Here is a 130622-nt window from a genome sequence, read left to right as displayed (position 1 = left end):
GGTGCTTTGGGCATAGGAGGAGATAGAAGAATTCCCATGTTTTTGCCTAGGACTACCTATAGGTCTCAACCCCTTTGGTTAGCATCCTAGATACCCTGCATGTCAGATATTGACATTATGATTCATAACAATGGCGACATTGATTATGAAGTAGCAACAAAAAAAGTAATAATTTTATGGTTGGGGGTCACCACAGCATGAGGAACTGTGTTAAAGAGTCGAGGTCTTAGTGTGACTGGATCTGCCGGGCTTGCACACGGCTTCTTCCATTCTGGGATTGTCGGAGCAACACTTTAAAACTATTGGTGACACTTTAAAAAAAAAAAACCTCGGTTTTCCGTTTTGTCTATCTTACCTCAAAACAGAAAAAAATATCTTGGTGTGTCTGACCCGATTGTGATTTTTTTTTAACCACCCCTAGATATATAAAGACCCTAATAGAAGGAGTTCTACTGAATTTTTTTAGGTCCATTTTTCAAAGGGGAAACAGAGGCCAAGAGAGGTTAGAAGAGGTCGGCCAGCCCAGCAGTGATAGTGCAACCCTTTAATCCCAGCATTCAGCAACAGAAGCAGGCAGATCTTTGTGAGTTCAAGGACAGCCAGGGCTACACAGGGAAACCCTGTCTAGGAAAAACAAACAAAACAGAAACAGACCTCAGTCAAAGTCATGGGGCGGGTAGAGTGTAGAGAGTACAGATAGGGACTGTTTGAACATCCACTCGGTAAGGTGCCGGAGAAGAAGAGAGGGGTGAACTCCTGGGGCTCACTGGCCAACCAGTCTCACCTATTGGGCAAGCTTCAGGCCAATGAAAGACCTTGTCTCAAAACACACAAGGTAGGGGACTGGAGAGATAGCTTGGCGGTTAAGAGCACTGACTGCTCTTCCATAGGTCCAGAGTTCAACCCCAGCAACCACGTGGTGGCACACAACCATCTGTAATGGGATCCAATATACATGGGGTTTGGACCTGGCTTTCTGGTATCTGTGTGACCTCTGCCCTTCAGTATACTGGCTGCTAACTACCTGCTCCAAACTTCCCTGGCGCACCTGATATGGTCTAGCGCTATGCCTCCTGGGAGCCTGGGTGTGGAAGAAGGCAGATCCCTGCTCTGCGTTTGCATGCTATGCTAGAGGCTAAAAAACCTGGTGTCCCAGTGGGTGTGAGACTCCAGGCATTAGTGGACAAGAAGGTCCTCAAGCCACACTGGTACCTCCCTCCCCCAACCTGAGCTGCAGGATGACTTGTGATTAAATCACTGTCTGGCTGCCCTGCCTGGCCAGCTTATCATCCTCTGAGAAGTTTCCAGAACTTTGCTAGTACAGTTGTTACCCCATTGTTCACAGAGGACTGGCTCCAGGAGTCCCAAGAGTACCAAACTCTGAGGCTGCTTCAGCCCAACAACGGTTGGGCTGTTTTTCCTGTAACCTGCACTCATCCTCCCGTATGTTCAGGATCTCCGGGGTTACTTGCAGTAACTGATGCAATGTAACAAGGCCCTGTCTAAACAATTAAGAAACAGAAACAATGGACGAAAACAAAAAAGAGAACATAATGGACTACAAAGTAAGGCCCTGTCTAAATAATTAAGAAACAGTGGGTTGGGATTTAGCTCAGTGGTAGGCGCTTGCCTAGAAGCACAAGGCCCTGGGTTCGGTCCCCAGCTCTGAAAAAAAAAAAAAAAAAAAACAAATTGATTAGAGTTAAAAGTGGGGAAAGAGTGTATAACCAGGCAAAAGCTAAAAAAAAAAAAAAAAAAAGGAAAGAACATAATACTCAATACAGGCATTATTTTTTGTTTGTAGTAGCTTTGATACAAAGTTGGTTGAATTCATGGGTGTGGATCCAGCATACACAGAGGGGAAAGCGGGCTGTATAATGTCAGGGTGACCGGGTAGCGAGCTGTGCCCTCTTGTGACTGCCCCTCCTCTCTCCTCACAGTACTCTCCCAGCATGAGAGCCACCTACATGTCCGTGGCGGATGAACACCTGAGACACTACGAGTTCCCATCCTAGGAGCTTCCAGGGGACCTGCCTCTCCTGCCAGCTTGGTTTTCAGCGGATGGGGAAACCCAGCTGTGTTTCTGGAATAGAAACTGAAGATCCTTGGACACGAACAGGCTCCTGTGTCTGCAGAGACACAGCTGGGACTCCTGACCAAAGCCTCAGGTGGATACGAGGCCTGTGACTAGACCAGCCTCTCCGGCCTTAACTCCCCAGGATTCAGCTGTCGTCCCTGAGACAGCTGCCCGGTTCAGCCCACCTTAAGTCCCACCCTCAGCAAATGACAAATGGCGGTGAGGAGGAGACCACCAGCCCGAGAGCCCCTTTCTCTCAAAGTCCTACCACCGGGCTCCTGCCTCTTGTTAGCATGGCCCTTAGTCCGTGCTATACCTTCCGGTTACTTTGTCCTCAGTTTTTAGGAAGGTAGCAATCAGAGGTGTTTTAGGAGAACACCTGGTCCTGGATCCACATTCTGGGACCACAGGGGACTCTGCCTAGACCCCAGAAGGACAGCATCAAGAGAACTCTCCAGAGGGGATTGGTGGCTTCAAGCTAGGCCCTGCAGTCTGGCAGCCTTGGGCAGACGTGTGGGATGGGAGAAAGCCCGCCATGTTCTCTAATGTCCACCAGCCACCTCTGTTCCGAACCAGGTGTCAGCTGCAGGTGGGGACAGTCTCAGGTATGAACAGACACTTTGAAAGCAACTCAGCTCTTGTCCCCAGTGTTTTAAAATGTGTTCATGATCCAAAGACTCAACGCCTCCCTCACAGGCATGGTCCATTCTTGCAATAGACTCAGGCTCCGGTTTTATTTATGCCTGATGCTAAACTGTGGTCTCACACAAGCCGTCTTACAGATCTGGAGGAGAGGCTGAGGAGTGGGTTGTGGGGTTTTTTTTGGGGGGGAGGGGTTCTTTTTGCTATGGTCTCATATACCCTGACTGGCCCTGGCTTAGAACTCACAGAGATCTACCTGCCTCTGCCTCCAGAGTACTGGGCTTACGGGCATGTGCTACGTACGACACCACACCAGGCCAGGAGCAGATGTGATTTGATTTTTTTTTTTTTTTTTTTTTGAGGTAGGGTTTCTCTGTGTAGCCCTGGCTTGTCCTGGCATTCACTCTGTAGACCAGACTAACCTCAGACTCAGAGATCCACCTGCCTCTGCCTTGAGAGTGCCAGGACTAAAGGCGTGCACCATGGTGCCGAGTCCTGGTTCTTTTTTTTTTTTTTTTTTTTTTTTTAAATAAAATAAAATATTGGTGGGGTATTTTATTCCACATGACTAGATAAGGATGTCTGGGGCCTTGTAAAGGGAAAGACGGGTAAACAAAGGTGGGGGGGTTTTATCTTTTCTGAGGAACAGCTATTTCGGGCCAGGAGGAAAATAATGACCCCTGTCCCGCCTCGAGAGGACCAGGTTAAGGGTCTTTGGTGCTTCCAACCTCCGACCAACCCAGAGTACACTACACACCGAAGCCTTGTACAGCCAAGCAAGGCCCGGCTGATGGCGCGGGACAGGGCTGCCTCCATTTCAGAAGAGCCACATTGTCATCATACTGGCAGCTGCCAGCCAAGCCACTGGTGTCACTGTGTCTCATATTAACCTGTGCATACTGTGAGCTACCTGTGTATGCCTGTGTCCTGTGCAGACTCGGAGCTCCGGCCTCAGGCCTCACTTCTGACGTTTCCTCTGCAGCAGCTGAAGGACTTTTTAATGCATGTACAATAAACTAAAACTCCTCCAGGTTCCGCAAGAGTCGGGTGGGCAAGCCTCTGCTTGATACATGTTTGCCCTCACCTGAGCCAAGAAATAAACCACTTCCCTTAAGATGTGCAGTTGATTGAGTCACTTAACTTGCTGCTCTGAGGGCTAGCAACGGTGTACGTCCCCTCCATGGAGGTCTCAGAGGGAGGGATTACAAGAGACTCCTCCAGAAGCAGTGTTAAGAGTTCAGTGAGAAATGAGCTAGGTGATATGAGGCGGGTTGGAGAGATGGCTCAACAGGTAAGCACTCACTGCTCTCCCAGAGGGCCTGAGTTTTGTTCCCAGCACCTGAGCACTTCATAATCCCTGTAGCTCCATCTCCAGGAGTGCCACTGTCCTTCTGGTCTTTGAGGACAACCTCATGTGCATGACATACGCACAGAGAGACATATGTAGAAACTAAAAAGCAAACCTTGGAGCTGTAGAGATGGCTGAGTAATCGACCACTTAATGGCTTTTGCTGAAGACCTGAGTTCGGTTCCCGGCCCTTGCATGATGGCTCGCAAGCATCTGACACTTCAGTTCTAGAGGTCCTGATGCCCTCTTGTGGGTACCATATACGATGAACATACACAAAGGAAAACACAGGTCTCATTATATGGCCTTGGTTGATCTGGAACTCAGTGGGTAGACCAGGCTAGCCTAGGACTCATTGAGATCTGCCTGCCTCTATATTCCAAGTGCTGGGACTAAAAGCCACCATGCTCAGCATAAAATACGGATTTTTAAAAGAATTATTTTGTTTAATTTTGTTTTGTTTGAGACAGACAGCCCCGACTGTCTTGGAACCCCCTTAGACCAGGCTAGCCCCTGTAACCTCTGCCTTCCTAATGCTAAGACTAAAGACTAAAGGTCTTATCACACCTGGCTATAAAATCTTTTTTAAAGGAGGGAGGTATTGGGCTGGAGAGATGGTTCAGCAGTTAAGAGCACTGACTGCTCTTCCAGAGGACCTGAGTTCAAATCCCAGCAACCACGTGGTGGGTTTTACAGCAACCATCTGTAATGGGATCCGATGCCCTCTACTGGTGTGTCTGAAGACAGCGACAGTACTTAAGTACATTAAATAAATACACAAATACATAAATCTAAGGAAGCTCTGAGTGAATGTCTCAGGTCACAGGTACTTGTGACCTTTACCTATTTTGCTTTTGTTTATTGGTGGTAGTGATTGTGTGTGTGTGTGTGTGTGTGTGTGTGTGTGTGTGTGTGTGTGTGTGTGTTATGCACATAGGCCAGAGGACAAAGGACATTGGCCCTTCAGCTCTACCAACCCCTCTGCCTTACTCCCCTGAGATGGGGTTTCTCACTAGGCTGCAGCCAGCAACCCTCAGAAATAATCCAGTCGCCCCCTCTGAAGCACTAAGGTTGCGGGATGAGCCGGTCATACCAGCTTTTTATGTGAGTTCTGGGCATTTGAACTTAGCCCCCCATGCTTGTACGGTAAAAGCTCTGATCCACCGAGCCCTTCCTCACCTCTGCCTGAAGCTCCTCTCAGGGAACCCAGGCTAGACCCCATTTCTTCTCTGGGCTTTTCCCAAAGTTCCTTCTGAAGGTCATTCATTTCTCATCAGACTGCTAATAATAAGTGGCCTTTATTAAGCGTTCACCAGGAGCCTGCCATCCTGCCCGGAACGGATGTTAATTTTTTTATTCACCCTCGGAAGAAATCTATAAGACCATTTGTTTTATACACTAACGGGTGCATCAAGGGTCAGGGCCCGGCTGGTGTGAGGAGAGCATGGGGGTGTTTCACACAGAGAACCAGGCCCTGAGCTGAGTGCCTGTGGGTGAGCATGGGGTAGCGCAAAGGTCAGGTGGGAGGTGCCCAGCCATTCATGGGTTCGTGCATGCGTGCTGTATTTCTGAGTACCTTCCTTTATAGGCTGCTGTTTGTGGCAGGGATGCCTGAACGCGATGTCTCTGGGGCAGCCTCTCACTCCCCACCCCACCCCCAGTCCCTGCTGGCTCAGCCACACCAGCTCTGGTGCTTCTCCACAAGCTGAGTGGCTGTTCACGGCCCTGTGAAGCTGAGCTTCTGGAAAGTCATGGAGCTCCTGGGTGAGCTGCTGTATCCCTTGGGAGTGCTCCAAAGGCGAAACTTACGCAGATGACCTCACGCAGATGACCTCACGCAGATGACCTCACGGGCTCAGAAGAGGGCGGTGCTCTTGTGGCTTTTCCTGGGCTCTGCCTGCCCTTAGGGAACCCACAGCCTTAGGGAGATGACTAAGAACAGTGTGGGAACTCCCATAATTGGGTTGATTTTTCAGAGAAAACTGCAGCTCAGCACGGAGGTGACGGAGGTGACGTGGGCTGTGGGACTTTTACGGTCTCTGCAAACTAGATGAAACCCAAGTTACAAAAGGTCTAGAAGAAGCAGGAAGGTGAAGACTAGAGCGATGGCTCTGTGGTTGAGAGCACTGGCTGACCTTCCAGAGGCCCCTGGGGTTAATTCCCAGCACCCACAAGGGAGATCACAAAGGTCTGTAACTCTAGTCCCTAGAGATCCAAGATCCAGATGTTCCCTTCTGGCTTCCCTGGGTACTGAATGCAAATGCAACCAGTACACCCATACACAAAAGATAAACTTATAATTCTAGTTCTCTTATTAAAAAATAAAATAGGGAAGGTGACTCTGAGAGGCCTGATTCACCTCTGCCTCACTCGACTCCCGCAGGCCCCAATGCTTCAGACTGAACCAGGGCCTTGCTCATGCTGGGTGGCTACTCTACCACTGAGCTACATTGCCAGTTCAGCACCACCTCTTAGTCACTCATACAGTGAGGCCTGTCATGTTGACTGACCAATAATACACTCAGATAAGAACTGTCCTTACCAGCCCCCATGAAAGCTTTGATTTGTGCCTCCTAACACACAAAGCCTAAGTATTTGATGGCCCCTTAATTTCGCTGAGTTCGTGCACAGCAGAGGTATCTGTGCAGTCGTGGTCATGGTCTTGGGATGGAGTTTACAAATTATCATGTAACAGCTCCTATTGCTTGGATACCGGTTAGTGTTTGTGGGCAAGACTCCCATGGTCTTGTACTTCCTGTTTAGTCTGTTTTGTGTGTGTGTGTGTGTGTGTGTGTGTGTGTGTGTGTGTGTGAGAGAGAGAGAGAGAGAGAGAGAGGAGAAAGAGGGGGGAGAGAGATAGAGAGGGGGAGCAGAAAGAGAGAGAGAAACTTGCGTTTGGTGCTTTTGCTGGTTTTGATGGTTTGGGTTTTGCTTTGAGACAAGGTTTCACTATTGAAACTAACCTGGAATTCACCAGATAGACCAGGTTGGCCTGGAAGTCAGAGGTCTGTCTGCCTCTACCTCAGGAGTGATGGGATCTAAAGGTACCCAGCCTGGTCTAGTTCTGTTTGTTTGTTTTGAGATGTGTCATGTAGGCCACGCTGGCCTCTATCTTAGTTTATAAGCCAAGGCTGGCCTTGAACATCAGATTCTCTTGCTCCCGCTTCAGAGACTTGGGTATCAGTTTTCCCTTGATTTCAAAATCAGAAAAACGAAAACCAAACCGACAGCAACCAAAGTAAAAACATGAAAGCGGCGGGTGACGGGGAATAGGTATGATCCGAGCACATTCTATGAATGTATGCGAACACCATAAGAAAAACCCTTACCCTGTACTATTGGTTAGCACTAATAAAAGAAATCACTAGTTCAAAAGGTCAGAAGTTCAAAGTTAGCCTGAGCTACATGAGACCCTCCCCGTCTGAAATCTGAGAAACTGGAGGGGGGTGTGAGGGGGACCAAACTAGGACCTTCTGAATGCTCCTAGTTATATGACTTCATGCTGGCCTCCCAGGGCGGCTGAGCTGAACCTGACAAGAGGAGCAGAAGAGCTAAAAGCCAGCGAGTCGGTAAAGGAGCCAGTGGTGGTCTGAGTGAAGGGGGATGGGGTGGGGTAGGAAGCCAGGGATAAAATCCTTGTCATAATAAAAATGACGGCAGCTTCCTCTCCAAATCCCACTTCTCTTTTTTCATCTGCACACATAATACATGCTCACACACACATTCCTCGCTTTCCCCACCCATGTGTCACCGGAGAGTCCCGCAGCTTGCAACCCCAGACAGACACGTGGCCCCACCCCAACTCTGGGAGTCACTCCCCACTCCTTCCCCTGCATCTCAAAACCATTTCCTAGGGCCCAGTTCCAGCCCCAAATCCCACATCATGGTGACTCATTCTTTGCCTGACTCTATCCAAATCTCCAGTGCCCACGCCTGCCCTGGGGTTCCCCTCATTCTCTGGAGCCTGTAGGGACAAGCACAGTGCTGGCGGGGCCTCACAATGGGCTGGATTAGCTTCTGTGTCTGATTGCATATTCTCCCCCATTATCCTGAAGAACTGCCATTCTACTGTGAGAATGGAGAAAGTTAAGTCTCAGAAATGGAAAACAGGGCAGGGATGTAGTTCAGTGGTAGAACTCCAGCCTATCAGACACAAAGAAGACTCTATTCGATTAATGTGAAGAGACACCTCGACCAAGGCAACGCTCATACAAGAAAACTTTCAATTGTGAGCTTGCTTATAGTTTAGAGGGTTAGTCCATCATCATCATGGAGGGAAATGTGGTGACACATGGGCAGGCACGGTGCTGGAAAAGTAGCTGAGAGCTACATCCTGATTCACAGGAGAAGAGAGAAACACTGGACCTGGTGTGAGCTTTTAAAGCCTCCAAGCCCACTCCCAGTGACATGCATCCTCCAACAAGGCTGGGCCTTCTAATCTTTCCCAGAAAGCTTATCCAGCTGGGAACTAAGCATACAAATATATGAGCTATGGGGTAATTTCATTCAAACCTCACAGGGGATGGGGAGAAGAGAGTGACTTGCTAAAACTGCATGATAAAGAATCACCCTTGGGGCTGGGGATTTAGCTCAGAGGTAAAGCGCTTGCCTAGCAAGCGCGAGGCCCTGGGTTCGTTCCCCAGCTCTGAAAAAAAAAAAAGGAAAAAAAAAAAAAAAAAAGAACCACCCTGGGGAGGGGGTGCGGGGGGGGAACAGCTCCAAACACTCTTAAGGGTTCCCTCTGGAAAAGCATATGTGATTCTGTAGTTTTCTCCTTAAAAAATCATATTATATGTGTGTGTATGTATGTGTGTCTGTGTTTGTGTGTGTATGTCATACATAGCACAAGTATGGAGGTCAGAGGACTGATAAAGAGAGGGGGGATATGTTCTATGAAGGTGTGATGAGGGGTGGGGAAGACCCATGTGAGGCATCTCTTCTCCCTGAGGAACCAGCCACACGACAGTATACTATAGAATGGAGTTTATTCAGGGCATGGGAGTGTAGTGAAAAGGGTAGTAGAGGCAGAGAAAGGTAGAGGGGGAGAGGGAGGGGGGAAGGGAAGGGAAGGAAAGAAGGGAAGGGAAGGGAAGGGAAGAGAAGAGAAGAGAGAAGAGAAGAGAGGAGAGGAGAGGAGAGGAGAGGAGAGGAGAGGAGAGGAGAAGAGAAGAGAAGAGAGAAGAGAAGAGAAGAGAAGAGAAGAGAAGAGAAGAGAAGAGAAGAGAAGAGAAGAGAAGAGAAGTAGAGGCTGGCCATGAGCACATGGAGGGGATGAGAGGGGACAGGGAGTGGGGGAAGGTAAGGCAAGAACAAGAACAAGAGAGCAAGAGGTGGGAAAGCAGCCCCTTTTATAGTGTCGCTTACCTGTCTCCAAGTAACTGTGGGGCGGAGCTTAGACAGGATGCTAATAAGGACAACTTGGGAAATTCAGTTCTTTCACCACGTGTGTCTGGGGCTCAACTCCAGGTCATAGAAGTGATGCAGACCCCTTTTCCCACTGAGCCATCTCACCAGTCCTAGATATAGGACTACACCTCTTCCTTAATTCTTTTTACATTATTGATTATTATTATTATTATTATCATCATTATCATTATTATTATTATGGGTGTGCTACATGACACATGTAGGAGCTCAGAGGACAACTTTGTTTTCCACTATTTTGAAGTCCATTATTTTTTTCCACTTTTATGTGGGTTCCATGATTTGAACTCAGGTTGTCAGGCTTGTGCAACAAGTGCCTTCTACACAGCCATCCATCAATCCCTCCTACAGTTTTCTCACTTCCTTGCCTCAAGCTCATGAGAAACACATCTCTCTTTGTGTCATTCATGCGTCGGTCGGTTCATTCATTCATGCAATGAAACCATATTTACAACGTGACAAACACGTAGCTAAACCATGCATACATTCAGCCTGACCCTCAAGGAATTTCCATTCCGGAGATGAATTCAGAAGGGTGGTGGTGCAGGGGATAAGGTAGCAGAAGAGACCCGGACATTGTGGCAAACAGTGACAAATCAGACAAGATCAACGGAACTGAGTAGGCTTTCTCTGACCCAAGAGCGAGGTTTCCCACACTCTGGTCACTTAGCTTGCGTTTTCAGGGAACTTTGCCTGATGTAGACTTGGGTAAGTATTTTGGCAAAGATTTGGTTAACTTTCTTTCACCTCTTCCGCAGACCTCCTCCAGAGAAGGGAGGAGAGAAGGGGGTGCTTCCGACTAGAGGGACCAGTGTCACGTGCTCCAGATCGCCACCGGAGCGGCCGGCGTCTCGGCCCAGCCAGGGTTGCTAGGCAACCGGTAAACTCCGCAGCTCCCGGCCGTTTGAGCTGTTCTGGAGCCGGATCCGTCTTGGGCGCTTCCCTTGAGCAGTGTAGCAGGAGAAGCTGAGTTAGGATAAGGGGCGGGCGTCCTGGAGGACGTCCAAGCCCGAAAAAAAGAGCTGGCGAAAGGAGGAAAGAGCCCTCGAGAGTTATAATCACCAACAGTGCAAGAAATCCAGAACTGTCAGATGCTGGACTCAGGACTGGCGCTCTCCCCGCTGCATTAATCCTCGCTGCCCGGAATATTCTTCAAGCTCCAGGACCTCCTCAACCCCTAACCACCTTGTCTTCTGCACCACTACCCTACCAGACCTAACCCGGGCTGTGACTCGGAGTGGGCGGAACCTCTTTCAGGCTTTCAGGTGAATGGAGCAGAAGTTCAATCCCGGGAAGAATGGGCTGTTAAGAAAAGAGCTTTCGGTTGGGGATTTAGCTCAGTGGTACAGCGCTTGCCTAGCAAGCGCAAGGCCCTGGGGTTGGTCCCCAGCTCCGAAAAAAAAAAAAAAAAAAAGAAAGAAAGAGAGAGAGAGAGAGAAAAAAAAAAAAAAAAAAAAAGAGCTTTCAGGGTTGGGGATTTAGCTCAGTGGTAGAGCGCTTGCCTAGCAAGCGCAAGGCCCTGGGTTCGGTCCCCAGCTCCGGGGGGGGGGGAGAGCTTTCAGTTAAGAGGAGGGAGAGGGAAAGGGACAGGCTGGTAAATCCTGTACTCAGGAAGTTGATGCAGGAGGTTTGCCAAGAGACCAACATAGACTACTCAGTGCGCTCTAGGCCTGCTGGACTCAGAGTGAGAGCCTGTCTCAAAGACTAAGAGAAGGGGGCTGGAGGGACATCTCAGCAGTTTTAAGAGCTTGGTTTCCAGTAACCACATCAGGTGACTCCAGCTCCAGGGCATCTTACAGTTCTAACTTCCACCCCACCTGCACTTGTGCGTGAGCGTGCGTGTACACACACACACACACACACACACACACACACACACACACACACACACACACACCGGTCTAGAAGTCAGCCTTTCATCTACCTTAGGGTCAGGAGGACATTTTCCTAACCTTGTCCAGAAGGTTCACTAAGACATGGGAAAAACACAGCAGCCCTCCCTCTGTGTTCCTCCCTCAAGCATGGCTCCTCAATCCCAGGCACACAGATGGGCTGACCCAAGGGACAAAGGCTGGCCCTCCTCCTGGCCCCCTTCCCACACTGACACCCCTGTTTCCTGCTATTTCCTGGCCTCTCCACCCTGCTGTGTGCCAAGCTTTCTGTCCAAGCACAAAGGGTTCCCTCTAGGAACGACTTTACTCATTATTCTCACATGAGGCAAGTCTTGTTTTTCTTTTGGGGCCAGGATGGAGAAAATGATTACATGTCTTGGTGTTCCGACCAGAGTATGGCGTTCTTGGTGGCCCTGGATTTGAGACTCAGTGGGGCTGGGAGTAGCTCAGTGGTAGAGCACCGGCTGGTATGAGTAAGGTTCTAATAGTCCACATTTAGCGCTCTCTCTCTCTGTGTGTGTGTGTGTGTGTGTGTGTGTGTGTGTGTGTGTGTGTGTGTGTGTGTGTTTATGATTCTGCATGCTTCAGGGACAATGTCCTCCTGAAACTCCTAGGTCTGATTCCCACTGCTACCCATCCCCTAGAAGGCTCAGACCCTCCTTGGGGAAGCCCCACCCTGGGGCACTTGTCTTCCCAAAGAGGGGAAAGATTGCTGTGATGCTCTAGGCTGACCTACCATTTATCTTTGCACCCTGTTAGCTTGCGAGAAAAGAGTCTGTTCTGGGTCTTTGAATGTGCTGTCTTCCTGTCACCAGGCTAGCCTTTAAATGTCCCCTCTGTCTGCCTCCAGACACAAGACAATGCCTCCGTTCTCCGTGAGGGCTTGGCCTTGGGAAACACCAAGTAAGAAAGCAGAGCTGTTAGAATCTGATCGGGGCCGGAGAGGCTGGCGTTTTCTTCCCAGAATTTTCTCATTCTCTTAAGTGTCCTTGTGTCGCTGGGAGCCAGCTGTACCACAGCAATTGGAGATGGGGAGAGACAGCCCCTAATTGCCTGAATCTAGCTGCCGGGTCTGTGGTGCAAGACAGAGAATTTAGTTGACTTTGCATTCTTTTCCCTTAAGGCCTCAAGTCTGTCCATACAGAAGGAAGGCACCCGGGCACCCTTAGGCAGACTGCTGCTTTGCCAACCCCCTCTTCTCTCTGAGCCATGTCTCCCAACCACCTTCTCTGAGAGTATGGTTCGGGTTGTTTTGGGGGATGTTTGGAAGCATGCTTTTATTGTTTTCTTTGTTGTTTTTTGTTTTTTTTTTTTTGGGTTGTTTTTTTTTTTTTTTTTTTACATATGGTATAAGACAGGGCTTTTAACAATCTTTTCTTGAGATGCCCAGTCATCCCAGCACCACCTGCTGAAGAGACCAGTCCCTCCCTGTGGCATCCCTTGACGGTTTGTCAGAGATCAGCTGACCATAAGCATGAAGGTTTACTCCTGTGCTTTCAGTCCGGTCCCATCGATCATGCGTCTCTTTGCATCAGGAGCCACGGCCTTCATTACTCATGCTTGTTCCGATTGACTGACTGATTGATGATTATTGATTGATTGGTTGATTGGTTTTAAAAAAAAACTTTTTTTTTTTTTAATTTAGGTTTCACTGTGTATCCCTGACTGATCTGACACTCATTCTGTGGATTAGGCTGGCTTAGAACTTGCAGTGATCCTCCTGCCTCTGTTTCTTCAGTGCTGAGATTATAGACACCACGGGGTCCAGTACATACTTGGGTTCTATTGTCTGACTTCCCTCTCTTGCCTCTCTGTATGTGTGTCTGTCTGTCTGTCTTTGAAATGGGATCTTTCAATTTAAAAAAACATTTTAATATCCTTAAAATGTTTATCTGGTGTGTATGAATGCTTTGCCTGCCTGTGTGTCTGGTACCCTCAGAGGTCAGAAGATGACATCGGATCCACTAGAACCGCAGTTGCAGCCGGTCGAGAGCTGCCACGTGGGTGCTGGAAACCAAACCCCTCTCTGCAAGAGCAATGGGTGCACGTTTTTAACCTCCCAGCCACCTCTTCGTCACCACATAGGGTCTGTTGTAGCTCAGGTTGAAGTCCATAGTACAATCTCCCAGGTGACCAGAGTCCTGTACTCAGTCTCCTAATGTGTGGGGTCAGAAGGATCAAGGCCCCTTTGTGTTAGGTGGGAGGCAGTAGGTATTCTTAGGACTTCGATGATCCCAGGGTCTTGCCACACCGAGAGAGAGAGAGAGAGAGAGAGAGAGAGAGAGAGAGAGAGAGAGAGAGAGAGAGGAGGTGCAAAACACTGGGCATACCCAGAGGCTAGAGGACAACTTGTTGGAGACAGTCCTCCCCTTTCCAAACCAGTGGGTCCTGGGGTTTGAACTCAGGTCGTGAGGACTGTGCCACAAGCACCTTTACCTGCCGAGCCATCTCGCTGGCCACAATTCTCGATTCTCATGGCTAAGTAGCATAAACCAGTGAGTTTCCAGTGCCACGTGTTAAAGAAGCCAGTGGCGTGGACGGATGAACCTTCTTCTGAATGGTTGTGCGAGCGGTTTGGTGGCTTTTAAGAGATGCAGGTCTCTGTCATTTGTGCCCCACGTGGCTTAAATCTTGAGTGTGCTGGTGGATTTAGCTCAGCAGTCCTAACCATCAAGATTGCTTTCTGCCTCCAGTAAGTGTATTGATTCGGTAGAAAGTGTGTAATTTTGTGGGTAAGAGTTTGGAAGCCAGGCAGCCCGGCTGGTCTGCCTGTCAGCTATGTGACGTCCAGCAACTCACCTAAATGACTTCAAGTGAATGTTCTTCAAGTAAAGTGGTGATTTCCTCGCCTGCCGCAGAGGGTAAGAGCAAGAACAAACAGGAGATTTTTATTTAGCGGGCTCTCTCTCTCTCTCTCTCTCTCTCTCTCTCTCTCTCTCTCTCTCTCTCTCTCGTGGGGATGGGGGGATGGCATATGCACACATGCTCACAGAGGCCAGAAAGGTGCCAGATGCTAGAGTTACAAAGTTACAAGCAACTGGAGAACCCAACTCCGGTCCTCTGTAAGAGCAGCAAGCGCTCTTAGCCACTGAGCTGCCTCTCCAGGCCACTTTAGACAAGGTCTCACTGTATATCACAAGCTGTTTTCAAAGCATAGGATAGCGTTAAATCCTGCTTCAGTCTTCCAAGGGCTGGAAGGATAAGTGTGGGCTGGTTTCAGATGAGGGTTTTTTTGGTTTTAAGTGTGTGTTGTTTGTTTGTTTGTTTGCTTGTTTGTTTTGCTTTTATGTTTTATGTTCTGTGTTTTGTGTTTTGAGACACGGTCTCATGTGGCCCAGAATGGCCTTGAACTTGCTGTGTTGCCTAGAATGATTTTAAACTTCTGATTCTCCTGTCTCCACTTTCAGAATGCTGGGGTCACAGACATGTGCCCAGCTGAATGGGATTATTTTTTATTTTTTATTTTTTTATTTTATTTTTTTCCGGAGCTGGGGACCGAATTCAGGGCCTTGCGCTTCCTAGGCAAGCGCTTTACCACTGAGCTAAATCCCCAACCGGGATTATTTTTTAAAGATTTTATTTGTAAGTGTGTGTGTGTGTGTGGGGGGGTGCCTGCATCCTGTATGTCTATGCTCTATGTATGTGCAGTACCCGTGGAGGCCAGAAGAGGGTGAGGTCAGATGTCCTGGAACTGGAGTCATAGATGCTTGTGAGCGGCCCTGTGGGGGATGGGAATCCCAAGATCCTCTGGAAGAGCAGCCAGTGCTCCTAACCGCTGAGCCATTTCTCCAGTCACCCCCCACCCCCCACCCCCCAATGCTCGAGATAATTGAAGAAACAAAAACAAAAACCCATAGGTATAGCTTCTGGAGAGATCCCTTAACCTGGCCCTGCCTCTGGTGGGACCAGAGGAGATGAGTAGTATCTGGGTGGGACCCTCACCAGTTTCATGCTCTGCTCCATCCTGCCACAGCCGCCGCCGCCGCCGCCGCCGCCATGGAGATCGTCTACGTGTACGTGAAGAAGCGCAGTGAGTTTGGGAAGCAATGCAACTTCTCTGACCGCCAGGCTGAGCTGAACATTGACATCTCACCCAACCCTGAGCTGGCCGCACTGTATGTGGAGCGGAACCCAGTGGACACAGGCATCCAGTGCTCCGCCAGTATGTCGGAACATGAGGTGGGTTCCTGCCCTGAAGACGCTGGGTGGTCAGTGGGGAAGCCGGCTAACCCGGGAACTAGGTAGAGTGAACCAGAACAGGTGCTGGCAGGTGTGGGCAGAGTCATCCCCAAGACTCACCCTGGTGCCAGGATGAGGAGTAAACAACACCAACTCTTCTTGGGCCAGAGTAGGTGTTTCCGACCTCTGTGTATGCCACAGAATGCATGTGTTCCGAATTGATATTGAGGTGAGGTCTCTGTGATGTTGGAGGACAGAGGACTACTCATGTGCTAATCTGCTGTCTCTCAGGAGGGTTGGGTGGGTTCCTGGGTCTAGTCCACTTCAGACATGGCTAAGGGTAGCTGTGAATGTAGCCCAACACAAACTGGGGACTCTACTTAAGGCATTTTGGGGACTTTTTGTGTGCGTGGTTTTGCTGTCTTTAAGTGTGTGGTCCAGTGGTCATGTAATCCAGCTTGACCTTGAACTTGCCAAGAGAAGAGTGACCTTGAGGTTCTGATAACCCTGCCTCCATCTCCCAAGTCTGCTTTTAAAAGATTCTCTCTCTCTCTCTCTCTCTCTCTCTCTCTCTCTCTCTGTGTGTGTGTGTGTGTGTGTGTGTGTGTGTTTATTAACCATGTGTTTACAGAATATGAACTTTGTAGATTATAGCGTTGGGTCACATTGCGATATCAAAAAGATTGGACATACCTTGAACCAAAATTCTCCTCCTAAGGGTTCTAGGGCCCTTGGGATGTTCCTGGAGTCATCCTGGGCACTTGGGTCTTCCGAGAGAACTATCCAGAGGGGCTTAAGGAAAAGGAAGCGTTACACAGGCGATTCTCATTGGAAAGGGTTGGGACCCCAGGGACACTGAATCCCCACGAAGTAAGGGATCACCCCCACGAGTCTGTCAGCCACACTGAAAGTCATGTGGCATGGGCTAACACATCTTCCCATGCCCAGGACCGATCAGTATCACTTGATTTGGCCAAAACACACTTTTCACAATCTCATGGGCAGGAATGATCCCGATGACTGTGGCATGAATGAACTGAATGGCTGTTGAGTCCCGGTCTCTGTGATCCCAAGAGGTGGAGGATTATTCTGTTAATATGATTGTCCCAGGATGGATGGGTGGACTCCTGAGCCCATTTAAGACAAAGATGGAACTAGGTTTTCCATGACCACCACTGTTCAGTGTAAGGCTTTCGAGGTGGTGCTCAAAAGCCAGATAGGGCCTCCTCCCTTTGTGGCTTTGGTCAGGGCACCCCTTCTTCAGCAAACCCTTAAGAGCTTAGGGTTCCCAAGACCCAGGTTTGCAGGAAAGGCTGAATGCTTAGCCCAGAGACAAACATCTACTCACCTGTGGTTCTGTTTAGGCCAACACAGAGCGGTTTGAGATGGAGAACTGTGGGGTTAACCACGTCGAGGGGGGCTGGCCCAAGGATGTGAACCCCCAGGAGCTGGAGCAGACCATCCGCTTCCGGAAGAAAGTGGAGAAGGATGAGAATTACATCAACGCCGTCATGCAGCTGGGCTCGGTTAGCCTCCCTCCGTCGCCAGTTGTCCCACACCACTACCCCCAGCTCGGACTTCGCTCTGCAGGCTGTGTATAGCCCTGTGTTAGGCTCCAGGGAGGCGGAACCTCACTCCTGACCATAAGGACCTATAGGTTTTAGGAAGGGTCTAAAGTGCTTGGAAGAGGGTTGGCAAGATGGCTGTCTTGGTAAAGGCCTGGCCCCCAAGGCTGATCACTTGAAGTCCTGGAACCCTCATGATAGTAGGAGAAAGCTCACTCCTATAAAGTTTCCTCCACATATGTGCAATGGAGAGCATGTCACCTCCCCTCCCAAAAAAAAACCCAAGGCAGGGTAAAGGGTACCCTAGAAGAGCCCTACCAATCAGCCAGTAGTGCTCATTCATGCACTGAACTGAGTTTCAGTTCTCTGCACAGGCACAGCAGAGGCTGCAAACTGCATCTCACACACCTCCTGCACCCCAAAAAAGTGTGTAATTCACTCCACAAAGTCCAAGAAGACAGACACATTGACTTCACCAGATATGGTTAAAAGAAAGTGTCAGAGACGGGGACACTCACTCTCATTTGCCCCATAAGGAAGGAATTTCCCGCTGAAGGGATTAAAGAGGGCTCCTGGTGGAAGGGTCCAAGAATCCCCAGACTCGATAGTATGCAAAGAGAAAGATCGTATATTCTGCAGAAACAGCCAGCACGTGGGGTCAACCATTCAAGCAAAATAGCGGCCACGAGGGAAGCAGGCCCCTTTCAAAGCCAGTTAGGGTTTTCCAGTTGCGGTTGGGTCACCTTTATCAGGATTGGTCGAGCCTATTGTATGAGATATTTGGACACTTTTGATTGGTTTGTACCATGAGGGGGTGGGAGGGTTATGGCATAGGGACTCTTCTGAGTCTGTTGTAAGCCCCTGGCCAGATGTCGGGGCAGTTGTTGAGGGCTGCCCCTTTTCTGTGTTGTTTTTCCAAGAAGCCTTGGCTGTCCTTCTGGAAAATTGACGCTTAAGGCTAACAGGGCAGCCTATTCTAAAATGGAGCGAGTTAGGTCCTCTCATTGGAAGAGTGTTGGGCTTGGGGCAGACCTTGCTGAACATCAGAAATGACCCGGGGCAGGGTAGGGGTCGGGGGCAGCTCTCTTCACTGCTGAGATTTCTTGGCTTGGTGTCCCCTCAGATCATGGAGCACTGCATCAAGCAGAACAATGCCATCGACATCTACGAGGAATATTTTGATGACGAGGAGGCCGTGGAGGTGACTGAAGAGGCCCCTTCAGCCAAGACCATCAATGTCTTCAGGTAGCTCCAGAGAGAGGTGCCTGGTCCTTTAGAGCTGGAGTGACCAGACTCAGACTCTCTGCAGGGACCTGATACCCTCTTCTGGCCTACACAGGCACCAGGCATGCATGTGAGGACCATACATACATACAAACATATATACGTGCAGGCATACAGATAAAACACTCATATAGATAAACAAACAAACAAACAAACTTTAAAATTAACTCTTAAAAATATAACTGACTTTAGGGAGTGGTGAGATGGCTCAGTGGTTAAGAGCACTGGCTGCTCTTCCAGAGGTCCTGAGTTCAAGTCCCAGCACCCATCTATAAAGGGGTCTGATGCCCTCTTCTGGCATGCAGGTGTATATACAGACAGAGTATTCATACATTAAAAAGATACATTAATGAGAAATTACTTTTAAAAATTGACTTTAGTTTTTCACATAGTTTTTTGGCCTTCAGCAAAATTGAGTAGAGAGGCCAATCTGAGTTACTTAGAGAAACTTTGTCCTAAAAAAGAAAAAAAAAAAAAATCAAACATGGTGGTACACACCTGTTATCCCAGCACTTGAGAAGCCAAGGCTGGTCAGATCAGGAGTTCAAGGTCCTTAGGCTCAGATACACGGGGAGTCTAAGGTGAGTCTGGGCTCCTAACACCCAGTTGTTTAAAAAAGGAGAGAGAGAGAGACACGGGGGCAGAGGAGGGGAGGAGGGAGGAGGGAGGAGAGAGGAGAGAGTACTAACCAATAAACCAAATCCCAGTATGCAGAGGCCATGGCTTCCACTAGGGGGCACTCTTGGGCCTCATACTCTGTGGATTTGGACCGACAATGCAGAGCAGGTTTTCACTGCCTTAAAACATCCTTATTGCCTTCCCTTTTTTTCTCCTGCCTTCCAACTCCTGGTACTTACTGGTCTTTTTATCATCACCAACCCCTACGAGCCGCACAATGCCATATACCCTGTATGGCCTCCTTCACTCACTATTGGGTTTGTGTATCTGAGTCTTTTCTTTCCCTCCCTCCCCACCTCCCTCCCTTTCTTCCCTAATTTTCTTTCTTTCTGATACAGGCTGTCCTGTATTCAGGCTGACCTAGGCTCACTATGGAGCTAACACTAGTCCTGAGTTCCTGATCCTCTGTCTCTACCTCCCAAGTACTGGGATTACAGCCCTTGTTTTATGTAGGACTGGGGCTCAAACTCGGGGCTTCGGGCGTGTAGGCAGACTCTAGCGAGAGAACTGCATTCCCACCCCCCTCTCCTTTGTTAGGATCGGCCGGGGGTAATACAGGGCGGGGTTATAGGGGTGATGCTATAGGGGCGGGGTTGTAGGGCGGGGCTTTAGGGGGGGGGTTATAGGGGTGTCTGGGTGGGGTTATAGGGGTGGGATGATAGGGCGGGGTTATGGGGGCGGGGTTATAGGGGTATGCTGCTATGCCCAGCTGGACAGGAGTCTTAAACTCAATTGGTAAGTACCAAGTAAGGAAGGGGCTGGGATTCTCACCTCTTCTGTTCTGATAACCATGGACTTGCATCAGGGAGAAGTGTTTAAACCAAGCCAGCATGGTATCACAGGCCTTTTGATCCCAGCTCTAGAGAAGCAGAGGCAGGCAGATTTCTGTGAGTCCGAGGTCAGCCTGGTCTACAGAGTGAGTTTCAGACGGACCAGAACTACACAATAAGACCCTGCTTTAAAAGGGGGAGGGGGTGGTTGTTAAACTAAGAAAGCCCTTCAGGGTGACACACAGTAGTGTCAGATCAGTCAGAAATACACACGTACTGTCTTGCAGGGGACACAGCGTGAGTTGGCACTGTGCGTGTGTGCCTAACGTGTACATAGCCTTGGGTTCCGTCCCAGTGCCTTGTATACTGGGTGTAATGGTGCATACCTATGATCTCAGTACTGGAAGCAGACAGATCAGAAATCCAAGGTTATCCTTAGTTCAAGGCTAGCCTGGGGTCCAGGAGATCTTGCCTCAGGAAAAAAAAAAAAGTTAGCTTATAGATTTCACTCATTTGCTTCCTGGTTAAGGCCTTGTACATTCAGTGGAGTTTGAGATTGATTTCCTATTTAAGGGAGCCTTGTCAACTTTAGGGTTTCTGTGGGGCTTGGAGTTTGTTTTGTTTGTTTGTTTGAGACAGGTCTTTGTACTGTGTAGCCTAAGCTGGCCTCTGGAATGGTGGGTCACAGGCAGGAGACACCTGCTATCCAGTTTCAACCCTGTAAAATCGATTTCTAAGTGAACACAATCGCGTGGACCTACTTGGATTTTTTTTTTGAAAGGGAATCTGATAAACACAGAATTGGGGGGCCCTTCCCTCCATCCCCTTGCTTTCCCTGCCTTCCACTCCAGGGACCCTCAGGAGATCAAGCGGGCAGCCACACACCTCTCCTGGCACCCTGATGGTAACAAGAAGCTGGCCGTGGCCTATTCCTGCTTGCAGTTCCAGCGCTCGCCCGTGGGCATGAGCCACGACTCCTACATCTGGGACCTGGGTGAGAAACGGGTGGCTCCTACTGGCCAGAGAGGACTGCCGGGGGGCCAGGTCAGAGGCCAGCAAAACTTGGGGAGCCAAGGGTAGAAATAAGGGGTCAAAGACACCCTGCAGAGTGAGACAAGAGGAAACGCTCTTGTCTCCTCCCTGTGTGGGAACAGGCAGGCACACCTCCACAGAACCAAGCCAGATCCAGGAAGATCCTGTCCACTCTGCATCTGCCTCCTACGTTGGGGATGGACCCCACAGCCTTGTGAGTGTGAGGCGAGTACGACACCCCCCCAGCCCAACTCCCAACTTCCGAGGCATGAAGAACAGGATTCCTACTTCACCAAGATGGGACACAAGCAGGGGAGAACCCATCCCACCTTTACTGACACTTGTCTTTCACCCATGCAGACAGTGAGAGACCATTTTCCTACAGGGAGTAATGGTAGCGATTCTCAATGCAGTGACACCACTCACAACTCCTTCCTACAGCTCATCAAATTCTGACAGAAGGTCACCTCCACGCAGGGTGGCTCCACTTTCAGCCATGGTCCACAGACCTGGCACTTCTACCTGGGTAGAGAAATCAAGAGAGAGATTTAAAAAAAAAAAAAAAAAAGAGGTTGAGGATTTAGTTCAGTGGTAGAGCTAGGCAAGGGCAAGGCCCTGGGTTCGCTCCTCAGCTCGGGGTGGGGGTGGGGGTGTGGTATTATTGCTTGTGGGGAAGGCATGCGTGTCATGGTACACATGTGGCGGTCAGGTGACGGCTTTGTGGGGTCATTTCTCTTCTTCCACCTTTATCTGGTCTCCAAGGACTGAACTCAGGTCACACCAGGCTTGGGCGGTCTGGGCTCTCTGCTGGAGAAATCTCAGTATCCCGGAAGCTCAGCACGTTGTTGACTGAATTGAACAGAGACGTGGCGGGTCACTGGATACAGCTAAACAAGAATACAGGGTTAGCACATACACATAAAGGTTACTATATACGCCTGAATCATGGGGGCCGGTTTAGCTAATCTTGTGATCTCTGCAGGGTAACGGCCCTCAGACCACAAGTGTCTGGTGGGACGAACGCTGTGGTAGACGTTCTCTGCGCACGCTGTCAACACTCTCTCTCAGTCCACTGAGGAAGGCTTTGCCATGTCTCTCTGAGTCTCACCCCAAAACTTCAGCAGGGGATGTGGGGGGTGGGGTGGCGGTGAGGCTTTGCGGTTCCTCCGGGGCTCTGAGACTCCAGAGCCCTTGGCAAGGCTGCGCCTATGTCAACAGCACACAAGTACACATCCACGCAGGACTCCACCATCCTCTACACCTTAGGATCAAAATTTCATTTCACACCAAACCTGGGGAACGGACTAGAGCTGGAATTCAATATGCGAACACGTTTACCCAATCCCGATCTCCCTCCGCACCCCCCCGCACCCCAATTAAGCCGCTAGCCAAAATTCAGGCAAAAGAGACCCGAGGGAGGGAGGGGAAGGACGCCTCTGCTGTTTTTCTCATCCTTTGCTTGAAGGGCTTGAACTGATTGGCCCTCTTCATTCTAGAAAACCCCAACCGACCTGAGATTGCCCTGAAGCCACCGTCTCCTCTCATCACCCTGGAGTACAACCCTAAGGATTCCCACGTTCTCCTAGGGGGCTGCTACAATGGGCAGATAGGTAAGGAGAACCGCGCCCCCTGCCGGCAGCCAGGGCACTGCGAACCCACACAGGTCCGTCAGGGCTGGGCCTGGACTTAGCAGGCAGACAGACCGTTTAGGAAGCTGACCACTGAAGTCACCTAGGAGTCAGGATTATGCAGAGGGTTTGGGCTGGCCTCCTGTCATAACCATTGAGGTAAGTCTAACAATAGCAGGAAATAAGGTTTTACAAACAATGCAGGCCGGGGAGACGGTTCGGTGGGAAAGGGTGCCTGCCACCAAGCCCGATGACCTGAGTTGACCCGTGGGACCCACACAGTGGACAGAGGGAACAGTTGTCTTCTGACCTTCACACGTGTGCCATGGCGTGCGTGCAGCCGCACACGTATACACGCGTGGTAATGAAATAAAATGTAGGGTTTTTTTTTTTTCTTTCTTTCTTTTTCATGTATGTGGGCAGCCAAAGGAAGGCAAAGGAAACAAGTATTCCTTGTTCCCCAGAGACCTTGGGCATGCCTGGCTTTCTTCCAAGTTTCTACATTCCTGAAAAGGGCACACAGTCAGCCCTTTGGAGAGGGAATCACCTTGGACTTTTTTCTTTTTTTAAATAGTGATAGTTCAAATAAAGTCAGGCACCAGGGTCGTCAGTAGATGAATGGGGGCTGTTGGGGAGTCCCGCCTTGGGAGAGGTGTCTGAAAAAAGTGTATGAGAGGATTGTGGGTGATACTGGGTTTGTGCACACAATTGGGAAGTGTCACCTCCTGTGTGCCCATTGCTGTGACACTATGTCTGAGAGGAGAGACTTAAGGAAAGGTTAGTTTGCTTCCCCGTTCCTGAGGGGACAGGCCATCATGGTGGAGAAAGCATGGCAGCTGGAGCGGGTTAGCCCCTTGGGGAGCTGGGGAAGCTAGCAAAAGGGGCTTCTCAAGTCAGGCCCACCAGGAAGCAGTGTGCAGGCAGGAAGTAAGGCTGACCCCCAGAAACACACTTCCTCCAACTAGGTCCCACATAGGTGGGGATGTTTGTTTGTTTGTTTGTTTATACTACATTTATTGGGAGAGAGACAGAGACGCAGTGAAATGCTATTTCCAAGGTCCCAATAATAACCTAAGGTAAAATCTGGGACATTTATTGGGCTTCCTTACAAAGAAGGGCTTCAGGGTTTGGGTGTTCCTTCCCGAAGCAGACTATCCCAGGGAGGGGCAGCTAGAAACTCAGGGGAGGGTCTCCTGGATCTCCCTCCCTCTATTAGAGTTAACAGGTCCGGCTGGGATAATCCTTTTGTAAGGGTCGAATTTCCCAACAGTGGCTAAGAGGACACAATGGGCTGGGTTACACACAATGGGCAGGATGTGAGGGTGGGGATCACTGGTGTGTGATGATGAATTCCCCGGGTCAGAGGACAACACGGGGATCAGTTCTCAAGTTTAACCGAGTGTTCTGGGGATCGAACTCAGGTCGTCAGGCTTGGCAGCAGGGGAAACTAATGAATGAATCCAGTCCCCTCACTTGGTAAGGCTCTCTTGGCATATCCCCCCCCCCCACGTCTTCTCTTTCTCCTCCCCTTTCATGTTCTTTTTGTCTCACGCAGCCCAAGCTGGACTTGAACTTACAGCCGTCCTTCCTCCACTTCCCAGGTGCCGGGATTAAAGGCGTGTGCCGCCACCACGCCAGGCTTCTACTTCTGAATCTGCTTTGGCTGATTCTGAGGTTCTAGCGACTTTTCCATTAAGTCACCCGGCTCCCTGACATGTCGCTCGGCACTCGTGATTCTCCGATGCTTTTCCCCAGGGAGCTCTTGCTTGTCGTCTCCTAGTCAAGCAAGAGGAGGTCGATTTCTATCCTAAGAACCAACCTCTGGCTTTATTACATTCCTCAGTGTCTTCTTTTTTTTTTTTTTTTTTTTTGGTTTTTGGTTTTTTTTTTCCGGAGCTGGGGACCCGAACCCAGGGCCTTGTGCTTCCTAGGCAAGCGCTCTACCACTGACCTAAATCCCCAACCCCTCAGTGTCTTCTTTTAATCGTTCACTTATTTTTTTTCTTAAATAATTTATTTAATACACCATCGCTGTCTTCAGACACACCAGAAGAGGGCATCAGATCTCATTACAGATGGTTGTGAGCCACCATGTGGTTGCTGGGAATTGAACTCAGGACTTCTGGAAGAACAGTCAGTGCTCTTTAACCACTGAGCCATCTCACCAGCCCACTTATTTTTTTTCTTACTTCAATTTTTATGCCATTTTCTGTCTCAGGGGTGTGTGTGTGTGTGTGTGTGTGTGTGTGTGTGTGTGTGTGTGTGTGGTATTGCCCAGGCTGCTGATTCTGCTGCTTCCACCTCCCACATGATGGGTTTGCTTTCTACATCCAGTGTTATTTTTTGTTTGTTTGGTCTCACTGTGTATCTCTTGCTGAGCTGCTGGGCTGTGTAAACCAGGCTGGCCTTAAACTCACAGAGATCTGGCTGCTTCTGCCTCCTGGGTGCTGTGATTAAAGGCATGTGCCACCATTCCTGCCTCTTTTGATGATGATGATGATGATGATGATGGTGGTGGTGGTGGTGGTGGTGGTGGTTTTATTTTAGCATTTTATTTTGTGAAGCAAGGTCTCCATATGCAGTACATACAGGACTTGAACTCACCGTGTAGCCTAGGCTGATCTCAAACTTGCACTAATCCTCCTGCCTCAGCTTCTGAGCCACTGTGCTTAGCTTTGGTTTGGGTTTAATTGCTCTTGTTTTTCTGATTTATTTTTTATTTTTTATTTTTTTTTTAAAGATTTATTTATTCTATGTATGTGAGTACACTGTTGCTTTCCTCAGACACACCAGATGAGGGCATTGGATATCATTGCAGATGGTTGTGAGCCACCATGTGGTTGCTGGGATTTGAACTCAGGACCTTGGGAAGAGCAGTCAGTGCTCTTAACCACTGAGCCATCTCTCCAGCCCCCTGATTTATTTTTTTATTAGATTTTTTTTTTAAGATTTGTTTATTTCATGTATGTGAGTACACTGTTGCTGTCCTCAGACGCACCAGAAGAGGGCACCAGATCTCATTACCAGGATCTGAACTCAGGACCTCTGGAAGAGCAGTCAGAGCTCCCAACTACTGAGCCATCTCTCCAGCCCTGGTTTTTAAATTTACATTTCAATGTTATCCCTTTTATTTTCCTGTCCATAAATCTGATTTACTTTTACCTTAGCTTTTGTTCATTTGATTACGTGTAAGTGTGGGTATGTGCACCTGGATGCAGTGCCGTTGATGGCCAGAAGAGGGCATCAGAGTCACAGAGTTTGTGAGCCTCCCAAGCTAAGTGCTGGGGAACCAAACTCGGGTCCTCGGCAAGAGCAGTATACACTAATAATCACGATGCTATCTCTCCAGCTTTCTAATATATTAAAGATGTGATTTTACTTTATAGCCCAGGCTGGCCTTAAACTCTTGATTCCCTAAGGAAAATGCCCCGGACTCGCTTGGCGCTCTCTCTCTCTCTCTCTCTCTCTCTCTCTCTCTCTCTCTCTCTCTCAGACCCGATACCTCCCCAGGGGAGCAGCCAAGCTGTGTCACAGCTATGAGCCCCATACATTTCCCTGCCATATTATCGCTTGTCTGAGCCATAAAGACCACAGCGGAACTTACGCCATGACTTATTCAGCAGCCCTCCTCATTCATTATTCATGATCCCTGTCGGTGGCTTTTCAAACTGGCTCAGAACAGCTCAGCTCTGAGGCCCTGCTACCCAGGACATCTGTGGTCACGGGACCCACCCCGGAGCGCTGCTCTGCAGAGAAATTACTCAGAGAAACACATTTGTGGACCTGGCCTGGCAAGGGGTAAAAGTCTCAGACTTAGGTCAAAACTTAGGAGCAAGTAAGTACGCTGGTGGTTTGTAAATCGTCTTTCCTGGAATGGCTCCGAGGAAGCATGTGGGCCCTTGATGGCCCTCAGGATGAGGTTAAAAGCCAGATACCTCAGGGAAGGAAACAGGCAGGCTTCACCCCTTTGTTGGCAAAGCACAAAAATGGGATCACAGGAGAGACTTGAATGTGCTTGTGAGTTTTCTTTTTCTTTTTCTAAAAAAGATTTATTTATTGTATATGGTTTCACTGTAGCACATCGGAAGAAGGCATCAGAGCCCCCTTACAGATGGTTGTGAGCCACCATGTGGTGGCTGGGAATTGAACTCAGGACCTCTGGAAGAGCAGTCAGTGCTCTTAACCACTGAGACATCTCTCCAGCTCGTTTTTCTTTTTAAAAATTTATTTTAGCTATGTGTGCATGTGTAACAGCATGTGCCATGTGAGAGTGTGCGTGTGAGTGAGTGTGAGTGTGTGTGAGAATGTTAGTGTGTGTGAGTATGTGTGTGAGCATGTTAGTGTGTGTGAGTGAGTGCGAGAGTGTGTGTGTGTGTGAGTGTGTGTGAGAATGTGTGTGAGCATGTTAGTGTGTGAGAGTGTGTGTGTATGTGTGTGTGAGAGTGTGTGTGTGTGTGTGAGTGCGTGTGCATGTGCATGTGCATGTGCGTGTGTAAGGAAACCAGAAAATGGCATCAGATCCCTTGTAGCTGGATACAGGCCTTGTGAGCTGTCCACTCTGGATACTAGGAACCAAACTCCAGCACTCTGCTGGAGCGGCAAACACTCTTAACCACTGAACCCCTCCAGCCCCCTCTCTATTTTATCATTTAAAATGTCACATGTGTGTTTGTCTGTGTGTGGGTGTCCTCTGCGGCTGGAGTTACAGGGAGCCCCGAGCCACCCAGGGTGGGTGCTGGGAACAGAACTCTAGCCCTCTGTAAGGGCAGCAAGGGTCCTGAACCTGAGCCGTCTCTCCCGACATCTCCTTTATTTTTAATTCACATTTTAAAAATGTACCGTGCGGGAGGAGGGTGCGTGTACCTCACCGAGCAGGTAAAGGTCAGAGGACAAGTTGAAGGAGGAGTTGGCTCTTTATTACCACGTGGATCTCGGGGGTTAAACTCAGATTGCTGGACTGTGAGAGGCACCTTTACCTGACAAGCCATCTCCCCCGCCCTCTTTATTATTATTATTATTATTATTATTATTATTATTATTGCTATTCAACTTTTAGGTTTACTTACCTTATTTTGTGCGTGAGTGTTTCGCCTGCATGCATGTGTGTAGCATAGTGTGTATGTGTGGCTGTCGGAAAAGGCATGGGGTCCGTTGGAACTGAATTTACAGACAGTTGTGAGCTACCAGGAGGGTTTCAGGAATCGAACCCAGGTCATCCGTCTGGATGACAAGAAGCTTAACCCTCTGAGTCACTTCTCCAGCTGCCCCTGCATGAGTTGTTTGCAACAGCATTGTTCATACAGCAGGGAGATCTGCCTGCCCATGGCCTTACCTTGGGGGCCTGGGCCTGTGCTCCCCCTGCCTTGGATCCTGCCTCACCCCTTTGCCTGGCTATCTCTGCTTCAACCTTAGCTCCAAGCCTCTCTTCCCGCAGACCTTCCCTGACCAGAGCAGCCTCTCCACTTCCTGCCCTCACTCCTACCTCTCCTTGTACCAAGCCTGGTTCCATGAGCTTCACCAGGGTGAACATGGCTGGGCACCGTGGAATAAACGGAGCCTGCAGTCTAGGAGTCTCTGGTGTAGATTGTGTGGGGCTGGTATAGATTTTATATAGGGTGGTTTGAATGTAGCCCTGATTCTAAAACTCCAGACAATTTCTCCTTCACAGACACACAAACAACCACCCCCGAGACACAGCTCTTACCTCAAAGGGTAATGAGAGACAGTTAATTCTAGGGTCAAATATGGATGTCCGTGATCTGGAAGCATGGACGATTTAACCCAGACACTAAGTCCCAACCCGAAAACAGTCTCATGAAATTTTAGAGCAGTGTAACAGAAAACCACTAACCAAGGGCCTTTCAGGTAGACGGTGGAGCCATAAATGACACCACAAGTCTATAAGCCCAGCACTTTGGAGGTGGAGGCCGGAGAGTCAGTAGTTCAAGGCCATCCTTAGTTATATAGGAAGTTTGAGCTTAGCCTGGGTTACATGTCTCAAGACTAAAACAAAACAAATGAATGCCCACCCACCTCCCATGGCCAAATATCAGTAAAAACAGCAGGCAGATGGGTTAGAGCACTCAGGAACAGATCTCAGGTCTCACACATTATCTGATGACCCTCTTATTTTGTCTTATTTTTGTGTATTTTGAGACGGGGGTGGGGTGGGGGAGTGGGTCTCACTATGTAGCCCAGGCTGGCCTGGAACTCACTATGTAGCCCAGGCTAGCCTCCAACTAAGAGTCTCAACCCTCCCCAGTCACAGCAAAGCTGCACTGCAGGTTTGGTGGTTTGCGTTTCTGGGAACTTGAGTTCACAGCCTCCTTTTCTCCTCCGTCAGCCTGCTGGGATACCCGGAAGGGCAGCCTGGTGGCAGAGCTGTCCACCATTGAGTTCAGCCACCGAGACCCAGTGTACGGCACCATCTGGTTGCAGTCAAAGACAGGCACCGAGTGCTTCTCAGCGTCCACGGATGGGCAGGTACCACCCGGCCGGACCCTGGAGAGGCGAGGAGGGCCCATCCAGAGACCTTTGCCTTACGTCTGCTTTCCAGTACTTACTTTACTGCCCAGTGTTGGAGCCCAGGGCTTCATCCTACCACTGAGCTGCACCTCAGCCCTCTCTCTCTTTTAAAAAAGAAAAGTAGAGGAAGGAAAAAGAAAGAAAGAAAAGATAATAAAAGGCAACTTATTCTGGGGCAGTGGCGTGTGTCATGGTACCAGTGTGGGTACCAGGGATCAGACTCAGGTCTTCAGGCTTGGTAGCGAGCGCCTTTACCTTCTGACACATCCTACTGCCCTAGACTCTCCCCCATTTTAACCCTGAGTAGTAAATCACTCCAAAGATTCAAAGGCAGTCTCTGAGAGGCCTCCTCTGTCCACAACCTCCTAGCCCCTCTCCGGGGCACCAGTTTTCTGTGTCTGCCCTGAGAGATGCGCTCTGCATGTTTGAGCAAATGGCCTCTCTCTCTCTCTCTCTCTCTCTCTCTCTCTCTCTCTCTCTCTCTCTCTCTCTCTCCCTCCCTCCCTCCCTCCATCCCTCCCTCTCTCCCTCCCTCCCCCAAGCCACTTGTCTTGCACCCGCTGGGTTACCCAGCAGCCTGGTGACTCTGTGCCTGTTGACTGCTTGGTGTAGGTCTGTCATGCTTTACTTCAGAAGGGCTTAGATTTCGTTTGCATCAGAAAAGGAAGAAGAGCAAGACGTGCATCTGATGGTGGGAACGCTAGCTCAACAAATATGCGTTTATTTATTTATCTATCTGTTTATTATTTATTTATTTTTAAAGATAGGATCTCATGTAGTCCAGGTTGACCTCAAACTCCTAAACTTTCTGCCCCCACCTCCTGAGTGCTCAGGTTTCAAACACACGTTAGTTAGCATGTCTAGGTCCTGGGGTGTAGTTTTCGTCTCGCTGGTTATTGCTACGTAGGTGGGGAGTCTTGTAGAAAACAGCTCCGTGTGCCGGCCCCTGAGTTGTATACACTTTGCCTTTGTAAGCCTCAAAATATGTTTGTTCTTATCGGTCCCATACCCTTTGAACCCCTGGCTGGTTTGGGGGTGGGGTTGGGAGCAATAGTCAGGGTCTTCAAGGTCTCGATCGCCCTTCCCTGCCAGGTCATGTGGTGGGACATCCGCAAGATCAGCGAGCCCACCGAAGTTGTCATTATGGACATCACCAGAAAGGAGCAGCTGGAGAACGCCCTGGGCGCCATCTCCTTGGAGTTCGAGTCTACCTTGGTGGGTGTTTTTTGTCCTCCATTCCTCAACTTCGCTTGCTGGGGCTACCCAAAGGCCTGGGCTGGTGCAGAAGCAGGGAGGCGGTCCCTTCCTTCCCCAGGAAGCCTTACTCCTTGTGAAGGCTTTACCGAGACCTCCCAGCAGGGGACAGCAGAACACCTCCAGGAAAGGATGCCGTTGACACCCGCTTGAGGCCGGCCCTTCTGAGCAGGGGGCGAGCTTTAAAACCAGAGACGCCCAGTTTTAGGGGAAGATCCCTGTCCAGAACCAATATCCTCACTGCTTTGGCTTCATTTGAGGCCCTAGGCTGGTCGAATTCCTTCCTCCGGGGGAGAAAGGGGTGTTGAGGAAGGAAGAAGAACAGAGGAGCCTGGTGGAAAACCTGAGTACAGACACGATTAGGACAAGTCTCAACAGACGAATGTTAAGGAAGCCCCCAAAGCCAGGAATACCAGTGCATGCCTGTGATCACAGCACCTTTGAGCTGGAGGCAGGAAGGTCAGGAGTTCAAAGTCACACATAACAAGCCTGAGGTCAGGGTTTTTGATTGTTTGTTTTTAAGTCAAAATAAACAACAAAAGAGAAAAGAAGAAGCCAGAGAGAGCATTTGCATTTACTACACAAAATCGACCTAAGCTTAATTCTTGGATTCTGCTATGGAAGGAAACTGACTCCCGGAAATTGTCCTCTGACCTCTCCTTATATGTAGCGTGCTATGGTATTCACACACGCACGCACGCACACACACACACACACACACACACACACACACACCACAACAACATCGTTGAAGAAGAAAAATTTTAAAACCCCAAATTGAAGCTAGAAGAAGAATCATTGAAAATTCAAAACCAGCTGAGATCACAGAGAATTCCAGGCCAGCCAGGAGTGCATAGCAAGACCATGTCTCAAACATACAAAACCAAAATCCTATAAAAATAAAAAAAACAAAAACAAAAAACTTGGAGTTTAGCAGAGCAGCCATGGGAGTGGGTCAGAGGCAGAAAATGGACACTGTACCCAAATCAAGGCAAGGAAACCCCTTTCCAAATGGGTCGTGGTTTAGGCTGGTTCCTCCTCTAACTAGCTGAGGCTCAAGCTTGTTGGCCTCACTCCTACATTCTTGGAGATGTCTGTCACTTGCTTAACTGTCACATCATTGGTAGGACCTGAGGAGGCTCTGCCCTCACACCTGCCCCCAGGCAGCATCCTCAGCCGAAGGCCAAAGCTCAAACGACAGAATGAAAAGCTGGCAGGCAAGCCACTCACCCTGCCATCCCAGCGTAGGAGGAGTCCCTGAACTCAGGGCCCAACTGGGAGGGTTCAAGAAGACATAGTGCTCCGATGCTGCAATTTCTAGGCCACATGCTCAATGTAATGTCCCCTCTTCTCCACGATAGTCCTCGCGTATACAGCCTTTGCCAGACATCGGCAGCCACCGTGTTCCTGTGAGGCTGGGATTTTTATCCCTGCTTCCCCACAAACAAGAGGGGTCTTGGGGACAGTAAGCTAGGTGCCCTGGCCCACAGGAAAGCTGGGACTTGAGCCCCAAGCTCTGATTCTGCCTCTACCCCATATGAGGTCTGAGGCAAGCAGGCTGGGTGACTTGTCCTGACCCCTTATAGGTACACCATGACCGGCTTAATGACTTGCTTCTCAGCCCCCCCTAATTGTACCCATCTTTAGTAGCTCAGTTCATCCTCTCTCTCTCTCTCTCTCTCTCTCTCTCTCTCTCTCTCTCTCTCTCTCTCTGTGTGTGTGTGTGTGTGTGTGTGTGTGTCTTTCTATCTGTCTCTCTCTCTGTCTCTCTGTCTCTGTCTCTGTCTCTCTCTCTCTCTCTCTCTCTCTCTCTGTGTGTGTGTGTGTGTGTGTGTGTGTGTGTGTGTGTGTGTGTGTGTTTCTCTCTCGTTACTGAGTACTGAACCTGGGGCCAACCTTTCAACACCAAGACGTACCCCTAATCTATGCATGTTTGAAAGCTCATAAATGTATCACCTATTCCATTAACCATTACTATCCATTGATTTGAAGGATTTCTTTATCTGTGTGTGAGAGAGTATCTGCCTGCATCCGTGTGTGCCACATGCAATCCTGGTACCTGAAGAGGTCAGGAGAGAGAACCCAGGAACTAGAGTTACAGATGTGTGTGAGCCACCACGTGAGTGTCAGGGGTCAAACCTGGCTCCTTGGCCAGAGCAGCAAATGTTCTTAACTGCTGAGTCATCTCTGTAGCCCTGCTTAACTGACTGTCTGTCTGTCTGTCTGAGAGAGAGACAGGGTTTCTCTGTGTGACCCTGGCTATCCCAGAGCTCACTCTATAGACCAGGCTGGCCTCAAACTCCCAGAGATCCTCCTGCCTCTGCCTCTCAAGTGCTGGGACTAAAGGTGTGCACCACCACCACCCAGCTTCTGTCTTAACATTTTATTTTGGATGAGTCCCTTGAATTTACTATTTTACCAAAAACAACCTTGAACTTTAAAAAAAAAAGATATTGCATTTTAAATATTTAATTCTTGCTCTATGTGATCGGGGCCATGCTTGTCAAAGGACAATCTGTGGGAGTCAGTTCTCTCCTTCCACTGTGCGAGTCTCAGGGATTGAACTCAGGCCGTCAAGCTTGACAGTTAGGGTCTTTACCCACTGAGTCATCTCACAGACCCATAACCTTGAACTTCTGATCCTCCTGCCCCCACCACTCTTTTTCCTGCCGGGTCACAGGTGTGTGCCACCAAGTCTGTCTCAACCACTTCGAAGGGCCAGTTCTGCAGTGCCTCGCCCACTCACACTGTAGCATAACCATCCCCACCATCCGGCTCTGGAATTCCCCATCTTTCAAAGCGCTTTATTAAGACTTGACATTTTATTTACCTTCCAGACAGAACAGAAAGAGCCTGGGTGGGAAGGAGCCCGCCTCCCATGTTGCTGATGGATATAATTTTACTTCCTCCTAGCTGTGTGGGTTCTGCTGACTCATACTTTGACGTGGTTCTTCCTCAAAGGAATTTGGTCATTCTTATAATTTTCAGGAAAGCTGGTCTTGGTGGTTTATGCCTTAACCCCAGCACTTCAGGCAGAGGCAGGCCTGTGCGTTCAAGGCTAGCCTGATCTACAGAGCAAGTTCCAGGACAGCCAAGGCTACAGAGTAAGACCCGGTGTCAAAAAGCAAACAAACAAAAAAACAAACAAACAAAAAAAACCCACCAAGGCCCTTTGCCTAACCCTCATTGTAACTGAGTTTTCAAATGTTCAAAATGAAGCAATGGTTTCCTCCTCTTAAACTAGTTCTCCTGCTAGACCAAATATAAAACAAAATTGAAACATTGTACCCATGAGAAAGACAAGTCCCTGTTTCTTTGTGGAGATCTCAGCAGTTCTCATAGTTCTCTCTTCCTTTATGGCCTCCTCTAGGGACTTCTGAGGAGAAGGGCCATAGAGCAATTGTCTTCCTTCCTTCCTCCCTTCCCCTCTCCTTTTTCTTCATTTCTTTTGTCCTCAAACTTGTTAAATATTTAAAGGTAACCTTGAACTTCTGATCCTTCCTCCCCTCCTGAAGACAGAATTTCGGTAATGCACCACCATTCTTGTTTATGTAGGGTGTGAACCCCGATTTTCATGTCTGTTAGACAAGCACTCTATCACTCTACATCTGAGCTGTAGTCCTAGTCCTTATTTTGCTTTTACTCTTTTTTTTTAATTTATCTTTGTGTGTGTGAGTGCACGTGTGTGAGTGCATGCATACATATGTACGTGTGTAAGTACGCATGTGTGTACACACGTGTATGGTGTGTGTGTGTGTATGTGTGTTTGTGTATGTATGTGTGGAGGTCTCAGAACTCAAGCTTGCAGGAGCTGGCTCTCTCCTTCCTCGTGGGCTCGGGGTACCAAGCTCAGGTTGTCAGTTTTGGTAGCAAATGCTGTTGAGCCAGGTAATTTCAGGCTAGGAGGTAGGAGGCACAATTGTAGTTCCCAGACCTGGGGGAGACAACTTACATCACTGCCCACCAGATGGCTTCCTGAGTGCTGGCTGGCCCACCTGTCCTAAATTCACAGTGACAGCCTGGGCCGCTTTCATCACATGCAGTCTCTCCATACTCAGGGACATACTGTGTCCACTCTGGGCTGCTTTCATTTTATGTACAAACAAATATCCAAAATCCTTACCAGGACGCTTACCGGGGCTAGCTCTGTGTTAAAAGTGCCTGCTATCCTTTAACTCCAGGGTTGTGAGGGAAATGGGAGACAGGAGGAGGATTAGGGTTTGCTGTTGCCTGCCTATCAGAAAAACAGGAATCCAAGTTCAGTGAGAGACCCTGCTTCAAAGGAGTGAGGTAGAGTGATAGCAGGAGACACCCAAAGTTTGTTCTGGCTTCTGCACACACACACACACACACACACACACACACACACACACACTACATATACATACACTGCATACACATAACACACTGTACACATGGACACACAAAGCACACACACATACATGGACACAAACATGCATTGTACATATAAACTGCATAGACACACATGTACACAAAATACACCATACACATAAACTGCATGCACAGGCATGTATACACACACACATTGTATAGATACATATTGACACAGACATACACTGTACACATAAATTGCATGCACAGGCATGTACACACACATTGTACACACACATGGACACAAACACATACTGTACACATAAACTGCATATATACACACACATGGACACATACAAACACACACTATACACACAAATTGCATACACATACTACATACACATAGTTATACCCACACAAATACAAACTGTACACATAAACTGCATGTATACACATGTACACACACACACTACACATACACACAGACACAAACATACGTTGTACATGTAAGCTACACACAGCATACACACACATACACATACACAGCATACACACACATGGACACAAACACATACTATACACATAAACTTCACACACACACATATACACATCCTGTACACATAAACTGCACACACACACACTGCATTGTAATATACATACAGAAATGCCTGTAGCAGGGTCTCCTGATGACCCTCCAGGGCCCAGGAGAGCCAAGGAGACCCTTATTTAGTGTGCTGGCCTCAAGAAGTTTCCCAATGAGACCGTGGAGTGGGACAGGACTCAGCCTGAACACAGCTGAAGCAGAGGTTCCCAGGCAGCCTGCTGGTCACGTGGGTCCAGCCTAGTGGTGATAGCTCACGGACCGTCTTCTTCTGCCTTCCTCTCCACAGCCAACCAAGTTCATGGTGGGCACTGAACAAGGCATTGTCATCTCCTGCAACCGCAAGGCCAAGACGCCAGCGGAGAAGATCGTTTGCACCTTTTCTGGCCACCACGGCCCCATCTATGCCCTCCAGAGAAACCCCTTCTACCCAAAGAACTTTCTGACTGTCGGCGACTGGGCTGCCCGCATCTGGTCTGAGGAGAGTCGGGAGTCATCTATCATGTGGACCCGGTAAGGGGAGGGTGGCAGAAGACCAGAGGGTACACAGGGGCCCACCCCAGAGATTTGGTGTAGCAGGAGTCTAACAAGGCGTGGTGGCTCATACCTGTAATCCCAGCATTCTGGAGGCTGAGGCAGGAGGATTGCAAGTTTGAAGCATCCTGAGCTACATGGAAAGACCTTGCCTTGCCGCTGGGCAGAAGTGGTGCATGCTTTTAATCCTAGCAGATTTTTAAGGGGCAGAGGCAGGCAGATCTCAGAGTTCAAGGCCAGCCAGCTCTACAGATTGAGTTCCACAATGGCCAGGGCCATACAGAGAAACCTTATCTCAGAAAGGAAGAACAAGGAAATACCTTGTCTCAGTATACACACACACACACACACACACACACACACACACACACACACACACACACATTCTAGGGCAGCCAGAGCTACACAGTGGGGCCCTCTCTTTAAAAAGTATAAACATGGGGGGTTGGGGATTTAGCTCAGTGGTAGAGCGCTTGCCTAGCAAGCGCAAGGCCCTGGGTTCGGTCCCCAGCTCTGAAAAAAAGAAAAAAGAAAAAAAAAAGTATAAACATAAAATAAAATCCCCAGTTTTTTTTTTCTTTCTATTATGGCCCAGCTGTTCACAAACTTAGTAGCAAAGGAGTCCTGAAATGTTAGTCCAGCTTCAGCTGGACTTCTATGGAAGAAAAGGAATAGGTTTGGGAGAGAGAGGGGAGGGAAGTGAGAGGGGAGATGGGGAGGGAGAGGGAGAGGGGAGGAGGGGGAGGGAGGGAGGGAGAGGGGAGATGGGGAGACAGGGAGAGGGGAGAGGGGAGAGAGGGAGAGGGGAGAGAGGTTTAAAGATATTTCACATACTTTTGACCAACCTTGATGGATGAATCTTCCCCTCCCCCAGACAAGGTTTCTCTTTGTAGCCCTGGCTCTCCTCAAACTCAATCTGTAGACCAGGCTGGCCTCAAACTCTCAGCAATCCGATTGCCGCTGCCTCCCAAGTGCGGGGATTAGAAGCAGGCATGCCCTGTCCGGTGAGCTATGACTTTTTGTTTGAGCTGTAAGGTGCCTCAGAGGTGAAGGCACTTGCTGCCAGGTGAGACAATCTGTGTTTGATCCCCAGAACTCTCTTGGGAGAAGGAGAGAACTGACTCCTCCAAGTTGTCCTCTGACCTACACATGTATGCTGTGGCAAGCACACTCACACACACACACACACACACACACACACACACACACACACACACGTATTTTAAAAATTATTAAACAAAGTTGTCCACCAAACAAATCTTTGGAAATCCAAATGAAGGCCAGAAAAAAATATAGCAAACCTTCATCCCAGAAAAAAAAAAATGAATTTCTGGGCAAGACCTTCCTGGGACCCCACAGTGTATCCCAGTTCCATCAGATCTGACACTGTGGGAAATACCAGCCCATGGGAAGAGCCGCACCCCCAGATCCCTGTTAAGCTCAGCCTGGAAACCATAGGCAAGTGAGACTGGCATGCTAGAAGTCAGACCCCAGAAAGCTTCCTACCCAGAAAGACTGAGACCCCAAACCCCGAGGAAAGCCTCAGTGAGAGGAGCTGTGGGCCCTCAAGCTCCACCCCTCCACCACAGGATCCCTGATTCACCACACTGGCTCCTATAGGTACCACATGGCTTACCTCTCTGATGGAGCCTGGAGTCCCGTGAGACCAGCGGTTTTCTTCACTACCAAGATGGATGGGACCCTGGACATCTGGGACTTGGTGTTCAAGCAGTGTGACCCTGCCCTCAGCCTGAAGGTCACATGGTGCCCCCCCCCGCCCCCGACCGCCCTGTACACCCTGGCCCTTGTGATCTAGGGTCCTTCCTGGATGGACCCAGGTGTGTGTGTGTGTGTGTGTGTGTGTGTGTGTGTGTGTGTGAGAGAGAGAGAGAGAGAGAGAGAGAGAGAGAGAGAGAGAGAGAGAGAGAGAGAGGGTGTTAATATATGCACATGAATAGTCTGGGTTTCTGGCCAGCTGTGTTCTTGGGAGCATGGGTTTCTGCAAAAGCGAGGGATCCGGGGACTGGCAGCTGTGACGGTGTGCAAGAATCAATCACCTTAGGGAATGTCAACAGAAGGAAAGAGCTGGAGGTGCCAGGCAGTGGTTAGAATCCTGGCTTAGCTTTCAAGTCTGAGCTCCACACCCGGCACCACGAGAAACAGGTTTATCAGTTGGTAGGACACTTGCCTAGCACGCACGAGGCCCTGGGTCCTATCACCACAATGGTATACAGCAGGCGTGGCACTGCAACAGCAGGATCAGAAGTTCAAGGTCACCCCTGTGCAAGCAGTAAGTTCAAGACCTGGGCTTGAACCTAGGCTACATGAGACCCAGACCCAAACAACAGCCATGAAACGGGAGAGAATTTAAGAGAAGTAAACATTCTCTTCCCCCCTCCAACTGTAAATCTCTCAGATCCCTATATTCCGGTTCTCTGCGGCTACCTCATCAGCCGCTATGAGCAAACTGTAGCTGAGAACCGCTGACTGGGGGACGCGGGAGAGCAGGGAGTCAGAGACCCCTAAGGTGACGCGGCTAGACTAACACAGCGAGTGAACTTCGTCCACTGTGGAAGGGTGTGTCACCGGGGTGTTCCAACAGGGCCAGGATTTTTGCGACTTCAATCTTCTTCCCCAATCTACCTGGTTCTGCTGACTCCCAACAGGTATGTGACGACCCACTCTTCTGCCTCCGAGTTCAGGACACCGGGTGTCTCATCGCCTGCGGCTCCGAACTGGGAACCACCACTCTGCTGGAGGTCTCCAGCAGCCTCTCTACTCTGCAGAGGAATGAGAGGAACATAGCTTCTTCCGTGAGTGTCTGGGCAACGCCTACTATGTACACGACCTGACCCGGCCTGTCACGCAGAGACCGAGTTAGGGAAAAGTGGGCTGCCATTACCGGGGAGGGCAGCCTGGTGTCCCCAAGATGTCAGATCTTCCCTTGCTCACTTGCTTGCATCCAGTAGTGCTGGCATGGTCACTCGGCACGCCCAGACTGTAAATCAGGCTGGTTTAATGGAATAAAAATTAGTGGGACTTCTTGGCAGCCTCTCCGTTGAAGACTTAGAAGATGTCTACAGAGAAAGCCACTACCCCTCTCCCCAACCTGGAGTACACTCCCCAGCAGTATGGCGGGGGTGGGGTGGGGGAGAGCACTGGCATCAAAGTTGCTAGTGCTCAGGGTGGGATAACCTCCCAGCTGTGCCTGAGGCTGGGGCCTCACGACCAAGCTGAAGTCCAGGATCACCACATTGTCTTTTTATTTAATGATTTATTTATTTACAAACATGAGCACACTGTCACTATCTTCAGACACACCAGAAGAGGGCATCAGATCCCATTACAGATGGTTGTGAGCCACCATGTGGTTGCTGGGAATTGAACTCCGGGCCTCTGGAAGAGCAATCAGTACTCCTAATCGCTGAGCCATCTCTCCGGCCCCCTACCACCTTGTCTTAAATCCTAAGGGCATTCCTCACTGTAGCCTGTGTCTGGGGCTCCTGGGAACCGAATAACTCAGTGGTCCTGCTCCAGGCTGGCCATGATTAATGCACAGTCAGTGTTGACTTGGATTTCAGATTCGCGGACTTCGCCTCCAGTGTCCTGGGATTGTCGCCAATGTGCCACCACACCCAGTTTATACTTGGGGACCTCTGCTAGGCAGGCACCCCAACAACTGACCAAGATCCCTAACCCTGTGTGCAACTGTGCATTTGTTCGTTCTGAGGCAGGATCTTACTTTTCGGTCTTGGTTTGTCCGATGTAGAACAGACTGGCCTTGAACTCGGGGAGCCACAAGTCTCTGCCCCTTGAGTACTGGACCTAAAGGCCTATGCCACCATATCTGGCTTAGTTTTTGTCCTCCCCCCACCCCTGCCCCCATGCATAACAGTTTATTTCAATTAGGCTCAGTTGCATACAAATACATGAAATCAAATGGTTTTTTAAAAAGATTTATTTATTTATTATATATAAGTACACTGTAGCTGTCAGACACACTAGAAGAGGACATCAGATCCTGGATGGTTGTGAGCCACCATGTAGTTGCTGGAAATTGAACTCAGGACCTCTGGAAGAGCAGTCAGCGCTCTTAACCGCTGAGCCATCTCTCCAGCCCCAAATGTTAAAATTTACATCATTGGAGATGAACTTTCAGAGATAAATTTACTTGATAAGGGGTTGGGGATTTAGCTCAGTGGTAGAGCGCTTGCCTAGCAAGCGCAAGGCCCTGGGTTTGGTCCCCAGCTCCGAAAAAAAGAAAAGAAAAGAAAAGAAAAGAAATTTACTTGATGAATGTAAACACGTGTGTGTTGACTTCCGTTTCGTTTCATAGACAATTGTTCAATACCCAATAAATCTCTCATCTCCGGTGTAGATTTTCCTAGACAGGTATTGCTAAGTAGCCCAGGCTGGCCTCAAACTCACAACAGTTCTCCTACTCAGCCTCCTAAGCACTGGGATCATAAGTGTGCACCACCATTTCTGGTTAAGCCTTCCTCTCTTGATATGACCCCCAGCAGACCTCGCCAGGGACAGATTTCCATAGAAGCCCAGACTATGCTGGGGTTTCTAGCTACACCCCACTTCCCTTCCCACCTTGTCCCTGTCTGCCCCAGATATTTGAACGTGAGACCCGGCGGGAAAAGATCCTAGAGGCCAGACACCGCGAGATGCGGCTGAAGGAGAAGGGCAAGGCAGAGGCTAGAGACGACGACCAGAGGGAGGAGGAGACAGCCCTGGACCTCAATGAGCTAGTCAGCAAAGCCGAGGAGGAGTTCTTCGAAGTCATCTTCGCAGAGCTGAAGAGGAAGGAGGCAGAGGCCTTGAAGAAGAAACCGAAGATTGTAAGGACCTCGGCAGGGGCATGGTCAGATTGGGGACTGGGAGGGAGCCATGAGGTCTGAGTTCTGCCCAACTACTGACCTCCTGGGTAACCCTGAGCCAGTAGTTTTCTGGGATGGAATTTGACTGTCCACTGGTAAGAGGAAAGACTCACTCCTATCTCCTGAGGTAATTTGTCTCCCATGAGGCATCAGGGCCGAAGCTCCGCCCCTCCTGGTATGCTCCTCCCCACCATGCTAGGCCCATCTTGAATATGCATGCGGTCCCTGGAGTCAGGGCTCTGGGGTTCTGTGAGTGAGAGCCTTGAGGCCCATGGGAGGAAAGGGTGGACCCCAACCAGGTATCTGGAATGTGGCCTCTGCCCCTGGCCCCAGCTCACACACAAGCATTTTCTACCTGTGTTACCTGGCCTCTCGCTCTCCTTCTCAGTCCCTCAGCTGCCATCTGGAAAGTGAAGTACGCACTGTAAAGAAGGTGCCTGGTTACCTTCTGTGTGTGGACAGAGAGAAAGAGTATCTTCTCCATCTGCAACATTGTTCTTAGGCGCCCAGCTAGGCCCACAAAGGCCAGATGTCAGGAAACCGATGAAGCCAGGCTATAGAGCAAGACTGATTGTGTCAGAGGTCCAAGGCCAAAATGAACGTGTAGGGGCCCTCGTTTTAAAAGCATTTAGAGATGCTGGAGAGACGGCTCAGAGGTTAAGAGCACTGGCTCTTCTTCCAGTGATTCCAAGTTCAATTCCTAGCAACCGCATGGTGGCTCACAACCATCTGTAGTGAGACCTGGTGCCCTCTTCTGGCCTGTTGCCATACATGCAGAGTTAAACAAAAAAAAAAAAAAATTTTTTTAAAGCATTTGGGGGGAGGGGCTGGAGAGATAGTTCAGTGGTTAAGAACACTGATTGCTCTTCCAGAGGACCCCAGACAACTTCTATAACTCCACTCAAGGTCCAGGGGATCCAACACTATCTTCAGGCCTCTGTGAGCACCAGACATGCGTGTGGTATTCTGACATGCGTGCAGGCAAAATGCACATACATATTTAAATCAAACAAATAACAGTGCCAGCAAAATGGCTTAATACAGGGACCCATGTGGTGCAGGAAGGAGAGAATCAACTCCCACAAGTCATGTTCTGACCACCACTCAATGCTGTGGGACACACACACACACACACACACACACACTGAATAAAACATTAGAACTATTTAGAGGGGTCCGGGATAATATAATTCAGTCGGTAGGCTGCTTACCTACCATTCATAAAGCCTGGGTTTCATGTTCAATATCAAACCATAAACCAGGCGGGCTCATGCACACTTGTCACGGCAACATACCTAGATCCAGGCAGAAGGGGTGACATATACATGAGGAGCTGTCAGATCCCCTAGAGGCGGAGTTAGTGGTGTTTATGAGGCCTCTAACACGGGTGGTAGGAACTGAATACACTTTCTACACAAGAAGAGTGAGCGAATTTACCCACCATCTCTCCAGTCCCTCCCCACCCCCTTCTGCCTAGAGATCCTTACTCTGTGTCCCTCCTGTTGCTTGAGGACAGGGAGTGATCTTGTGATGTAATTTGTATTTGGGGAGCGCTTGACAGAGCTATTTTTTTTTTTGCGAAGGAGGAAGGGTAACCCCCATTCATAGCACAGGCTGGACCTAGAGTTCTGACGTCCAGCCTGGATCCCCAGTCCCTTCCTGTCTGTCTGTCCGTCACTCCCAGCTCACCTATCTTTCAGAAGGCAAGGATTAAAGCGCCTTGCAGCTGATAGGCACGCTTGGCGTCCTACGCCCGGAAGTCCTTCCCTTTCAAAGTCTTACCGGTCCACATGAAGCAGAACTGCAGAGACTGTTCAAGTTCACAGACTCAGCCCCTCTCCTGCCCACCTCACACCTCCTCCTCTCTTAGTCTTTGCAGTTAGCCTGAAATTCTGGGGGGAGGAGAAGGGGGAGAGGGTCAGAGAGCATCACTCCAAAGCCAGAAAGAGTAATCCATGCTATAGTAATCTGAGCACCATGTAGTGCCCAGGCAGGAAAGTCTAGAATTTGAGGCCAGCCTCTTGCTATGTCCCAAGAGTCAGTCTCATAAGAAGGAAAGAAAAGGAGGGGAGATGAGGACAGAGCAAGGAAAGAAGGAAGGAAGGAAAGAAGGAAGGAAGGTGGAAAGGCCGACCCCATGATGAAGGGGTCTCCCCCCCATCCTTTCGCCCTTCTCTCTAAGCCCCACCCCTCAAGCTGTCATTCAAGTGCCCCAGACAGAGCAGGCTCAAGGCCACCCACTTCAAAAATGGCAGAAGCCTGGCTATTAGATCCCCCAAGTTCTTGTTGCCTTCCCCATCCCATGACTCTGGAAACCCAACAGGTCAGGCAGCTTGGAATGAACACTATAGGCTCGAAGCAGCTCCTTGCCATTGGCTTTGGCGAGGGGGTAGGGTGGGGGGGGGGAGAATACCTCTGGGAAATAGGGAGGGCCTCCCCTCATCAACATTTCTGTTTCTGTCTCAAAAGAAAAAAGCAAGTATAGATGTGGAAGGCGAAGATGAGCTAGAAGATATGGCTGGAGAGGAGGAAGAATCTGGTATCATAATGGGTGAAGATACAGGTGAAGAGGACATGGATGAGAAGAATGAGGGCGGGGCCACCTAGGGCAGCCTCTGCCCACAACACTGCCTGCCCCTTCGCGCTCACGGCTGGCCTTCCATTTGATGCCGTCTCATCTGAAAAGCGCAAAGTTGAGTTTCCTTCTTCAGTTATCATTGGTGGGGGACAGATCAGGGACAAGTTACTGGGCCAAGCCCCATGTGCATGCTTCTCTAGTGTGGGAAAGGGTAGGACTTGTCTCTGTGCTAACTCCCCTGGCCTCTGCAACTCTGAGGCTAACTCAGACTCGGGGCACACACACAGCCTCAAGTCAGACATTAGATGGGTCCCTAGATTCTGCTTATCACGGGTTATCCAATTAGTAGTTACCAATGGCTTTCTCCAGAAGCTTCCAGAGCTCATCTGTGAGCTTGCCTTGGTGCCCAGGGGCCTCCGGAGCACCTGCACAGGGGCAAGTTTCTCTCTCTGTCTCTCTCTCTGTCTCTGTCTCTGTCTCTGTCTCTGTCTCTGTCTCTCTCTCTCTCTCTCTCTCTCTCTCTCTCTCTCTCTCTCTCTCTCCCCCTTCCCCTCTCACCTACTTGCAAATCAAAAGAGAACTAACTTTCATCTCCATCTATAATGCCTTCCCAAGCAACCTCCCAGGAGGCATCTTGACACGCGGTCGCACGGTAGGGGCGTCCCCAGGTGTGGAGAGTAGGGTGAACCTGATCCTCCCTGTACACACGTGGTTTTTTTCTGGCTATGTTTCTCATAACATTAAATCAGTGATAACAGCAGTGGGTACTTGCCGTGAATGCTACGCTCGGGGCCTCCCATTAATCTCCTACGGTTTTCCCAAAGTTCCTGGAATGTTTGCACATGAGCAGTCCTTCTTTTACTGACCAGGGCATGAAGGCTCTAGGAGAGTTACCTGATCACAGCTGAGGAGGCACGGGGCAGGGACAGGTGCTTCAGGCAGTTGACTGTGGGCCACGGACTATCAAGAGTCCTTTTTGGGTAGGCACTTGGGCTGGGCCCCATACATGGCTCCATGCAGTAGAAGTTAGGGTAGAGGTCACCTCAGAGACAACTTTGTACACCTACAAGTCCCGGAGTGTCATGGAGTCTGTGGCTGACAGCCGAGATTTAAAGTGCCCGCCCCAAGAATATTATTGGCCGGGAATGGTGGCATTTCAATCTCACCATGGAGGAGACAGAGGCAAGTGGATCTCTGTGAGTTCGAGGCCAGCCTTGTCTACAAAGTAAGTTCTAGGACAGCCAGGCCTACACAGAGGGACCCTGTCTCAAAGGGAGGAAGAAGAGGTAGAGGAGGAAGAGGAGGAGGAGGAATAAGGGGAGGAAGAGGAAGGGGAGGAAGAGGAGGAGGAGGAAGAGGAGGAGGAGGAAGAGGAGGAGGAGGAAGAGGAGGAAGAAGAGAGGAGGAGGAGGAAGAGAAGGAGGAAGGGGAGGGGGAGAAAGGGGAGGGGGAAGAAGGGGATGAAGAGGAGGGGGAGAAAGGGGAGAGGGAGGGAGGAAGAAGAGGAGGAGGAGGGAGGAGGAAGAGGGGAGGAGGAGGCAGGAGGAAGAGAGGAGGAGGAGGGGAGGAGGAGGGGGGAGGAGGAGGAAGAGAGAGGAGGAAGAGGAAGGGAGGAGGAGGAGAAGGAGGAGGAGGAGAAGGAGGAGGAGGAGAAGGAGGAGGAGGAGGAGAAGGAGGAGGAGGAGGAGAATAACCATAACAAGGGGGCAGAGAGCTAGCTAGCTCAGTCCGTACAGTTCTTTCTGTGCAAGCATGAGGACCTAAGGTTGATTCCCCCAGAGCCCATGCACAAAAAGCCAGACACGACGCCAAGTACTTGTAATCCCAGCACTAGGAAGATGGAGACAGGCAGATCCCTGGGACTCACTGCCTAGCCAGCCTAGATGGATCAGTGAGCCCAGGTTCAGTGAGAGACCCTGTTTCAGCATAAGATGGATGTCACCCCAAGGAATGACAATAAAGCTGACCTCTGAGCTCCACACACCAGCGTTCGGACATTTTGTGGAAGGAAAGCACCAGCCATTCCTTTCGCCCAGAGCACTGAGCGGTCATGAGTTGCTGTGTTTGGCTAGACACTTTGATGTTAGCTGTCATGAATCATGTTTATTGAGGGTTAAATCTTAATGGGGATCCAGGAAGGGGACTCACCTTCTCCCATCTGCACATCATCACCAATGTGACAGGGGGAAGTGCCTGGTCTCTGGAGAGTAGATGACAAAGGTGAGAGTTCAGCCCAGGGTGGCTCAGGATCCTGAGGTACACATCACATGCTCTGCACTCGGAGTTCCTCTAGTCCCAAGCAGGCTCAGCTGGGGCCCTGCTCCCTGCCTGCTGCTGCACCGAGGCAAGAGGCAAAGGGTCCTGGAGGAAGCTGTCCTCACTATAAGAGGACAGAGGGAGTCCCAGAGACCACCCACGCTGCCCTAAGGGACTCTCCTCTCAAAGGCGTGATTCTCTACGGGATGGATCTCGCCCCATTGGGACATCTAGCATCACCTGGGACATCGTGAATTAATGTAGCCACTGAGTGAATTCTTCCTGGCATTTAAAGCAGAAGGTCCGAGTGCTACACTGCTTAGCATTCCAGGGTTTCTGGGGTTCTAGGTCCCCTACCACAAGGAATGGTCTTTTGCCCAAAACGTCCGTTTTGGTGTTGGTTTTGCGAGGCAGGGATAGTGCCTGCTCCGCAGGACCTGGGGATCGGCTGGTACACCAGCAATTCCAGCTCTCAGAAGAGTCAGGAGAACCAGACGTTCATCCTCAGCTACATATCAAGTTCAAGGGCTACCCCGGGCTATATGAGACTGTCTCACACCAACAAGCCAAATGAGGCGGAGCCAGGGCACAGAAACCTAATTTGGAGAACAAAAAATCAATCCGATGGAGTGGTCTGGGGGTTGGGAGGCAGGATGCACCTACTGGTTGGCTTGGGCACTGACGGACCCCTGTGAGGGCTGCCACCGTGAACTCAGGCGGGAGAACATCCTTTCACTATTCTGGGAGGTTGGCCTTTGGTTTGTGCCCGCAAACGTGGGCCACCCACCAGAGCCTGAAAATCCTTTTCCCGTGGGTACAGAGGGTGCCACTGTGATAGCACGGCATTCCAGAATGCACCGTGGGAAGGAAAAGAGAGAGGCCACAGACAGTGCTGGGCAATGGGGCTGCAGAGCTCTGCGCACATGGTGTCTCTGCGGCCAGTTTTATTGCAATGACCTTCCCTGGTCTCGGTCACCTGACGCCTGTTGTCTATTTCCTCCTGTGATGTCAAATCTTCACTGTCAACTTGACTGGATTCAGAATCACCTAGGAAGATACACCTCTGAATGTACCTAGGAGGGTATTCCCAAGAAGGCTTACCTGAGAGAAGGCCCACGTCGAATGTGTGTGGCACCACCCCAGAGTGCCTGCCCTCAATCTCTCCCTGCCGCATCCTGGCCCATCCGAAAGTGAGCCAGCAGCTCAACACACCTGCTGACGCAGCCGCAAGCCGCCAGTGTTGCCATCCGCCTAAAGGAACGGGACCCCACCCCATCCCCCACTCGCTTTCTCAAGAAGGTGTATTGTTTTTATTTTATGGCGGTGAGTGTTGTTGCTATGGTTACACGTACCATGTGCACGCCTGATGCCCACAGAGGTCAAACGAGGGCCCGGAAGTGCCAACACCAGTCCAGGTGTGAAGTGGAAAGCCACAGCAAGGTGTGTGGAAGGTGGTCACACTCCCGCGTCCACACAGTTTTGTGTCCCCCATCCTACGCCATTTTAACCCGTGATACCGTTACCGCACACTGTGGGTACTGTGGGTCCAAGATGTCGATCATCTGGGAGGTCACTGGGCGCTGGGGCCTCAGAGCAGGGCGCTGAGGGAAGCCCCCATCACCCTTCAACTTTAACCGAATGAAGTGGGCCCTGGGCTTGATGGAATGGCCCCAAGGCTGAAGCAGTGGATGGCTGCTAATGAGCTCCCAGGGTGAGAGAGTGGTGCCCATCCAAGGCACGAGGAAGAAAGCATCACATCCTAGAGTGTTGGAGCCTGTGGATGAGCTGAGAGACTGAGCTGGGAGCCAAGGACAACGGGTGGGACACAGATAAACCCAAGCCGGGTGCTTCCTGAGTGACTTTGCTCAGCTCTGAGCCAGGTCCCAGCCGTGGAATGTCAGGAAAACAGATGTGGACCTACCTTCCCAGAGCATGAACTCACACAGTGCTGCGAACAGGGACAGTACACACACAGACAGTTGGACAAAGTAGCATTTTGTTTTGTTTCACTTTGAAACAGGATGTCATGTAGCCCAGGCTGGCCTTGACCTCACTAACGCAGCTGAGCATGACTTTGAACTCCTAATCTTCTTGAGCGCTAGGAATACAGGTGCGTACCACCACGCCTGTTTATGCTGTACTGATGATGGAAGCCAGGGCTTCGTGCATGCTCTATCAGCTGAGCCGCACCCCCAGTCTCTGGCGTGATGTTTTAAGGAATATAATAGGGGGCATTACAAGGATAACGGGAAAGCGCGTCCTGGGTTCTCAGAGATATAGGAAAAAGCTGTCAGGTGCCCTCCATGAAAAACTGATGACAGACTGAAACCCTGAGAGGGGGTGTGCGGAAGCCAGGTGGCGTAGAGCATATTTCATTGCACATTTGCACACGTGTGCATGTCTACCTGTGTACACGTGTAATCGTACATCAGCAATGGTGGCTTTTCTATCGGCAAAGGCAGGCCTTGTGAAGTAAGCGGGTGAAGATTTCAATGAACTCAGAAAGGCTGAGCTCAAGTGAATTCATCGTGACTGACCTTTGATACCTGTGGTTTCCCAACATTCCCTAGTTGAGGACTCTCGTGAAAAACAGAAGGGGACATTTTCATGAGCTTCATCCACATCCACTGGAGGGGAGGAAAGGGGACAGTGGCAGGTGAGATGAATTTAGCATCAGAATCAACATGGGTACCCACCACTGAGTCTGAAGATGCTTCCAGAAAGGTTTAACAGAGCAAGGAGGAGCCACCATGACCATAGACGGCACCATCCCCAAGGGCTGGAATCCAGGACCAAATAAGGAGAAAATGAGCTAAGTTTCCTTTGCCTCCTCCTCCCATTCCCCCCTCCCCTGTTCTCTTTCTCCTCTTCTTCCTGACTGTGGATATAATGTCTGCCTCTTGTTCCTGCCGCTATGTCTTGTCTGCCATGTTGGACTGTACTCCCAAACTGTGAGCTAAAATAAACTCTTCCTTAACCTCTCATCGGGAATTTTGTCATAACAACCAAAAAATAACTAATACAACCCCAAAGTCAAGCAGAAGAAATTGAGAGTAGACATGAACCCAAGGCCGTTAATCCCAAAACTTGGGAGGCAGAGTCAGAGGGATCTCTGAGTTGGAAGCCGGCTTGGTCTTTCAGGACAGCCAGGGCTACACAGAAAAAAACTGTCTTGAGAAGAAAAAGTCAAGAAACTTGTCATAAAAAGAGCTATTTTAATGGTGTGTGTGTGTGTGTGTGTGTGTGTGTGTGTGTGTGTGTGTGTGTGTGTGGTCATTTTGAGACTAGGTTTCCCTATATAAGCCAGGCTGGCTTCAAAGTCACCACAATCCTCCTGCCTCAGCTTCCCAAATGCTGGGATTACAGGTACACACAGCCATACCTGCTTCCAAAGATGTTTATTTTTACCCATCAGTCAGGACAGGCTGGCTTCTGGGAGGTTTATGTACTCAGAAGGATAACAAAGAAGAAAACTAGCCGAAGCCCAAATCAATTGACCAGGGACAGTCTCAATCCCCATCTCAAAATAAAATGAACAGGCAGGAAACCCTCTGGACTCACTACCCGTTCTCTTTGCAGCACGGCCCATTTGCAAAATGACCAGCCTCAGAGAGTCAGGCAATATCTGGGAACCCCCTGCAGGAGACTTTGGTTTCCAAGCTTAGCTTGGTTTATATATTTATCAAATATATATGTGCATGCGTGCTAGCTGCTTCCTGCTGCTGTTTATTAATAACTGTGCCCGACACCAGCTCCTGGGGGAAGCCCGGGAAACCAGTCCCAAGGCTGACATTGTGCTCTACCTCTGGGGACCCGCCAGGTGGCTGACACAGCTCCAAAGGATGTGAGTGCTTGCTTTTCTAGTTCTTTCCTGGATTGCTACCACATGGAGTCTCCTTCTCTGGTCTTTGCAAGAGCTCTGGCCTCTCAGCTTCAGCGGGGACAGATGACACCAAGGACTGATCATTACATTCAGGAAGAGTTCCAACACCATCCAGATGACAGGCACACGAGTCAGGAAAACCAGGCTCTCAGCGGCTAGGCAAGTTTAAGGCAGAGGTAGAACTAGAATCCTGTTTTGCCCAGGCCTCCTGAGGCGAGGAAAATTTCCACTGGGCTCCCGGAGTGCCTTATTGTTGCTACTGTTACCAAGAATGAAAATTGCAACTGTTTATCCATTGTTCCACCTGGTCACCTGGCCGCCGGTCCAGCCTCTTGACATTGTAAAGTGATGTCATCTGCGAAGTTCGCAATAGAGAACTAACTGTACAATCCAGTTTTTTGTTTGTTTGTTTTAATTTCAAGAAACTCTCCCAACCCAGAAAAAACAAACAAACCAAAAATCCAGGTGGCTGTAGCACTTGCCTTTAAATTCTAACACTTGGGAGGCAGAGTCAGGGGGATCTCTGAGTTGGAAGCCAGCTTGGTCTTTCCTGACAGCCAGGGCTACACAGAAAAAAAAACTTGTCTTGAAAAAAAAAAAAAAGGCAAGAACCTTGTCATAAAAAGAGCTATTTTTAGTGGTGTGTGTGTGTGTGTGTGTGTGTGTGTGTGTGCACCTAATGGTGCTAGTGACTGATAGTTGTGAGCGGCCTGAACTCAGTCCTCTGCCAAAGTAGGTGTGCTCTAACCTTCTGAGCTGTCTCTCCAGCATCCCCCTGCCCTCATACTTTTAAAAAAATTACATTTATGTATTATGTACATGTACTAGGATGGAGATCAGAGAACAACATTTGGGTGTTGGGTCTGGCCTTTCCACCATGTGGGTCTCAGTAAGACTTAACAGCAAGCTCCCTTACAGGACAAGCCATCTAGATGACCCTCAGATTGTTTTAAGTAAGCATATACCCTTGTATTGAGCCACATCCACAGCTCACCTAGGCCAAACGCAACCTGAGGCCGCAGGTGGACTCCTGGGTGGTGCTACTCTGGCAGGCAGGCTTTATAAATCCATCCATTTTGACCTCAGGCTTGGTTTGCTAATCTGCCTAGACCGAGGGAACTTTTTCTTTTTTCTTTTTTTTTTAATTTATTTTTTAAGATTTTATTTTATTGTATGAGTACACTGTAGCTGCCTTCAGACACACCAGAAGAGGGCATCAGATCTCATTACATATGGTTGTGAGCCACCATGTGGTTGCTGGGATTTGAACTCAGGACCTCAGGAAGAGCAGTCGGAGCTCTTAACCACTGAGCCATCTCTCCAGCCCCCTAAAAGCAGTTTTTGTTTTTTTTTTTTTTTTTAAGATTCATTTATTATATATAAGTACACTGTAGCTGTCTTCAGACACACCAGAAGAGGGCATCTGATCCCATTACAGATGGTTGTGAGCCACCATGTGGTTGTGGGATTTGAACTCAGGACCTCTGGAAGAGCAGTCTGTGCTCTTAACCACTGAGCCATCTCTCCAGCCCCGGAACTTTTTCATAAGATACACTCTACTAAGTCAGGTGCCAAAGGGTGCAGGGCGAGCTTTTCACCCACCCTCTCACTCCCTCATCCTCTCTTCCTCTGGACAATGGGTGCAGCCGCTCACACCCTAGGCACTGGCCTTCACCGACGCGATGCCCGCATCGCTCTTGGAAACTTGAGGCTGCTGGGCGCGCCCTGGAGACGCCCAGTAACAGCTAGGCGAGCAGCGGAAGATCGTGGCCGCAGGCAAGGTTGCTTCTGCCCAGCTAGTCGCGTGCCAGGCGGGTGTCCGGAGCGCAGAAGACACAGCCAGGAGCCGCGAGCCTGGGCACGGGTGTGTGCGGAGGGGCCACTAAACGGACGCCGCTGGGCCAGGAAGAGTTCCGGACGCTCAGACTGGGGGCTACTCGTACTGATAGAAAGCGTCAGGACCAGCAGCAGTAGCTGCAACAGTAGTGCAAGGGGACCGGGGGACATCCTGGGTGGAGGCGTCCAGCTCACCCAAGTTCAGGGGGCTGAGCGCAGGGGGCGGGGCGAGCACAGGGGGCGGGGGAGCACAGGGGGCGGGGCGGAGCCCGCCGAGCCCTCCTGGCCCCGCCTCCTGGTCAGCGCTCGGGCGGCAGGCGCGCGTTGTTGGTTTCGGGTTGTCAGGCAGCGGAGGCGGAAGAGCGACCCGAAGAGGTGACCACAGTGGAGGTGCGTCTCGGCCATGCCAGTTGTCGCGGCCTGAGGCTCTCTGCCTATCGCAATCATGAAGGACAGCGGTGACTCAAAGGACCAGCAACTCATGGTGAGACCCCTTATTGCTTGGTTCCCCGCCATCAATCCTGAAACTTGACAGCCTCAAACATGGTGACCACTGAGAGCAAGAGATGGGAGTCTGGGACTGTGCAGAACAACGGTCCAAGTTCTAGGTGGCCAGAAGGTAGGGTGGTACTTCCTGAGGCTGGGAAATTAGCACCCACTCCCCGCAACCCCTGCCCAAGTTCAACCTTCTTTGGGCGAAGGCTTAGAGCTCTGTCAAGACCCAGGAGAGGTATAGCTCAGGCTATTGCCTGAGAAGGAAGCTGGTTTCTCTAGTGAACCAGAGGACTTAAACCCAGCCAGTTCTTGCTTTAAAAGGAGATAGAGCCACATATAGAAAGACAAAACAGGGGAAGCCAGCACCAAGCATGGAGCAGTTAGTTATGGGCTGTCACCCAGACTCTGTCCGAATCAGGACTCCAGATACTTCAGATAGTCCCAGGGTCTCCTGGCCTTCGATGAATGGGCACTGGGAAGGAATAAAGGTAGGTAGAGACCAAAGATAGATTCTTGACGATCAGTGGTGGAGGCTGTAGCTGCAAGAAGGAAGCTTTGGTCCTACTCAGGTTAGGGGATAGGTGGAGATCTCTCTCTCTCTCTCTCTCCCCCAGCCCTCTTCCCAGCCCTTAGCCTTAATCTTTGACCTGTGGAAATGGTCCTTCAGCCCCAGCAGACGGTAGTCAGCAGATAGAGCAATGCCAGGAACCTGCATCTGCAAAAGGCAGCTTGTAGTCAGGCCTAGGAACCAGTGCCAGACTCGGTGGCACCCTCTCTGGCAGTGAGAATGGCCTCTTTGAAAGAGTTTGCACCAAGAATATTCATTGTCATTCAAGGGGAGAGACAAAGGCCCTCCTTTCACCAAGGAGGTGCAGCCAGGAGGCTGATAAAGGCAATCTGACAGGCTGTGTGGATGAAATGAACTGGAGGTCCTTTAGGTCCCCTCAGTATCCAGCAGGCACCTCCTTTTGCTCAGCAGAAGAAATTCTCCCCACTCCCTGGCTCTGTTTTTTTTTTTTGGGGGGGGGGGTCAATGAGAGTGAAGACCCACTATCTCTCAGTGGCCAAGAAATAAAGAGCAGAGAAGTCCTTGGTGACACTTCCTGGGAGTGTTAGGATGTGGTCACAAGTTGTTGGAAGGACAAGGGGAGGATCCCTGTCCCAGCTTCACTTCCAGGCCATTCCTGCCACAGTCCACCTCCCTTCCTCACTCTCAGATGCAGACAGTCTCAGTCCCCAAGGCTCCGGATTGCAGCCCAAGGGAGTGACAAGTGTTTAATTTGGGCATGTGACTGATGCAGCCTGTGTAGACAGTTTTCCCTCTGAGGTATACAAGCTTTTGAAAAGAGACACTCAGACTCAGCCAGACACCCTGTGGACTGGCTGCCCTCTGGCTTAGGCAATGCCCTAGCCCTACAGTGTTCTTCAGGACCAAGATGGAGATGGTTGAATGCCAGAGAACACAAGCCTGTTGGGGAAGGATTCAAAGACCTTCTCATCCCTCTCTCCATGGCCAAGTGTAGTCCTATTAACCCAGGGTTCTGATCTTCCTCCCAGGTGGCACTTAGGGTCCGGCCTATCAGCGTGTCTGAGTTGGAGGAGGGAGCCACCCTCATCGCTCACAAGGTGGATGAGCAGGTACTTGGGGCTGCAGTCAGGAGCTGCAGGGCGGAGTCTGGCTCAGCTTGCTTGGCATGCCTGGCTGGACATGGAGAACTCTGTGTCTCGCCACGACAGCCTTTGGGTGGGCTGGCCACAGCATCACCAAGAGGTTTTCTTCTCTCGGGAAGACTTCCTAGATCAGCCCAAGAAAAGCAAAGAGGTTTTGGAGCCTGGGTGGGGCGCAGACCATAAAATATATTTTGGTCCACATGCTGTAGACGTTCCCACGTATGTCTGCTATCCACAGAGCACACATTTAGCTGGTCTAGCAGAAACCCACCTCTAGAACACGTGAGCTTGGCAAAGTTCTTCGCTGTCTACTCTCTTGGTCTTCATGAGAGCATGATGAGAGAGGGCATCTGAGACAATAATTATTCACGAAGAACCCACAGTAAGCTGGGAGCTGTGCCAAGAATTAGTAAAACACTCCAACATGAAAGGCCCCACACTCTCTGCTGCCGGAGCTTACTGTGGCAAGAGAAGACAGGGAATTGATCAAAGAATTAAAGCAAATATAACAACGTGCAGCCTGAAGGGCTAGAAAAAAAGACTCTGTTGTTAAGAGAGTGAGTAGGGGTCTTGGGCCTAGGCTCCCTTAAGAGATGGTGAGGGAGGTTTGGGGAGATGTCTCAGTGGTTAAAAGACTTGCCTCAGGGGCATGAGGGCTGGAGTTTGGGTCTCCAGAACCCACATAAAATGCTATACTTGTGGGTGTACTGACCCAACTGTAGTAACTCCAGCCTTGCAAGGCAGAGACTGGAAACTCCCAGACCGAGCTAGCTGACAAGAGTTGTCGTATCCATGAGCTCTGGGTTTGATTGAGAGACCTTGCCTCAACGCGCCTGGTGGGAGAGTGCTCAGAAAGGTTGCAGAGCAATTCAGGATGATCATCAACATCAGCATTAGGGTTCCACGTGTACACGTACATGCAAACATACGTACAAACACACAAGAAAAAAAAGGGGGGGAGGACGAGTGATGAACCTGGCAGAGCACGTCTGTAATTCAGTACTCATGAGACTGAGGCTGGAGGATCAGGAATCCCATGCAATCCTGGGCTTCGAATTGAGAGCCTGTCTTCACTGGCACTGGGGTTGATTATGATGATAAGCTCTTGCCAGGTGGTGGTGGTGTTGATGGCACACACCTTTAATCCCAGCACTCTGGAAGCAGAGACAGACAGATCTCTGACTTTGAGGCCAGCCTGGTCTATAGAGTGAGATCCAGGACAGCCAGGGCTACACAGAGAAACCCTGTCCATGGTGATGATGATGATGATGGTGATGGTGATGAAGAAAAGAGATCTTTGTGGAGGTACTCAAGAGGGAAAATTGTAACCAGAAGGACTTGCTGTGTGCAAAGCCCTTGAGATGGGGCCATGATGCAATTGCATCACTGAGAAAAAGCTAGTGTGGCCCAAAAAGAGAGAGAAGAGGTGTGAGGTGAGGGTGATACAGGTAGGACCCCAACCAAATTCTTTGCCAACTTGGCCACAATGCTTGTTTTGGCTTTGCTCAGGTAGGCACTTCAAGACCAAAGTACGAGAGTGGTCCAGGGGACAGGAGCATCTTGGTGTGACAGTCTGACACCCTGTGCTTCAGAGCTGTTTCACTGGGGCTCCCTGGCTGTGCTGTGGGATGGGCTGTGGCGTCAGGAGGCATGGACTGGAAGCCACAGTGGGCAGACACTGCCCCTCGGCCAGGTCTCAGGAAGCCCCAAATGGTTTACTTCCTTTCACCCCTTTCCTCAATGCCCTTGGGGAAAGTGGAGGTGTCTGGAAGAACCCCGCATGGTGAGCAGGAGCAGGGAATGTATGGAGACAGAGCAGGAGCCCCGTCTTTAAGTGGGGGAGCACAGCCTACTGTCTTCTTTTCCAGTGGTTTGTAAGTTTTGATGTTGTTTGTTTGAGGCAGGGTCTCGTATCACCCAGGCTGGCCTTCAACTCACTATGTAGCCAGAAATGGCCTGGTCTCCATGCTTTTCCCTCCCAGGTGATAAAATTGTAGGTGAGCACCATTATTCTGGGGGATGAAATGCTGGAGATTCGATCCAAGGTGTCATGCATGTCAGGCGAACACTCTATACAACAGAACTACATCCTTACAAACCAGCCCCACCCCTCTCTCTTTAGCTTTTATTTTTATTCTGTGGTGGACCTAGCAAACACACACACACACACACACACACACACACACACACACACACACACACACACACACATCTTGCTACATGTTTGCAGGTACATGTTTGCAGGTATGTGTTTGGAGGTACGTGTTTGCAGGTGTGTGTTTGGCGGTGCATGTTTGGGGGATGTGGTTGTGCTTGTAGCTCTCTGGGATCAAACTCAGATTATCAGCTTCACCGGCTGGCCTATCCTCCTAGCCCCACCAGAGGATTTCTTTGGAAAGTCTTTGCTTGTGCCTGCCCAGTGCTTGGTACACAGGAAGGGCTCTGTAAATGTCGGTTCTCTTCTGTAGAGAAGGAGGTACCCGGGAGCTGCTGTTGTTTGCTGAGAGGGGCCAGCTACAAGAGTCAAAGCCGTTGGGAGGAGACACCTCCTTCTAGACAAGGCCACACCCTATTTCTGGTTCTAAGGATATCAGGTTCACAGTTTGGAACAATGGTGGCTCTCAGCTTCTCCTGGCTCCCGGCCACCTTGGGGGTTGATCAATATGAAGTGATGGCAACAGCTTCTGTTCAGGACCCACGCCTGTCAGACACTGGTTCCTTCTGTCTATGAGGGCAAAAGAGTGTGTCTCCTAGCCTGGCTCTGGCCTACCCCCAGCGAGCTACACCTCCCACCAGGCCAGAGCTGGGCCAGCCCAACAGGCTGCTCCTTTGTCAGCGGAGACTCTGAGAGTGCTGTCTAAGCATTATAGGCACAGGGCTCTTCATGCCACCCCCTGCACTCTGCCCTAAGCTCCCCAGTGACTTCAAAACTGGGCTTGTAGAGGAGGACCTGGCCTAGCCCCTCTCACTGCTGCCTGGGAGTGGCTACAACAAAGGCCCAGTTGACAGCCCAAGTGAGCTGCCTCTTGGCACACAGGCCCTGGCAACTGGGTGTTTAGGACACAGGAACTCAAGAACCAACATGGCAGAGAGACTTCCTTGTCTCCTGTTCTAATCAGCCTCAGCTGAAGAGGGTACACCAATGGGCAGAGTTCCTAAGCATCAAGCCAGTGTGAGTCCAAGGCAATAGCTAAGTTGTTAGACTGTTTTCCCAGCTCATACTGAGCCCTAGATTTAATCCCCATCACCACAGAAACTGGGCATGGTGACACAGACCTGTGCTCCTGGCACTTAAGAGGTAGAGGCAGGAGGATCGGAAGTTCATGGTCATCCTTGACTACATAGCAAGTGTGGGTCTAGCCTGGGGTTACATGATGAGACCCTGTCTCATTAAGTTAAAATGATGGAGAAAGGGAGAGAGAGGGGAGAGGGAGAGAGAGAGGGGAGAGAGAGAGGAGAGAGAGAGAGAGAGAGAGAGAGAGAGAGAGAGAGAGAGAGAGAGAGAGAGAGAGAACAGGTCAATGTATGTCTAGATTCTGGGAACATTGAAGTGGGTCTTGGATTTGACAAGGAGTGGCTTCCAGGGACCTAGGATCACAGAGCCGTCATCCGGTTCAGGACAGCGATCTTCATGCCTCTGTCAGAGGGTCTGTACACAATGGGTAAACATGGCCTCCACCCAGAGGAAGGGGGCATGGGAGTTACTTCTCTCAAAGACTGCCCTGTGGGGTAGCCTCTGGCCCCGGGGTTAAGTAAACCCCTGTCTGCAGCCATATCAACTCTACACCAGAGCACTCTGCAGTTCCCTGTGGCAGCTTCCCAGTGGTCTCCCCCTGGAGGGGTGTGGTGGGATCTCCCGCCTTAAGACTAGCTATGGTGTGGTGGATCCCGAAGCCAGACCCTTCAAAAGAGCCAAGAAACCAGAAGGGGCCTGGACAATATCCCAGGTAGGGATGGAGCTCAGGATAAACAACGGCCTTCTCTGCCCACCCAACCCTCCCCAAACCTCCTCCCAACCTCCCAGGCTGTTTATCTGCAGGATTTAAACCAAGCAGTTATACATATAATCCTGTAATTAGCACTTGTCCAACTGTCTGTCTTTGGGGCCTGGTGGAGCCACACAAGGGCTCTCCAGGAGGCCTACAAAAGGCCCAAGACAAATGAAGGAAGGAAGTTCAAGGCAGGGGGGCGGAGCATGGGGCAGAATCGATACAAGGGTGGACCAGTGACCCAACCCTGACATTCCCTGGCTTGGTGCCTCCGGGCTGCTAATAACTCCCTGGGCCTCTGTTTTCTGTCAGAGGACTGAAGAGTAAGCACGTGCTCTACATACCCCAGAGCCATGGAGAGGATTATAGAGGGGAAAGGTGGCCGTTGTGAAGAAAATGTCATATAGGGTAACAGATGCCAGAGGTGCAACTGGAGTTAGCCTGCTTGCTGCCTAGAGTACAACGGGGGTGTGAAGCTCTCTGGACCAGCCATCTAGAGGCTCCTAGGCCCCCTCCTTCCCCATGAGCTGAGCATAGTGGGATATGACCAGGGGATAGTCCAAGTTTAACCATATTCCCAGGCAACCAGCAAGCTACTTTCTATCCCTCTATCCCATTGTATGCCCAGGTTGGCCATGATTGGATCCAACTCTCTCTGTGGTCCTTCATGTCTGACTTCATTTTTTTTTTTTTTTTTTTTTAGTATCCTGTTTTCAAGGTTTGTGAATATTATAGCTTGTTGTCACTGTTTTTCATGACCAAGTAATATTTTAGAATATAGAGGTATCATGGGTATTTGAATTGTTTGATTTTTGTTTGTTTGGTTTTTGGTTCTTACACACAATGCTACAAGTATCCAGGGATTCCTACACTTAGCAGATGGGTGGGTACAAGGAAGAGAGTGTTTCTTCTTTTCTTTCTTTTTTTTTTTTTTTTTTGAGATTTATGTTTGTTTACACTGTATTTTTCCTCAGACACACTAGAAGAAGGCATCAGATCTCATCACAGATGGTTGTGAAGCCACCATGCAGTTGCTGGGATTTGAACTCAGGACCTCTGGAAGAGCAGTTAGTGCTCCTAACCACTGAGCCATCTCTCCAGCCCAGAGAGAGTGCTTCTTAATGCAGACTTGTGGGCCCACCTCTCCAGAGATTTTATGTGATTCTGAGCAGCGCCTGGGGAATTTGTGGTTTACAAGCCTCGTGCCTTGGGGCCCTGTGATAAAGGACTCAGCAGACTCCCTGAGAGACACCACATTAGACAACCTCTAGGTCACATCTCCCACCACCCTGAGCCTCAGGGTCCCTAGAGTCCCGCAGTCAGATGAGGTCCTGACAGGGACATCAGCCAAATATAACTGTGCCCTCAGCAGCTGGCTGGGCTTTGGAGGCATTGAGTCTAGTAGGCTCTGCTCTTCCTGGCATGAAAGCTCCTCCCTCCCTCCCTCTCCCTCTCCCTCTCCCTCCCTCCCTCTCCCTCCCTCTCCCTCTCTCTCCCTCCCTCTCCCTCTCTCTCCCTCCCTCTCTCTCCCTTTCCCTCTCTCCGTCTCCCCCTCTTTCCTCTCCCCCTCTCTCCCTCTCCCCTCTCCCCAACCCCTAACTTCCCCCTCTCCCCCTCCTCCTCTCCCCTCCCTCTCTCACCTTCTCCTCCTCCCCCTCCCTCTCCCCCTCTCCCCCTCACTCCCTCTCCCTCCCTCCCCCCTCCTCTCTGTTTCTCTCTCTCAGCCTCATGGGGTCCCTGTGTCTACAGATAGAAATTTGACCAGCAACAGATGTTCTTATTAACAAAACCCCAGAATCAGCCTTTCAGGTATGATCGCCACGCAGAATCCGGGTTTGGCCCTGCTTCTTCTACCGTGGGTATGGAGTGACTGTGAGCCTGGCTCTCTGGACTGAGGATGAGTCACCCTGGCGTTTTGAGTCATGGCTTCTTCCTGTTCCTCCTCCTTTACCTCCAACTGAGCCACTCACGCCCCTCCCAACGCGATGCCTTAGCTTAAGGTCATACTTCCCTTGCCTCCGAGCCCCATTTAAGGAGGTTCTCTCATCTTTGGGGACCTTTACTGTCGGGCTTTGAAACCAGGGGAGAAGAGTGGGGGCTGTTGGGTTTTACACCAGGGCCATCTTGCCCTCAAGGGTACATTTGGCAACATCAAAGCTGGGGGAAGACTGTTACCAGCATCCAGTGGGTTACGGTCCACGGATCCTGCTCAATACACATAGGACAGTGACAGTAAAGAATACTCAAGGATAGGACACTGGGTTAGGTGCCATCACCACCAGAAGGCCAGAGGAACCCCAGTAAAGCTGCAATGATGATCAAAGCCCCACAGCTCAGCAGGAGAAAGGCCTGATGTGTCTGTGCAGGCACTCCTCACCCAGGAGATATCAAGAGAGCCTGGTCCCTGCTGGAACCCCTCTCAGAGGCTAGACAGCCTCTCCCCGCGGGGTAAAGCCCCTCTTCTCTGCAGTAGTTCAAGGTTCTGAGCGACTCTAGAAGTCCTGATCACCTTTGCACTGGCCTAAGAGCCAGGCCAGATCGAATTCATAGGAGGGGAGACCCACAGCTGCCAGGTCCTCTGCTGAGAGAGGCCCAAGGGCTTCAGGGTGGCTGAGCCTGCAGCTATGTGGGTGTGTAGGCCAGTGCCATTCAAGTTCAGACCGATTTTCACAGACAGGGAAGGCTGGCGAGCCGCCCGCCTTCTGCTCTTACCATCTCCCACCCATGTCTTCAGTTAAGTTTTCTGGCCATGGCTATGGGAGTCCCCGATGCCTGTGCTATACCTACTTTGGGTCGTGGCCACACCCAGTTCTCTGAGGCAGGGGAGCCGCCTTGAGTGAGGATGGTGCCTTGGGTGGTGCATGAGTTTGCAATGTGTAAGGAAGTTCACGTGGCTGCAGGGACTCAATGACAGTTATTGTCTCATAGGCTTGCTGGCCAGACAGGGAGAGTCTGTGTATGGGCTCATAGATGGCTCTGTCCACCCTGCCTCTCCACACCACCTTCCACCTGTGCAGATTTGTGGTTCTGTTGTTTGCTTCAGCCAGAGTCACCCTGCCTAGACCAGGTTGACTTCGAACTTGCAGTGCTCCTCCCGACTCTGCCTCCTTCATGGATCACACAGCATCAACCATCGGTTTGGCGCTCTGTCTCTTTATGATTAGGTGTCCATCCCGGGTGGGCTGTGGAGGCGACTCACAATACATAGAACTGTGCTCTTTGCACAGGGCACTGGTTGGTTAGATGCAAGGTGGTTTGGTTCCGGGACCCAGATCCCTCACCCTCAGCCCACCCATGCCTGCTGCTTCCTGTGAGTGACTGTTCAGATAGCTGCCTGGAGCAAATGCTCACCCACTGGGGGTTTAATTGTGTCTCCCATCTCCACCCCAAGTCCTAATCCCAAGACCCTAAACAAGGGCTTTTTTGGACATGCCTACTCATGGATGTAGTTACTTACATAAGGGTGAGGTCATAGTAAGAGTAAGATGGACCCTTAAGACATCAGACTTGTGTCAGGCTGGGGGTGCAGCTCAGTTGGTAGACGGCTTGTCTGTCATGCATGAAGCTCTGAGTTCGATTCCCCGACACTGTATAAAACTGGGTGTGGCGACACACTCTTACAATCTCAGCACCCAGAAACAAAGGTCATCTTCGGCTACATAGTGAGTCTGAGGCCAGCCTGGGCTAGCCAGGCCAGCATGGTGGCACATGCCTTTAATCTCAGCATTTAAAAGGAAGAGGCAGGTAGATCTCAGCCTCAGGTAGAGTTCAAGGTCATCCTGGTTACATAGTGAGTTCCACAGTACTACACAGAGAAACCCTATCTTGAAAAGGAGAGAGAGAGAGAAGAAAAGACCAAAAAAGCCTTTACTCTGGTGCCTGGACATCCCAAACTGCCCCTAAAGGCAGCTGTATTGAGCAAATATCCTTGGACCTGTGTTGTGTACCATCAGCCAGAGTGGCATTCAGAGGGTTCCAAAGCCAGGGTCATCACGAGCTTACAGCAGGGCCTGGGTCTACCATGTGAGGATACCCAGGAAGCAGGACCAAAGCAAAACTGCAGGCTTTCTTATGTAATAGTGATTTGCCTGCGTGCATGCCTGCCCGCCAGAAGAGGTCATCGGATCCCATTACAAATGGTTGTGAGCCACCCTGTGGTTGCTGGGAATTGAACTCAGGACCTCTGGAAGAGCAGTCAGTGCTCTTAACCGCTGAGCCATCTCTCCAGCCCACAACTGCAGGCTTTCTTTCCAACCTGAATTTCTTCCTAGAGACCAGAGACCATGTCCGGCCTTTTACCTCCTGGCCTTCTTGCTCATGGTTTTCTCTTGAATGTTCTTCTGTCCCACCTTTCTTGGCTGCCTCCTGCTCAACCTTGAAGACACTGTACCAAGGTTGTCTCTTCCACGTTGCCTTCCTGTGCCAGCAGGGCTGTATCTGGGGATCTCTCCTCCGTACACCAGCTCTCCCCTGGTTATGAATCTGAGTGTGTCAGAAGGCAAGACGCCAGGCCTCATTCTCCTACTTCTCTAAAGCCTTTCCCATGTATGGGGCACATTGTAGGTGCTTCACAGATGAATTGCACTGTCCTGAATACCCCAAGCCAATCTCCGTGGCAGCCCAGGCTTCCTTCCCAATCCTTTCTGGCTCAGCGATGGTTCACCTGGTCAAGGGGCACAAGGGCTCCCTTGTGCGCTGTGACAGTCAGAAACAACACTGATAATCCGGGGTCCTGACAGATGGATCCCAGACAAAGCCCTCATTAAGTGGGATGGTGGCATGTGGGATGACATTTGGTGCTTTGATGCGGGAGCATTTGGTCATCAAAGAAACTGGGTGTCCAGGTGGACTTGGCAATGCCTGAAAGTCATATAAAGGCCATCTGTTAGAGTAGGTGACAATACATGCTGTTCACCCCCTTCACCAAAGCCCCTTGAGGCTCCTTGCCCACAGGAACCCCATTACTCAAAATGAGAGTTGTTCTAGCTGGCCTGCTCCTGTTGCAGCCCTCAGGAACCCACGCCAGGGCCCACGGGGCCAGGTTTTGTCTTCATCTAGGTCTGAAATCTGAGCAGGCTCAGGCTGATGACAGCCTGGGATAGGGCTTAAACCCTACAGAAGGCTTGGAGGACTAGGGCTGATGCCCTGAGGAGAGGCCAGTGACTAAGGATAGGTGACCTCCTAGGCAACAGCGCACACTGAGATCACAGTGGCTGCTAGCTTTTGGGGGTGGGCGGGCAGAGTTGGTGGCTTTTCCCTGCACAGGACCACCACTCAAGCACCCAGCCTGTCTATGATCCTTCCCTCTAGCCAGCTCACCTGAAGCCCCATCTGATTGACAAAAACTTCTGTCTCCTGAGGAGGCATCCAACCCTGGAGAACCACGGGCCGGGGGAGGGGGATTACTGCTGTCTGGGGTGAGGTGGATGCAGGAAGCCTAGGTGCAGGCCTGCTCCAAGTATTGGGTGGCGGAAGGGAGGTGTTGATCCTAGGACAGACATGAAATGTTGAGACAAATCTGCCTAGAATCCCAAGGCCCTGGTCCTCCTAAATCTTTAGTCCTGACTGGGAGATTCGAAGGAACTCACTGAGACCCTCCCAAGCTCCTGAGTTTAGTTGAGCCACCTCACCTTCAGGAGCAACTTCTGCTGCCTGCTGATGCCTCTCCACGCCTGGCCTATTCACAAGTCCTTTGGAACAAGTCCTGGCTCTCCTACTGATCCCTGGGAGGGGTGAAGGTGGGGCACAGCTACTATCTCTGCCTTCCTCTTGGTCCTCTGTGAGGACCCAGCTTACGCATGTGTACTGCATCATATTCCCTAAGGCCAAATGAGCACACAGGGCTAATGTGAACAGTGGTGGGTGGGAGCTTGGGGTATTAAAGCACCCACAAGCCCCTGTGACAACAGAGGGAGCAGGGTCTGTTAGGGAGGGCTCAGAGGATGAGGTGAGCAGGTACCAGCCTGAGAGCCAAGTCCATCCAGCTCTACCATTTTTAAGCAACTAGATGCTAGGCTCTGACCGCCCTGCCTGAGAGTAATAATGAGAAATCCATGTTGTAGGGCTCAGTTAAGAACTGGTATTGACTGGGTGTGATGGTGCATGCCTGTAATCCCAGGCTGAGGGACGAGGAGGACTGCTCTAAGCCCAAAGCTAGCAGGGCTACAGAGCAAGACCCTGTCTTGAAGGAAAAGAAACCAGAACAAAGAAACAGTGCTTGTCAGTGTGCCCCAAGATGGAGCGTTAGTGTGCCCCAGGAGTGAACAGCAGCGTGCACTGGGAGTGAAGCTGCCCTCCTTGTCCTTCCCCTCCCTGGTAGAGGATCTAAGGCCACCATCTGGCCCCTGGGAGCAGCCCATCTCATTAGGTAAGGATCATGGGACGGCTTATTTCCCTGGGCTGTCTGGCAGAGCCTGGTGTCTGGAGAACTGTGCCTCTCGGGGCCACCTACATTGTGCAAGGGAGCCTCAGATGTTGCCACTCCGCCTGTCTTCTGCTTGTTCTTGCCATGATACATTTGATAGCAGAGTCTTGGGTGAGGGCAGTTGGTGAAGTCCCCTCTCCTGCCTCCACGCCTACTCTTCCTTTTCATGACTCCTTGAAAGAGGACTCAGCGTGTGTCGCACACTGTCCCCGTGGACTCTTCATAGCCCTGAGGGAGATTACAGCACCATTTCTTCCACTGGGGAGGTGACTGAGGCTCAGGCAGGTCCCCATGGAGGGATGGGGCCACCCCGTGAATGAGAGGCAGGGCTAGGATTCAAAGTGCATCCCTAGTGTGCCTTGGTCCTCTCTGAAACTCAGACTCTACCCTAGGAGTAGCTGAGCGTTTTCCGAGGTTCCCATTTTGCATCCTATCCTAGACCAGGAACCCAGCAAGGACCCAGCCACTTGTTCCATGTTCCCACTCAGAGCTCTCTTGGCAAAGCTCAACACGGGTGTGGGGGGTTGGGGGGGGGAGAACCTGGGCAGAATGAAGTGGGCTCAGTGACTATTCTTAAAACAGGGGAGGGGCCCAACCAGCCTGTTCCACACCTTAATGTATGTGTGTGCACACATTCAGAGTACAGCTGACCTCACCCCACAGGGGTGGAACACCAGCTTCGGGTCCTGCGGACTCTCTAACCCCAGGTCTTGGCTAGGAATGCAGTCATTTTAAGTTTTTGTAGGAGGGACCCAAGCCCACCTGCTTTTTTCACACGAGTCGCCCAACTGTCAGCAGCTCTCTGCATGCCTTGTTCTGCAGCGGACTAGAGGCTGGGTGTGGAGGGCCAGGCAGGGTCTTGGGGGCCCCAGGGCTGCAGAGATGCAGTTAAGAGCCTTCTGGTTTGGGGTCAGGGTCCTGGGTTCTGAGATCTGACCCTCCACAGGTTAGAGTTTAGCTTGAAATTCCTCATGTGTCAGGCAGGACCCCGCAGCACTTCACCGTCACTGAAATGGGACGAATGGAGGCTGTGGTGGACGTGGAGGTGGGAGTGGGCAAAACAGATCTCGCCACAAAAGATGTGTGGCCATCCCTCTCCTGGGAAAGACAGCATGAGGGTGGTACTGTGGTTAAGGGAAGAGACCTTGGATCCGAGGGTTCACTGTTACCCCCCACCACACACACACACACACACACACACACACACACAGAGAGAGAGAGAGAGAGAGAGAGAGAGAGAGAGAGAGAGAGAGAGGGAGAGGGAGAGGAGAGGGAGAGGAGAGGAGAGGGAGGGAGGGAGAGAGAGAGAGAGAGAGAGAGAGAGAGAGAGAGAGAGAGAGAGAGAGAGTTCTCTGCTGCCTTTGGATGGAACCATCCTCAGGGGGTAGTCACTCATCATCAGAGAGGTTTTATCTCCCAAGCCCAGACAGTGCTGGGAGAGGTCTACATGCTGTAGGAACTCCGTGTGACTGTGGTCTCCCTTCTCGGGGACATTTGCAGATGGTGGTTCTTATGGACCCGATGGAGGACCCTGATGACATTCTGCGGGCACACCGGTCCCGGGAGAAGTCATACCTCTTTGACGTGGCCTTTGACTTCACTGCTACCCAGGTAAGGGGAGAAGGTGGTCTGGGAACACAGGAAAACAAAACCTCTCCACACTTCGCTCTGCAAGGACAGTCCTCAGGGGACCTGCTCACTCTTCCAACACTTGCTCAAGCACCCACTTCCCGGAACTTTGCCCATTTGTGAACGGTTTGCCTGCAATGCCTCCCTCCTGCGCTTCTGCATGGCCCCGCGTCAAGTGACAGCTTGCCCGGCGTCACGTGACGGCTTGCCCGTACAACTGCAGGGCCGCACAGAGGGCCTCCTGCAGAAGCACACTTGGTTAGTTAACACTCAAATCCCACTTTGCATAGAGCAGCTACATGAGACACCCCCACAGCTGGCCTATACGGGGGGGCCGGGAGGAGAACCGCGCAGCCCATCTGGTGAGGGGAGGGCAGGCGGCGGGCAGACGCAAGAAAACCCGACACCCTCCTAGGGATCCTATCTTGCTCATCTTCCGGATGCTCAGATGCTCCTAAGAGCTGACTACACCCTCAGAGCAGGGAGTGTGGTAGGGGAGCCAGCTGTAGAGGAGGCGTCTCAGGTGTCCTGAGCCCTCTTTGCAGGCTGGTGTCCCCCCTGAGGGGTGTAAGCAGAGAGTACCTTCCTCCACTTTCCACACCCTCTTACCTCTCTGGTTTAGGGCTCCAGGGACAGCCACTCCATCTGTTCTCTGCGAGAACCGGCCTGTAGGCACTGATGCCTTGTCCTACCCATCTCTCAGACCTCTAACAAGTCCCTCCCCTCCTCCCTGCAGGAGATGGTGTATCAGGCCACCACCAAGAGCCTCATCGAGGGTGTCATCTCAGGGTACAACGCCACCGTGTTTGCCTATGGCCCTACAGGTGAGGGGGAAGCCCAGACGTAGGCAAGAACTACAGCACCCTTCTTGTCTCCCCTGGGAAATCAGAGAGCCAGCCTGGCCCGAAGATGGTCAGGGGTAGAGGGAATGAGGCAAACCTGCTCACCATCAGTCTGCCCTATCCAGGCTGTGGGAAGACCTACACCATGCTGGGCACTGACCACGAGCCAGGCATCTATGTTCGGACCCTCAATGACCTGTTCCAGGCCATCGAGGAGACCAGCAATGACATGGAATATGAGGTGTCCATGTCCTACCTGGAGGCAAGTCCACACCGGGCTTGGGTAGGAGGCACATAAGACAGGGTGGTCCACCTCCCTAGAGCCAATCACTGGCAGTCCCTGGGCAGCTCCACATGGCTGTCCCACAACCCACACGTATAGCATTAGCCTCACTTGATTAAAAACTGAGATTTGAGAGCCAGGCACTCAGGGGGCAGAGGCAGCTGGATTTTTGAGTTCAAGGCCAGCCTGGTCTACAGAGCAATTTCCAGGACAGCCAGGGTTACACAGAGAACCCTGTCTCAAAAATAATAAATAAATAAACAAACAAATAAATAAATATTTTTTTTTGAAACACAGAGAACTTAGGCCATCATCTTCTTAGCACACAATGATGACAGACTTGGGAGCCTGTGGCTCTAATGTGGCATTGCGTGCCACAGTAGCAGTTTGGGTACCATCCTCCGAAAGCACCCCTCCTACGAGCCCATTCCTTAAGCAAACATCAACCCATTCTGGACTTGATGGGTTGAGAGGTCAGGGGTGAGCCGGGGCTTATCTAAGCCAGCCAGCCAGCCTCCATCTGGCTCCTCTGGGAGCTGATTATCTCCAGGGCGATGCCTCAGAAAGAGTAGTGAGGGAGCAGCAAGCCGGAGCAGCAAGCAGATCTTGACTCAGCCAGCTGGGCTTGTTTTAAAGCAGGCTGGGGGAGGGAGTGGAAGCAGCGGGTGGTAGGGTGGGGGGGATGGTTGCCTAGCAACGTTCTGAGTTCCCCCTTCTGGCCAAGGCTCTTGCATAGATCAGGTCCATGTGTCCTGCCCAGGACTGGCCTCTCTGTGGAGAGAGCCCCAGATGATCCTGAAGCCTCCTGCAATGTTGGCTTTGAAACCTCTATCATCCTGTAAAGGAAGCACGTCCCCGAGTTAGGACTTCTCTCACACCGCCTGGGGTCCAGCAAACAGAAGCACGAGGTCCTTCCTTTCTTAGGGAGGAGCGGACCACTCGACTGGTCCAGGCCCGGATCTCTTATCGTTCATCTCCCTCCTCCACTGTCCCATCAGATCTACAATGAAATGATCCGGGACCTACTGAACCCGGCCCTGGGGTACCTGGAGCTGAGGGAAGACTCCAAGGGGGTGATCCAGGTGGCCGGGATCACCGAAGTGTCCACCATCAATGCCAAGGAGGCAAGTCGCCAGCAACTGGCTAGGAACCACGGGCAGGACAATCACTCTGAGGGGAGCAGAACAAGGGACCAAGGCCAGGGTACCACTAGGACAGAGATACCCTGAGTGGTGGCAAGAGGTCACACACACCCCATCATGCCCTAACATAATCATCCTAGTAAAGAGCCAGATCTCAGAGCCTCTCCATTTACAGAGAGACCTGCTTGCAGAGAACTGCCCGGACCCCTTAGCCCACGCTGGGAGGCTAATAGGCTGGACCTCTCGCGCCAAGCCCAGGCTGCTCTCTACAGGGTCCTCACCAGTCATATCCGTCTCCCCTTCCCAGATCATGCAGCTGCTGATGAAGGGGAACCGGCAGAGGACACAAGAGCCCACAGCTGCCAATCAGACTTCCTCCCGCTCCCACGCTGTGCTCCAGGTGGCTGTGCGCCAGCGCAACCGGGTCAAGAACATCCTCCAGGAGGTGCGGCAGGGCCGCCTGTTCATGATTGATCTGGCTGGCTCCGAGCGTGCCTCCCAGGTAAGGCCTGATCAGTGGGCACAACGGGGGGGGAGGGGGGGAATGGCTTCCCAGAGGCAAGCAATGGGGTGGGGTGGAGCTATGCAAGGGTGATGGCCCTCCGGTTAAGGTTAGCTTTCAGAGGAAGAGGGACCTCAGGAGAGGCTAACAGATAGGGCAGTTGGGAAGGCAGGATGTCTCCAGGATGGGGAGGAGTTTCGGGAAGGGGTGTGGCTGAATGAGGCTTCGGTGGGTTAACCTCCTGGGCTATAGTGATACCCCTTGCCATCTACCCAGACGCAGAACCGGGGGCAGCGCATGAAGGAAGGAGCCCACATCAACCGCTCTCTGCTGGCCCTGGGCAACTGCATCAACGCGCTGAGTGACAAGGGCGGCAATAAATACATCAACTACCGGGACAGCAAACTCACCCGGCTCCTGAAGGTACCAGAGCAAGCTAGGCCTGAGCGCTGTGGTTAAGAGCAGGCCTGCCGGGCCACACCCAGACAAAGCTCCACTTGGATTTCAGACGAATCCAAGTTGGTTACGCACGGCTATGCCTCACGAAAGAAGAGTTGAGACGACCTTAGCTAAACCAGCCCCTTTGCTGGGAATCTGAAATTTGATTGCAGACAGAAGTTCTCTGTGTTTCTGGTAACTGTAACCAAAAGCACGGGTGGAGAAAAACAAACACAGGCTGTGTCGGAGGCCTTCCGGAGCTGGGAGCCAGTCAAAGAGAACCAAGACTCACCTAGATTTGGGGCTTTGTGGTGGTCAGCCCTGTGGCCTCTGGAGCTGCTCCTTGCTTGGAGCCAGTTACTCATGGCAGAGCCACCCGTGGCCTTCAGTTGTAGACATGGGACTTTGCTGGGTTCAAGGGATTCTCCCCAGCCCTAAAGTCTCCCAGTGTGTCTGTGAGTTAGGAAGGTTACAGTTACAGACAAGGAAACTGAGGCACACACAGGCTAAGGAATCTCCCTGTAGGTTTACATTTATAAGCACTAAATCAAGAGCCCAGCAGAGGCCTGTGGGTCTTGTATCGGCCTGCCATGAAGATTGCATCCACAAGCCAGGGAAGTGGAGTTATATGGAAATGATCACCACCGTATGCACGTGTTTATGTTGTATGAGTGTGCGGGGGTGTGCATGTGTGCATTGTGTGTGTGTACATGTATGAGTGTGTGCGTGTGTGTACTCGCATGTCTGTGACTGTGAGTGTATGTGCATGTGTATGTGCATGTGTGTACATGTGTGTGCACCCGGGGTGTGGTAAACAGCCTTGGGGAACCTCTGGGGAGGGTGTCCTCCAGCTAACCAGCTCCCCGTCCCTCACCAGGACTCGCTAGGGGGGAACAGCCGCACCGTGATGATCGCCCACATCAGTCCAGCGAGCACTGCCTTTGAAGAGTCCCGGAACACCCTGACCTACGCCGGTAGAGCCAAGAATATTAGGACTCGGGTGAGGGCCCTTGGACTACCCCCTAGACACACCCTCCTGGACTGAGATTTGAGGTCCGGAGAGGATCCTTGCCAGCCGCTCCACTCTTCCAGCAGTGACCTCCTTACCCAGGCCGACATCACTCCAAGCCCTTTCCCTGCATTCCCAGAAGCTGCCTGCCTGCCTGGAGCCCTTAGCTCCCGAAGGCTCTCTTCTGCCTCTTGGTCCAGGCTCGTTTCCCCCCACCCATCCCTCTCCTGTCTCTTCCTCTTAAGAGGTTTACCCAGTCTTCGGTGTGTCCAAAGTGTGTCATCACCACAGTGGCCATCAAAGGCTGCCTTACCCAGTGCCACCCTGAACTGTCACACGATGTCCCATCTGACCTCAGAACCAGGCAGGAGTTACAGCCTCCCTACCATACAGTTTAGCATGAGGGACCTTAGGGACATAAAGTGACTTCACAGCTAGTAGAAGATAGGCTAGAGGCGGGAGCGCTGAGCCTGCCTGGTTTCCGAGTTCATAATGGACCTCATGTTCTCTGGTAAGAAAGTCTTAGCCTTTGTGTGTGTGTGTGTGGGGGGGGATGGCTAACTTTGAAGTGGTGTGCAGTGAGCTTTCTTTCAATGTCTGCAACTCCTCCAACACTGCCCTGCAGCTACCAGGCTCTTCAGGGGGACAGGCCGCATGATCGTGACTAGTTAGTCAGAGGCAGTTTATCCCGCCATGGTAGAGAACATTGCAGCCCAACATTCAGAAGCAGAGATAGAGGCAGGGGAATTAAGAGATCAAGGTCATCCTTAGTTACACAACGGGTTCAAAGCTAACTTGGGCCACGTGAGACCCTATTTTTCTTCTTAAGGAGATTAGTTTTTAATTGATGCTAACAGTAGGAAGCCGAGGCAAGCCAGGGAAAGAAGTAAGGATGGGCAGTCTGTGGTGGGTATGGGGAGACCAGGAGGCTTGCCTAACTAAAACAGGACACTCATACAGAAACGGTATAAACAGGGGGAAGGAAATCATGGGGCTAGAATGATGGTTAATGGTTCAGAGTTCTTGCTGCTCTTCCTGAGTTCAGATCCCAGCACCCACATCAGGCACAAATGCCTGTAACTCCAGTTCCAGGGGGATCTTATACCTCCTCCTGGCACCCACAGTCATAGGTGCATACTCCCCACACAGACACAGGCGCAGACACATAAAATAAAAATAAAAGATAAAAATCTGGAAAAAAAAGAAAAAGAAAAGAATCTTAGCAAGACCTTAGAATCTTAGCAAGAATCTTAGAAAACCAGGTGAAGAAAGGAGCCAGTGGGTAGGGGCAGAACTTTAGGATTCAACAGAGCCATACAGATGTTACAGATGGAGGCGAGGAGGAGACCATTACTGTTGTTGAAAAGAACTGGCGGGGGTTGGGGATTTAGCTCAGTGGTAGAGCGCTTGCCTAGCAAGCGCAAAGTCCTGGGTTGGTCCTCAGCTCTGGAAAAAAACAAAACAAAACAAAACAAAAACAAAAAAACTGGCAAAGGGAAAAAAAATGGGAGAAGCAGTGAGGAGCACTGGCTGTTCTTCCAGAGGACCTGGGCTCAATTCCCAGCACCCATGTGGCAGCTCACAACTGGTCTGTAACTCCAGTTCTAGAAAGCCTATGGCACCAGGCACGCACGCATCGGGTGTGCATGCATGGAAGCAAAATACCCATGCAAATAAAATAAATACATTTTTAAAAGGGGAAATGGAAGAAAAGAGAAAGGAAGGCCCGACTCTTGGGGTGACTGTACCCCTTCATACCTCATCCCGGGCTCCCTCCAGGTGAAGCAGAACCTGCTCAATGTCTCCTACCACATCGCTCAGTACACCAGCATCATCGCCGACCTGAGAGGCGAGATCCAGAGACTCAAGTGCAAGATCGACCAGCAGGCTGGGCGGGGCCAGGCCCGGGGCAAACTGGACAGGGGTGACATCCGTCATATCCAAGGTATGCAGATGGGCCTGTGTCTCTGGGGGCCTGAACTGGTCTCAGCAGCCCTCTCAAGTGTCTGTATGAGGTTATAGGGCCAGGCAGCATTAACCCTGGCTCCTCTTGGCTGAGTGGCCTTGCGCTAGTTATCTTGGAGCCTTCCCCTGTAAAATGGGACCACACTGTTTGCTTTGCAGAGATGGGGTGGGACGGCATGAGGATATTATATGGGGGCTCCCCTGTCGGGCTGTAGAAGGCTCGCCACCCACTGAGGCGTGCGTGCTCGCCGCCATGATGGTTTTCTAAAAGATGTCAGAGAAACGGGCATTCTAAAGGACGGCAGAGAAAAATCCTTGATAGTTGACACAAAGATACTGTGAGGGCGAGCAGAATCTCGGTTCTCGGAGAAGAACCAGAGTCGGGAAGATGCACTGTGGGAGGTGGGTGTGGGAGAAGAGGAATCTGAGAAGTTGGAAAGGAGAAGCACTGGTCCGGGAAGAAACTGAGGAACAGAGCCTCAGGCGGGTCCGAGCTGGCGGCCCCTCTGCTCACGCCACTCCCCCTCGGCAGCTGAGGTACAGCTACACAGCGGGCAGGAAGAGCAGGCGGAGATGGGGCAGCTTCGGGAGCAACTCATCGGCGCCTTCCACGAGCAGATGGATGTGAGACGGCGCCTGCTGGAGCTGGAGAACCAGGCCATGGAAGTCCAGATTGACACCTCCCGTCACCTACTCACCATCGCCAGGTATGCTCGCCCCTATCCTGGGACCCTTTAGACCCACCCAGGTTCAGGTTTGGCATGGGGGAGCCTGGAGCTTAGAAGCACAGGTGAGCTGAGCTGAATCCTGTGTCTCTTGGTGGGGAATGCTGGCAGCTGGGAGCATGAGAAGTCACGCCGGGCTCTCAAGTGGCGGGAGGAGCGAAGGAAGGAGTCCTACACCAAAGAAGACAGTGAGAAGGACTCAGACACAGGAGATGAGCCAGATAACCTGGAGCCACCCGAGGTGGCCTCAGCCCGGGAAAACATCGCTGCCCTGGTGGGCGAACAGAAGAGGCTGCGCAAGGAGAAGGTGTACGGGGCTTGGGGGCAAAGGGCTGGGGAAGAGGGAAACCCAGAGCTCAAGCCACAAATCTTGGGTGTCCAAGTCGCTACACCTCAGGGTACTTCATATTTCTCATCTCTAAAATGGGAGCAGCCGTGGTGATATCCAAAAGGGGTCGCTGGAGACAGTTAAACTAATGCTTGGCATAAAGCAAGAGCATGGTGATCAATATAACAACAGATTTTTACCTTCTGAGTTGGAATAGGGATGTCACAGGGCATGGGTGAGTCAAGTGGGCACAAGGGCACCGACGACTTGCAAGATCCAGAATAATCTTAGAAGGCTAGCCTGGGCTTGGAGTACCAGCCAGAAGGCCTGAGACCAGTGGCTGTCTGGACCGGTGGGACTGGTCTGGTGCTGACCCTTGCTGCCCTCCCGCAGCTGGCTCTGGAGCAGCGCTGTCGGGAGCTGCGCGCGCGTGGCCGGCGCCTGGAAGAGACGCTGCCGCGCCGCATCGGCTCGGAGGAGCAGCGCGAGGTGCTCAGCCTGCTGTGCCGCGTGCACGAACTGGAGGTGGAAAACACCGAGATGCAGTCGCACGCTCTGCTCCGCGACAGCGCCCTGCGCCACCGCCGCGAGGCCGTGCGCCGCTTGGAGCAGCACCGCAGCCTCTGCGACGAGATCATCCAGGGCCAGCGGCAGATCATCGACGGTAGGGCCCCACCGACCTCGCAGGCCTGGGGCATTGTCGCTGGGGCTGAAGGCCCATGCCGAGCCCTCATCCCCCCCTTACCCCGGACAGACTACAATCTGGAGGTTCCCCGGCACCTGGAGGAACTCTACGAAGTCTATCTTCGGGAGCTGGAAGAGGGCAGCCTGGAGCGGGCCACCATCATGGACCGTGTGGCCTCCAGGGCCCTGCAGGTGGGCTCGTGGGTAGGCCGACCTAAATTCACGTGGGGAATCCCACCAATCCAGCCAAGTTCCAAGAGGAGTTGCGCCCTCTCTCCTCTCTTCTCCTCCCCTCTCCTCTCCTTCCCTTCCCCCTTCCCCCTCCTGCCTCCCTTCCCTCCCTCCCCACCTTCCCAAGCCTGGATAAGGTCCCCCCATTCCTGGGCAGTATTTCCTGGCCTGGCTATTTTCCCAACCTAGGGTCACAAGGTCAGGACTGCTCTCTGAGACTTCACAACTACTTAATCCCAACACTTGGGAGGCTGAGGCAGGAGGATTGAAAGATCAGCCATTACTGTACGACAGGATTCTATCTCAAACAATATATGGATGAATGGCTTAATTCTTTTTTTTTTTTTCTTTTCTTTTTTTCGGAGCTGGGGACCGAACCCAGGGCCTTGAGCTTGCTAGGCAAGCGCTCTACCACTGAGCTAAATCCCCAACCCTGAATGGCTTAATTCTAAATATCAAGGAAACAATGGATGCTCTAAAGGACCAGGGCACTGAGACTGCCTAATGGTCTGTCTCCTGCTTGCTGGGGATGCAGAGCACGAACCCAGTGTCCTTCCACCCCCACCCTCACCTCCATCTTATAGCCCTTATGGCTCTGTGCTGTTACGTGGCTCAAGGCCTGGTCTTCTGACTGTTCGCTCTTGTCTTTGCCCCTCTCCCTTCCCACCATACACACAGGACAGCTCCTTGCCCAAAATCACTCCAGCAGGGACCACACTGACCCCGGACTCTGACCTGGAGAGCGTGAAGACACTGAGTTCTGAGGCCCAGTGCCCCCAAAACAACACCCTACCCCCACTTGGCACAGACAGGTGAGACTCTCTACCTGAGGGATGTCAGCTCTCCCCACCCCACCCCACCCCACCCCCGCGCCAAGGGCTGGGGGAGGGGAGATGAAGCTAGAGCTGTGACATGGGTCTGCAGCCAGGATTTGTGGGTTCTCCCTCCCTTGGCACCAACAGGTTTTTCTCTAGGGTGGGGGTGGACTTTGGTGTGACTAGCCTGGCCAACAGCTGCCTCCTCCCGTTCCTCTGCCAACTGCAGCGACTCCTACCACGTGTTCAAAGCCAGTCCCAGGGCCTGGCAGGTGAAGAGCTCCTCTGTACCTACTCCGCCTCCCATCCAGGTGGGCAGCCTAGTGACCCAGGAGGTGAGCTCTGGGTGCCCAGCAGTGGGTTGAATCCTTCCAAAATGCCTAGGACCTCATGAGGCTGGCCACACAGCCTCTGTAGTGTGGAGTCCCGGTTGTCTTCAAGGCCTTCCCCTCTCCAAACAACTTACCCGTAGGCCCCACCACAGGACAGCCTGGGCAGCCAGATCAACTCTTCCCCAGACAGCAGCGAGAACCTGTCAGAGATCCTTCTGTCCCATAAAGGTGAGTGTGCCCGCCCCGCCCCCAGCCGCCTGACAAGGTCTAAACCGCCCAGATTGCAAAGCTGGACGCTCCTTTCTACTCTCTGCCCTGCTGAGGATCCCCATTCCCTGGCTTTATCAGAAGGATTAGCCACCTGCTCAGGGACATGCAGAAGATGGGACACAATCAGAAATTAAAATGGGGATACCTGGCACCCCCTTCCCATTAGCAAATTCTAAAATTCAATCTGTCCCTGCCCCCTAGACAGATAGACTACACCCACTGTCTAAAATATGTGGGGTTTTTTGGAGGGGGTACTAGGAATTGAACCTAGGGCCTCACACACAATAGGTTGGGGTTAAGGGCAGATGCCACCACCTGGTTCACTTTTAATCTTGAAATCAGATCTAAGTTGCCTGGGTTGGCAGGCCTCCTCCTCCTCCTCTTCCTCCTCCTCCTCCTCCTCCTCTTCCTCCTCCTCCTCCTCCTCCTCCTCTTCCACCTCCTCTTCCTCCTCCTCCCTTCCTCCTCCTCCTCCTTTTCCTCCTCCTCCTCCTCCTCCTCCTCCTCCCTCTTCCTCCTCCTCCTCCTCCTCTTCCTCCTCCTCCTCCTCCTCCTCCTCCTCCTCCTCCTCCTCCTCCTCCTCTTCCTCCTCCTCCTCCTCCTCCTCCTCCTCCTCCTCCTCCTCCTCTTCCTCCTCCTCCTCCTCCTCCTTTTCCTCCTCTTCCTCCTCCTTCTCCTCCTCCTTCCTCTTCCTTTCTTCTTTTCCTTTCCATTCCTCCCCTCCTCTTCCTCCTCTCCTCCTCCTCCTCTTCCTCCTCCTTCTCTTCTCCTCTTCTCCTGAGACAGGGTCTATGTAGCCCAGGCTATCCTGGAACTCACTGTGGAGACCAGGCTGGCCTGGTCAAATTCACAGAGACTGCCTGCTTCTGCCTTCCAAGTGTTGGGATTAAAGGTTTGCACCACCATGTCCAGCCAGCCTTAAACTTTTGATCTTCCTGCCTCAGTCTGCGGAGGACCTAAGATTATAGGCCCATGACACCAGTCCAGACTCCCAGTGTTTCAGTTATTCCTTGAAGTTGCCCCAGGGTATTCATTTTGCAATCCCATTTACAAATGAAATTAAGATTCTGGGAGTTCGCCCCAAGCTTCTCAAAAAGTCGGCAAGTTAGGGTTCTGGAGGTGAGTTCTGTGAGTCCTGGCTCTCGCTCACTTTTGTCCCGTGCGGAAGGGGTATGGGAGATGGCCTTGACCTTGGATTTGCTATCTGCTATAGAGAGGAAAGAGATCCTAACCCGGACCAAGTGTATCTCCGTGAAGGCCGCCCAGCGGCGCTCCCGGGCTCTGGGAACGGAAGGGCGCCACCTGCTGGCACCTGCCACAGAGCGCAGCAGCCTGTCCCTGCACTCGTTGAGCGAAGCTGATGACGTTCGTCCACCGGGTCCACTGGCCTGCAAGCGGCCGCCCAGTCCCACACTGCAGCATGCTATCAGCGAGGACAATCTATCTAGCAGCACAGGCGAAGGCCCCTCCAGGGCGGTAGGACCTCGAGGTGATGGCTCTGGGCCCTGGGTGCGTGGCCAAAAGAAATGCCTCAGCAAAAAAAGGGAGGAGTCACTGGAGGCCAAGAGGAGGAAGCGGAGGTCTCGGTCCTTCGAGGTCACGGGACAAGGGGTGAGGCTAAGGGCAGGGGGGAAATGTCTGCACCCGTTACAAATGGGTAGGGGCCTGAGAGCTAGCTCCCCCAGAAGCTACACTTCCATCCCATTACTATACCTAGAGCCCTGACCGGAAACACAACTACCCCCAGGCTGATAAAATAGCTAGGACTGGGTTCTGTAGCTGAGCCCGGGACATCTCTCCGCTCCATTTCACTGTTTTCCAACTGTACAGCTGTCCCGTTCCAAGACACACCTGCTGGGGCCGCGTCCCTCGGAGGGCGTTTCAGACCGCAGGATGCCAGCGTGTGGACGGCCATCCCCCGGTGTCAGGCATTTGGGGAAAGTCTCTCTGCCTCTGGCCAAGGTCAAATTTCCTCCAAACCAGAATACAGGTCAGTACTAACAAAAAAGGGACTGAGGTGGGAGAGGCCTTGACCAGCTCAGAGGGGAAACATACAGGCCTTCTGGCCATATCTAGAAGCATGATTCAGGGAGCAGTACTGCTGGGGTTGGCAAACTGGGACTGGTCCTCTTACGAGTTCGAGGCTACTGGGTGGGGAATGGGAGTGGGGAGGAAAGACAATCCTCAACTAGTGCTGCCTTTTCTTCTGTCATAGGCTCTGGAAACCCTTCACCCCTTCTTGTCGCCTCCAACCAAGCTGGTGTTTCCCGTAGAGCTACGCGTGGGCCCAACCTGCCTCATGGCTCAAGCACCTTTGGCAAAGATGGCCGCCTCCAACATAACTGAGGGGCCCTGGTACCTACTATTCTGCCCCCAAGACTGAACGGGGTGTAGCAGGGATTGGGAAGTGGAAGCTGGGCAGTTGGGGATCCCGTGGAGCAAGAGCTTGGAGGGCTGGGCTCCCATGACCCAGAAACGGTTGGGCTGCCTGCACAACTCTTCCATGTTCACTCTGCCACTAGAATGGGAGGTGAGTCCCAGAGATCGGGCTTCCCAGCCCGGGACAGAACATTGTTGCCAAAAACTTATACAGACCTGAGGCCAGTCTCGGCTTCGGCAATGGGGGAGAGGAGCTGTTAGTAAGACAGGACTTGGCCCACCCCTGGGCTTGGCTGAAGATGGGGGATGGGAAGGAGCCCACAGGACTTCACATAAGGAGGGGAGGGGATGGGGAAGGAGTCTGGTTTTGTAACTTCTTTGTTGCTTTTTGCTTTTTTTTTTTTTTTTTTTTTTTGCCTTTCTTTTAAATAAAGTCCTACTGGGGTTTTGATGGCTGTGTTGGGAGCGGTGGATGTGCAGTGTTGGGACTAAGACTCGTTTAGATCCTGGCCCTTTCTCTCCCAGCACCCCACCTCCCTGGGCACACACCTACACACAACAGGGGAATGGGTTTTTTCCTCAGGATGTCAAGACTCTCCCTCGCCAGAAGGATGGGGCTAGAGCTAGGTCTAGTTTTCAGCCGTCTCTCAAGGGCCATTCCACTAGCCTGGACCATTCGTTAAGAGGCCAGGGATTTGGTGACAGTGACAGAAAGACACCCCACAAGCCACAGCGGCGGCTGTCCCCTGGAGATTGCAGCACAGAAAGTCACCAGCCTCCTATGCGGAAATTCCTATCTGAAAGGGAGATCGCTCAGAACCAACAACCCCTAAGTCAATCAGTCCTCCCCGCCCTAATTCATGCACAGGTGGGGTCTCTGGCAGGGAGGAGCTCAGTGGAGGGCATGTAAACCCCAGACTTTTGAGAGCCGGAGTTGCTTCAGTACCTGGCCTCTCTGGGCATCGGTTTATTCTTGACCAAAAATGCTGCCTTCAAGTTATCTGGGAAAGGCACTCCTGAAACCAGAGCCATCTTGTCTACCACATTCACCTGCCTCCACCCTAGTCCCAACCAGCTGCACTTGGTCACCCAAGGCCCAGGCCAAAGTCACTTTAACAACGTGGAGCGCCACCCAGGCCAAGCCTTATTTCTCAATCCAGAGACTAACTGGGAGTCCGGATGAGGGTGTGGTACACCGGCTTGACAATGAGATGGAGATGCAGTGCATTCTCCACCAGGTATTCGGAGTTGCGCCTCTGCAGATCTGCGTGGGCTAGGAAGTCGCCAGCCTCCTCGCTGCTCTGATGGAAGCTGTAGGCGTGGCGGACCAAGAGGCGGCCCTGATGGCGCGCACCCACCAGCACCGTCTTCTGGAAACTCACGCCCGCCGCGTCGCCACCGCTGCTAGCCGGCGTGACCACCAGTCGCGGCCTCCCGTCTTCCGGGCGCGCAGCCGGCAGCGCGGTACCCGCGGCGTCCGCGTAGACGGGCCGCAGGCTGACCGGTAGCCAGCGCGGGGAGAAGAGCACGTTCCAGGTAATCCGGCGACCCGCGTCGTGGCCGCTTGGCCCCAGCTGCGTCTGGAAGCTGGTGCTGCGATCGTCGCGAGCCGGGTTGTTGATGACCCACGGGGCGCCCCAGGCCGGGGCGAGGTAGTTGCGCGGCAGGAAAGCGCTGCTATTCACGTGGAAGAACTTGGCGTAGTGCAACGGCGAGGCGGCGTGGAACTGATAAGCCTGCAGCAAGAGATCTGCCACCGCCGGGCCGTGGCGCGCCAGAGCGGCCGAGCGCGCCTGCAGCTGGAACAGCTGTGCCGGCGGGATCATGGGGTAGCGGATGGCTCGCAGCGCTCGCTCGGCCACGGTGGGGGGCGGCCGCGCGCGGCCCAGCCACGCCTCCAGCGCGTGGAACAGCTCCAGCTCATCCTGCAGCACCAGGTCCGAGCGCTGCAAGAGCTGTGCCAGCAACTCGGGGCTCACGGCGCCCCACTCCGCGCTCCCCGCCACGGCAGAAAGGTTCCAAGCCAGGAACTGCAGGCAGCTCTCGCGCAGAGCCTCATCCCCGGTGCTCACTGCATACTGGTACCAGCCCACAGCGGGGCCCGCGCCTCCCGCCAGGTGCGCGCGCATGTAGTCGGCCACGCCTCGCTGCAAGGATGCTACTCGGTATTTGGTGGCCAGCCTATGCAGTGGGATAGCCTGGGCCAGTAGTACCGTCAGCTCACCACAGTACAAATACCTGCAAGAGAGTTGGAGAGGGACCCGTTGAGATGGCACAGTAGTTAAGAGCACTTTGTCGGAGCACCGGAGTTCGGTCTCCAGTATCCATCCGCATTGGGTGCCTGGAAAACCATCTGTAACTCCAGCCCTCTTCTGCCCGGAGCAGGGCACCCATTTACATGCGGCATACACTCATACAGACACACAAGTTAGTAATATGATTTAAAAAAAAAAATAAAAGTAGGGGTTGGGGATTTAGCTCAGTGGTAGGGCGCTTGCCTAGCAAGCGCAAGGCCCTGGGTTCGGTCCCCAGCTCCGAAAGAAAAGAAAAGAAAAAATAAATAAATAAATAAAAGTAGAGATCCGAAGATCAGAAGATCGGCAGGGCTGAGTCTTGTCAAGGCCAACCACACCACCCCAGAACCTAGAGGGGACACAGGTTTATGTAAGGGATAAACGGGATGAATGGGCCTTGAGGCTTCCCGTGTTTCCCTCCTGACCTGTTGAGTCATCTTTAGCTTCTGGTGCTGTGGAAATCATATGGATTTATTGAGCATCTACACGTCTAACGATAAGCGCAAACGAGAAGGGGCTGCCAGTAACCGTGGTGTCCACAGTCTGGATTTAGATGCCCATCTGACTTCCTCCTTGCCGTTAGACAAGGCGAGTCCAGAATGTGGAGAGGCAGTGAAAAATCTGGCTACACAGTACACGGCCAACCCGTGCTACTTTCTGTTCCAGCTCTGGCTTTTCCTCTGATCCCCTTTCCCTCTTAGTTATGTTACTGTCTTTGGTTCTCTTACAGCGCTGCCCCCCTTACAGCGCCGCCCCCCAGCCCCCGCCTCATTCTTCCTGGCACACAGCACCCCACTTGGCTCTATGGGAAAACCTTCCGTTTTATCCCTATTCCTGTTGCCTGGAACTTGGAGGTGTTGTCTCGGAGGTGCAGCTTGTCTGAGCGGTTAGAACAGGGCTACCTCCTTAGACCGTTTTACAATTTTGCAAGGTTTTCCCTGTGCAAGAAGGAGAGGCAGAGGCCGTTGACCTTTCCACTCCTTAAGCTTTCAAAGCCCCGTGGCCATTTAAGATACTTGAAACTGACCAAGAGTCTGTTGTTTCTATAAGTGTTCTTAGCCAGGTTTGAAGTAGCTCAGAAGGGACCCCCAAAGGACAGAAGGGACACGGGACATAACAGGGAGGCCAGACTTCTGTGACCCTGAAGGTGGAGAGGCTGGGGCGCTGCGGTCAGGATACAGCATGGTGCCCTTTCCCTGCCCTACCTGATGAACTTGTCAAAGACGGCAGCACAGTCCCGGGGTTCCTGCAGCACCACCTCACTCTGGTTGCTCAGCAGCTCCCGGAACAGCTCACTGTGTAGCCCCAGCAACAAGCGATGGGTGTGGAAGGCTCGGACCTCGTCCGTGCCCACAGCTTGTACTCGGAGGACGACATCACTGGCGTTGCCGTGGCGCAGCAGGTCCTGCAGTCGCTGGAGCAGCATGTGGGAGTGGTTGATGGAGGTGCCTGCTGCCTCCCCAACCACATCGGCTCTCTGAGCTGCAGCAGGAAGGGACATGGCAGAGCCTGAGAAGGCACCCGGCCTGGTGCTTCCAACTAAGGATGCAAAAGGACGGACTGGTGGCTCTGTGGCAGTGTGCAGGAGAAGGCTGAGAGAGCTGTGTGCACACACAAAGTGCATGAGTGCATGAGTGCCCAAGGGCTAATTCATCCTGGGTGTACATGGTGACCCCAGGCAGATTCAGGAGTACGTTCTCAGAAGAGCATGTTCTGGTCGGGCAGAAGTCAAGGACCAGTTGCTGCTTCCATGACCTGATGTCCATGGTGCTTGAACCTCAGGTGAGGGTGAAGAAAACCCCAGGTCCCACCTCTCTCACCAGCTCAAAAACTAGTCAGAGGTGGCACAGCCTTGGGTACTGAGAACTTACATGGCTGCCGCCAGTTCTCACACTCAGGACAGCTCAGGGGCCAGAACAGATATGTAGTAAAGACACACATGAAAGGGTGAGACAGAAGGATAGCTCGAGTTCAAGGCCAGCCTGGGCTCCATAGCCAGTATCAGATCAAGTGTCACTGCTTAACAAGACCCTGTCTAAAAGTGGGGCAGGTGGGACATCAGATGGCTCAGCCAGTAAAGGTAGCTGCTGAGGACATGGGTTTGATCCTGGGGACACACATGGTGTAGGAAAGAACTGATTCTTGAAAGTTGTCCTCTGACCTTCAACACACACACACACACACACACACACACACACACACACACACACACAGAGAGAGAGAGAGAGAGAGAGAGAGAGAGAGAGAGAGAATAAAGAGTAAAATAAATAAAATGTAATTGGGGTAGGGGACTCCTGGAGAAAGAGACAGAGCTCCGTTGGGAAAGTGACTGACATAGAAGCCCGAGGGCCCGGATTCTGTCCCCAGAACCCAGGTAAAGCAGCTAGATGGAAGGGCCATGCTTGTAACCCTAGCACTATGGAGGCAGACAGGTGATCCCTGAGGCTCTCTGGTCAGCCAGCTCAGCCTATGCAATGAGCTCCAGGTCAGTAAGGGAAACTGTCTCAAGATCCAAGGTGGACGGCACCTGGGGAAACATACCTTGGCCTCGGCTTCCACATGCACATTCAGCACACACACATACATGCACACATACACATGCACACACATACACATACACATGAACACACATACACATGCACACATATACACACACATACATATATACATATACATGCACACATACACACCACATACATATGCACATACACATATACGTGCATCTTCACACATACATACTTGAACAGTGAACATATACATTCACACATACACATACATGCACACATTCACACATGCACATACATACACACATATAAACATATACATACACACCACATACACACACATGCATATACACATATACATACATACATACCACATGAACACACATACACATGCACATACACACATATACATACACATACATACACACATACATGCACATGCACACGTGCGTGCACACACACACACACAAATCAATTTTAAAAATAAACAAATGCCCAAGTGAGCAGCTTGGAACCAGCCAGGGAGAGAGTGCACAGAGACAAAGGGGTACAGCCAGCCCTAAAGACCTCAGTGGGGATGGGCTGGTGGAGCTCATGGTCAGGGACAGGGTTAGGGAGACCACAGTGAGACTGAAGCTGGGACAGCAGGCATAGGGTTTTTGTCTGTTTTCTTTTTAGCTTTTTGAGATAGGGTCTCTTGTAGCTCAGGCTAACCCCAATTCATTATTAGCTAAGGTTGGCCTTGAACTCTTGACCCTCCTCCCTTGTCCTACGTGCTAGGATTACAGGAATGCATGACCACTCCCCAATAAGAAGCACTGCCCCAGCCCTACTCAGCGAGACAGTAAGGGACCCAAGGAAGTACCAAGGACCGAATGTTGAAGGAATAGGATTCTAGGGGTAACAATGTTAAAACTAGCCTCTCCCTTCCAAGGAGGCCTGTTTCTTGTGTTCTCGGGGCAGCTATGGGGTCAGATGGGGACACATGCTGAGTTATAGAAAAGACAGCCCCCAGCCAGAGCAGCGCAGGGAGCCTTGCAAACCGAGAAAAGCAGGCGGTTAACAGTCTGACAATTGCAGAAGGGCACCAGCAGGCAGCTCTTGTGTGTGCGCATGCGCAGGCGCACACAGTGGGCACAGGGCCTATGTGTGGAGTGTTGAAAGGAAGGCTCGCAAGAGTGAGCATCTGTGTGTGGGAGAGGGAGACCCAGCAAGGGAGAAAAGGAGCAGCTGCTGGTGGTGAATTTCCCAGCCCCGCCTCCCCAGCTGCCACTCTGAAGGACCTGAATGCTGATGGCGTCCCCGTGCAGCCTCTGCCTGGACCCAGCTGCCTGAGACAACGAACAATAGGGGGTCTTTTGTCATTAAGACCCCTGCCTGCTGGCCAGCCCCTCTTTCCCTTGAAGTCCCCTTTCTCTTTGTCCCCTTTCTCTCTGTCCTCGGAGATGTCCAATCTCTCCATGTTCTCTGGAGCCGGCTGGCGGGCTCCACCTCCTGGCCAGCCCTATGTAGCTCCTAGCAGAAGTTCTTACCCCCAACCCTTACCTTTCTCCTTACCAGGAACCTGATCCCTGTACCGCCCACTCACCTGCACGAGTGGCCAGTCCCACCAAGGCCAGGATAGCCCAGAAGCTGCCCCAGGACCCGGGCTTGCAGGAGCCTTTTCTAATCATCTTTGTGCTCTCTCCCTAAGTCCACTGGAGGGACTGTCAAGTCCAAAGCACTCCAATCCCATCCCTCCTCCTTATATAGGATCCAGCAAGAGGACAGTACCCCCTTCCCTCCTCGCCTCCCTCCCCCTACCAGTCTCTGCCATGGATTGGTTGAAGCTGGCCCCTGCTGTTGCCTAGGCAACTACTTAAGCCAGAGTGTGGCAGCCCCAGGGGCTATTGTGCAGGCCTGGGTCCCCAAGGGGAACAGATCCGGACACCCTCCCCCGCCCCCAGACAACCCAGCAAAGCTAGCTGTTCCCCTCCGAGGAAGTTTTAAGCTCTCTGAAGGGCAAAGCAAAGGGCTTCAGGACCCCTGGCAGCCACCAACCCTAGGGCCCCAGCCCCCAGGCCCAGCCTCCATCCTGGCACCGAGCATATTTGGCAGTGTCCTGGTGAGCTGGCTGCAAAGGGAGAGCCTGGAGGAGGCAAGGAAGAGCTGGCTCAGGGCTCTACCCCTCCCCCTCCCCCATTTTAGGATGGATCAGTTATCCAGAGGGGAGGATAAGGACCTTGAATAGGGGTATGGATGGGGTAATGGGGATTATTCTCTGGCTGTTTGTTGAAGAAAGTTCCTGTCATGCTCTGGAGAGGATGATAAGCCTTTAGAAAAGCTGCGGAGGGATTGACTGTCTCCCACCAGGGAGCACTATACTGTGGCCTTTGCTCTAGGAACACAGCCCATTCCTCTACCAAGACAGCCTGAGTCTTCAGTTCACACCTATGCATGACCCCACATTTCGAGGTTCCCCTCCCTAGAAGGTGCCTTTCACCAGTTCCAAGAAGGCATGCAGCAAACTTGGCACCATAGTTCACGTATAGAGAAACTGAGGCAGGGAGCTAGATTGCAGTCTCAGACAGAACAGAGAAATGCCCTAAAAACAAAGGCAACGGGGAAGGGGAGGGTGGGGTCTAGAGTCCTGTATATGTGTGTTCATGTCTATGTGTGCATGATGCATATGTCTGTGTGTACATGTGTTCATATGTATGTGTGTTTGCATTCATGTGTATGTGAATGTGCATGCATGTGTATGTGTGTGCACACATGGGTGGGGGCATATAGTGTGCATGTGTATGTATGTGTGTGCATACGTGTGGAGTGTGGAGAGCTGTATGTTGTGCATGTATATGTGTGTGCATGTGTGTGAGCACACATGGATGTGGGCATATACTGTGCATATGTGTGCTTCTGTGTGCATGCACACATGGGGGCATGTGTTGTGCATGTACATGTGTGTGTGTTGAGACCTCACTTTCACATAGAATCTACAGGATTTGCTCCCACTTCCTTGTGAGAAGGACTCCCTTGAGGTTCATGAAACATGGAAGTCAGAGGATCCTGGGAAATCTGAGTTTCTCAGAGGCCAGATCCTGCTCTAAGGATGGGTTGAAACTTCTTGCCCTTGCTCTTTGGATCCCAGGAACTAGATTCATGCATTGGGTTCCATCTCTTTCCGGTGCAGAGATACCCAACAGCTTCACCTCCTGGAGCCACAGAGAAAGCACAAATTGGGTCTGGCACCAACATTGTCTGGGTTGGCAGAATAAGAGCTGCCCGGCTGGGGTTGGGGATTTAGCTCAGCGGTAGAGCGCTTGCCTAGTGAGTGCAAGGCCCTGGGTTCGGTCCCCAGCTCCGGAAAAAAAAAGAAAAAGGAAAAAAAAAAAAAAAAAAAAAAAAAAAAAAAAAAAAAAAAAAAGCTGCCGGCTTAGCAGAAACGCCTCCCAGCTGAATGAACTCTCATGCCTGGTCTTCCTTGTTCAGCTGCACCATGGGTCCCCCACTGGCTGCCCGCCTAGCCTTCCCAAAGACTGTACAACACCTAGGCTCAATTGAGGCAGCCAGAGCCTATGTGGATCAGGGCTATCCGGTCATGGAGGCAGCATCACTCCCATGCACAATGCCCATCAGAAGGAATGATTGTTTCTCAGTAGGCATGCTTCATACCCCTCCTTGGCGACCCTCCATTAGATTCTCGTGATGCCTGGTCTACCTGCACTGACATCTCCCGTGCTCCCCTAAGGACCTGGAATACCCAAGGGCAGGACTGGACATTCTGTTTCCTCAGCAAACCAACTGGTCGTTATGAATAAATACTCCAAGCTATGATCTCTGACTGACATCTCAAGTGTGATGGACCAAGAGGTCTTAGGCTATCAAGAAGACTGTCTGTTCCCCGTCTCTAGCAGGCTCTTCCCATGATTCTAACTTCCCTCAGCCTTGCCTCTCTCCTAATGATTTAGAAACTGACCCACGGATAAAGTTTCCATTGCTACAGTGTGTGTAAGTGTATGTGTGCATGCATGTGCTATCTATTCATACATGTCTGTGGTGGGGGAGTCTCGAGTATGGATATGTATAGAAGAGTGCTCAGACTACACGGTCTTCAAGGTGACAGATGGACAACACCACACTTTATTCTCTGCCTTCCATCCCACCACTCCCATAGTCTGGAAGCTCCATCAATCCTTGAGCACAAGTCTAAAGACCTTGTACGCGAGAACATCCCCACAGAGGAACCAGTGAAGTGTGACTCCCTGCCCAGCGTACATATGCACTGTATAAGGGACTTATTTATGCCCAGCCAGAACAGACATGGCATGGGCATTAATGTCCATACAGTCAGGGTATCTCTTCTTGGAAGCTAGGTCAAGCCCAATAAATGATCTCCATGTAGCAAGGTATCTCAAGAGGGTCTAGAAGCAACTGGAAATTTCTATAGTCGTGGAAGGGTGAGTTTCTGAATCTTTGCAGATTCAGAAGAAGGTGAAAAGCAGACTCTGGACACTAAGCTTGAGGGAACATGGAGACCCAGACTGTCCCTACCTAGCAGCCTCCTTACACTCATGTCTTCTATCCTGTCACTTCACTGGGCAAGAAGTCTCAGGCTGAATCCACCCAGTGGACCCACTAAAGATAAAAGAAAGGCCTGGTGAGATGGAAGCAGGAGAATCAGGATTTCAGGGTCAGCCTCTGCTACATAGAGCACATAGGGCCAGCCTGGGCTATAAGAGATTCTTCTCAAAAGGGTAAAGGATCACCCTAAAGTTACTCACGTGCTGTGGGCAGCTCACAGTGGCACAGCTTCTCACCTGTTCTCTCCCTTGGTCACATCCTTCCCCAGCTAACACAGCCAGCCATCTACTCCATAGACCTCTCTTCCATGGAACCTCCGCTTATTCCCAAGAACATTGTGTGAAGGAGTGAAACAGAACAGTCCTAGGGGAGACAACAACGGGAGGAACAAACTTGAATTCAAATCCCAATGACCATACCTGTGATTCCCACCAATGTGCTGACCTATGGCTCTTGGTCTCCTCTGTGTTAACACAGATAGGCAGTTAGCTAAGTGGGGCTGCCATTAGGATGAGCAGTGGCAGAACAAACAGATGTGGGACCCATGGATGCTCCCTCCAGGTAGCTCTGGATGGATGGACTGGTGATGGGTGAAGACTGGTGATGGGAAATCAAGGTGTGTTGCTGTTGGATAACAACATCTTTCACTTTACACAGCTAGGTACATGCCTATGGGCAATTCCTTCCTCTGGGGTGTCAATGTTGCACCCTGGCCACTGACATAGATACAATGTAGGAAGAAACTCCCCTCACCAAGACTAGGAAACACTGTAGCTGGGCTTGGTTACTTTGTGGGTTCTTCTTTCTTCCCCCTTTCAATCCTGCTAACACTAGATAAGAGAGGGAAAAGGATAGGGAGGAAAGATATCCCTGAATAAAGTCAGGGGTCAGAGAGGGGGCAATGTCATTGTTAGACTACTTCCCATTGACTAGTGGCCTCAAATTCCTTGGGGCAAGTTTGATCTTCACCGTCAGGATATCTAATTTCTTCTTGTTTCTTCTTTGCACACAACTATTTAATAAACGGTCAACAATGGCAACCAGCAACCTTCCACCTCTCCCGGCCCTAGCATTTATATACCCTCTGAAAAGTCCCCAGGATTCCAAATGTCACACAATTGTAGAAACTATCTGCTGCTGGCAAATTCATGCCCTTGCTAGAGCATGAGGCAAATCATAGTCAGCTGATATGGACACTCTGAAACAGCCCTATATCTTGCACCTGGGATTAAAACAAAAGCATTCTTTTTTTTTTTTTTCTTTTTTTTCGGAGCTGGGGACCGAACCCAGGGCCTTGCGTTTGCTAGGCAAGCGCCCTACCACTGAGCTAAATCCCCAACCCCAAACAAAAGCATTCTTATAATAGTCCTGCACAGGCTGTATACCTCCTGATGACTTGGTGGTCCTATTTCTGTCACCACCTGTGCCCAGTCAGGTACTGCTACTCCCTGGAATGTCAGTGCTGATGGTGCTGTTCTCCTGGTTATGGATCTTGTAGACCCCAGCTCTTGTTTTGTGTAGCTCAATGTCATTGGCGAGCATGACATCTCCTGTGGGGTGTGAAGGGTCCTGGAAGTCTTGTGTCCCTGAATTATAGCATTTTCTGTCTAGAAAGCTACACCTTTACCTTGAAGATTCCAAGGCAATTAAATAACTATTTTCTTATTTATATGTATGAGTCTTTGCCTGAATGTATGGCTGTGCATCATGGGTTAGCTTTTCTTCTAGGCTCCGCCCAACAGTTACCTAGCAACAGCCAGGTATAAGCCTGGTTTGCCATAAAAGGACTGTTTGCCCACCCCACCCATTGGCCTCTCTCTCTCCCTCCCTCTCTGCCCCAATGTGTTCCTGGATGATTACTTCTCTTTCTTATCTCTTTCTGTCCCTTTGTTTCCCACATCCCCCTTCTCATGTCCCAAATAAATTTCATTTTATACTAGACCCGTTGTATGGCTGGTACCTACCTGGTGGTAAGGGTGGGGTTGGGGGCGGTGTGCCTCAACATGGGCCTACTAAGGCACTCCCTCCCACCACATCATGCCACTGCATTGCAAAACATACCACCATGTGCATATAGTACCCCCAGGAGCCAGAAGGGGACATCAGATCCCCCGAAATTGGAGTTAACAGATGTTTTTGAGTTCTGGGAATTGAACTCTTGTCTTCCAGAAGAGCAGCCAGCACTTTTAACTCCTGAGACTTCTTTCCAGTTCCTTCCAAGGCAGTATGTGTGTGTGTGTGTGTGTGTGTGAGAGAGAGAGAGAGAGAGAGAGAGAGAGAGAGAGAGAGAGAGAGAGAGAGAGAGAGAGAGAGAGGGAGAGAGAGAGAGAGAGAGAGAGAGAGAGAGAGAGAGAGAGAGAGAGAGAGAGGGAGAGAGAGGGAGAAAGAGAGAGAGAGAGAGAGAGAGAGAGAGAGAGAGAGGGAGGGGGGGGGAGAGAGATGCTTGGAGGCCAGAATACAGTGTTAGATTCCTGGAGCTACAGTTATTTAGAAGGTTGAGAGCTATCAAAGATGGCTGTTGGGAAAACAAACTCATCCCATGGGGATGCTGGGAACTGAACTCGGTCTTCTGCAAAAGGTGAATCAAGCCACCTCCCCCCATTCCAAATACGATGGGTAGATAGACAGATAGATAGACAGACAGACAGACAGACAGACAGACAGACAGACAGAGAGATGCAAAGATACTTTCACAGGGAGGGACACAAGGGCAAAGATAGCTGAAGGCACAGATGTGTTTTAGCAAACGTAGCTTCCCTCTTCTACTCTGTCTTCGCCTCATCCCTGGTCCAATGCTCTGGTTATCCGTGTAGGTCGCAGGAGAGCGGTAATGGAGAACACTGGGCTCCCTATAATGTTTATCCTGCAAAATAAAAATAAATAAAGTGGGAGCGGAATAGGGAAATAGGTAGTCCCCTCAGACATGATTGACCTTCCCAGCGCCAGTCTTTGACTCACTCCTGCAGGGAGGTGGAAGTCTGCTGGGTCTGTCTGGGACACTTGTGTTTTTTCTGAGCTGAATTCCCAACACTATACTCAGAGACCTGTCCTGAGCAGACAGCACCTACCTCGGTCTCATTGCTGCTAAGGGGGCTTGGCAGAACCTTTCGGAATCCCTGTGTGGCCACTGGGGGACAGGTAGCAAGGCTTCTGCTGTGAGAATAAAAATGAGCTCAGGATCAGGTGCTTAGCTCCAGCCCCAGGCATGGGATTTACCTCAGGGAACCTGAAAATGCCTGTCATTCTTGCCACAGTTCCTGGTACATTTCCAGAAGCTAGACCACAGTAGTGGCTAGAATGAAAATGGCCCTCGTAAGCTCATATATCAGCACACTTAGTCCACAGTGAGTGGAACTATTTGGGAAGGATTGAGAGGCATGGCCTTGTTGGAGGAGGTGTGTCCCTGGGGGTGGGTTTTGAGGTTTCCTAAGCCCAGCCCAGGCCCAGCCTCACTCTCTGTCTGCTACCTGAGGATCAGGCTGTAAAGTTCTCAGTTACCACTCCAACATCATGCCTGTCTGCCTCCCACCATAATGATCATGGACTGACTAACCCTCTGAAACTATAAGCCAGCCCCACTTAAATGCTTTCTCTTATAAGAGTTGCCTTGGTCCTGATGTCTTCTTATAGTAGTAGAAAAGTAACTAAGGCAACCATGGAAAGTGACTCCAGGGTAGACTTGAGTTGTACACCCCAGGCAGTACCACTAAAGTCTGTTCTGATGCCCACAGTAGGCCGACCTGGTTATTCCTCATTCAGGTGCAGGGAGCTGCTTGCCAGGGACTCCAGCTTCTTTGCAGGTCGCCGGCACCGGCTGGTGTTTATTTACCAGGGAATGGGGTTCCTGAGAGCTGCTTGGCTGCACCACGTCCAGGGGAAAAAACAGCTTGCTGGACCACAGGGTCCTGCGCTCCTCACCCTGCAGGCAGCCTTGGCAGCCTTCTGCTCAGGGCAGCACAGCACATGGCTTCCTGCTGGTCTTTGTTCCAACGTCTGCTGTCCTCTGGGTAACCTGGACCTCATCCCACCCTTCCACTCTGGCTTCTACAGGTGAGACTCTGAACCTAGCTCCTGAGACCTCCCTAGGGATCTAAGCCCTGCCTGCAGCTGCCTTCCTCTAAGGCTTTGTGCTAATCTCCCAGTTCCTGGACACAAATGTCCTCCTTTCTGGCAAGCAAGAGTCGTTCCTCATGTGGGAACCCCTAGAACTGGCCCCTTGTATCCTTTAGCCTCCCCCAAGAGCCTCAACTTCAGGGTGTGGCTGCCCCCACTGTGTAGGCCAGATTACGGTGGACCCTTGCATACAAGGCAGCTATCTAGATGTAGGCCTACCTTTCCTTTCCCCTAAGCATAGAAACGCCTTGCCCTCAGCCTTTCTCTCCCGAAGGCCCTTGCCTAGCAAACCTTCCCCACCAGTATTGTTTTGTTCCTACTGGATCCACAGGCGCACCTCCAGCCTCCACCGAGGACTGGATGGCTGAGGCCCTCCCCCTTCTTTCTCTCTCTCCCCACCCCCACTCTCCCACTCTTTGTACCAACAGACTCAGAGCTACTGGGAGAAGCATTGGGGCAAATAACTCTTCCTCAGAGAGCCAGTGTGGGGCCAATAACTCTTCCTCAGAGGGCCGGTGTGAGAGACACCGTTGGTGATGTTGCAAGGTGCTGCGGAGATCCTGAGGAAAAGCTGCTGGTGACCTGGGTGGGACCCAGGACCCGGAACTATGGGACTTGAGGGACCAGAGACAGGTAAAGCCTTTTCAAATGGGAGAAGGAGTAAGTAGTAAGATAGAGGTCAGGTATAGGAGGTGAAGCTGGGGGTGGAGAGGGTAATGGGGAGGAGAGGGAGGTGGGAGAACCGAGAGGTGGGAGGGAGCCCCCCCTCTCATGCTTAGCTTCAGCAGGAAAGAAAAGCCTGTATGTTCAATTCTAAAAAAGGCTCGAAATGTATCAAGGCGACTAGAGGCCAGATGTGTAGGGGTCCTGGCTTCATACCAACCCCTAGACTGGGACTCAGTTTCCACATGGGGCAGTCCGGGTCCTTTGAGCATCAGTTGTGGTAACCTGTGAGGAAGGACGCTCTTGGGCTTGGGAAGAAAGGGAATTCCTTCCGTCTTTCCTGAGAGGGACTGGCTGTTCCATGGAACTGAGCAGTGCTTAGGACCTGGGTGTCAGACTCCCCCAGTATCCTCATTAAAGGAGCAGCTTCTCCAGTCCCACTCCAGCCCCTGCGTGTCCACAACTACCACAGGGTAGCCGGTCTCCTTGATGGCAGGGATGATGATGTGGGGGAAGAGAGGTTGCCACGGCCAATGACCCTCCCCACTGATAAGAGAGCAGACAGGGGGTGGAGGGGGTGAGATACCATAGAGATAGTGGCTGCATTTGTCTGGGTCTGTCCCAGGGCTCCGCTCAGATCAGCACTGACTAGAAGCTGCCTTGGGGTCAGGCAGGGGCTGCTGTCCATCAAACCCCAGTGAAAAGAGAGCAACATCTGTGGCTCTGCCTTTCCATCCTTCTTAGCTGCGCAGCCACAAGTGACCCTGCTGCCTACCGTCAATGGGAGTAACCCACAATACGACAGTGTGGACGGCCACTGGCCAGAGACCCCAGAGAAGTCGCCCTGCGTGGCTGGTATCATACCTGTCATCTACTACAGTGTCCTACTGAGCCTGGGGCTACCTGGTGAGTGGGGAGCCAGGGTCCGGGACCTCAGGCTGAGCCAGAACTGGGGTCCCTCCTTCAGCCATTGCCAATTCTCCCAAGATAGGTGAATCACAGAGGATCTTTGAGGCACTGTCGAAGACTCTGGGTAGCCACTGTACAGAGTGGAACCTGAATGGGGCGGTGGTGGTGCTGGTGGGGTGCATTGATGTGAGAAAGGCCAAGTGGGTTTGTTTGGGAGGTACCCCCTAAGTCTAGTAAATAAATCTGTGCCAGGACACCTCTGCTCTGAAGGACATAGAACATCTGAGAAAGACTAGGTTGGAAAAACAGTATGGATGCTCACCCAGACGAGGGCATCTAGTATTACCAAGTCAGTCCAAGTTAGCCTCGATCTGACAGGACAAGGCTGGCCAGATTGTGCAACTCGGCAAAGTAAGCTTCGTTCTGATACGATTTTTGCTATGGGAACTGCTTACACCCAACATAGCTCAAACACCAGGTCAAGGCAGGTGACAAAAACCTATTGTAATCAAGCCACTGCTGATCGATCAGGGCCACAGAGCAGACTCGGGAGCTGAACTGCGACAAGACAGAATATCGAAGGATATTTAAGCTTGCCGATCATAAACATCCGTGCCAAGTTATTGTCACATTTTCCCCCACCAATCTGGGTAGGAGTTGGTTCCTGGGCTGGTGAACATGGACTTAGTTTGACAGGGCCAGCAAGATGGAGAAGTTGCCCCTGGACTCAGGCAACTGTCCCTTTACAACAGAAGCTGTTCAGCTATTGGGAAGTCCCAAGCTCCCCTAAGGGCCTGGAATCTTGAGCTCAGCTTTCCCCTGTGAGTAAATGGAGTCTGAACACAAACTGGTAGTACTTTGAATGCGTTACTTCTGCTCGTTCCCAGCGATTTGGTTTTGTTGTTACAGGGAACAGACCCCAGGACCTGTGGCATGCTAGGTGGATGATCTGCCACTCAAACTAGACTTGCAAGCAGTTGAAGGGCTTGGCCCTGGCTCATCTAGCTGAGTGTTTGTCTAGCACGCACAAAGCCCTGGGTCACCCCCCCATCCCCAGCACCACATAAAGTGGGTATAGTGGCTCATACGTGTCATCTAAGCACTTGGGGAATGCAGTCAGGAAGATCAGAGAGGTTCAAAGTCATCCTCAACTCGACAGAGAGTTTGAGGCCAGCTGGATCTGGGAAGGCAAAACAGGAAGTACAGGGCCTACCTGGCTACCACGTGAGTTCTGGGCCAGCCAGGGCAACTTTGTTAGACCCTGACTTAAAATACAAAGTGAGAAAGAAGGCTAATGCACTAGGACATACTGCAGCGAGTCTAGTGCTTGCCTGGCCCTAGATTCAGGCCCTGGGTTCAGTTCCCAGTACTGCGGGAAGGAGTAAGAGGGAACTAGAAACAGGAAGGCAGCGATGTCCTTTGTAGCGACCGGTGGGAGGAACCATACAAACTAACACCCCTTCTGATGCCTCTGACCTCTCTCCCTTCCGACACGGGTCTCCATCAGTCAACGTCCTGACTACAGTGGTCCTGGCCCGCCTTGCTGTCAGGACCAGGAAACCCTCCTACCATTATCTCCTGGCACTCACAGCCTCAGATATCGTCACACAAGTGGTCATCGTCTTCATAGGCTTCCTCCTGCAGGGAGCCGTGCTGGCCCGCCAGGTGCCCCAGGCCGTGGTGCGCACGGCTAACATCCTGGAGTTTGCTGCCAATCACGCCTCAGTCTGGATTGCAGTTTTGTTCACGGTGGACCGCTACAATGCCCTGTGCCGCCCCTTGCGCCATCGGGCTACCTCGTCCCCAGGCCGGACCCACCGCGCTATTGCCGCTGTCCTTAGCGTTACCCTACTGACCGGCATCCCATTCTACTGGTGGCTGGATGTGTGGAGGGATGCAGACCCTCCTAGCACTATGGACAAACTCCTCAAGTGGGCTCACTGTCTCATCGTCTACTTCATTCCCTGCAATGTTTTCCTGGTCACCAACTCCGCCATCATCCTTCGGCTACGGAAGAGGGGCCAGAGAGGGCTGCGGCCATGGATGAGTAAGAGCACAGCCATCCTCCTGGGTGTCACCTCCCTCTTCGCTCTCCTCTGGGCACCGCGCATTTCTGTCATGCTGTACCATCTGTATGTGGCTCCTGTTCACCGGGACTGGAGGGTCCACCTCGCCTTGGACATAGCCAACATGCTGGCCATGCTCAACACGGCGGTCAACTTTGGCCTCTACTGCTTCATCAGCAAGACTTTCAGAGCCACAGTCCGACAGGTCATCCAGGATGTCCATATGTCTTGTGCTTTAAAGTCACAGCCAAAGGGAACGGTGACGGAACTTGTGCTGAAGTCCGTAGGGGCAGAGTTATAGAGGTAAAGGGGCCAGGCTAGACATCCCAGGAGCCTTGGGGCCACCTGCACAGAGATCTTTGCAATTGTTTTGGTTTGGTTTTGGGTTTTGGAGACAAGGGTTTCCCTGTGTAGACTTGGCTGTCCTGCAACTCTTCTGTAGACCACGCTGGCCTCCGACTCAGAGGCCTCTCCCTCTGCTTCCCAAGTGCTGGGGTTAAAGGTGCATGCCACCGCCACCTGAGGAGACCTTTGCAATTGTATTCATCAAAACAACTCAACAACTTTGCGATCTGGATGAGCAAAGGCTCCTGCTTTGGATGACTCGAGGTAAAAAGAAGAAAAAAAAAATCAGTCACCTTATCAGTGACTTCATCCCAATTGCAGTTTTCTGGGGGAAAGAGGGTTCTCTCCTGACCCACACATCATAATAGCACATACGGGGCAAATGCTAATGTGAGCTGAAGGGATGAATAGAAGGATGGATGGATGGATGGATGGATGGATGGATGGATGGACAGACAGATGGATGGATGGACATACAGACAGATGGATGGATGGGTGGATGGACAGACAGATGGACGGACAGACAGATGGATGGGTGGATAGATGGACAGGTGGACAGGTAAATGGATGGATGGACAGACAGATGGACAGACAGATGCACATATTCATGTAAACCTAGCCTGCCTCCCACTCCCTAAACTGGTGGCCTCTGGCTTCGAGTGGTAAAGTTGGAGTCTGAAAAGGAAAACTATCAGTCGGCATTGGTGGCCTTTCCTGGGTTGGGGGTGCAGGTGTTTTTGGCTGAGCAATGGGAGGTGCCTAGTTAGGAATAGAGGTCCCACTGTCTTCACCCACATTGGGCATCCCCAGGCCCGACCCAGACGGGGACAAGCAACCCCTTTGGTTTCAGACATCCTAATTCGATTCTGAATTTCTCCTTGCACCAGCACCACCAAGGGTGTCTGAGTCTCGCTTTGGGCACTAGAAACTAAAACACCACCTAAAACTAAAACCCACCACCACCCTCAGCCTTGGAGAAAGGTGTTTCTTTTGCACTGGGAGGGAAGCTCAGTGGGTAGGGGTGCTCCTCTCCCTGACTCTTGCTAGGGCCCTCTTGTTGGCATTGCCTACCCCCACCCCAACCTGGGGTTCAGCAGGGAGAGTTCGGCAGATGGACCGCCCACCTGCTGCAGGCTTTGGGTAAACACATTAGCTGCCAGCTGCGGCAGGCTGAGCTGACCTCTCTCCTCAATAGGAGCTTGGAGCTGAGCCCCCACCCACCTTGGTTGCCACTGACTGAATGACCAAGCAATAGAGCTGACGTAGGCCAGGCACACAGTTGGTGCAGAATAAATGCTCCGTCACACCTCCCCACGCCCCCACACACACTTCCTCTCTTACTTGTCCAGAGAGTTAAGGCACACCCAGTGCCTTCGACCATACCCAGAAAGAGGGTAACAGCTCTCATCCCTCAGCCACCATTCCCAGTTCCATTAAGCTCTGAAAAAGCCAAAGTGTGTCCCCAAGTGTGTCACGAACACGTACTGGCAGAATTGCTTGAACCGAGAGTCGGTTTCTAGTCTGGATGCAGCTTTGGTGTGCTGGTGCGTGTTGGCCGATGCTCTAGGCCTTTGGGGATGGGGCGGGATGTTTCTGACTGTACCCTGTGAGGGGTAGCTACGTGTGTGCTCTAAGCCACCAGGTCTGAGACGAGGGAAAAGGCTGGACTCTGGAAGCTGACCCAACTGCTACTTGGGGTGAGCGTGTACCACCACCGTGGGCACCGAGCGTCAGAGTCTCCACTGCGCACACACAGACGTGTGCAGGGCATCGTGTATTAGGTATTTCTCCACTGGTAAAATGAACCAATTCAAGCCAGATTAGATTATATTAAAGACAGGTTTATTGGGAAGCTGCTCTAGGATGGACGTCTGGCCCCGAGGGTCAAGGCCAGGGACGTCACGACAGGAAAAGGGGGTGAGGGGGAGAAAGGACATGAGCACAAAGAGAAGAGGAGGAGGTGGAGACACCAAAATGTCCGGATTACATAGGGAGGAGCCGCTGGGAGAAGGGCAGCCCAGTTCGTGGATCGGAAAGTTCAGGGTCTGCCAGGTAGAGACTGAGGGATGCTGGGAGAACCTAGAGGCCAGGTCTGCTTTGATATGTAAGATGTGCACCTCAGTTCCTGGTCCCGGGTCTGAAACCAAACAGGGTGGATGCTTGGAGCTCTCTTTTCTGCTTAGGGTAGAGGGAGTACAAGGGCAGGCAACCAGGGAAGAGGGAACCCCAAGAGGAGTGAATGGTGTCTGTCTCAGCTCAGACCAACCCATCCACACCCCACATGGAGTCTCTGGGAAGAAAGCAAAAGGTATCCTTGATTTTCAGTCAAATGAAATACTGAGTTTCTTGTTCCCTGGTGGGAAACACTACCAGAGAGTGCCCAGGATCAGGGGCAAGCAATTGTCCTCAGAGCCGGCAATGAGAACCACACCAGGGGGCTTGGCTTAGCTACAAGATGCTGCTGCCAAATGTCAGGTGCTCCCACCTCAAGAGAGGTCAGAGAAGGCAGTGTTCTCGGCTATCCCTCCTCCCCCCACAGCACTGAAACTTCCCCCAAATGGCTGGAGAGGTGCTGTTGAGGCAGGTAGAGATCAGCACAGGTGGGGTGCAGAGAAAGGCCATCCCGGGGATGCTTTGCTCGGTTCCTAACTTTCTAGTCCTGGGCCTAACAGATTTGGGACCTAGTATCATGTTTCCCTAATAAAACACGTGAGACACTAGGCACCGTGGGGCACCCACAGGTGGTCTCAGCTGCTTAGGAGGCTGAAGCTGGAGGATTACTTGAGTCCAGGAAATGGAGACAGACTAGGTGGCCTATCCAGGCCCTGTCCAAAAATAAGTAAAAAATTTGCGCCTGAGGAGATGGCTCAGAGGGTAAAGTGCTCAGCACGCAAGGGTGAGGAATGGAGTTTGGATGGCCTGAAGGAAGAGGAATCTGAACACACCGGAAATGGGAACAGGAAATCCTCAGGGCGAGCTGGCTATCGAGACTAGGCGAACTACTGAGCTCTCGGTTCAAGAGCCCCTGCCTCTCACGGAGTGGAGGTGAAGCATAGCTTTAATCCTAACTCTTGGGGAAGGGCAGGAAGAGGCAGGTTTACCTCTGTGACTTCCAGGATACACAAAGAAAGCCCATCTCGAGAGAGAGAGAGAGAGAGAGAGAGAGAGAGAGAGAGAGAGAGAGAGAGAGAGAGACCCTGCCTCTGCCTCCATATATAAGATGTTGACTGCAGGAAAACACACACAGTGCACATACACTCACACATGAATGCACACACATGACTGAACAACGCACACAAATACAAAACAAGTTTTTAAAAAGGTTTTCCAAAAAAGGAGAAAATGCATTGGGTCACAACTTTCAACATTTTGTAGCCAGGCGTGATGCTACCGTACACCCCTGTAATTTCAACACTAGGGAAGTGGAGGTAGCACGTCGGGAGTTCATAAGGAGTGTGAGGCCGTTCCGACCTTTGTGAGAGACTCTGCCTCCAAAAAAATATAAAATGGTGAATCATTGAAAGGTAAATGACAAGGGCTATCAAATATCTGCTCTTAGCTGGTGACACCATCCATGCCTGTAATCCTAGTGCACGAGAGGCTGAGGCAGGAGGATCATAAGTTTGAGATCAGCCAGGGTTAAATATATAAGGGTGTGTGTGTGTGTGTGTGTGTGTGTGTGTGTGTGTGTGTGTATAGTTATATATAATCAACCCCACCAAAAGATCTATTCTTGTTTCCTTGTGCACTTTTGTTTAGGGCTTTGGGGGTTGGGGGCAGTTGAAACAAGACCTCACTATGTAGCCCAGGGTGACTGGACCTGGGAGGAGAATAGAGAAATTCCCCTACCATAGCTGCCTGGGTACTGAGGTCACCGTGTGAACCTCCACACCTTCTTTTAAGCATTTCTTTTACCTTGGTTTTTCAAGTCAGAGTTTCTCTGTGTGGCCCTGCCTGTCCTGGAACTCACTCTATAGATCAGGCTAGCCTCAAACTCAGAGATCTGCCTGCCTCTGCCTCCTGAGTGTTGGGACTAAGGGTAGGTGCCACCACCACCCAGCTAGCTTTTCTTATTGATAAACTCTCAAGAAGTTTTCTTGACGGGGGTTGGGAGGAGTCCTCTCCCCAACAGTTTGTCCTTCCCCTTCCCTCCCAGCCCCAAACCCACTGATGGAAACCCACTTTGGAGTCATCAAGTCCTTCCTTACGGTCCTGGCTTCCTGGTGACCACATCATGTTGACTATCACTTAACTACGTTAGCTCTGGGGACCGTTACTTGTCAAGGGTCTCTCATTTTTTTTTTTGAAGGGGGTGCTTTGAGACAGCATTTCTCTATACAGCCTGGCTGTCCTGGAATTTACTTTGTAGACCAGGCTAGCCTAGAACTCAGGGATTCACCTATCTCTGCCTCCTCGGTGCTGGGACTAAAGGCGTGGGCCACTGCTGCCTGGCTCTTCCCAAGTCTTTGTATGGCTTTTACTGGTTTGATTGGAAGTTGGCTGAAGAACGGTTTTCTGGACCCATCTCATTCATTTTCTAAGACTGACATCACAAAGTCGGACAGGCTGTGGCTCGAACAACAGAAGTGAATTGTCCCTCAATTCTCAAGTCCAGGGTCGGGGTGCTGGCTGACAGATTCACCTTTTTGTTTTGTTCTTGAAGGAAAGGGTCTCAAGTAGCCCAGGCTGGCCCCAAACTCACTGTGTAGTTGAAGATGACTTTGTACCAGCCCGCATACCCCAAATCAGTGCTGGTGAGCGCGTGCATGCGCGTGCGCGCACACACACACACACACACACACACACACACACACACACACACACACACACACACACACACTCCCACTGAAGCTGAGATCTGGAGCCTCACGCATTCGAGGCAAGCACTCCACTGCTGAATTATATTCCCAGTCCTAACTTCTGAATTGAGACCCCCTAGCTGTTCAGCCTGCTGTGCTGAAAGGACAGTCTTTGGCATGGGATTATCTCAGGGATTCTAATCCCCCAGTTGGCCTGTCCCGCAGCCTCAAGGAGCTGAGCATGGGCTCGGCCCCTGTTGGCTCATCCAGCAGGGGGCGCTGCAGGACTGCCTGGTTGACCCATCAGGCCCAAGAGTCAGAGGCTCTTTCAACTGGCTTTTATAGGGAAATCCAAGTGACCGACTTAGGGCCCACAGCCAGCGGAGAGTGGAGAGTTAGTGGTCGAGAAGGGTCAGCTCTCCCCTTGTCTTTGCTTCCATTGTGAAGTGACACCCCCTCCACCACCCTTTTCACGCGCACGCGTGCGCATGAACACACAGTAGCTTCCTGAGCACCGCTGTTTGAAGAAGGCCCCTTTCATCCCCATCCGCAGGGCCCAGGTCCTCTTGCTGACCTCAGCGATGCTAGTCTTCCTCTCTACCGCGGGGAGTTTAGTCCATCTGGGCTCATTCGGTCCGGTTGGGGTCTTCAGGGTCTCACTTGCTCTACCCCAACACATCTCCACGAGGACACTTACCTCGTCCCATGAGAATGGTTTCTGTCCTGGGCAGCACTTGGGCATCTTGCTCTGCAAGGGAGTTTGAACCTGACAGGAAGGTAGGTCATGCACGGTGAGTCAGGAGCAGAGGAAGAAAAGAATGGGTTCTCAGCATCCCAGCCCCACCACTGTTATCCCTGGGGCCCTTCTTCTTGACCCTAAAGCAGGAAGGAGTCTTTGACCCCCCTCTGACTGTTGGATTCTTGTAGTTCCTTGTGCCGGCAAGTGTCGAGGCAGACTCAAGCAGAAGGAAAAGTGATCCATCAGGGACCTAGTGATAGCAGATCCATCCCCACTTCAGCTGAGACCTTTCCCCAGGGTCCCCAGAGTCTATCCAAAGAGCCTAGAAGGCCAGAAATGGTGGATGCCTATCATCTTAGGACCGGGGAGGCTGAGACAGAAGAATCATGAGTGTGAGGACTGCATGGGCCTATATAATGAATTTGAAGACAGCTTGGGTTATAAAAGGCCCTGCCTCAGACAACAGGTAGATAGCTCAGACAGACAGACAGACAGACAGAAGTAGAGATTTAGCTTCGTCAGTAGAGTGCCCGCCCAGCACTGAATTAAAAATGACAACAGGACAGGTATGATGGCATAGGAGCCTGTTGCCCATAATCCCAGCGTTTGGGAGGTACAGGAAAATCAGGAGTCCAGGATAGCCTAACTACATAGCAAGTTCACAGTTAGCCTGAGATACAAGAGACACTGTCTCAAAATAATAATAAGTGTATAAATAAATACATAGCCAGAAAAGGAAACCAGGGGCTGGAGAGATGGCTCGGTGGTTAAGAGCACTGATTGCTCTTCCAGAGGTCCTGAGTTCAATTCCCAGCACCCACATGGTGGCTCACAACCATCTGTAATGGGATCCGATGCCCTCTTCTGGTGTGTCTGAAGACAGCTACAGTGTACTCACATACATGAAATAAATAATTAATTCTTTTAAAAAAAAAGTAAATCGACTTTTTTTTTTTTTCAATTTGACATAAGCTAGGGCCATCTGGGAAGAGGGAAGCCCAACTGAGAGAATACCTCTGTCAGACTGGCCTATAGACAAGTCTGTGGGGCCATTGTCTTAATGATTGGTGTGGGAGAACTCGGCCCACTGTGGACAGTCCATCCCTAGACAGGAAGTCCTGGGCTGTTTAAGAATGCAGGCTGATCAAGCCTTGGAGAACAAGCCAGTAAGCCGTGGCCCTAGGTGATCTCTGCTTTAGTTCCTGCCTCAGCTTCCCTCAGTGATAGACTGTGTTGCAGAAATGTTAGCCAAATGAACCCAAAGGGGGTCGTCCAGCTCTTTCTAGTATTCGAGCAGTAGAGCCCCCACCTGCTTTTTTTTTTTTTTTTTGACTCAATTTCCTCCCCTCTCATCATTAAAAAAAGAGAGGCAGTGAGGTACAGCTTTTCTCCTTCCTGCATGCCAGGCCTACTCTGTAACCCCCAATGTGAGGAGACTGGACCCCTATCTCCCTAGCTGTTTTGGGGACCTTCCTGAGAATAACCTTGGGGTCCTTCCAGGCAGTCCAGCTGCCCCCATGGCTGTTGCCCAGTGGAAGACTTAATCCTGTCTGTGGTAGCTTCTTCCTGGTTCCTCCTTGATGTATATTTAGCAGGCCAGGGAGGGTGGGCGTCACAGGAATGCTAACCAGGATGTCCTGTCTTGTCACACCTCCCAGAGGGTGGGAGCAGGCCGAGTGCTAGTGAAGCTAATGGGTACTGAGGCAGCTGGCTATTCACCTCTCACAAGGAGGATGGTTTGTATGTTTACTAGCAGTGTCTGCACCCCTCCCCAGAACCCACATATAATATACATCTTGGCTTCAGAGGCTAGGACCAAGGACTTGGCCCAATTAGCTGATCGCCAGGGCAATCTTCCTTCTTCCTCTTTCTGAGCAAAGGGAACACAGCAGGCAGATCCAGACAACCCTGAACCCCAACACACACACAGACACACACACACACACAGACACACACACACACACAGACACACACACACAGACAGACACACACACACACACACAGACACACACACACACACAGACACACACACACACACAGACACACACACACAGACACACACACACACACACAGACACACACACATATACACACACACACATACATAGACACACACACAGACACACACTCACACACACATACACACAGAGACACACACACACACACACACACACACACACACACAGACACACAGACACAGACACACACAGACACACACACAGACACACACACACACACACACACAGACACACACACACAGACACAGTCACACACACAGACACACACAGTCACACTCAGTCACATACACAGTCACACACACATACACAGACACACACAGTCAGATACACAGTCATAGACACAGACACAGACATACACACACACACACATACACAGACACACACACACACACACACACACAGACACACACACACACACACACACACACACACACACACACACACACACACACACACACACACACACACACACACACACACATACACAGACACACACACACACACACACACACACACACACACACACACACACACACACACACACACACACACACACACACACAAACACACACACACAATCTCCTGACCAGTGGCCCTGGCCCAGGGATACCCGAACCTTTAGGAGGCAGAGATTCTACTTGTTTGGGTGAGCAATGGGCCCATCCTGAAGTGGTCCAAGAATCATCAGCCATGAATCCAGGCCTGACTCACCCTGGATCGAGTCTCTACTGACTCCCTGAGGAGGAAGCATTACTTTTCCAGTTCTAAGAGTGTGGTAGCACAAGCATGTGATCCCAGTCCTCGTGAGGCTGAGGTAGAGGCATCAGGGTCACCATAAGTTTGAGGGCAGCCAGATTTGTGTAGCAAATTCCAGTCTAGCCTGGGCTACCAATTAAGACCATTTGTGAAAAAAAAAAAAAAAAAAAGGTGGGGAGGAGCCAGGCTGGGAGATAGCTCAGTTGATAAGGAGCTCAACTGGCAAGTTTGATTCCTGGAACCCATGTTAGGAAAATCTAGGTGTGGTGATTTATACCTGCAATCCCAGGGCTAGGGAAGCAGAAGCAGGTGGATCCCTGGACTCCAAGGCCAGTCAGACCACTGGTGAGGTTCCAGGCCTGTGAAAGAGCTTACTAGAAAGTAAGAAAGAAAGAAAGAAAGAAAGAAAGAAAGAAAGAAAGAAAGAAAGAAAAGAAAGAAAGAGGGTTGGGGATTTAGCTCAGTGGTAGAGCGCTTGCCTAGGAAGCGCAAGGCCCTGGGTTGGGTCCCCAGCTAAAAAAAAAAAAAAAGAACCAAAAAAAAAAAAAAAAGAAAGAAAGAAAGAAAGAAAGAAGGAAGGAAGGAAGGAAGGAAAGAAAGAAAAAAAGAAAGAAAGAAAGAAAGGAAGGTGGGAGAGAGGGAAGTAGGGCAGGAAGGACAAAAGAAAGAAAGAGAAAGCAAGGATAGGAAGAAAGAAAGGAAGTATAGGAAGGAAGGAAGGGAGAAAGAAAAAGGAAGGAAGAATAGAAAGAAAGATAGAGGGGGAGGGATTAGGGGGATGTTTGCCCAGAAACCAGGAAAGGGAATAACACTCGAAATGTATATAAAAAATACTCAAGTTAATAATAAAAAAAAAAAGAAAGAAAGAAAGATAGAAGATAGATAGATAGATAGATAGATAGATAGATAGATAGATAGATAGATAGATAGTGGGGTGAGGGGAGCCAGGGAGATAGCTCAATGGGTAATGAATGGCTCAGGGGGTAAAGGCACCAAACTGACATCATGAGTTTGATTCCTGAAACCCACATAAGACGAGTACTGACTCGAGTTCCACAAGCTGTGGCACGTGTACTCGATCCCGCCTCCTTCAAATACACAATACGGACAAACAGAAGGAGTGTGCAGATGCCACAGCTTGCTTGTGGTCTCAGAGGACGACTCTGTGCCCTTACAGAGAAGGGTCCAAGGCACTGAATTCACATTGCCAGTTTGTGGGGCAAGCACCTTCACCCACTGAGCCATCTCACCAACCCATTAAAATCAACAAACATGGCCGATGCCTGAGGACAAATGACATCCACAGTTTTCCTCTGGCTTCCACACTGACAATCACCCGTGTGCATGTTCATGTGATCGCCTATGCACACACATGCACACTCACTAGCACATGCATGCACACACACACACACTTGTACATGTATGCACACAGGCACACACATGCACACTCACACATGCACACACAGAGACATGCATACGTATTAGCACATGCATGTGCACAGGTACACACATACATGCACACAGACACACACATATGCATACACACAGACATGCACATGCTCTAGCAGTGCATGCACACAGACACACACATGCATGCACATAGACACACATGCACACTCACACATGCATGCATGCATGCACATAGGCACACACATGCATACTCGCATATACATGTACACACACATTGTGAGGCGTGGAAACCATCCTCCCTCGGTTCTGAGCTTGTCAGTCCTTTTAAACCAATCTCCAGGCTTTGGGAAGTGAGTCCTTTTGTGCCTTGCCCTCAACTTCTGCTTCAGGGCTTTGGCCAGAGTCTCAACAGCCGATGTTCATGATCCCTATGAGAGAACCTCGTGGAGAGGAAAACGGAATGAGGGCCCTGGGATTAAAGCAGCTATGCTTTCGCTCACTCCCGTGACTTCCTGGACCAATCACGGTGAGACTGAAGGGTATAAATCCCTTAAGTGGCAAGAGGCCTGGCCTCTGGGAGAGGGAGAGCAGGTAGTCTGCCATGAGCCTGTCCACCACCTGACTCTGCCATGAGCCTGTCCACCACCTGACTCTGCCATGAGCCTGTCCACCACCTGACTCTGCCATGAGCCTGTCCACCACCTGACTCTGCCATGAGCCTGTCCACTGCCTGACTCAAACAGTACAGGCGGACACATCCCGCTTGATGCTGGCCTGGGGTTCTGGCAGACGATGCTCTAGAGCAGCGGCTTCAACCTTCCTGATGCTGTGACCCCTTAATACAGCTCTTCATGCAGTGGTGACCCCCCAATCATAAAATTATTTTTATTACTACCTCATAACTGTAAATATCTGTTTCCCAACGGACTTAGGGGACTCCTGTGAAAGGGTGGTTTAGCGCCCCTCCCTGCAACTATCGAAGCTATGGTTCCCAGAGAACTTGGAATTTCCTTGAGAATCCAGGGCCAGGCAGAGGAGGAACATGTCTCCCAGGAAGAGACTTCACACAGCTCTGACAACCTGCAGAAGACTGGGGCCCAGGCGATGATGTTATATGAGGCAGGCACCTTACCCAGGAATGATGCCATACACACCCCTTGCCCTCATTAAACCTAAACCTGAGAGAAGAAAGGGAGGGGGAAATGATCTAATGACGTAATTATAGCATGATCTCCAATGAGCCGGAGGGGGTGGGTGCATGCCTTTTATTCAGCACTCGGGAGGCAGAGGCAGAAGGATCTCTTGAGTTTGAGGCCAGCCTGGTCTACAGAGTGAGTTCCAGGACAGTCAGGACTATATAGAGAATCTCTAGAGAGAGAAAGAGAGAGACAGAGACAGAGATACAGAGACAGAGAGACAGAGACAGACAGAGAGAGAGACAGAGATACAGAGAGAGAGACAGAGATACAGAGACAGAGAGACAGAGACAGAGACAGAGAGACAGAGACAGAGAGACAGAGACACAGAGACAGAGACAGAGAGACAGAGAGACAGAGACAGAGGGACAGAGACAGAGAGACAGAGACAGAGAGATAGGCAGAGGGACAGAGACAGAGAGACAGAGACAGAGAGATAGGCAGAGGGACAGAGACAGAGAGATAGACAAAGAGACAGAGGGAGAGCGAGTGCAATCCTCTTCATCTCCCCACTGTACCCACATTGAATAAATCAACTTTCTTTGCTCTTTGCTATGGCCTGATGAAGACAGTGAAGATGGCGGGTGGAGACTAGCCTATGAGAGCGAACAGGGACCAGACTCCATATTAACAACGCCAGTAATGAAGAACTCAAGCCTCAGATATGGGTGCACAGAACTCCATGACACCCCCACAGTCTCTGTCCCTTGGCCCATGTGACTCCTGGGACTCCCTTTCTTCTGTGGTTACAAGGGTAAAGGCGCCAGCCATGGGGAGCCGATGGTGCCTGGCCATTAGCTGACCTCGGCGCTAGGTGACCTTGTCCTATCATAGCCCTGTGGCCTGGGCTGACACCCCTCCTCAAGACCCAGTTTCTGCATCTGGGAAGCAGAGGCAGGCACTGACCCGAGAAATCTAACCCAGCCTTTTGTCATCTGGATTCTTTAGAGACCAAGAAAAGCCAGGATTAAGGTCGGCTCCCCTGGGCTCTCCTGGGCAGGTGCACAGGCGGCACCTTGGTTCTGTGAACACAATTAAAAAAAAAAAAGAAAAGGCAGAAACCACTTCCTGTGTGGCTGCACTGTGGGCAGCCTGTAGGATTCCCACTTACCTGAGCCTCCCTCATCCCCTGAGTATGACCTCAGGGGGAAGGACGACTCCTACAAAAGAAAAGGTTAACAGGTGCAGGCTGTTGATTTTTCCAAAGCTTGGTTCTGCTTGCCCCCATGCTGAGTACTCCCCCAGAGATTTGCAGAAGGAGCATGGTGGCAATCTGAGGACTGCTTCTCCAATCCCAGAGCTTGGGGACACCCAGCCATCCTCCTGGTTAGAGAGGATGTAGCCCATCACCTGAGTGAATCCAGGCAAGGGTAGTTCCTGCATATCCCACCACAGTCTTGCTGACTATCACAGGGGAAAGGGGGTGGGGTGGAGTTGGGGGGAGGGCAAGGGTTGGGCAGGCTCCCGTAAATGTGCAGAGGGCTGGGTGGGGGTGGGGGCAGGGGCGTGCAGCTGGATGCAGGGGTGTGTGTGTGTGTGTGTGTGTGTGTGTGTGTGTGTGTGTGTGGTGGTGAACATGGGTCACATAGTTTCATAGACTGGATCTTGGATGCAATGAAAGAGAAACCAGGCGTGGTGGTGCACACCTTTAATCCAACACTTGGGAGGCAGAGGCAGGTGGACCTCAGAGTTTGAGGCCAGCCAGGCCTACACATTGAGTTCCAGGACAGCCAGGGTTACACAGAGAAACCCTGTCTTGAAAAACCAAACAGGAAAAAGAAAAAGGAAAGGGGGAGAGGGGGCTGAACTCCCCGAGGTCCTTGCCTCCTGCTGTTTGCCGATGGATACAATGTGACTAATTGTCTCCAGCTATTGTGACTTCCGGGTGGGGATTAGGGTCAGGACCTCTTTGCTCTAAGTTGCTTTGCTCAGGGTGTTTTATCACAGCAAACAGAAATGAAACAGCATCTCGGTGACTAAGTGCTTAGTTGGGAAAGGGACCTGCGTGAAACTCAAAGCAAGAGGGGGAGGGTCCTAAGGCGGAAGCTCCCTCTATTACTGGCTTGCCTTGCAGACATCATCAGCCGCCCCCCTTTCCTTTTCTGCAGAAAGTCTAATAGGGGCTAAAGGGGGAAATACCATGTCGCTGGGCAGGCAGAGGCGAGAGAAACAATGTAGAAGTTTAAGGGCGCCAAGAGGATAGAGTTGCAGGAAGCCAGAAGGCTTAGCAGCGACAGGATGACAAAATGACAGCACACTTGAGTGTCGAACCAGTTGCTCATCGCTGAGTCAGACTGGCAGAGGGCACACGCTGTTTCCATTACAAATAGATAGTGGATTATGGGTGTTGGTGGGGAGAACTTTGCCCATGGGCTGCTGTCACATCAATAGGACTTTGGTAGCAGATGGCCTCCTCTCTGTGGTCTGTCATCTTTCCTGAAGCAGTCCTGACTCTGTAATAACATGAAGTCGGCTAAGGGTTTCTAGGCCTCCAGGATGAATCCTGTAGCTCAGCATGGCCTGGTTTCTGGGTTTCCCAGTGTTCCTCAGTCCCACCTATCCCTAAAGCCAACTCCCAACAGACTCCAAACGAGCCTTTGGGTTGCCCATACAATGCTCTCAACACCTAACACAGCACCTGACCAACACATGGGGGGAGGGGTGGCAAGCCATGTAGCCATCTTGACTTAGAAAGGAAGCAAAGGCAAGACACGCAGAGACACACGCATACATATGACTGCTTCTCACTGCTGGAGTTGTGCTGCCTCCCGTCCATCCTGGTTCATTCGTCCTTTCTTAGATTTATTTATTTGTATATAAATGAGTACTCTGTAGCTGTCTGCAGTCACACCAGAGGAGGACATCAGATCCCATTACAGATGGTTGTGAGCCACCACGTGGTTGCTGGGAACTGAACTCAGGACCTCTGAAAGAGCAGTCAGTGCTCTTAACCACTGAGCCATCTCTCCAGCCCCATCCTGGGTTCTATAGTCACCGTATAAACTCTTCAGAATTTTGGAGTCTCCCTGGAGTCCTATTGCCCTCCGAGAATCCTGCCATGCATCCTGCTGCCCTCCATGGCATCCAGTAGAAAGAGAAGGTGGATGGTCACACAGGTGTCTCATGGGAAGCCAAGCATCTGGTGTTTGATGCAAACAGAGGGACCTTGTTGAAATTCCTCAAGACCCAAAAGTCCTCAGGGAGGAGGAGAGGCAGAAGATAAATGTGGGACAGGCCTGTAGCTCCTGGCGGGGAGGAGGGAAAGTCACAAAAGGGTCCTTTTGCTCTCTGGCACCCCAGGATCCTCCACCCTACTGCAGCTAAGAAAACATTCCAAGAGCTTGTTGCTGCTGGTGCCCACATTCCTGTGTAGCTGGGGGGTGGGGAGGAGGCCAGTGGGAGAGCAGAGGCTGCTGGCCCCTACCTAACCTTGGCTACAAAGAGTAAGCAGGGAAAGGAGCTAGAATCGAGTTTTTAAAAAAAAAAAAAAAAAAAAAAAACCGGAGATAACAATGGGGACCTTTACAGAACCTGGAATCCAAGAGTCTGGCAAGAGGCCATGTTGCGGTGGTTATGGGGAGCCCCACAAGCAGGGTCATCCAGCTCCCCTGTCCTTCCTAGCGTAAACCATCTATGGAAACAAATCAGGAGCTACCACTTTGGACTGGGCTAAAAGTGGGCCAGGAAATGGCTGAGGTACTGCCAAGTCCTGTGGCCTGCAGTCACTGGGTCTGGGCCTGCCTTAGAAGGAAGGAGGGTCCAGTAGACGGCAGGGCCAGGAGTGTCCTCTGAGGTCAGCATGCTTTAGTTCATCTTGAGCCTATTCCTGAGGGAGTGCAGTCTCCATGAGGCTTTGAGAGGGGGCGTTGTGATGCTTTGCATATGCTTGGCCCAGGGAATGGCACTATCAGAAGGTGTGGCCTTGTTGGAGGAAGTGTGTCACTGTGGGGGTGGGCTTGGAGACCCTCCTCCTAGCAGGATGCTCAGTCTGTTCCTGGCTTCCTTCGGGTGAAGATGTAGAACTCAGCTCCTCCTGCACCATGCCTGCCTGGATGCTGCCATGCTCCCGCCTTGATGACAATGGACTGAACCTCTGAACCTGTAAGCCAGCCCCAATTAAATGTTGTCCTTTATAAAACTTGCATTGATTATGGTGTCTGTTCACAACAATAAAACCCTAACTGAGACAGGCGTGCAGAAGAAACGGACATTTCCCCTCTGTTCCCAGATAGCCCTATATATGGCATAGGCTGAGGTGTGCCATCTGCACCCCAGGTAGGTAGCTCTTCAGACAGAAAACAAAAGCCGCTTTTGCTTTCATGAGCACCATCCTGGCTCTGGAGCAATGGTCCAGAGCTTAAGAGTGCTTGGTGTTCTCCCAGGGGACCTGGGTTTGAGTCCCAACACTTACATGACAACTTATAATCATCGGAAACTTCAGTTCCAGGGCATTTGACCTCCTCTTCTGGCCTCCAGGAACACACATGGCAAACATTCCTACCTGCAGGCAAAACACTCAGACACATAAAATAAACAAATCTTTATATAGGGTAGTTGTTTGGGTGGGCCTAATGTAACCACAGGAAGTCATTAGCAGCTGAGAATTAGCAGCCCTTCAGGAAGCCCTAAGCACAACAGAGATTCGATACCTCAAGTGTGAACTTCTCAGAACCCTGTCTGATTACTTCAGCCCACAGTCAACATAGAAACAGGAACCTCAGTTCTCCCATCCCAAGGAATTAAATGTCAATGCTCAAGAGATTTTGAAAGGGGTCTAGGTCAAAGCTCAGCCAAATTGACACCTTGACCAACCCCTTGGGACACCCTAAGAATCCCGTGGAACCTGCTGGAGACTCAGATCCTTTTTTTCTTTCAAAGGCTTGTTATTAACATGTGTACATCTACACATGTGGGACTTTGGGTGCCCTCAGAGTCCAGAAGAAGGTGTTGAATTTTCTGGAGTGACAGACCGTTGAGAACCACCAGATGTAGGTGCTGGGGATCAAACGGGTCTCCTCTGGAAGAACAACAAAGGCTCATAACTGCTGAGCCAGCTCTTTGCCTCCAGAAATCCTCGAGGAAAACAAATTCCTTTCTATTCCCGCAGGACTTCCTAGTTGAAGGTCCAGGCCCCTTTCTCCACACTCAGAAGGGGGCTGGGATACAGCTCAAAGATAAAGCTCTTGCTTAGTACCTGTGAGGCTCCAGGCTCGGACTCTAGCTCCCACATAAACCCAAGGAAACAAAATTACAATCAGAGGGCAACATATCTCAGCACGAGCTGCTTTTTCTTGGCCCCATGATGACATGTGGCAGAAATGGCTAACATCTACCACAAGCCGCACTCTTCTCCGAGAGTCCTTACTAAAAGCAAGACCGCATTCCCAACGACCCTTGTCACTGGAGACAGTCACATGACAGGTTCCCATCAATAGACTCAGAGCAGAAGCAAGCATACCCACTCTGGGCCAAGGCCTTAGGAAGGAAGCATCTTCCTCGGACCTCCTCTTTTGCCAGTTGTGGATGAAAAGATCCCGGGTCCCTCTGTCACAGTGGGGTGGGGGTGGGGGAAGGTCATCACCTATCCGATCTGTCATGGAAGAAAAACATTTAATTGAACTTGTATTTTATTTTTATGTGTTCGGGTGTTTTGTTAGCATGCACGTGCTTAGTACTCCCAGAGGTCAGGAGAGGACACTGGATCCCCTAGAACTGTAATGGGGTAGGTTTGGGAAACTGAACCCAAGTCCTCTAGAAGAACAGTCAGTGCTCTTACCTGATGAGCCACCAGAAATATGGTCTCTCTCTCTCTCTCTCTCTCTCCCTCTCTCTCTCTCTCCCTCTCTCTCTCTCTCTCTCAAGATTTATTTATTTATTATAAATACACTCAGACACACCACGAGAAGACATCAGATCTCATTACAGATGGTTGTGAGCCACCATGTGGTTGCTGGGATTTGAACTCGGGACCTCTGGAAGAGCGGTCAGTGCTCTTAACCACTAAGCCATCTCTCCAGCCCGTGGTGGGCTCTTTAGGATTTTTCTTTAGCATGCCCTTCCTAAGACACATTTCCTCTGAGTGGCTTTCAACTACATCAAGCCACAGGAGACGCTGACAAAGCTCTCTCGGGATGCAAACCTCCAACCATCCTGGTTTTCGCTTCCCTCGCGGGCTCCATCCCCATCCTGGTTCACACCGTCTGCTTGCACTGAAGTCTGGCCCACTCAGCCAGTCTGGGCCACCATCCATCTGTTGTCGACGAGTGCCCGGCTCCTCGCAAAATGCACATTTATTCCCCAAACATAGGGTTCTTTTTTTCAGCAGAGGCGGCGCGGCGATGTATTTGGGGAGGCAAACTGCTGTTCCGCACATAACTGCTGGTTACTTTGGGAGGCAGCCAAGGATCTCTGAGCCTGAACTTCGGCTCCCCAAGCAAGAGCCCCCAGGGGTTGGGGGCAGGGCTAGGGACGGCCGCGGCGTGTGGGAGGAAAGAAGAGAAGGTGACAGGTCTCTCAGAAAGCAATTAAGCCTTTCATGGGAACCCCAGGGGCCACTCAACTTTTTGTGCTTTTTTCCCCCCAGGGAGTCGAGGGGGTGGGGGATCATCTCTGCCTGCAGTTCTAAGAAAAGTCTGCTTTAACTGTGGCTTTGGGAAGCTGGTTATAGAACGGAGCCCCACCCTGCCTGCTTCGCCCCTCCCTCCGTGGGGTACAGTGGGCCAAGCTTAGAATCGGGCCCCTTGCCACAGCGACTACCCATTCCTGGTGTCTGGCTGGCGCTGGACCTGACAGAGGGCTGGATTAACTGGCCCAGCTTCTCCGTAGAGTCAAATGCCCCAAGGGTTAGAAAGCGACGCGACCCATCCTTTAAGGGGCTCTGGCGGGCCTCTGCCTCGGCAATTTCCAGAGTAAATTTGCCGTTTGCTTGAGTCAGGAAATAACAGGCTACAGACTCCCCAGGGGCCCAGGAATGCAGCCACTGGCTCCTCCTGTCCTTTCCTGCTTTGGCTGGACTCAGCCAGATGTATGGGACAGCACGAGGGTGGAATTACTCGGGCCTGACTTGGGCTGCCCCACAGACACTGAGACCGGCTCAGAGAGCGTCAATGGATAACCAGGCTTCTCACAGGGCTGATCTGTTTGTACAAAGATCTCCCCACACAGCTAGGGAGCCCCTCTGTCTACCCCAGGCAACTCTGCATTCACCCTGCATAGCCCGAAGAACCGGACTCGGAAAATGCATCTCCTTCGATTTCCAGGGAAGATGTTTCCTAAGTACCTCGACCTTTCATGGAGGCTCCTCGTCCTCCCCACCCATGGGCTTCTCCACCCATTCACACTGTTTTCTACTCTGCCCAGGGTATGGAATGATAAGGAATACCAGAGTTGAAGATCTCCCCCCAAACTGGTAACCTAAGTCGTTCCCAGGTTAGAAGTCGCCTGGGCACCAGGTCCCTTTTCTTCTTGGTAGTGACTCAGCAAGAAGCTGGGAGATGGAGACACACATCTAGTCCTGCATCTCGAAGCCGGAGAAGGACATGTGACCTTACGCTGTGTATAGGAGGTACTGGGGCTGGATGGAGGGACAAGCGCTAAAAAGATGTCTGTTGTCATTCTGGGTCAAAGAAGTGCAAGACAACGTCATCTACGGCCCACTTTCCACAGAGAAGGTGGACAAGGACTTTAAAAGGTTTGGCAGCACATTCCGCTATTGATGACGGGGGAAGGACGCTCTCCCCTTTACTGGTGGATTGTGAACCAATTCAACTTCTGTGGGAAGCAGTTTGGCACCGTCCACCCGATATACACAGATTCTAGAATCAAGGTGTGGATTTCTGTGTGTGTTTGGGGACTAGGCTGGGTGGTGGCTTCTTACAAGAATGGTAAAGGTGAGAGGTTCTGCCCTTGGGCTATGTAATCCCATGAGGGAAGGCAATTGACAGACAATCAAAGGAATTAGAACTTCCCCGGGTCTGAACTTAAGTTCTAGAAACTTAATGACAGCAAGAGAGCAAACAAGTGAGGTACTGCAGGAAAACCGGCTTTAGGTGCCAGGGGATGAAGGAGATGAGACTCTCCTGCAGGGTCAAAGAAGAAGGACCCACACACTTGTCTGCTGGAGGTTGTAAGAATGTCTCTGGACGGGTACTCAAGAAACTGGCTGCATTGCTTTTTCAAGAGTCGGTATTTCTGTAACAGAGCAGATACTGTTATAGCCTTAAAATGTTGAAATTGGCTGGAGAGATGGCTCAGCGGTTAAGAGCACGGACTGCTCTTCCAGAGGTCCCGAGTTCAATTCCCAGCAACCACATGGTGGCTCACAACCATCTGTAATGGGATCCGATGTCCCCTTCTGATGTGTCTGAAGACAGCGACAGTGTTCTCATATACATAAAATAAATAAATCTTTAAAAAAAAATGTTGAAATTGTAACCTGCAAGTTCCTCACCGAGGTTGGTCTCCGCCACAATGTTTGTCAGAGCCACAGAGAAGTAGATTAAATGTTGAAAAACTAGTTTGATAGGCTGGGGAGAAGAGACGGCCCTGTGGGTAACGCACTTGCAGTACAAGTGTGGAGACCCTCGGACCCTCATAACTCAGCAGGCTCCTACTTGAGTGACTTTGGGCAAAGTGACTTAGGGAGCTGTGCTAGAGTCTGAATGTTATGGCTCCCCAAAGTCACACACTGAAACCTAAGCCCTGATGAGATAGTATTAAGAGGTAGAGTATTTGATTTATTTATTTTATATATGAGTACACTGTCACTGTCTTCAGACACACCAGGAGAGGGCACTGGATCCCTTTACAGATGGCTATGAGCCACCATGTGGTTGCTGGGAATTGAACTCAGGACCTCTGGAAGAGCAGTCAGTGCTCTTAACCGCTGAGCCATCTCTCCAGTCACCATAATAATTTTTTTTTTTTAACACAGGGTCTTATGTAATCAGGACCTTGAACTCCAGACAGTCCTACAGCTACCCCCTGGGTGCCGGGATCAGAGGTATTCCCTCACCACCACTCTGGGCTTGAGACCTTCCTTGCACAGGGTCCCCAGCCAGCCCTGAGTGAGTGGAGAAGGAAAGAGGAATGTCAGAGTCTCGCCCTGCCTTTTCTCACCCTCACCTCAGCAACTTGAAAACCCAAATATTTGTTTTGCCTGAAAGTTTTACTCAAGTGGATATGGGTAACAGAGAGAAACAGGCTCAAAAGAAACAGGAACCTTCCTTCTTCTACTCCAGTAGCCAGGGTTGAACACCCAGCCCCAGGCTGTATTCCATACTTTGAAGGGGTGGGGCTGGGGCTGGGGCTGGATGGTAGAGCACTAGCTGTTCTTATAGAGGGCTGCTGTTCGGTCCCCAGCATCCACAGAACAGCTCACAACCATCTGTAACGTTAGTTCCCGGGGACCCAGCGCCATCAGGCAAAAATACCTATACAGGGGGCTGGAGAGATGGCTCAGTGGTTAAGAGCCCTGACTGCTCTTCCAGAGGTCCTGAGTTCAATTCCCAGCAACCACATGGTGGCTCACAACCATCTGTCATGGGATCTGATGCCCTCTTCTGGTGCGTCTCAAAGAGTGACAGTGTACTCACATATATTAAATAAACAAATTTAAAAAGAAAGAAAGAATGAACATTTTGTTCTGTGTGTATGGTGTTTTGTGTGACAGTGTCAGGTCCCCTGGAGCTGGAGTTACAGTTGTGAGTTAAAAATGGCAATTTTTCTAGAAAAGTTTAGGAATGGCCATGCACCTGTTTTCTGGTAAAGCAGGTTGTATTTTGTCCGAGGACCGTGAAAAATGCGAATTTGCTTTCTACTACGTATTTGGTTTTGGTCCGTGTTCATAAAGAGGCTTGGACTAATAAACACTCTGCTAGTTTGCCATGCAAAGTTAGCATTTGGATTTTGACAGCAAGATTGGTGGACGTCCTTTGCCGAGTCCGGCAGGGTATCACTTAGTTGTTGGAAATACGCTTTTTTTTCAAGTCTAGCAACTTGTCTAGAACTGCTTCTCCCGAAGACGCTGTGGAGTGAAACCTGTTTGCGATTGTCAGGTTAGAATGCAATGCCTTCAATTTCTCTGTTGAGAGGAGTCATTAAGAGGAAATAGGAACAGCTGGTTCTTTAGGGCTTGCTAGCGTCACCAGAGGTCCCACCAGAGGTCCCACCAGCTTTCTTACCCGAACTGAACCCAAAGCCCTTGTCCCTTGCTACCAGTTCCTCGGTTTTGAGTCCGGGAAGACTCTTCAGCTCTGCCCATCCTTGCAAGCTGAGGACCCCCCTGGAGGTTGTCCCACTGTGTCAATGTAACAGGCATAAAGTGGATTTGGTGGCACTTGCTTGTAATCCCCCAATTTAGGAAGCTGAGGCAGGGGGATGGTGAGGTCAAGATTATCCTACAGATCAAGTTCAAGGCTGATCTGGGCTTTGTGAGATGCCCCTGAGGGAAGGTCTCTCTCTGGGTTTTGTGCTTGTGGGGCCAGCTGATCCACTTGGGGAGATACAAGTATTCCAGGACGGCCAATCTCCTGGACATCGGCAGCAGGCGAGCTTGGGGTGACAGACTTGCTCCTGGTAGCTTATGCTTAGGTCTGGACAAAGAACCTGACTTCCTTGCACCCTTTTGCTCTCTTACTGGTTGTTGGTGGTGAGGGTTTTTGTTTGTCTGTCTGGTTGGTTGGTTGGTTTTGGTTTATTTTTGCTTATAGACAGGACCTCAAACTTGTTCTATCAATATATTTTGATCCTTCTGTCTCCACTTAGTGTTTATGTGTTCATGCAGCCCTGGGGACTCGATCCCGGGGCTTCATGCATGCTAGGCAAGCAAGCACTTTGCACACAGAGCTGCAGCCTCGACCTCTTCTGCTTCCTTGCAAACCAGCCACTCTGTGCTCTGACCTGCTCATTGAGTTAATTATTGCCAGATGCAAATGATTAAGCAGAGGAAATTTCTGAAACGAGACTGCCCCAACCAGCGGTGTCCCTAACCTTCTAAAAGCTTCAACCCTTTATTGCAGTTCCTTGTGTTATGGTGACTCCCCCCAACCATAAAATTATTTCATCGCTACTTCATAACTGTTATAAGTCGTAATGTAATTTTTTTCCCCTTCAAGATAGGGTTTATCTAGGTACAGTCCTAGCTGCCCCGGGACTCACTTTATAGACCACGTTGGCCTCGAAGGCACAGAGCTCTGCTTGTCTCTGCCTCCTGAGTGCTGGAATTAAAGGTGTGTACCACCAAGCCTGGTTATGAGTCTTAATGTAAATATCTAATATGCAGGGTATCCGATATGGAATCCCCAAAGGGGTCGGGACCCACAGGTTGAGAACTGCTGTCCCAAACGGAATGGGGAGTTCTAATAGGGAAGAAGACTGAGTTAGGGGCACCGCTGCTTCTGCCGTCAATATGTTCTAATCGGGTTTCAAACTTTAAAACAGGTATGAATTCCTCTTATGATTTAAAAGTAGTGTAGGGCTAGGGGTGTACCTTCTGTGCGTTGTGGACTGGAGGCCCAGGGATCCATCCCCAATTCCGAAAGCAAAACATACCGGTCACCAATTTGTCAGTATTCCAGCCCTCTGCGCTCCCAGCCCTCTAAAGCTGTTCCTGACTCTTCTAAGCCCGCTTGGCTCGGGATTTATCCAACTGATTTCACAGCAGATTCCCCATGTCCTGGAAACCAGAGGGTAGCAGTGACCAGGGATGAGGACCTGGGTGGGAGGAGGAGCCGAAGCTCTCCAAGGGACTCCTTGTTGGGGAGAGGTAATGGCTCCTCTCTCCCTGCTCCTGGCCTCCCAGGTATGAGCATATGTTGTTTCCTGGCAAACTGGCCAGACCAGCCAGCAGGCCGGCCTTGTGGTGCCAGAGAGAGGGACTGGGCAGAACAGAGTACTCAGCACAGAACGCATTTTTAAAAATATATTAATAATCAATGGCTAGAGCAGTAACTCACGACGGTTCGGGGGGCTGGGCGCCATGGCGTCCTCCCCAGGAGCCAGCTGCAGCCGGGGTTCTGGGGACGTTGATGGCTCAGCAGGAGCTGCGGCCAGCCCGAGCCAGCAGCTTTCTGCACCCAAAGGCACAGCCAGAGCTGGCACACTTCACTGGGCAGAGAGGAGTGGGGCCTGGTGCCTAAGCACTTGTTTATTTGGTGATTGAAGCCAGAGGCAGGTAAGCTGGGTGCTCAGATTATCCTGTGAAGAGCAGGCCCTCCCCTTCCTCAGAACCCCTGCCAGCTCTGGAAAGCGGCAGGAGTCACGACCCACAGAGAACCTAGGACACCCCGGAAGCAAGAAAAGGGACCAAGTAAGGAGATCGCTGTTGCTCCTAAGCAGGCAATCCTGGCCAACCGTCCTTGACCAATAACAGGAGAGCGGAGAGCGGCCTCCTCCGTAGACCTTCCTCCTCTTCCTGTAGTGGGAAGAGAGAACTGGAGTGGGGGAGGGGAGCGACAGACAGCCACTTCAACCAGGTCACACTAATACAGAGGAGATCTGGTTACAGCCCGGCTCAGTCTCAGGCGGGGCAATTCTGTGGGCAGGCTCTGCGCTCAGTTTGGGGCAGCGGTGGGAGGTAGGGAATTCCTGTGTGATGGTGCTGCGGGGAGGACAAGGGGGCACCTTGACTGCCCGAGTACCCAGTGGCAGGCTCAGGGCAGGGGTGAAGTCAGGGACACCTTGGCCCCTAGCTGGGCTCTAGTCCTGAATAAATCCTGACACCAAACCATCCTTTCCGGCGGACTGATTGTAAACAGGAATCTCTTACAGTCTTCTTTCTGCCCAGCAGAAGTCCACGCTAGAACCATGTGATGCAGAGGGCAGCCTGAAAGCCTGGCGAATGCCCTTATTCAGCGTGGTCAAACTTTCTGTAAAGGGCCAGAGAGGGAGGATATTTAACTTCACAGTCATGTGATCTCCCTCCCTGCGTGTAATGTAGGCGGGAAAGCAGAGGGAGCCAATAGTCAGTAAATCCACGGGGCTGTGTGCTAAGAAAACTCTGTTAAGTTCAAATGGTCGGGGCTGGAGAGTTGGCTCCGTGGTTAAGAGTCCTTACTGGCTGCTCTTCCGGAAAAACCGGGTTCAATTCCCAGCACTCACATAGCGGCTTACAACCATCTGCCAGCCACTCCAGTTCCAGGGGATCCAACACAGACAGACAAACAGGCAAAATACCAATGCACATTAAATAAATAAAAAAAAAATCTTGGGCTGGAGAGATGGCTCAGTGGTTAAGAGCATTGACTGTTCTTCCAGAGGTCCTGAGTTCAAATCCCAGCAACCACATGGTGGCTCACAGCCATCTGTAATGGGATCTGAAGCCCTCTTCTGGTGTGTCTGAAGACAGCTACAGTGTACTTGTATATAGTAAATAAATAAATCTTTTTAAAAAAATCTAAAAAAAAAATACCCATCCCTATGACCAACAGTATCACAAAAGCCAGGGACAGGATTTGCACTGGGCTGCACTGGGCTGTGGTAGCCCAGATGTTGGGAATATAATATCTCGAAAGCACAGACTACCTGATACAGAGGAACACAGGGCTAACCTGTGGTTGTGGCTAGTAGCTTGCTCAGTGGGCATCTCCCACATATTAGGAAGGGCCTTTTTTTGTTTGTTTGTTTGGTTGGTTTTTGGTTTTTTGTTTTTGTTTTTTGTTTTTTGTTTTTTTTTGTTTTTTTTTGTGGTGCTGGGAATCTTGAATCCAGGGCCTCGTGCGTGCTAGGCAATCATCCTACATTTGTTTTTAATTGAAATACTGCTTGGCTATTTAGTTCAGCCTGGACTCAACTCTATAACGATACGCCTGCCTTAGCCTCTAGAGGGGCTGGAACTAAAGGCAAGGAAATAAAGGAATGCTGCCTCTGTCCTGCATCGAGTTTGAGACGGGGGCCTCACTCTGTAACCCTGGCTGGGCTAGAAGTCACATGTAGACCAGGCTGGCTCTAAACTCACAGAGATCTGCCTGCCTCTGCCTTCTGAGTGCTGGAATTAAAGGCGCTCGTGGGGTTGGGGATTTAGCTCAGTGGTAGAGCGCTTGCCTAGGAAGCGCAAGGCCCTGGGTTCGGTCCCCAGCTCGAAAAAAAAGAACCAAAAAAAAAAAAAAAAAAAAAAAAAAAGGCGCTCGTGCCCAGCGATATTATCCATAAATATTTCTATTCATTTATTTACTTCTTTGCTTTGCACATGCATGCGGCAAACATGAGTTCGTGCAGGGCCACAGAGCATGTGCGGAGGTCAGAGGACAGCAAGCGTCGTGCAGTTGGTGTGCTCTTCTTTCATCGGGCGCGTCCTGGGGATCGAACTCTGCTCTTCAGGCTTGGCAGCAAGTTTCTGTTCCCGGTGAACCATCTCGCTGGGCCCCGCATTTCATATAATATGCATGGCCCTGCTATGAGGCAGGTTCTTACTTACAGAGGAGGACATCCAGGCTTGGGGAAGTGGCAAACACAGTTAGCAGCAACCAAAGGGGAACCTCGAATGCTGATCTAGAAGAATAGGGCAGAGTGAGGAACCTGGGCCCCTGCTGTAGACATAGGCAAAATGGTAGCTTGCAGGGGCTGAGAGCTCAGCTGTCTTTAAACCACTGTGTGCTCAGCTTGGGGAGGGGGTCCTGCTAGTCTCTCCTGGGTGGATTAGTAGGATGAACACCCAGAGGCTGTGTATAAAGTGTCACTTGGTGGTCCTTGCTGTTCGAAGGTTTGCCATTCCTTCTGGGAGATAAGGCCTTGTTATTTAGACCAGACTGCGGTAGTCTGAACCACCACACCCTTACTGGAATCTGGACCTTGATAAATGTAACTAAGTATTGAGATAAGATTCCAAAGGAGAGATGATCTGCTCAGTGGTTAAGAGCACTCAGAGGTCCTGAGTTCAATTCCCAGCAACCACATGGTGGCTCACAACCATCTGTAATGGGATCCGATGCCCTCTTCTGGTGGGTCTGAAGACAGCTACAGTGTTTTGCATACATTAAATCAATCAATCAATCTTTAAAAAAAAAGATTTCAATGGACACTGGGTGTGGCGGCACACGCCTGTAATCCCAGCACCTGGGGGCTGAGGCCAGGTGGATCATGAGCTCAAGGCTAGCCTGCCCCACACAGGGAAGACTTACCGGAAAAAAGAGTGGTTAGCCACAGAGCTTAGACCTGCGAAGCTGTCAATCACCTCCATGGGGCTATCAACCTGGGACAACTTGGGCCCCGGGACTCTAACGCTCATTGCCTTGGGTAACCCAGCAGCCCTGAGTGACTCCAGGAAAAGGGATGTCCAGTGGTTTCTCAGTTTCAGGCAATGAAACTCAGCCTAGTCCCACATCCTCCACCAAAGCCAGGGCTTCCTTGTTGCCATAACAACAGCTCTCTGATAAGCTGGCCGCTCAGGAGCCTTGGGGATGGACCAGGTGGTGCCTTGTCTCGGAAGGCTTCAGACTCTGCTTCCCTCTGGCACTGATCCGTGGAGATAGGAAGTCCCTTCCGAAGCCTCCTTCAACGTGGACTGACGCAGGTGCCTTCCAGCAGAACGTGGCAGTGCCAACTCAAGGCACATCTGCATCTCCTTGAAGACTAACGACTTCTAGCTGTTCTTGTAGCTGGGACCTTGACCTGCCATTTATTTTTTTTTTTTTTTTGGTTCTTTTTTTTTTTTTTTTTTTTTTTGGAGCTGGGGACCGAACCCAGGGCCTTGGCGCTTCCCTAGGTAAGCGCTCTACCACTGAGCTAAATCCCCAGCCCTTGACCTGCCATTTAGAAGTCTGTACTATGCTGTTGGGCAGAGGCCAGGGGGAGAAGTCCCAAGCTGGCATCTTGTCCATCCAAAGAAGTTGGGCCTTCGGATGACCTCAGCCCTACAAATACATAGGAGCCTGAGGAAGAACTGAGCCTGGCCAACTTGCACAACTGTCAGACAGAAGTAAATCAATGGGGCTGGAATCTTAGCTCAGGTGCAGGTTATTTGCCTTGGATCGGATCCTCAGCATTAAAAAAACAAAAAACAAAACAAAACAAAAAACAAAAAACAAAAAAAAACAACAAAACAAAACAAAAAACAAAAAAACAAAAAACCCAGGCAGGCGTAGTGCTGAACACTTTGTAAAGCCAGCACTCAAGAGGCAGAGAGTATCAGGAGATCACGGTTATCTTCAGCTAAATGTGGATCTGGAGTCCAGGCTGGGCTGCATAAGCATTTGTCTCACTAAATAACTAAGTGTTATTGTTTAAAGGCAACTAAATCGGGGTTGGGGGCCGGGGTGGGGGTTTATTTATATTTCAATTGCGGGAATGATGGGGAAGATTTATTATCTATCTCTCTGCCATCCTTGCTCACTGATCTCTTGGGAGCAAGGAGGGAATGACATCATAGTCATGTGACTCCTTAGACATCTGACCCAGTATTGTTCTCCCTAGCTTTGTGGGTTAGCTGTGGCTACCGAGGAGAGTGGCTGGGTGGCCTTGCTCTTCCTGGGCTTCGCAGGAAGCTCATTGAAACGGACAAATATTTGTAAAGCAGCTAGCTACTCATGGCCCTCTGGGGAGTCGAAGAGGCTGACAATACTTTTTGTTTGAAGAGCATTAAACAGCTTTCAGGTACTTGTAACATGGCTCAGCTCCCTCCACCCGTGACAACCAGTACAGGGGACAGGCAACAAAGTTGCTCTGTTACTAAGCAGGAAACCATATCGCGGGCTCCACAGTCAAAAATAGCAGGACCAGGTGGTGAGGCTACTGTTTTCGCAACATCCTAGGTATCCCCAAGCCATCCTGGAGAGCAGTTTGAGACCCGGTCAGGCCTGTTTTTATCAGATCAAAGGAACAGAGCAAGGAGACAAAAGCACAGATTTGGGCAGCAGTGAGTCCTGGCATCACATCCAGGACTCCGAAGCAGCTCAGGGTTACTGAGCTCTTCCAGGCCTCGGTTTTCACATCTGCAAAATGGAGGTCGTAATAGCTATTCCTGGTTGTCAACTTGACTGTATCTGGAATGAACTTCAGTCTAGAATTGAAGGGCTCACCTGCGATCCAGATCTTGAGGCTGGGAGGCACAAGTTTCTGACCTGGATCACGGCGTGGAGATCTTAAGGCACAGTGGTCATGAAAAGCTTAGGCCCAGGCAAAACAGTACAGGCCTTTAATTCCAGGAGACTGAGGCAAGAAGATCTCTGAGTTCAAGGTCAGCCTGGGATAAAACAGGTCCCAGATTCTGGTGTGGTGGTAAACACCTTTAATCTGGGCCATATCTTCTGCGGGAGACCTACATAAGGACATTGGAAGATAAAAGATTCGCTCGCTCTTCTTCTTCTTTTTTTTTTTTTTAAAGATTTATTCATTTTATTTATATGAGTACACTATAGCTGTCTTCAGACACACCAGAACAAGGCATTGGATCCCATTACAGATGGTTGTGAGCCACCATGTGGTTGCTGGGAATTGAACTCAGGACCTCTGGAAGAGCAGTCAGTGCTCTTAACCACTGAGCCATCTCTCCAGCCCTCGCTCGCTCTTCTTACAACGCTTGTATTTACTCACCAGCACATCTTTTGGAACCTACTTCTACAGAAGACCAGCTCAAACAACCAGCCTTGTGGGACTGAGCAACTACTCGATTCCTGGACTTCCCATTCACTGCTGCCCATTGTTGGGGAGTTGGACTAAGGACTGTCAGTCATCATAATAAATTCCCTCAAAATAGAAAGACATTCCACATGTTCTCTGACTCTTCGAGAACCCTGACTAATACAGAGGTGAACTGTCAAGAGCTCTTGTGAGCCTGAGGGAAATGGCTGGCTCTGGAACTGGACTGACTGCATAGAAGAAGTGGCCCTCTGTAAGGACAGAACGCACGCTGTCCATGGATCATGAAGACGTGATCTGGAATGGGGTGGGGAGGTAGGGAGGGGACAACATGACCTAACCTGTGCTTCTCCAGCCCGTTGGCACCAGAAGCTGCTCTCTGCTTCTGCATTTCCACACATGGCCAGGTAGGTAGGTGCTGCATTTGGAGAGGAGTTACTGAACACCAGAAACACGGGTCTGGCAGTGTGCCTCGGAAGGGAGCAGGAGCTCTGCTCGAGACAGAGCTTTTGGAAAACTAGTGGTTTCAGAAACACGTAGGGAGACACGGGCCAGAGAGATGTTAGCCAGAACAGGCTACAGAGTAGGAACTATTATCCAAGGGTACCCTTTACTGTAGGATGATGTCCTGCAGCAAGGTGGGTCCAGCATAAGACGAAGCCTATCATTGGATGAGAAGGAAGGGTAGGCGGGGAAAAGTCTAGGAAGGAGAGAAGAGGAGGAGGAAAGGAAGATGGAGACAGAGGAGGAAGATGATTCTGATCCAGGTGGTCTAGGTCAATTTTTATCTTGTCTAGATGGGCGGTTTCTATCTTTATTAATTGGCAGTGGATTTATCCTGTGGATGTATTGTAGACTGAGAATTTACCATATAAATCTAATTGTTAAACTACAAGTTTCTAGAGCTTTGATTTTACCGGGCTATAGGGGGATGTGAGCAAAATTCCCAGCGGGCAGAGACACAACCTGTCTCAGTTCTGGAAGCCGCGCTAGGCTATAGAACGCCTGGGGCTAGCGTGGCATGGCGCCACGCTAGAACGGCCCAGGGAACGCGATGTGTGTGTCTGGTGTGGTAACAACCTGCCAAGGGGACAGTGTGTGAAAGCGGCTGGCAGAGGGACAGCCGGAGCTCATGGCTCCTGTCGATCTGCCTGCGCAGAACGGGAACACGTGGGAACCGGTTCGGCTGCTTTTTTATTTTAACCACAACACTTTCCTTAGAAATGGGGGCCATTAGAAAGGGTTGTCTAACATCTGTGGGGGTCTGGAAGTGTAGCTCAGCTGCCTAGCATGTAAGAAGCCCTTGGGTTGGAATCCTAGCATCACATAAAAAAAAAAAAAAAACAAAACAAAACTCGGGTGCTGAGCCTAAAGAGCTGGCTCGGTGGTTAAGAGCACCTGCTGCTCTTGCAGAGGACCCAAGTTTAGTACGCAGCACCCACATGGTGGCTCATAACTATCTGTAACTCAAGTTACTGTGGATCTGATGCCCTCTTCTGGATTCTGTGGGTACTGCATGCATATGGTGCGCATATACACGCAGGCAAACACACACAAAGTCAAAATAAGTAAATCTTTTAAAAAAAGAAAGAAAGAGGGGGTTGGGGATTTAGCTCAGCGGTAGAGCACTTGCCTAGCAAGCGCAAGGCCCTGGGTTGGTCCCCAGCTCCGAAAAAAAAAAAAAAAAAAAAAAAAAAAAAAAAAGAAAGAAAGAAACCCTATTGGGTGTAGCGGCACACACGTGAGGTACTGGCATTCAAGAGGTGGAGTCAGAGGGTACGGTGGCACGCGCCTTTAATTCCAGCCCTCGGGAGGCAGAGTGAGTTACGGAGCAACCAGGGCTCCACAGAGAAACCCTGTGTTCAATAACCAAAAACCAAAAAAGGGGGACAAGGGGTGGAGTAGAGGCAGTGAGATCAGACGTTCATTATCATTTTTGGCTGCATGTCAAGTTCAAGGCCAGCCTGGGCTATGTGAGGTCCCAGGTCCTGCTGGATATAGAGCCCTGAGAGCGTGAACAGCGCGAGAGCTGACTGCTCTTCCAAGGCCAAGAGGGGCTCTCCTGGATCGAATTTCATCACCAAAGCAGATCCAAGGACAGGGAAGTTGCTGAGTCTCTGTGAGGAAATGGCCCAGTGAGCAACTGTTTTGAAATGCAATCTGGTATTAGGGCGCAAGGGCTGTTGGGAGTAAACCTCTCCTGCTCAGCTGCGCTGGCTGCTTTAGGGCATGCATAAAAGTGACCTTCAACCAGCCTCAGGCCCGGGAGCCTCAGGCCTCCGTGGAAGAACTGTCCACATTCCATTCTCTTCTACATCTGAGGCTCCTGCCTGTCATTCAAGAGCAGGAAAGAGTCAAGACTGATTGAGGCCGAGGTGGCAGGGTTCGGGCAGAGGCATGAAAAAAAGCTCAGCTGCAAATCACATTTGCCTCCAGGATCCCTAATAAAAACTGGATGCAAAAAGCCTCGGGGTGTGCTCCAAGCTTTCCCGTGACTCCTCCCAGCCAGGTATGCCTGGAAAATAGGAAGAAAGGTTACCAGGTATGGCTGTCCCTAAATTGTAATTAGGAAGTTAAATCAGTGGTTCTCAACCTTCCTAATGCTGTGACCCATTAATACAGTTCCTCATGTTGCAGTGCCTCCCCAACCATAAAGTTACTTCATTGCGGGGTTGGGGATTTAGCTCAGTGGTAGAGTGCTTGCCTAGCAAGCGCAAGGCCCTGGGTTCGGTCCCCAGCTCCGAAAAAAAGAAAGAAAGAAAGAAAAAAGTTACTTCATTGCTTCTTCATAACTGTAATTTAGCTACTGTTAGGAATCGTAATGTAAATATCTGTGTTTTCTGATGGCCTTCTGAGACCCTGTGAAAGGTCCTTAGACTCCACCAAAGGGATTGAGACCCGCGGCTGGGGAACTGCTGGTGTAAACTGTCCCCAGCCCCTGGCGCCTGTCCATGGTGTGCATATGGAGGTCAGAGGATCATTTTGTGCAGTCGGTTCTGCATTTACGTCAGCTCTGGGGAACAAATTCAAGTTGTGAGGCTTTCAAAGCAATGCCCTTCCCCACTGGTCCATGTCCCAAGCCAGGTAACAGCCTTTGATAACTAGAAAAAGGGTTTTATGAACATTTGCACTGGCCCCCTAAACCCCACTCCTGCTTCCTGCCCTGCTCGTGAGTACGGGATGTGATGTCAGATGTCAAAAGGAAAAAAAAAAAATGATAGGTGAATTCATGTCTCTCCCCACTCACGTGGTGTCAGAATTTATTAAATAAATTCAGAAACTATGTTACTTTAATTGGCTTCCATTGTTAAGGAGCTCCAGTTTGCCTAGATAGCTGGTCACTGGCAAAAAGTAGTTCTCTTATTCCAGTCTTAATTATTAACATTATATTAATTCTCATAAGCACAGTAATGATATTCATATATATAATGTGTGTGCATGCATAAGTGTGTGTGTGTGTACGTGTGTGTGTGTGTGTGTGTGTGTGTGTGTGTGTGTGTGTATTTGAGGATGTCAGTGGAGACCTTAGGAGGAGAGCATTAGATCCTCTGGAGCTGGAGTTACAGATGGTTCTGAGCCACCCAATATGGGTGCTGGAAACAGAACTCAGGTCCTCTGGAAGAGTAATATGTGCTCTTAACCACTAAGCCATTTCCTCGGCCCTTAAGTTTTTTAAAATGAATTAATGAAAAATTTGGGACAGGGTCTCACTATGTATTCCTGGCTTTCCAAGAACTCTCTGTGTAGACCAAGCTGGCCTTAAACTTACAGACCGCCACCTGCCTCTGCCTCCCAAGAGCTGGAATTGAAGGCTTGCACAACTATGCCCAGCCTGGTATGGTTCTAACATGCCCAGATGGGATGTAAGAACAGCTTGGCTCAACACAGGACCCTATTGATTGGCTGTCAAGGCGCGTGCCCACCTGTTTCCTCACTGTGTTCCTCCCAGAGCTGCATGCCTAGTTGAAGATGACCTTCCCCAGTAGAGGAGGACCAGTTTGGGGTCAAGCTTACACAAGCAACTGCATCTTCCTGCTACAACATCTAAACACACTCTGAATAAGCCCATGCGTTCCCGATCTCCTCTGACAGGTCTGTAGAGAGAACCTTGTCCGTCTGTCTCACAGGTGGCAGTGTCTAGGTAGTCAAATATGCGGCATCAACCCCACTTCTACGTCTACACTAATGATGCTCTGTAAAATGAACTCGCCTAGGGCAAAGCACAATATGGAGTAGCGAGCGGAGCACAGCTTGATCTCCTCCGCTCCCTTCTAGGGCCTTCCTACCGCAAACCACCAAGGCTTCTCACTTCTGGACTCTTCCCAGACAATTTTGGGGGCGACTGTGGTAAGAATTTTGGTTTCTTCAAAGACTCAGAACTATTTTAAGAATCTGTTTTCGTTTTAATCCCAGGTGTGGGGTATGGGGCTGCTTCAGATTGTCCACAGCAGCCAACTATGATTTTCTGTAGTTTTGCCAGCTGCAGATAGCTTTTGCAACTGTGCGACATTTGGAATTCTGGGGACTTTTCAGAGGGCACATAAATGCCAGAACCCTGAGAGAAAGGGCTGGTTGGCCAGTTTGTCAAGCAGTTGTATGTTGAGACTAAAAGAAGAAATTAGATTTTCTGATGGGTCAGATAAAACTTGCCCCAAGGAATGCCACGCTCCTAATCAGCGGGAAGCATTCTATCGATATCATCATCTCCTTCCTCATCTGTACTTATTCTGCCCCCTATCTAGTTGAAAGGGCGGAGGAAGACAAGTGGAGAAGGGTAGAAGAAAAAGGAGCTCACAAAGGAGCCATAGTCTGGTTCTAGGTGAGTTTCTTCTGGAGACTCCTTTTCCCCACCAAAACTGTTTAATGAGATTGCCTTCCCTTCATACATATGTTATATGTGTGTATATTTGTGTGTATGTGCGTGAGGGCATACTTGAACTCAGAGATGCTCCTGTCTCTGCCTCCCAGGAGCTAGGATTGAAGGCACGTAACACCACTGCTCAGTTTAAGATATGTTTTTTTTTTTTTTTTTTTTTTTTTTTTTTTTTAAAAATTGGGACCTTAACCCAGGACCTTGCTTCCTAGGCAAGCTATGTCACCACTGAGCTAAATCCCCAAGGTAAGATATGTTTTAAAAATGATCTTGTGTGCCCCATGTAAGAGCAGTTTTTGAGCCATCCATCCTTCAAGGCCAGGTGTGTTGAATCCTAGCTAGTCTTTTTTTTTTTTTTTTTTTTTCGAGGTGGGGACTGGGAAATGATCTTGTGTCCTCTGCAAGAGTGGTTTATGAGCCATCCATCCATTCTGAGTCTATAGTCTTAATCAGCTCCCCAGTGACAACCCAGAAGTGCCTTGTATCCCAAGGAACAATGTTTTTGTTAATATTTTTTTTTTTGGCTCCCAGGGACAGAGGTGTGCCTTGTATTCCAAGGAACGATGCCTTTTTGTTGCTGTTTTGAGGCAGGGTCTCACTATGTGGTCCTGGCTGTCTTGGAATTCACTTTGTAGACAAGGCTAGTCTTGAACCCTTCGGCACACAGAGATCCATATGCCTATGCCTCTGGAGTGCTGGGACTAAAGTCATGTGCCACCACAGCCAGCCAAGGAAGGATATTTATTGTCTTAGGGTTTCATTGCTGTGAACAGACACCGTGACCAAGGCAACTCTTATAAGGACACCATTTAATTGGGGCTGGCTTACGGATTCAGAGGTTCAGTCCACTGTCATCATGGTGGGAGCATGGCAGTGTCCAGGCAGGGCTGGTGCAGGAGGAGCTGAGAGTTCTACACCTTCATCTGAAGGCCGCTAGGAGAGGACTGGCTCCCTCATAGGTCTCATTGCCCACCCCCACAGTGACACACTTTCTCCAACAAGGCCACACCTCCTAATATTACCACTCCCTGGGCCAAGCATATTTAAACTCCACAGATGTGTTTAACTGGGATGATGTCAGAGAACACTGGAGAGAACCTAGGGAAGGGTGAGAGGCAGGAGACCCAGCGCACCAACTTTCTGTTCTTAAGAAAAGCTTTCAAAAAATGTTGATTTATCAATTGCGTGCATGCTCGGGCTAGGTGCCTAGGTGGAGCTCAGAAGACAACTTTTGGGAATTGATCCAGGTCCTTGGCCGTGGCGAGCAGCCAAGCACCTTTCTGTACCCACCGAGCCATCTCCTGGGACCAACTTCCTAGTGTTTAATCATTACAGAGATAAAGAAAAGGCCTCCTTCCGGGGAGGAACAGAGAAAAGTGGGCTTGGTGCCTAGGATCAGGTTGAGCGTGCACCCGGGCTCACACTCTGATGGATGGAAAGCTCACAGGGCTAACAGGGCTGGCAGAGAAACCCAAAGACCACGCAACTTGCTCATCTGTAAAATGGGTGACGGCCCCTGCCTCTGGGGACCACTGTGGAGGCACGGGAGACACTGACCTAGGGAAGCACCGCCTCTGGGAGTTCCGAGACCCCAAGTCGTCTCCTCATCCGCAATACTGTGGCAAAGAAGCTTCACAAACCGGAAGGAGCTGGGCCCCTCCTTGTGCAGCTTCAGAACGGATCGTGCTGCTTAACAGATTGCGCTGCTTGGCTGACTTCTCCCAGAAGGCCTCAGTTGGGAACCCCTCCTCCATTCCCCCTTCTGTTCATCTTCTGCTCATCTGCTGTAGCCCAAGGAGTGGCCAACCCGGCGGGACCCAGAGGCAGCATCTCGCTCCCTGTGTTTTGCCTGTCTTGCCTTCCTTTGCTCCCAGATGCTGTCGTCTATTCTTTACTTGATGTTACTTCAAACAAACAAACAAACAAAAACATTTATTTATGTTTTACTATGTGTCTTAGTCAGGGTTTCTATTCCTGCACAAAACATAACCAAGAAGCAAGATGGGGAGAAAAGGGTTTATTCAGCTTACACTTCCACATTGCTGTTCATCACCAAAGGAAGTCAGGACTGGAACTCACACAGGTCAGGAAGCAGGAGCTGATGCAGAGGCCACGGAGGGATGTTACTTACTGGCTTGCTTCCCCTGGCTTGCTCAGCTTGCTCTCTTATAGAACCCAGGACCACCAGCCCAGGGATGGCACCGCCCACCACAGGCTGGGCCCGCCCACCCTTGATCACTAGTTGAGAAAATTCCTTACAGCTGGGTCTCATGGAGGCATTTCCTCAACGGAGGCTCCTTTCTCTGTGATAATTCCAGCTTGTGTCAAGTTGACACACAAAACCAGCCAGTACACTATGTATGAATGCCCGCCTGCCTGTGTGTATGCACATCATGTGTACACACCTGATGCTCATGGCAGCCAGGTGAGATCATTAGAAGATCCT

The 130622-nt window shown here is 51.0% G+C and overlaps 5 protein-coding genes and 1 non-coding gene across 9 annotated transcripts in view; 4 read left to right on the top strand and 2 right to left on the bottom strand.

Annotated features, from left to right (window-relative positions):
* The window catches only part of Ttyh2 (tweety family member 2), a 43608-nt gene extending 39775 nt beyond the window's left edge, over positions 1 to 3833 (top strand). The window contains exon 14 of the mRNA XM_032913303.1: positions 1941 to 3833. Coding sequence (XP_032769194.1) covers positions 1941 to 2015 — 75 coding nt within the window. The 3' untranslated portion in view covers positions 2016 to 3833. The remainder of the gene's footprint in view (positions 1 to 1940) is intronic.
* An 11546-nt stretch (positions 3834 to 15379) lies between these two features.
* On the top strand, positions 15380 to 43698 carry Dnai2 (dynein axonemal intermediate chain 2). Of its 2 annotated transcripts, XM_032913289.1 has the most exons (13): positions 15380 to 15562; positions 16927 to 17088; positions 18251 to 18372; positions 20711 to 20853; positions 22388 to 22501; positions 28863 to 29002; positions 30137 to 30259; positions 35521 to 35744; positions 37386 to 37521; positions 38432 to 38578; positions 40385 to 40612; positions 42566 to 42568; positions 43121 to 43698. In XM_032913289.1, exons 1-13 carry the CDS (start codon positions 15380 to 15382, stop codon positions 43256 to 43258), a joined length of 1863 nt encoding a protein of 620 aa, XP_032769180.1. In that variant the 3' UTR covers positions 43259 to 43698. The 2 variants fall into 2 exon arrangements, with proteins under 2 accessions (XP_032769180.1, XP_032769179.1); XM_032913288.1 differs by lacking the exon at positions 42566 to 42568.
* Positions 22931 to 23073, bottom strand: LOC116910672. Its single transcript, XR_004389204.1, has one exon. It is a non-coding gene; the product is annotated as a small nucleolar RNA SNORA67 (small nucleolar RNA).
* A 7832-nt stretch (positions 43699 to 51530) lies between the features above and the next one.
* Positions 51531 to 77808, top strand: Kif19 (kinesin family member 19). Of its 3 annotated transcripts, none has more exons than XM_032913300.1 (20): positions 51531 to 51688; positions 53257 to 53337; positions 65284 to 65394; positions 66149 to 66236; positions 66380 to 66495; positions 67536 to 67661; positions 67987 to 68181; positions 68458 to 68604; positions 69497 to 69619; positions 71408 to 71573; positions 72126 to 72300; positions 72430 to 72625; positions 73040 to 73310; positions 73401 to 73522; positions 74240 to 74373; positions 74606 to 74711; positions 74849 to 74936; positions 76192 to 76589; positions 76809 to 76968; positions 77194 to 77808. In XM_032913300.1, the coding sequence occupies exons 1-20, from the start codon at positions 51650 to 51652 to the stop codon at positions 77322 to 77324; spliced, it is 2973 nt and encodes a 990-aa protein (XP_032769191.1). In that variant the 5' UTR covers positions 51531 to 51649; the 3' UTR covers positions 77325 to 77808. The 3 variants fall into 3 exon arrangements, with proteins under 3 accessions (XP_032769191.1, XP_032769192.1, XP_032769190.1); XM_032913301.1 differs by having other exon boundaries at positions 51650 to 51688; positions 66380 to 66516; positions 74606 to 74687; XM_032913299.1 differs by having other exon boundaries at positions 51650 to 51688; positions 66380 to 66516.
* Positions 77809 to 78293: 485 nt separating this feature from the next.
* Positions 78294 to 83911, bottom strand: Btbd17 (BTB domain containing 17). The gene is made up of 3 exons (XM_032913302.1): positions 83744 to 83911; positions 80857 to 81133; positions 78294 to 79595 (listed from the first exon to the last, which is right to left on the bottom strand). Exons 1-3 carry the CDS (start codon positions 83826 to 83828, stop codon positions 78521 to 78523), a joined length of 1437 nt encoding a protein of 478 aa, XP_032769193.1. The 5' UTR covers positions 83829 to 83911; the 3' UTR covers positions 78294 to 78520.
* Positions 83912 to 91387: 7476 nt separating this feature from the next.
* Gpr142 (G protein-coupled receptor 142) lies at positions 91388 to 95123 on the top strand. The gene is made up of 3 exons (XM_032914435.1): positions 91388 to 91464; positions 92239 to 92400; positions 93911 to 95123. The coding sequence occupies exons 1-3, from the start codon at positions 91440 to 91442 to the stop codon at positions 94768 to 94770; spliced, it is 1047 nt and encodes a 348-aa protein (XP_032770326.1). The 5' UTR covers positions 91388 to 91439; the 3' UTR covers positions 94771 to 95123.
* The last annotated feature ends 35499 nt before the right edge of the window (positions 95124 to 130622 follow it).

This window comes from Rattus rattus, chromosome 9 (assembly GCF_011064425.1).
Source record: "Rattus rattus isolate New Zealand chromosome 9, Rrattus_CSIRO_v1, whole genome shotgun sequence".
Taxonomy (NCBI): Eukaryota; Metazoa; Chordata; class Mammalia; order Rodentia; family Muridae; genus Rattus; species Rattus rattus.
The sequence above is the reverse complement of the archived record's forward strand: the minus strand, read 5'-3'. Positions and strand labels throughout refer to the sequence as shown.

Excerpts from the sequence above, each read along its gene's own strand:
- Dnai2 (XM_032913289.1), top strand. The coding sequence starts at position 15,380 with ATGGAGATCGTCTACGTGTACGTGAAGAAGCGCAGTGAGTTTGGGAAG. Across the intron at positions 18,373-20,710 it reads AAGACCATCAATGTCTTCAG|GGACCCTCAGGAGATCAAGC; the intron begins GTAGCTCCAGAG and ends CTTCCACTCCAG. Across the intron at positions 38,579-40,384 it reads AGAGGAACATAGCTTCTTCC|ATATTTGAACGTGAGACCCG; the intron begins GTGAGTGTCTGG and ends TGTCTGCCCCAG.
- Kif19 (XM_032913299.1), top strand. The coding sequence starts at position 51,650 with ATGAAGGACAGCGGTGACTCAAAGGACCAGCAACTCATG. Across the intron at positions 76,590-76,808 it reads TCGAGGTCACGGGACAAGGG|CTGTCCCGTTCCAAGACACA; the intron begins GTGAGGCTAAGG and ends CCAACTGTACAG. Across the intron at positions 76,969-77,193 it reads TCCTCCAAACCAGAATACAG|GCTCTGGAAACCCTTCACCC; the intron begins GTCAGTACTAAC and ends CTTCTGTCATAG.
- Btbd17 (XM_032913302.1), bottom strand. The coding sequence starts at position 83,828 with ATGATTAGAAAAGGCTCCTGCAAGCCCGGGTCCTGGGGCAGCTTCTGG. Across the intron at positions 81,134-83,743 it reads GGGACTGGCCACTCGTGCAG|CTCAGAGAGCCGATGTGGTT; the intron begins GTGAGTGGGCGG and ends TTCCTGCTGCAG. Across the intron at positions 79,596-80,856 it reads GTCTTTGACAAGTTCATCAG|GTATTTGTACTGTGGTGAGC; the intron begins GTAGGGCAGGGA and ends ACTCTCTTGCAG.
- Gpr142 (XM_032914435.1), top strand. The coding sequence starts at position 91,440 with ATGGGACTTGAGGGACCAGAGACAG. Across the intron at positions 91,465-92,238 it reads ACTTGAGGGACCAGAGACAG|CTGCGCAGCCACAAGTGACC; the intron begins GTAAAGCCTTTT and ends CATCCTTCTTAG. Across the intron at positions 92,401-93,910 it reads ACTGAGCCTGGGGCTACCTG|TCAACGTCCTGACTACAGTG; the intron begins GTGAGTGGGGAG and ends GGTCTCCATCAG.